General features: G+C 46.5%; 1 protein-coding gene across 4 annotated transcripts; it reads left to right on the top strand.

Moving 5' to 3' along the window:
• Positions 1-21455: 21455 nt before the first annotated feature.
• On the top strand, positions 21456-102424 carry ULK1 (unc-51 like autophagy activating kinase 1). Of its 4 annotated transcripts, none has more exons than XM_054082208.1 (29): positions 21456-21803; positions 21909-22055; positions 23098-23190; positions 23280-23321; positions 37220-37252; positions 38079-38115; positions 44750-44923; positions 46683-46756; positions 49728-49829; positions 57529-57587; positions 61424-61506; positions 65722-65772; positions 72882-72970; positions 75052-75214; positions 76486-76561; positions 76890-76979; positions 80912-81037; positions 84606-84757; positions 85553-85636; positions 86190-86452; positions 87090-87274; positions 88113-88228; positions 88815-88958; positions 91542-91729; positions 94424-94602; positions 94737-94855; positions 96942-97099; positions 97319-97454; positions 99299-102424. In XM_054082208.1, exons 2-29 carry the CDS (start codon positions 21966-21968, stop codon positions 99352-99354), a joined length of 3162 nt encoding a protein of 1053 aa, XP_053938183.1. In that variant the 5' UTR covers positions 21456-21803; positions 21909-21965; the 3' UTR covers positions 99355-102424. The 4 variants fall into 4 exon arrangements, with proteins under 4 accessions (XP_053938183.1, XP_053938185.1, XP_053938182.1 ...); XM_054082207.1 differs by having other exon boundaries at positions 21458-21803; positions 75049-75214; XM_054082210.1 differs by lacking the exon at positions 44750-44923 and having other exon boundaries at positions 75049-75214.
• Positions 102425-105402: the final 2978 nt, after the last annotated feature.

The raw sequence follows: 105402 nt of genomic DNA, 5'->3' as shown, positions 1-105402 counted from the left end.
CGCTGCATTAGGATGTCCCTGGCTTTTAGTTTTGGTGGTTTGTTTAGGTTTTTTTTCACTGCTAATCCATTTTCTGCAGTGTAGTTTGGGCATCTGAGAATCCTTGAAAGTGGTGAGTGAGAACCTGTGCTCGGAACTGCTGTAGAGGTGCCAGAAGGGCCAGGGTCCTCCAGTCTGCTCTTGTCACAGGATGTTAAAGGAGGGAAATGGGCAGCAGCTGCAAGGACACGGTGTTCCTCTCTGCCCTGCTTCTGTAGAGCTCCTCCAGAAATGCCTCTTGCTGCCTCTGCCAGGGTCAGCGCCCGGGAGGAAGCAGGCAGCAGGGCAGGGAGCCGCAGGCAGCGTCGCTGTGTCACTGGGGGGCCCGAGGCTGCTGCCCTGGCCCCGCTGCCAGCCGGGCGGTTTGACATGGGCTCGGTTGTAACACAAAGTCCTCCATGGCAAAGCAGGAGAAGCACGCAGTTACCTTCTGATGGAAAAAAAGGGGTCACCTTGAGTTTGCCTCCCTGCTGTTTGCATGTTTAAATAGTCCCAGACATTCACAGAGTGCAGCTATTTTCAGGACTGTGTGCTACAGTGTGATTTTACAGGGCGTGATTCAATGGAAACCTCCCGTTAAACCATTAAATATCCTTTTATAAAACGTACAAGCCAAAAAAACCTCACATGTAGCAGCTCCCTCTGCTGAGTAAAGCTGCCTCTGGCATTCCTGCTGTGTCCGGGCTCTGCTCAAGGCAGCTCCCCATCCCACCTCTGCTTGGCATGCCGAGCAGGGGCTGCAGGGCCTTGTGGGTCACCATTGTGGGAGAGGGGGCGTTCCTTCAGTCCACGTTGCTTTTCTTCCTCTCCCCTCTCACGTCCCAACAATGTGGCTTTTAGTCCTTGCCGAGGTGATGCCGCAGGAATGTTATCATGTTAAAGATTCCTCTTGGAGATGAGGCCAAGGGAGGAGCACAGCATCTCGGGGAAGGCGCTCACAGTTTTTTCTCTGTTTTTCTTTGGTCTTTCTTCACAAAAGAACTGTCCAGAAGCTGCACCTGAAGGATCAGAGGTGGCAGGGATCTGGTTAGCGCTGCTTCCGTGGTTTCTCCACCCCAACCAAGGAGCCTGTTGTGATGACAAGGACCAGCGGTCCCACAGCCATGCTGATGTTGTTGATTTATTTAACATGGGGGACTGCGATTTATAAATAAAGCCTGTGGAAAGGCTTTCAAGACACCCTTCTCTACTTCAAATTGATCATTTTGATGATCAGAAATGGAATAGGAGTCGGGGCTCTGCTGCTGCCGGACAGCCCTCAGGGAGAATGGGAGAACACCGCTCTCTCTTCCCAGCGTGTGGCTTGCTTGGCTGATTCCCCAGCTGCTGCAAAGCTGCCCTGCAGTTGCTGTCACGTCTGGATGAGTTTGCAGGAGACTGAAGGTCCCCCAGGGTGGAAACGGGAGCTGGAGTGTTTCCCAATGGGGTCACTGGTTCATTGTGGGGCCAGCGGGGCCGGCTGAGCTGGGATATGGGGCGTAGACACCCGCTGCACAAAGACATCAGTGCAATGAGCATGCAGGCGCTCGGGGTGCTGCATTGCCCCCCCCGGGGACGCAGCAGTCCCATGTGGGTGAAGCAGCATGGATCCATCAGATCCAAAGCACAGCACCCTGTGCCCAACGGGGATGTGGAGGGCTCCATGGTCCCCAGGGGGGGCTGTGAAGGGTCCTGAGTCTGCTGTGTGGTGCCTCTGGGCTCAGTGTGTTCAAAGTCCACAGCCAGCTCCAACTGCATTTGCAGATTTATAGAATCATAGAATCACCAGGTTGGAAAGGGCCCACTGGATCATCGAGTCCAACCATTCCTAACACTCCCTAATCCATGCCCCTCAGCACCTCATCCACCTGTCCCTTAAACACCTCCAGGGAAGGTGACAACCCCCTCCCTGGGCAGCATTCCTCCTACCGCAGAAGCAATAGGTGCAAATCCCACCATGAACCTGCTGCTCGGGAAGCTTATTCTCCTGGATTTTCCTTTAAAAGCAGGCTCACCGCATGTTCTTCTGGGTCTGGGGAGGATGAGCCCTGCTGAGTGGGTGCACAGCCAGCTAACAGCAAATATAAATGTGTGGGCTTTGGGATGTACCGACCCTGTCTGGGGGTCCGGGGGAGCTGGGGGCAGCAGGCAGGCCTGGGGGAGCAGCTGCAGGGGGGTGGCAGGAACAGCCACTGGCACTGCTCCAGAGAACTCTGCCTGCGGGGGCATAGTCGTGCTTCCTGGCAGCTTAAAAATAAGAATGTGACATATAAATGCAGTCTCTGTGCTCCAAAACGTTGCTGATGCTCTGCTGCTGGGCTCCCTGGCATTGTCTGTGTGCCTAGGATTCCTCTGGTCCTTCCCAGAGTGCCTGGGCTGGCTTTCCTCTACAACAGCATCCTAAGTCTTAGCTAGAAAAGCCACCTCCACCTTCCAAAGAAATAACCTGAGCATCATATTCCTATTGCATATTTCCCAGTCTGGATATTTTCCAACTATTTAAATTCTCAGAGGATTTTGTGAGGTCATTTCAGAGTTGAAATACTTCTATTTAATAGGAGGGGTGAGAACTTAGGAACGGAGGCGCTGGCTATCTGAACCCAGGAGTACGTTAAACTGAAAACACGAGTTTATGGCAGCTGTGCTTGCTGGGGTGGCCCCAAGGCCCCAGCCAAGGTTTTTCCTGGCTCTCACTCCCACCCATCCCCAGGCTGAGCCAGCCCTTGAGGGCTTTTCTGTTTTGCTACCAAAAAGAAAAGCAGAAGGAAAAAAAAAAAAAGAGGTGGGCAGGAGAAGTTTTTGAATTACAAAGCCATGGCGATGCTTGGATGCAGGAAAAATAAGACATCTCAGGCAAAGCTTGGGATTTAACAGCCTGAGAAACAATAAAGTTACCGAGAAGAGACTGCTATTTACTCACTGGTTTGAATCATAAGGCAGGCAAAAAGGTTCCTGCCTCCTAACCCCCCTTCTAGGCGAGGGGAAGACACTAAGCCCTTACCACAGAAGGGTTATTCAAAATGGGACTTTCTACTTTATTTAAAAAGACATTTTTCTCCACAACTCCCAGTTTAATCAGAAAGTGCCCTTGCACAGCGAGGAGCGCATATGGTGGGGATCAGCCCGTAGCTCAGGTGGAGCTGCCCTGGATGATGCCCTATATCAGCAGGTGGGTACCTGCTCCTGAAACCTGTCTGCCTTGCTGCAGCTCCTGGAGGAGAAGCTCTCTTTAGCTTCTCACGACAGTTTGGAAGAGGACAAATGCTAGAGCTGCCTCCAGCCCTGCCAACTTGCATTTTCCATCCCCTCTGCCAGGTGAGCATGGTGTACGAGCTGGGGCTGAGCGTGATGCTTCTGTGTGCAGCAGAAAGCCCAAGGGATGTTCTGTCCAGGGGAAGGGGCTTGTCCTGGCGCTCCATGTCCCAGCAGTTCCTGGTAAGCTCAATGCGGTGGATCACTTACTTGCTTTTCCCTGAAATTTCTAGACAGGGGAGTTGGCTGGCCTCATGGGGCTGGAGGAGGCTGGGGGGGGGACATAGCGCAGAGAAAAACAGGGAGAACATCGTTGAGTAATAGTCTATAAGAAGACCAGCTCGAACTAAGAATAGGAGAGGGTATTAAAGCCGGGTGGTATGTGAAGGATTTCTGCAGTCATGTGCTAGGGCTGCAAGCGGGGACGCAGAGGGGCTGTCTCTGGACCTCCTGCAGTACGAGTGACTACTGATCTGGTGGCGCTAACAGAATTACTACAAGAGCTGCCAGGGCAGTTCCCTGCCCTCCTCCTCACCCCAAATTTCTGATCCCTGGCTTAAAAAGCAAATCCCAAACCTCTGGGATTTATGATCTGTCAGCAGTGAAACCCTAACTTAGCACTAGGTTGCCAGCTCTGATGGGTTTATTTCTCAATGGTAGGGAAGCATCCGGGGTTTTCTTTTTTTATAAAGGACTTCAAGCTTGATTGCACACCTAAAAGGGTCAAATAAAATGAGAACCAGGCCTGGCTTTTCCTGGGACAATGATCGGTCTGCTCTGAGCAGCTTTCAGCAAGCAGGGACAAGCTGCACTGACACCAGGTCAGCTCCGTTGTGGTGAGGACAAGACTTCACAAGATCTATGGTTTGTGCTGCTCGGGCTGTGGCAGCTCTTCCTCAGGATTCATGGGAGGAAGCATGCAGCCTGGGCAGAGGCTTTTCCACCCCCCATCTGCCAGGCTGAACCGAGCCAATGTGCGGTGCAGCTGGGAACCTCGGGAGCAAGAAATGTCGCTCCAGATCAGACATGCGGTCTGTTCTTCTCTGACAGAACAACAGGAGGGTTTTGGGGAGAGGACAGGTGATGACTGTAGAAGACTGTTTGTATGCAGAGCCTCTCCACCGTATTTCAAAGAGCTGAAATACCCTGTTTTGCTCCCCATCCCAGCTGTACTGCAGAAATAGCCAAGCTAGGATAGCCTCTGGCGTCATTTCCCTGTGGAGTAGAGCAGGGAGCGTGGTGGTTACTGGGCAGCTTGGAGACAATGTCCCTTTCCTGCTCCTGGCCGTTCTGGAGGAATTGATGGTTCTTCTGTATCCAAGACTGGTGTTGTCCAGGGAATTATGGTGCTGGGTAGTCTTCACGTAGAGATTGTCCATTGTAAGCTGTCTTAAAGCATCATGGCCACCTCGCATCCCGCAGCTCCTCCGTTCCTATTGACTTGCCCTGCTACTCCGTGTTTATTTGAACGGCAGCTACACACTGCACACGCCGCCTGTGCCTCACTGAGGAGGCAGCGCCATGGGGTGGGTTTGCTTGTTTTCAAAGTTGCTAGGTAATAAAGTAACTGTGGCCAATAAGGACTTGTTGTGACAGAATCATGCTCCTGCCTTGGAACCTCGCCTTTGAGCAGAGCTCACGGGGCGGTGTTTCCACACAAGCAATGGTAACTCTTCCCCTCATTTATTAGCATCACTGTGCTTGAACTTAGCTGAAATTTCATCAGTAATCCCCAGCCAAGGCTCTTAACTGCTACAATTTCCTGAGCAAGCAGAAGCAAAGGACTTGGTGTTTTACGGCAATTATCTGCTTTAACACTCCCCTTTTTCTACCACTGCTTCATCGAACCTTTTTTCTCATTTGCTGTCATGAAATTCTCCCTCCCCACTGCAAAAATGCATTGGTCAGGCTAGAGTTGACGGTCTCTTAGGAAAGAAGATCCTGGAGGTCTGCAGGCACCGGTGGTTAGAGAGCTGGTCATATTTCTGTATAATGGATAACCAACACGCTTTAGAGGACAGCATGACCTCAGCCCGGGGCCATGAGGATCAGAAATACCGCATCCTATTTGTGTGAATCTTCGATGGTCTGAGCTGGGAATGTGAAGTTGGGAGAAAGCAGGACTGGAGTGACCTGGGGAACATCTATGGAAGGGAGAGTTGCATGATGGAATTTGATAGATGTCTGTGGTGCTGCTTTAAAACATCTATCCAGGTGTACCTGCTGGGCAGCAGCAGAGTTCCCGTGCTGCGATGAATGTGTGTGTAAGGGAACCATGAAGAAGAGCGGAGCAACCTGGCTGTAACTCTGGATGCTGAGCTGGCTCTTTCTCCTGAGGTACCTCTGCCAGCAAGTGAATTCCCGCTTTTCCCAGCCCCATGCCTCGCAGGGGTGCAGATGTTAGACTTCCCAGGGAGGAGAGAGCATTTCTAGTACTCAGCAAGATGTTGCACAGCAATTCCATGTTCAATCTCACTCATAATATCCCTTCTTTGATGTGAGTGGGGGGCTCTGAGGTGTTCTTGCTGTAGATCTTGTTCAGAAATAGGACACGAATCCTATTCTAGTCTCAAAAACCACAATGCCTTGTGTAGGCTGCTGGGTCTTCCCCTGGGGCAGAGGGGACTGATTTGGGAGGGAGCAGCTCATTGGGAATGTACTACTTTCATCCGTGTTGGCTCTGGGAGGCTCTCCTGATCATATACAATCAGGATAAACAAGTGAGGTCAGAAACCCCCCTAAGCAAAAGCCGTGCTCAGACGAGTAGAGCTTTGCAGGGCCCATGCTAATCCTTCATTTCTACAAATCATGTGCCAAGCACTTGGCACCCCTCGCATTCATAGGAATGAAGTCATGTTCCTACTGGCCTCCATCTCCTTTGGGGATACTGATGGGCCCTACCTCTCAAAGCTCTTCTCCTTGTGAGCCTGCCAAGGTAGCAAGCTCATGGGTGCCCTAGGAAGCCTCTCTCTAAATAGTTTCTGTCTGGCAGCGTGAGAACCTGCTTGTTATTCTTAACCCTTGGGTCAAGCAAGGTAGCAGTGACGTAATGGAAGAACTTTGTTCTGCGTGCTCTGTTGAGGCAGCTACAAAGTATGGCTCATCCATCAACTGCATTGAAATGTCTGCCATTCTTTTTGTTGCTACAAAGAAGGGTGGATCCTCTGCTTCTGTTCCACTGGTATCAGCCCTTCTTCATTAGCAGAGTGAAATGCTCTTCTCTATGCTGCCAAAGGCAATCTGCTCATTTATTGTTGTCCCCTCTGCTAGGGACCAGCACAGGTTTCTTGTGACCATGTTACGGTAGGCACGGGGCTTTGTGCTTTGCCCCATTCTACCAGTGCTTCAGCGTGGGCAGGATGAGGGGACTGTGGCTGTGTGAGCTGGCACGTCCTCACATCCCGGGCAAAGCCATGCAAGGATGATGTCTGTCCTTCCGTGAGTACCTGAAGACTGATATGGGCTGACTCTGCCAGTGTGTATCGGGAGATGTTGATCCCTCAGTAACTCCTGTCTCCTTGGGTCCCAACAGGAGGCTGCCAAGAGAAAGGGGCTTGAAAATATCTGCTGGGGCTGCTCTACCAGCTCCTAAGGAATATCCCTCTCTGCTGTGATCGCAAAGCATACAAAGTGCTTAATGCTATCCTGAGCCTTGTAAACACAATCAAGACTCTGAGTTTTAATTGAACTCTGCTTCCTACTGGCTTGTCAGTGTCACTAAGGGCGAGCAAACAAATACTTGCCAACGGACTCCACCGAAAGGCAGAGCTGTGTGACAGCCTGCTCGGCCTTGTGAGGTGTGTGTTTGTGTACCCGCTATCTCCAGCTTTGTTTGGACTGGGCAGGTGTTCCGAGGGAGCTCCTGGGCTGTAATCGCGTTGCAGATAACAGAGAGAAAGTGCAGTATTGTTCTCTGCCCGGTGTCAGGGCTCTCACCTCGCTTGAACCTGGCTTCTGAAGCATGTTGGCATAGATGGATGCAGAGAGCTCTGATAAATGTTAAGAAATAATTCAAACGCATATCGGTGGATATCCATCATACCACTGAACTTTTGAAGGAGGCTATTTCGGGTTGCTGTTCCCAGCACTGTAGAAGCAGCTCAGCTGCGGTAGAAGACCACTTTGTGCAGCTGCAGTGCCTGATTCGGCCCATCTTGATGGGCAAAGCAGCAAAGACAATGCTGCTATTCGACCTTCTCCTTCAATTCCTTCCTCTTGAAGCCATGAGTGCAGAGCAGATTTTTTTATTAAAGACAGAACAAAGGCCTAAGTGCAGTATTTAGCAAACCATGCTGAATTAGGGCAGGGTGAGCAGTAGGAGAAACATTATAAGTTAATTCTAATCTTCCCTTTTTTCTATTGATCACAAGTTTGGTCATTCAGGGCTTGTATTCTAAACTTGAGACAAGGAGCCCCTTGCGATGGCTGGTGAAACCCAGCACCAGGAGGAAGAGCGGAGTGACAACCAGCCGGGGAGAACGCGCCCTCACCTCAGCTCAGTCCTCATCCCGTGTACAAGTGCAGGTCACAACCTTTGTGGTGGGTGTTTGACTCGAGGGCTGTCTTCAGAATCCTTTGCTCAGTGCTCTCAAGCTTCCCTGCTTGGGCTGTGAGCCAGGGAATTTGGCCTTTCGGTTCATGGGCTGTTTGGTTTTCCACAGGCTGTTTAAATTGTGCCAATGCTATCGGTGAAACCAAGTCCGCTCATGGCATCTCAGTCTGTGGGTGGTGGAGGTCTCGGATCTCCTGCTCCTGTGCTTTTGGAGGATGGGAGAAGGTCTTGCACAAGTTTCCACGGCACCCGACACAAGATGACCACAGTGAAACTACTTCTAAAGGCAAACTTGCCCTACAACAGCAGTGCTATGTATTTAGACTTGTAGCAGATGTAAAAATCGGGGGAGCAACTGTGTGATAACACAGCTGGGATTGCTGTGCTTACCAGTGGTCCTGCCCTTACTCTGGAATACAGGAAAATGCCATAATATCGAAGGGTATTGTTTGCCTGGTTAACACTTTGCTCTGCACTGGTGAGATGTGACCGGGCTGGAGCACTTTTGACAAAGGTCCAGGTTTGGACCACCTGATTTTTACCCAGATCTGGAGTCTTTTGATGGTTGATTCAATTCTGCTCACACCTTTGCAGGCAGAGGATTTACTCACTGGTTTCTGCCCTGTGCTGTTCTTTATGATCAACAACCATCCTTGATCTACACCCTGATAAGGCTCTAGGAACCGACTCACCCTGCCTTGATAAAACTTCCCGTGCTGGTGCTCCAGCCCTGCACGCGTTGGCACAGCCCTGCGAACAGCATCTGCCTCTCCCGTACACTGGAATTGGCTCAAACCCAGTTTTGTCTCCATTGCTTCTTCTATTCTAGCAAAAACAAATGTGATCTGCTCGTGTGTATGCTGCGAGAGCCCTGCCAGGAACACAGAGAAGTTCAAATATTTGCACTGGGTTGTTAATCTTTCCATTCAGGCGATAAATGACAGCCTTCAGCAGAGTCTTGTGGTGCTGAGTGCAGCATTTCCCCCGCACTGGCAAGAGCTTTGCAACCTCACCAAGGTGAAACACCTACAAATCAACAGTTGGGTTTAAACTGGGAGGTGAAATGACCGAGGGTAATTGAAATATGGCTTTAAAAAAAAAAATTAAAAATGTTTTCAGACTTTCAGGGAAGTACCTGGTCTTTGTGAGCAGTTTCCCACAGAAGAGAATTTTCACAACACGCTCTGGAGCTCTGCTACTGGTGTCTGTCCTAATGCCTGCCACGTAAACTGTCAGTCTGCACGCAAATACTTTGGAGCTGACTTTCTTTGGAAAGTCCCAAGCTCAAAGCCATTTCAAAAATAATCCCACGGAAGCCTACGCTGCTCTGTCTTTTGGGATGTGCTCTCCCCTGTGCTGCTCTCGCTGCTGGCTCAAGGGCAGGGCTCCGCAGTGTGGGAAGGGATAGCAGATGTTTCTTCCCTGGCCCAGAGCTCATGCTCCACCTGCCTCTGTTCGGAGGGATAGACATGGTGTGGCGGTGGCACTTTGGCTGGTTTTTGAGCTTCTTTGTGCATTCTACCTTTTTTTCCTTCTCCCCATCTCTCTCTGACGCATACACACGCTTTGGTGTCTTTCTGGATATTCCTTTGGATTACGCTAGAAAGTCACAGTGCTACCAGCATTTCCTAGCATCAGCCTGGCTGCATTATTTCATGTGCTTGACAGATTGTGATTGCCTTCTCAGATTAATTTGGTATTTTCCATTAGTCCTACCGTGAGTTTTCTGACTCAGAAATTTCTTATCAGGAATTTGTTAGCCCGGAAACTTAAAGAACTGGCTGTTCAGGCTTAAATATCATTTATAATTACCTTATCTTCACGCACAGTACAAAGATATGTCTAGTGTTTTGTTTTACACAGCAGGCAGTATTCCTCTAATATTCTAACATGAAGTTAAATTATCTCTGCCTTAGGTAACAAAAAAAAACTATCAAATCTCAAGAGCTTCAGAGGAAAATCTAGTGTCCAATGAAGTTTTTCTGTTTTCTTTTTTTGTCCCATTCATTGTACACAACAGAGACAAACAGCAGTTGAAGCAGACTCAAACAGTGCTGATTCTATCTCCAAAAGGGATCCGTTTTGTCAGGCTCAATAAGCTCCTTCCTTCTTACTTAGGCCGCCTCTGAGATCATGTAAGAGCTGAGGAATCTCCCAGCAGTGTGCTTCTCCAAGTGTTCTGTCCTGTTTTGCTTCTAGGCTCAGCCTGATGCTTGACAGTCGAACCTCTTGGGGCTCTAATAAAGGGATATATCAAAACAGATATTTCAAGCAGAGAGTAGAAGGTGGGTAGGCACTATATTATCAGCATTAGAAGTGCTTAGATTCAGTGTCTGATCACAGCCTGGCCCTAACGCTCACTGACTGACACCTTTGAGGCGTGTGTAGCAGACGGCTCTATCTTTAGCTGCCGTGGTGTCTTCAGCTCTGGCAGTGGGTAAAGGCCGAAGGTACAAAGACGTAACTTTACTAAATCATAGAATAGTTTGGGTTGGAAGGGACCTCAAAGCCCATCCAGTTCCACCCCCCTGCCATGGGCAGGGACACCTCCCACTGGCTCAGGCTGCCCAAGGCCCATCCAACCTGGCCTGGAACCCCTCCAGGGATGGGGCAGCCACAGCTTCCCTGGGCAACCTGGGCCAGGGCCTCCCCACCCTCATGGGGAAGAATTTCCTCCTTATGTCCAGTCTAAATCTGCCCCTCTCCAGTTTATACCCATTCTCCCTTGTCCTGTCCCTCCAAGCCTTTGTGAATAGCCCCTCTCCAGCTTTCTCGTAGCCCCTTCAGGTACTGGAAGGTCCCTCTAAATTCTCCTCACATCCTTCTCTTCTCCAGGCCGAACACCCCCAACTCTCTCAGTCTGTCAATATGGTTCCTCTTTCCAGGTAAACGAAATGTAGGTTTATAACAAACCCTTTGCAAAGGCTACGTATGCATCATTGTCTGCTGAAAAACAGTTGATTGATCACAGTTCTTGCAATTAAGACAAGGATGTTGGGAACTTCCTGGAAAACACATGTACACAGCAAACCTGCTGCAATGTGCTGCGTGATAAGAGGTATTGCACTTCAATGATGTTAGTGGGTAAAGGGCGAAGGGACGTTGGTTGCTTGGATAACAGAAAGAGAGAAGCAGATGTGTAAGTCAGCAGTATATAAGCCAATTGTTTTCTGTCGTTACAGTGCAGGTTTGATAATGGCTTTAATCATCAAGTATTGTGAATCTGAAACATCTCCATTACTTATGTTGTCCTGAAGTTTTCCATCTCTTCTCACCTGCTGGAAGTAATTGGGCAGGTATTTTGGTGGCTTTGTAGTCCAGCAGCCCGGTGTTTCTCCATTCCTGCTCTGGCACTCCAGTGAAGAGGCATTTGTATTGAAATAGCCTAACACTGGCATGTCTGTTCGTTAAAAGCTGAAGAGTCATCGAGAGCTTTCCTGAAGAAAAGCGAGGAATGTTTAACCTAAACGCAGAATACGGTGAGCTACTTGGGACCTGTCAGCGGTGTGAAATAGCTGTGATGCATGGTGATGGCTCTACACGGCTGAGGCCGTGCTGATCACCGGAGGCAGGCAGGACATTTCCTGTGTGATGCAGATGGCATGTGCCACCTCTGGGTCCCGAGGGAACTGGCTAAACGATTGTGAGGAACACTCTTGATTCATTGTGTAACAAGAGATCCTCTATGATTCAAATCAGACTATACTTATGTTGCTGAAATGATACAATTTGCTCCAGGACCTATTTGTGCATGGTCTTTCTACCTGAATCCAACCACAAAGAATTCCTCTGATCAAATTAGGCAGATTGGTTTGACATGTGTGGGTCATCCTCAGTGACAGTGCTGACTTGCAGTGAGTAATGATGCCTGTGGTTTCTTTCTGGTGTGTGTGTGTGTATATATATATATACACTTATATTTCTTTAACTGCTGTGCCCTACTTGGATTTGGAGGTCCTTCCTCTGAAGCTCACTGTAAGAAAAACTAAACCTCCCATCTACAAAGATGTAATCCTCCCAGCTCTCACTCATATGCAATGATCAGAATGAATATGCACACACGAGAGAAAATGAGTGCGCATCTTGCTATGATTCCTCTTCCTACTCATGCACGTAGGCTTTTTTGGTGTCAGAGTCACAGGGACAGCCCTTTGGTGTGACACAACAGTCAGTACCCACACAGGTATCGGCAGATTTTTTTTTATCATGGCCTTAATTTGGTCTCCTGTGACACATCAAACTGATGTCACAGTGGTTATACATGTCTTTCAAGTTGATGGTCTTCATAAACTTGTCGGCTGGCACCAACCAGGTCCTCTGCTGGCACAAGTCAAATATAATTAGAATGGTTTCATCTGTCTGAGGCTCTAGGCTCCTGCACAAGTATGACATTAAACTGAGATTGGTTGAGTATACCCTTAAAACAGACAACCTGAGGACCACAAAATGCTTGGAGTCTTTCATGGAAGATACAATATTAGTTTGAAAGATTAAGGCTGTTGACAGTAAAATCCTACTCTCAATGTAAACCCTGAAGTCTGAAGGAAGTTACACAGCACAAACCCTAGTCTTAGAAACTACAGGATAGCGTCATAAAAAATAAACAATCAATCTTAAAACAAATAATCCCGGTGTTCCACTCCCTTAGATGCCATTGATCTTTTATTCTTCTGCCTATTTTTTCTTTATCCATCATCTGTAGCTTCTGGAGGAGAATGTCTATTCTTGTAATCGGCATTGTTGGAATGATAAAATATGTGTTATTTAAACCAAACTCACTCTGATGTTTTAAATGCAAAATGTATTGCTCCCTAGGCTTAGGTCTGTAGTATTATATCCACATAAGAGAATTCAAACGAGCCAGTAGGATCCCAGCTATGACAAGTGTCAGGTTGAGACTGAATGGCAAATTAAATATAATGTGGCACCTTCTATCCCCCGTAAGTCCCACAGTGGACAAACTTTCTACTATCAATCCCTTTGTGCTTCTCTGGAATTGATACCTGTTTAAGCAGCAGCGTCCCAGACCTTTCCATGGCACCTGTTATTGCAGCTGATCACTGGCTCCACAATATTTAACGTATTTCAGCCTCTCTACTGCGATTTCACTCACTATTTTACAGAGAGAACAGGGGTACAGTGGGGTTAGAGATCCAGAGTGGGGTTAGCGCCTGCGCTATTTCATTTACCAGCATAATTGTCTTATTATAATAGCAGAGGTGCCCAGACAGAGCTTTCCAGGAAATTCATAGCAAAGCAGGGAGCTTGAATGCACCCAGGACTTTGGAAATGTGCGTGCAGACTCCCCTCCATGCCCTGTCTGTGGGGTCAGGCCATTCATGTTAGTGTTAAGCAAGCACATAACATTTTCACAGAAGGGGAAACAGTTAACCTATTTACTGTATTTTATCATGTGGTTCGTTTAAGGCCACGTTCTGGTATTTGTCTGATAAAACTGGTTTATTTGCAGTAGAATGGAAGGGAACTGCATTTAAATACAAGCTAGTATTTATAGCTAGTTGTGTGTGGTCATGTTTTCTGGAACTGGATTATATTAATATTGCTATTCAAGCCTTGAAGCAGCAAAAAGTGTTCCATCCTAATTACGCAGCCTCAGCTGAGGTCCCTTGCTAATAAGGGAGTGAATAAAACTCTTCCTTACCAGTTTCTCAGCAGTCAGAAAGAGGCTGTTGCTATCCTGCTTATTATGCCGTGTTAATTTTAAAAGGCTCTCATCAGCCAGCAGCCCAGTGGCTTTTCTTCTTTTGTTAGGTTAATCCATGAGTCATGGAATATTTGACTATGATTTCATGAGTCATGGGAGAGCTCCATAGCCCTCGTAGTCCTGGATGATCTTGCTGTCCAGTACTGCTAGGTCAGGTGTCTTTCCAGTGCCTTGTAAATGCATCCTGCAACACTTCAGAGTGTCGATAGAAACAAAATCCTAACCCTAACATTAGGGTTAATCTGGTGTATTTGCAGAACGACTCCCACAGTTTGTACCTAGCCCTGGGAGAGCACTAGCTGTGGACAGAGAAATCCTAAATCAGGGTTAGCCTTTCCCCCTTTATTTTCATTCAGGTATTTGTTTTTATTAATGATTGTACCTCGTTGCGTTTGACGAAGGGAAAATTACAACATGGGTCCTTTGCTGGGAGCTGCACATTTGTGATCTCTAACTGGACAGAACCACCATGGCATTACAGTTGCTACTAGAATCAAAGTAATATAGAAATAACTACGAGAAATCAGGGCTTCATAGACCTTGCCATTTGCAGAAATGAGAGAAAGGAACAGACGGCAATCTAGGAGAGTGTCATACCTAAATAACTCTTAGAGATGCATCTCAGATTCGTCAGGCAGGAAGTCAGCAGCTAGAGCTCTTCAGTCCTGGTCAAGTGCTGCAGCTAAACTGCATTTCTGGGCAATTGCTATGTGAATTCATAGAGGTGAGAGCTCAGATGTGCAAAAAACAGAGGGAAAGAGATTAAAAAATCAGGTTAAAAATTACTTATTATCTCCTTTCTCTTACATCTTCCTATTTGCTCTGGGACAGTAGGTGCTGAGGTACGGGCAGGAATGACATCTTAGGATTTAATTTCTTTTTAATAAAATGAGCTTGAAAGCACTAAAGAAACTTTTTTGATGCTCCACTGGAAGGTTTTCTACCCTGTGACTCATTGCTTCAGGCTCCCGTGCTGGAGAATTGTCCCTCTGACTCCCTAGAAATGCGCAGGGACGCAGCATCGTTGCAACGCGGGTACAGATCCAGCTCCCCGCCGGCAGCAGCGTCCACGTTCACTGCAGGGTGCACCTGTGCCAAACTTTGCATTTCTGGGAGGCAGCCTGCCTTTGTCAGTTGAAAAAGTTGGCTGACTACTGCTCCAGAGGAAGATCCCAAGTACTTTTTCTTTGTATTCACAGGAGTGGGACCAGGGTGATAATTCCCAGGGTCTGAGTTAGGAGTAACTGCTTATGTTGGGCTTTTGGCTGAGAATTCTCTTCCTTTGGCAAAAACCAGAAGGGAGCAGAGAGCTGGGCATGGTGTAGTTTGCTCGCCCCAGGCCACGGTTTGACCTTGCCTGTGATGTTCCTGGCAGGTATTTGCCCAGCCTGTCCCAGAAGGGCTCCAGCAGCGACAGTGCTCGGCTGCGCAGGCAGCCTGCTCCCCTCCTCAGCTCTCTGGAGGGGGAGGAGAGATCCTTCCTTGCTTCTGGAGCTCATGGTGTCTTGTCCTATCTCCAGCAGACGTGCGTTACTGTTACAGCTGTTATTTATGTACATCTGTAAATAAAGGAAACCACATCTGCCCCGGCTTTACAGGGGATGAGTAAGGTCTTGGCTGGAGCAACGCCAGCGTGAAATTGTGTATGCTACTGGTCTACCTGCAAACAGACACTTCCAAGCCAGCTAGTCATAAAGAGGAAAGTTTCACTACCAGTCCTTTTCCGAGGTGAAGCTGAAAGCTTGCTGGAAGCTGCCAGCTCTCCTGAGCGAGCTGGTCCCAGGGGCAGCAGTGCTGATGCCTGGGAAGAGCCCAGCTGCAAAAAAAGTGCCTGAGAAGGTCACATTTCAGCTGTCACCGGTCTCAGCACTTCCCAGGTTCACCTCAGGCGGGAGGAGGTGGCTTTTGCTATAACCACACACGCTTCTGCGGCTCTTTGCCTCAAGCCAGCAGGGAAAGGGTGTTAGACCTGCTTTCAGATGGACAGCTTTCCCAGCAGGAAGAACAAAACAAGGAGGTCTCTGATTCACAACAGGATGGACACAGGCTGCTCTAGGAAGTCACTTCTGGCTTCTAATGTTTTAGCTTTCATAGGTGATTTTTGTTCTAAGGCTGCTTTTAAGAAGGTCAAACACTGAGAAGGTGATAAATTTGAGTTCACTGTCCACCTCAACTTCTTTGGAAAAACTTTCCTGGGCCAAGAGGATCTTTATGACTATGATTTCCAATTCTCTCCTGGAGAAGGAGGTGGTCCTTAAACCTGTAGGCTCCCTCTATAAGTGCCATACCTCCTCCTCACGCCACACTGGGCTTGCCTTGTTTGGAGAGAAGCTGAGGCTGAATGCTGAGCAACCACCTTCTACCTTCATAAACAGATGACTCAGTAGATGTGAAAGATAAGGGATGTGATACTCCTCCTCCCACCATGAGGTGAGCAGTTATTTTTAACACTGAGGTCACCGAGTCAGAGGCTGATGCTGGACCTGCTGCGGATCATCCTGCTGACTTGAGTGAGCATTGGAGGAGGTCCCCGGGAACCAGGGTGCTGGCTGAAGAGTGGCCTGTGTCCCCTCCCAACAAACCTGGACATGAAAGGTCCCGCAGACAGCACAGACCAAAATGTGTGTGTGGATACAGGGGGAGGCTGAGGGTGGTGAAGGTGTATCTGTTCTCATCCAGAACAAAGATGACATCTTGTGCGAACTGTGTGATGATACCTGCTGATTTATGGACAAGCAGTGTTTGCTTTGGCGAGAGATCGCTTCCAATTAGCCTGAAAACAGACTGCTCTGGGTGGAGGACTTGCAGACTCTCTCTTATTTATTGGCAAACCTCATTTCAATATAATCAGCTGTTTGACAGGCAAGTTAGGTAATGGTCCTTGACGTGAGCACTAACAGATTTGAACACCGAGTACAGCTTTCAGTGCCCAGAGCCCTCTGCCAGTAGCTGAAATGCATCTGATATTAAAACACGGGAACCGCCTTCAATAATTCATAAATTCTGTTCAATAAGCTGGTGTATATGTATGGGGAGAGGGGTACTAAAACATCTCAGACCTGGCCTGCCAGGATAATTGAGTGGCTAGTTAAATCTCTCAACAGTATTAATCAACAAAGGAGCCCACAGCATAAATAAATCCAGAACTCCAAACGACAGGGCTATGGATGTGCAAGGAAAGCAATTCTTCACCTCCTGCGTGTGATGCTAGGTGCCAAACTGCTCCAGCAACCAGTATTTGAATAAACTCAGTGCTCTGATAGTTCAAACATCCAGTCTTTCCAGCTGTGTGGTCCCATCCTTAGACATCACCTAAATGTTTCACTTCAGCCGTGCATGTGAGAGAGAGAGAGTTGTGAAAGGTGGGGAGCAGAGTGTAAACCCTGTCATTTAACTGTCTCCAGCTTCACTGACCAAAAGCTGATGTTGCGAGAGGAGGAATCACTCCCTTTCTAAGATAAAAGCATTTTACCAGAGTTGGAGTGCTGTATCTGCAGATCCTCGGTGAGGTATGAACAAATACTCTTGACATAACTTAACACCGCTGCTGTAAATTTCCTGATGTTTTCAGTGCTCCACATTAATCTACTCATTCAGCCTCTCCAGGAATGCAACACCACATATCAGTGGTCAAAACTGCTTTATCCTGGTGTGACTTTGGTGCAATTCTACTGTACTCTGCGTCGTAGCCTTACTGTAACAGAGCCTGAACCTAATCCAATAACACACGTCTGAAAAGGGTACCATTAAAAGATGTCCTTTTAATTTTTCATTAAAATCAGCCTGCAGCCTTCTATTCCATTAATGCTAGGCTAATATTGACTTTTACCATTTACAGATATGGACCTCCCACATATTTCTTCCACCAAACTGATTTTCAGCCAAGCACTGCATATTTAATTCCTTCACTCCTTCCTGATGAACCTGGCAAAAAATCCAGCATTCAGGTTAGTGTTGGCTCTGCCCAGATACCGGCAATTATGCTCAGCTATTAGGATGTTTGTGGAAAGTGAATGTGTAACCGTCTCAACGTGTCTGAATTTGAATCAGATTTTGAATTCGCATGAATACAGCGTCTACTTTTCACCCAGATGTACCGTGAAACTCAGCTGTACTTGATCTTTCCTCTTGTGCTACTCTGACTGTGTTTTTTGGCTACAGAATACTCAGAGTAAGTTTCCGTCACCCATTTCTGTGAGGAAAATGAATTGCCCAGCAGCAGCGCTACCTCCGTCTATGCCTATGACTCTGCTACGGCTCTCGTTAAAGCTCATCTTCGGGCTTAAGCCTTCATTGCACACAAAGAGGGGGTGTGTGGCCAATTAACAGCTCAGTCCATGTGCTGGAGCTTGTTCAGTCACATCTTGTTCATGTGCCCAAGCCTCATAGTTTGGCATTTCCCTTCCTACAGAAACACCGATTCGTTCAGGTTATGTGAATGCAGGTCTTTGCTATATAGGAGCAAATGCAGATGTCACTTGTCCTAGAAGGCAGTCTTTAATGAATTCCACAGCACAGAGGCACTGTCAGAGCTGATTATACTCTATCTCTGCAGCCCAGACGTAAGGATGGCACTCTTGGATTCCGATAGCCATATTTATGACTACTGATTAAAACACGGTATTGGGAAAGAGTATCATCTGAGTCACAGGGATATCAGTTGTCTGTTGCTTTCCTTCATGTGTGAATCAGAAAAAGGAATAAAGTTTCATTAAACGAAAAAAAGAATTTCAAGCAAACAGTCAAAGGTTTCCCACAGTTGGGTGTATGCTTATATTTTTCTCCACCCATCATAAATCACAGCAGTAGATCTTCCCCCACTCATGTTTTGCATTAGTAAATTGAACTATATACTCTCAAAGATTAATGCCTCCGTCTGAGGAAGTAGTTGAATACGTGCTGGTTGTAAGGCTTGCATCATTAGCAAATGGGAGACTGTGGGAGGAGAACAGAATTTGCATGCTTTGGATGTTGGCCTAAACATACTCACTGAACTCTGGCCATCAGGGAAGAATCGATAGACCAGAAGCATTCCATCAGCAGACCACAGGAAAAAAAAATGAGGAGTCCTACTCTTAATTTAAAAGCTTTTCAGCCGCCTTTGTTCCAAAATAAACAAATGTTTTGCTAGTACCACGTGTCTGCAAAGTACACTCCAAATATCTCAAAACTGTGTTTGCCATCAAGCAGCAGTACTTGTATTAGTTGTCCTTGGGTAAGTTTTTAAATCTCTGTAGAAGTCTGAAATATTTGCACTGGCCTATTTTTGGAAAGTGCATTTGAGAGACGTTTAACTGCTACAAATGTTAAACTGTCAGTTCAAAGCAAGCGTAGTGCTTCATGTGGGCGCACAGCATCCAGTACACCTTGGTCCTTGTAGAGACCTGAGTGTCTTCACAATTCTTAGGCTACTTTGAAGTTTTACTTGCTCTCTAGAAAGCTGTTCGGTGCATCTTTAGGCTTGCTTAAAACCAAACCCACTTCGCTCAGAATAAAAAGAAGATACCAGCAGAGGCAGCTGACTTTACAGCCCTGCTCTGTGCGTAGCTGTGCGCAGAAAGCTACCTTAGAACCCGCGTTTAATCAAAACCAATTTAAGTTAAACATTTTTTGCACAACTATCAGCACGTGAAGGAACAAATTAGCACACAGAGTACAGAACAAAGAATGTTCATCGCTGTCGTATTTTGGCCTCTAATTGAATAACATGCATAGCGACTTCCTCCTTCTAACGCTAGGACTGTGTATCTGGAGCGAAGGCAGAAACACCTGTGGCCACTGGAGATTTGACCGCAGTTCTTGCAAGAGTACACTTGCTAACCACGGGGCCCTGGCTGTTTTCCAGCGTAGGGAATACAAGATTGTGCCTGCCTAGAACCCATCTAAAAAGTTTCAAAACATCTTTTTCACTTCCTGTCTTAAACTTTTGCAACTCCTATGTTCTGCGTTAAGAAAGCGGCTTTTAAGAGCTGGTACAATAAATTCCCAAGTCTGTCATTTACCAAATATCTGGATTATCTTTTTGCAAGTTAATGATGTTGGCCGTTTTTACTGGTTTCTGTATTAAATTCTGAATTAACCTCTAATGATCATCTAGAAAAGACTGAAATTATAGACTTCATGGACAACACAAGGGTAGAAGTAGAGAAAGAAAACAAGTAGCAGCGAGTGTTTGGTATTGCAGTGCAGACACAGGTCAACAAATGGGTCGATGCTGTGTACAAAGCAAACTTCACACTGGGATGCGCGAGCAGTGTTGTTGGCCGTGATGCGCATTGTTTTCTCTGAATAGCATGTTCTGCTTCGGACACTTTGATAAGAATCATAGAAGGGATCTTTAAGATCATCCAGTCCACGGGCAGGGACACTTTCCACTGGACCAGGCTGCTCCAAGCCCCATCCAACCTGGCCTTGAACACCTCCAGGGATGGGGCAGCCACCTTGGTGGAGGTGCCCACCACGGCTCCTCAGGGCCTGGGTTTGCTCCCTCTGAGCAGGCCAATTAATTGACAAGTTTTGCTGCAGCTGGTTTGTATGTTTAATTATCTTATAATATAAATCTGTCTTGTATAGAGAGATAATATGCAGACAATCTCCAGACACGGATAAAGAACCTGAAAGCATAAACGCTCTCTTAGAGTTGCAAAAATTTATTGATATGCTTAATTATCTTGTAAGATGTAGCTGGTTTAGGTCAAGAGATAACTTCAAGGGAGTCTCCAGACATTGTTGGATAACCTAAGAAAATAAACATTCTTTGAGGACTTACACGGTTCTTTGTCTAAAACTGGTATATATACCTGCTGCTTTTGTAAGATGCCTTATTAAGAAGGGCTGAATTGTAAAATAAAAATATTATTGTCTTTGCTTCAAAGACTTTGTCCTTTCCAATATTTTAGCAGTGAGTAAGTGTTTCTCACACAGGGACGGAGGGGAGGAGGGGAAAGGGAATGGGATGGGGGGAGAAGGGATGGGAGAGGAGATGAGATAGGGGAGAAGGGAAAGAAGGGATAGAGGGGAAGGGTTGGGGGAAAACAGATGTAAGGGATGGGATGGGAGAAGGGATGGGGGGGAGAAGGGATGGGATGGGAGAAGGGATGGGATGGGAGAAGGGATGGGATGGGAGAAGGGATGGGAGGGGAGAAGGGATGGGGGGAGAAGGGATGGGGGGAGAAGGGATGGGGGGAGAAGGGATGGGGGGAGAAGGGATGGGGGAGAAGGGATGGAGGGAGAGGGGATGGGGGGAGAGGGGATGGGGGAGAGGTGATGGGGGAGAGGGGATGGGGGAGAGGGGATGGGGGGAGAAGGGATGGGGGGGAGAAGGGATGGGAGGGGAGAAGGGATGGGAGGGGAGAAGGGATGGGAGGGGAGAAGGGATGGGGGGGAGAAGGGATGGGGGGAGAAGGGATGGGGGGGAGAAGGGATGGGGGGAGAAGGGATGGGGGGAGAAGGGATGGGGGGAGAGGGAGAAAGGAAAGAAGGGATAGAGGGGAAGGGTTAGAGGAAACAGGATGTAAGGGATGGAATTGTAAAGGGCTGGAGGGGAAGGGCTGGAGCAGCTCCTGCCCCAGCTCGGGAGCACGTGGAGGCCACGGTCCACACGGTGCGAAGAAGGGGCGCTGCGCGGGTGGGACCGTGCTCCCCCTGCGCCCCGTTAGGTGCTTTTGGAGTGCATTTTTACAAATTTCTCCCGCACGGGCGCACTCCTTTAATTATTCGATTGCAATTCCACATGCGCGGGGGCGGGGGCCGGCTGCACCGCGGGACACGGCCGTGACTCAGGGCGCGGCGCCTTTAAATGCGTGTGGCTCGGCCCATTCCGCCTCAGGTCGTCGCTGTCGCTGTCGCCTCCCCCGCCGCCGCGCTTGCGCCACTCCGCACGGCTTTGTCTGCGGGCGGGCACTAGGACCCGGGCGGGCATTAGTAGGCGGACGAGCACTAGGACCCAGGCGGGCATTAGGACGCGGGCGGTGACCCCAACCCCGCTGCGCGCACGCAGGCGGCCCTTAAGGTGGAGGCGCCACGGGTTAAGGTGGACTGCTCTTAAGGTGGACGCCTCTTAAGGTGGACTGTTGGCGAAGCCGCGCCTGCGAGGCGGGGAGAGAGGATGGGGCTCGGCTCGGGGAGCCCCGCCTGAAGCCGAGGAGTCGCTCCGTCCCGAGGACGCGATGGGCACAGCTCGCTGCTGAGGAGCCGCTTCTCACCATGCCCGGCTGGCCGCTCTGCAGGAGGAGGCAGCGCATGGACCAGGGCGAGGTGGGGGCTGCCCCGCAGGCGGAGGGGGGGGGGTGGATTGGGAGAGGCTGAGTTTTCTTTAAAGGAGGCTCCTTCCTCACCGCCCTCCTCCTCCTCCCTTCGCAGCGGTGAAGCCGTCCCGGCCGCAGCCCCGCCGGCCGCGGGGACCCCGGGCGCAGCGCCATGGAGACGGTGGGAAAGTTTGAGTTCAGCAGAAAGGACCTGATCGGGCACGGAGCTTTCGCCGTGGTCTTCAAAGGCAGGCACAAAGAGGTTGGTTATAGCGGCTTTCCCCCCCCCCCCCCTTCCCCCCCGTTTTTTGTGTTTTTTTGTGGTTTTTTTTTAATTGATTTATTGTTGGGTCTGGACCGAGCCTGGGCTCCGCATCCCCTGCTGTTGGGGCTCCGCATCCTCGCTGAACTGTGCTCCCCCGTATCCCCTGCCGGGCTCCCCATCCTCGCTGAGGCTGGGCATCCAGCACCCGTATCCCTGCCGGGCTGGGTATCCCGCACCCCGCATCCCTTTTGGAGCTCCCCATCCCTGCCAAGCTGGGTATCCCGCACCCCGCATCCCTGTTGGGGCTCCCCTCACCCCCTGCTGGGGCTCCCCATCCTCACTGAGCTGGGTACCCCGCATCCCTGTTGGGGCTCCCCATCCTCACTGAGCTGGGTACCCCGCATCCCTGCTGGGCTGTTCCTGCCCCGGATCCCATCCCCGGGCTCTGGGGTAGCTCTGGCACATGAATGATCATTTATTGCTGCTATTCTCTGCCTGTGCCCCCCCCTCCCCGGAGCAGAGCTGACTCCCCAGAACTGCCCCTCGCCTGGAAAACAAGGGGAAAAAAACCCCAAACCACCCCATACTGGCTGTGAAGTGTGTAGGGGGCTCTTGCTTTGTGGGGCTTCTTTAGGTCTGTGACGTTTTCTCCTTCCCCACTTAATTTTTCCAAGAGGAGGAGAAATCGCTTACTGGTAAATAAAAGGAAACCAATCCGGCAGTGGATTTTCCATCATCAGGGCTTGGGATAAGCTGCGGCTCCCACAGTGCATTTATTTCTAGTGATTAAATAAGAGGATAATCGTCGTATAAAGTAGTAACAAAAACCCCAACCTTGGGCTTTTCTCCTTGGGCTGACAAACATAATTCGGGAGAGGGCAAGTCTGAACAAGGGAGGGACAGGCATTAGGATACAGCGAGAGGCCTTTGCCCGTGCTGCTGGCGGTTGTGTTCGAAATCTCTTAGGAGGCTGCTTATCCTAATGTAAATTAATGCTGAAATTTACATTTATTATTGGATTACATATTCACTCTTTCAGAAACCTGAGCTGGAAGTAGCTGTGAAATGCATTAACAAGAAAAACCTTGCAAAATCTCAAACTCTGCTGGGCAAGGAGATAAAAATACTTAAGGTAAAAGTGGGCTGGCTTGTTTTCTTCAGTCTTTGTTCTGTGTGCCCTTTGTTGCTCCTAGCTTATGGTCTTTGTTTTACTTTTTCTAGGAATTGAAGCATGAAAACATCGTTGCCTTGTATGACTTCCAGGTAAATACAGTCAGTTCTGGCAAAGCATTCTGGATTTGAGAGAGGTTTAATGATGTTTGTGGAATTTCGGTTTTGAACAGATGTTTTGTAATCAAACGCTTGTCGGGGGAGGTGGGGGGGGGAAGTCTTCTGATAAGCAAAGGAAAGATAAACAAACATGGTTGAGCAAATTGTGTATTTGTTCTCTGGATCACAGAACTCCTGTGCAATTGGGAGCTGGGGTGCGAGCTCCAGCTCCCAGGACGTGATGCAGTGAAATACAGTGTGTGGGGAATCTGTGTTGGCAGCTTGTAAGTTCTCAGAACGTTAGAAATAACTACTGTAATTTTTTTCTTGGCATGCCTACCTTTTATTTTCTTTCTCCGGTCTGGATATACTCCCTAAGAAAACTTATTTTTCCTAAGCAATGCAAAAATAGCGTGTGACTTTGTAGCATATGATTGTCTTCAGTTCCAGAGGATTTTAATTTGCATTTTTCTGTTGTCCTTGTGGCAGTCACTAAGTGTTAAAAATTGCAGCAGGCATTTTTAGATTATTGTGGTTTCCCGCAGTTGCTTTTTCCTTCAAAGTCAGCTCTGAAGATCTAATCTTAGGGGCTAAAACCGATCTGATCTGCAACCCAAGTTATCCAGTTACGTTTTGGGTTTGGGTTTTTTTTCCATTGAATTTTTAGTTAAAAAAATCCTGCGGAGTCCTGGGGCAAGTTTCCTCTGACGCTTGTGATGCCTTTTAAAGCAAAACGCTGCAGGATCTAAAAGCCTAAGATGGAACCCTCCTGTCTCGGGTGGTGAGGCTGGCGTGCGATACCTCCTTACCGCCTGCGTTACCCCAAGGTCTGACACTTGCGAGCGGTGGCTGCGTGACCGCTGGCCACGCTGGACCCCCGGGTGGCCCTGAGGTGGCTTATCGGAGGCGTCTGTCCCTGTCCCCGATATCACATGTCCCGCAGGCCGCCGTGTTTGTTGACATTCCTTCTTCTCCTGTGGATTGGCTCGGGTGGCCTCCACGTCACCCCAAACAGGAGTCCCAGCTGGTTGCAATGCCTTCTGGGTGCTGTAGTCTGCCCACGTCACCCCAGTCCCGGGGTCGTGTCCCCCACCGTGTCCCTCTCCGCCGGAGCAGGGCGTTATGGCCAGATGCTGCAAGGAGCCAACTCCTTGGGGAGCATTCCGTGCCGGGGGGGGGTGGTTTGGGGAGAGCTGAACGTGGGGGATTTCATGCGAGGGAGGCAAGGCTGCTGGGGATGGGATTGCTTCTTGGAAATACCATTTGGGCGAGAGGCTGGTTGTGCGTTGCTCCCGAGCCACCTGCTCGAGCTGGGCTTGCAAAGCAGCGGCTGCTTTTGGCCTCGTAGTGCTGCAGAGTAGCTCAGAGAGCCGGGGAAGTTTTCTCTGGGTGCAGGCCACTGGGCCATTAGATCTCGTGCTTTATTAGTCTCCTCTGTCCCTTCTACATTTACTTAATAACTTTTCAGTCGAGCGGGTGCACGGCTGCTTCTGCATTTCCTCTATAGTTTGCATTTGTTTGGAGCATTATGCTGCTAATTTGCTTATTGCAGATCTTTCAAAGCCTTTGTTCACGTTCTGTTCCTGCCCTGCTTCAAATAACCGCCAGGTAGGAAGCAGCTCAAAGATATTTTCTGCAAAAGGAATGTTTTCATCACTACTATAACTGCAGCAGTGCTTTTATTTTTTTCTTTATGTGATGGCAAATGAGCTTTAGTTAAATTCAGCGTATAACAGTGTAGCCTAGTGAGATATCAGCAAGAAGCTGTGTAAGATACCACAAATCAACAACTTGAGAATGGTCCTGGGCTCAAGGGCACGTCCAGGTTTAGTTTACCAGCTTTGTCAGAGTCCTTATATGACCTGGGTAACTTGATTTCTTAGACAAAATTAGATGACTTAGGTGGCATTGGATGCGCTGCCAGGCTGTAGAGTCTCCTCTGGTATAAGGTGATGGGTCACCAGACACAGGCTGATGCAGTCCGCCCGCCTAGGATGTGTGTGTAATGTACTGTTTGGCCTTGCTCGGTGGGAATAAATTATCTGCAAAGGTAAAAGTGCAGTTCTGTGGAAGGCTGGCTTCTGACTAGCCAGCCTTACTCTGTGGAAGACGCTACTGGTTACTCACCTTGCTCCTCTGATACACGATCAGGTGCTTCATTCATAGCTGCATATGTATATACCTTTGAAAATAGTTGCACTTAATTGAGCCCTTACTTTCAGGCTTTCTAAAGCTGAGAAGGGTTGTTCTTGTATTACAACGCGGTAAGCAAAAAGGAAAAAATACTTCCTGTGAATGTTACTGTTGCAGGGTAGCTTTGCCGGTTGCATTTTGTGTTGTCCCTTCCTTTGCACCTCCTGTCAGCAGTGACTTTAACTTTTACTCGTGTGTTCCTTGCACACAAGGAAATGGTTGCCAAAACCACAGTGGCTGTAAGCAAGTGATTACACCCAGTGATGCTTACATTTGCATTTTCCTGGGTAAAAGCTAGTGCTAACCAGGCCTCATGCTAATCAAGATCTTTTCATATAATGCCAGACAGACGCTTGTAGTGCTGATATTTGATACTGACAGCAGCTCTCACCCTGGCACATTTGTTTTATCCTTCAAATGCAGCAAAATTGGTGTGTTCTTTCTTGTTCCATAGATCTTTGTGATATTGGTTCATAAATAATGACAAAATAAGAAGCTTCCTAGGAATAAATGATACTGGTGAATGTTTAATGCATAGAAGTGCAGTGTCTGGACTTTTCTAGATCTCCTCAGTGGAGTCCTAAGAGCAGCATCGTTACATGAGAATGGCTCACAAAATGAAATATGCATATTTCCATTATTATGTGCTCATATATTAATGAGAGGTGCTATGAATAGTCTAGGAGCCTAATGCGAGAAGCTCTGCTCAAAAAGAGGATAAATCACATTGTATTGTGTTTCTAAAAGTGCTGCCTAGTTAGCGTCTGTGTGGAGTTGTGGTGCAGCTATTCCGTACGCACAGGAGATGTTGGGCATAAGGTGCAACTGTGTCCTGCCAAATGTGGAGTGCATGAGTTGCTACTGAACAATCCCCGGCTCGCAGAGGGTCTGGAGCTGAAGTCTCCAGACTGCAGCAGCCTGGAGGGACATCTGGATAGCAGAAGATTTTTACTCTGAAGACAGCTGAATGAGCTCTTGTTCCTTAAGGTGGAAATTAGTGACAACAAGGATAGAAATGATGGTGGTTTCCAGCACATGAGGACTTGGTTTGGAAATGAGGTTTCTTAGAAAAGGGTTTTCTAAAGCTCTGAGGATCAGCTCAGCTCTTCAGTAATGTTGCTGCTGATAGCTAAGCAGCATGTGGCCTGCTCGAGGGAAGTGGCCAGCAGGGCGAGGGAGGGGATTCTGCCCCTCTGTTCCTCTCTTGGGAGACCTCATCTGGAATACTGTGTCCAGTTCTGGAATCATCAATGTGAGAAGGAGATGGAGCTGTTGGAATGGGTCCAGAGGAGGCTACAAAGATGATGAGAGGGCTGAAGCACCTCCTATCTGAGGACAGGCTGAGAGAGCTGGAGTTGTTCAGCCTGGAGAAGAGAAGGCTCCGAGGAGACCTTATAGTGACCTTCCAGTACCTGAAGGGACTGTTTACAAAGGCTTGTGGGGACAGGATGAGGAGGAACAGGTACAAAGTGGAGAGAGGCAGATTTAGACTGGACATAAGGAGGAATTTCTTCCCCATGAGGGTGGAGAGGCCCTGGCCCAGGTTGCCCAGGGAAGCTGTGGCTGCCCCATCCCTGGAGGGGTTCCAGGCCAGGTTGGATGGGCCTTGGGCAGCCTGAGCCAGTGGGAGGTGTCCCTGCCCATGGCAGGGGGTTGGAACTGGATGGGCTTTAAGGTCTCTTCCAACCCAAACTATTCTATGATTCTATGACTTGCTTTAGTTTCTTTTGTGACTCAGACTGTCAAATCTGAATATCTGATCGGAGACTGCTTGATTAGCTCAGAGGATTCAGTGGTAGGAAGGTAACTCTTGAACTCGTTGGCTCCTCGGAGCGCTGTGTGCTAGGCAGCCGCTTCCAGCACTACTAAGAAGTAGGTTCTTATGTGTAACTAAGATCTCTGGGGCAGTGGGAGATCCTGGGTATTTTTCCTTCCCTGTGCTGTGCCAGCTGCGGCAGGAAGGTTGGCTGAATAGGTGTCATCTGAAGATCTCACATGTGGCTGTGTTTGAGGCTGGGGCAGGTTTGTTCAGCACTGCAGGGCAAAGGAACCTTAACCCAGCTGCCCAAGGCCTGCAGAAAATCTGCTATTCCTGGACAGAAATCATGCTTTGGATATTATAAAGCATTTTCCTGCGTGAAATGGGAAGAAGGATTACTTAACTGTCACATTTTCCCTGGTTGTGTGCTGTGATCTGAGCTTTTTAAAGCAGCCTAGCTACGACTGTGGTTGTGTGGGTATTGTTCATGATTGATTGGTTTGTTTGCTTTGTTTTAATTTCACATAAATGGGATAGACTGGCTGAAGGAATCTAGCTGTTAGCACCATGCAGGGCCCTGCACTCCTGAGTTTCTGGTTCAGCCTAGGTTACCTGTGTGTCTGCTTTCTGTAATTTTATGTCGAGTTGGCTTGTTGTACTCATCAGCTTGGAACGAGCTGAGAGTGATGCTTAAGTCACTCGTGCAGTGCAGACTCACCAAAAATGTCTGCTGGGCTGACTGTGTCACCTGGAGCTCCTGAAGAGAAGCCAAAGAACACGGGGTCCTTGCAGTGCAGTTTTTCTTGTGCACGTGGATTAGGGCATGAGTGGCAGAACAAACAGTCCTCAGCTTAACGATCAATCTCCCTGGGCTGGTCTTGAGACACAAGTAATAACAAGCTTGTTCTATTTGTTGCTGTATAGAAGGAAGTCCTGTGATCAATAGGATCATGGCTGCTGGGCTGTGATGTTCTGTTGTGCTGTTTGCACCATCATTTTTTTCCAACACTGAGCCTTTAGCTGCTAGTCCACACCTCGTGTGCGTGCCTTCTGCTGTCCTCTGGGACACATGGAGCTCCGAGCACGGCAGTGTCCTTTGGCGTGCCCTCCAGCACCACTCGCTTCTGCTGCAGCGCTTCGCCGAGGAGCGTGATGTCAGATGAATCAGCTCTGCTGCAGCGTCACCTCCTCGCCACCTCTCGTGCCACCTAATGCAGGATCTTCTGTTCCTCAGGCACTGCTGTTCAGGTGCCCCAGACAGGGAGACAGGGCACCACTGTGACACTTGGAATGACTAAGGAGGCCCTCTGTGTCTGGGAGATCACGCTCCTGAGGTCAGGCTGCCTGCCTGGTTAAATCCTGTTTTAATTCCATCCCCGAGCGAAGCTGGCAGGCTGCCTGGTGAGTGGGTGTAAAGCACAGGCTTCTCTGAACTGCCAAGCAATCCTCTTTCTGTTTGCACTGTGGGCAAGAGTGGGGTGTCTGCTATCCTGCTCTGTCAGCATCCTCGCATCTGTCAAAGGGAGCCTCTGAAAACTGGATCTGGCTTAATTTAGACCTAGAAAGGGAAAAGGACAAAAACCCAGCCACCTTCTGCCAGTAGTTTTTGTAGGACGAGGCTTGAGCGTTTACTAGACCAAAATGGCTATGTTTATGGAGAGTAGAGAGTTTTATAGTCTTGAACTTCCATTTAATATTGGCTTCGCTAGCTGAGTACTCCACTGTGCAGGTCACAGAAACATCTAGCAAATGCTGACCACTAAATATAGACCTCGGAGGAGTCATGGGCTTTTTTTAGAGGGAGCGGTCTTGTTGCATTTCTGAAATTATGGTCACCATTGTACTCATCCCTTGTGTAAAACACATACCTGTCTTGCTCTCACATGACTAAGATGTCATGGAGGAGCCGGCAATGTGGAAGTTAATAGCCTCTAAAGCTCCTGTGGAAGGTAGCATTACTCAGACTATAATGACAGACTAAGGAATGTTTCCCAGGAGTAATCGGAAACTGATAGGCTGTTGTGTTCACAGGTTGACAGCAAAGCTCTGGTAACGGCTGAGGTGCTATTCGTGCTGCTTTTCTTGAAGTTCCATCAGTGTTTCTGTTATGAAAATTACCGCTGTTTAAGTCCTTGTGGTGGTTGAATGCATTTGTTTGGAGCGAGCAAAGCAAGGAGGTAGAGACTTGGAAGGTGGATGGGAAGAGGTACCTCCTAGTTGGTGCCTGTGTAGGATTTGATTTAGATGGAGAACCACTGTTTGAATATTCATAGGTCCAAAGCAAAGCCTTTTATAAGATGTAATGTTGTGGCTGGACTAGATTTGACCCTAACCTATGAAACTGCAATAAAACTATGTGTTTCAAAAGCTCATCCTAATGCTCAAGCATGTGTAGAGAACTGAGTATACGGTTCACTTTCATGAGTCTTCTTTTATCCCACCTGTTGACACCATCTGAAAAGCCATTGCACAACGGGTGGACTAGCAAACAGCAAAGATCAATTTGGTGTTGGTGGTAGGAATCTGAGCTGGATGACTCTGGTTTGCTTTGGAGAAACTCCTAGATAAGCTGTGGTCCTCTGAAGCAGATATATGCCTTCCTTGCGGCAGACTGCCTTCATCGCGTGGCACACAGTGAGTTACAGCGGGAAACGAGAAGCTAAGCACAGGGGTGGTCAGCAGAGGTGGCGGTCTTTGATCTGCAAAGTCAGGGAGAGGATTTTGGTTTTGTTTTGTTGTCAAAATAATTATGTACGCTTTTTGCTTGTTGGATGAGTGGTTTCTTGGGTGGTTTGGATTTTTTGCTGTTATTGGTGTTCCTGTAGCAATGTTAAATGGCAAACTCCATGCAAAGTGACTAAGAATGATGTGGTCTTCCAAGGCAATGTTTCTTGGGTACAAAGCTAAGCATGCTTTCTTTAAGAGAAGCCTTCTTAAATGCCTTCAGATGATATGGTTCCTCTCTGAGAAATTTAATAACAAATGTCCCCAGCAGAATCCAGGGAGAGCCCTGCCATCATCTAGCTGTACAGCCTCTTTGTGCTTAGTGTATAGCAAAGAGGTGCTTTAACTGTGTGATGTCTCCTGCTTTATGATGTGCAAGCCTTAAATACCACCGTAAACATAGAGATGCTCTCAAAATGCAAAGGGTGGATCTCAAAGCTGTGTTTGTTTATCAAGCAAGGTTGTTTCAAGGGGGGCTGATGGAAATGAATCAAATTCTGCATCACTGGTTGCTTAGGGCAATAATGTTCTGTCTGGCTGCAGGAGCACCTGGCTTGTCTCCTAGCATCAGAATAACAGGAGGAATTAGGTCAGCTGAGCTGGCATGCTAGAGATCAGCCAGACAGCGTGCTTCTGCTGGGGGCAATGAAAGATGTAGAATTTTAAGTCATTGGAGATCCTATTTAGGAAAGTATCTTACATCTCCGAGAAGGGAAGGCCTCCTGGCTGGCTCAGTCCATGGGGGAGTGTGGGATGGGAGAGCTGCTGGTGTGATGGGAAACCCCAGGGAATCCAGCAGCGTGAGAGGTAGAGTCAGGCAGGGCTGTGGGATGGGTTTGGAACACACTGGCTGTGTGTTTTCTGTGTGTGCGCTGCTTTACGGTACCATGCACACAGCCGGGCAGCTTTATCTTTGCAGGATTTTTCATTTGGGGTTGACTTTTTTTTCATCTACCTGTTAAATATCTTAAAAAAATATTCGTTTCTCTTTGTTTTTTAAAGCCCATATTACTCTGGCTTCTGGTAATTGGATATTTTTTTTTTCCGCTTTTTAAATTATGATAGTTTTTATTTGAAAATTCTTTTTTTTTTTTTTTAGACTCCTTGTTATAACACCTTTGTGCTGTGACAATGGGTGTTTGGTTTTTTGAACCTGGTAAAGGAAAGCTGAAATAAGTGGATGTAAAAGAGAAGAATTGCAAATGCTGGGCAGTCATGCAGATGCTATAGAAAACCCTATTGGGACTTGGCCTCTAATATCCAGAGCTGTATAAAAACAGTCTCCTGCAGGATGTCAGTTTATATTTGGGATATGCCTTTAAAATAAAAAAAATCCAAAACGAAAAGGCCATTTCCAGCTTTTAGTAGAACCACATTAATTGGTTCTAAAATCAAACTTCCAGATTGAATGGTTTTGTTTTTATTGGAACATGTCTCATAAGTGAATAGGTGAGTGTGTGATTAAAACGGAACCATTCCTTATTGTAGCCTGCCTCATTGTCTGCCTCGGCTCCCAGCACCCCCCCTACTCCTTTGGGCAGGCTCGTAAAATGCAACTTCATGGAATGCAAGGATTTCATTCCAGTACATGTGACCAAGCTTAAGGTAATGGGGAATTCATCCTTAAATGTTCCTTTCATAATAATAAGACTGTGATACAGAAAGGAGATGAGAAATAAATATAGACAAGCAAGTTGATCTCCAGTATTTTTATCGTTGTTTATAGGATTCTGAAGTTTCCTCTCCTGATAGCATTACCGTATTGCGTTGCCATTTGCAAAAAGGACCTTGCTTTTGTTCAAAGAAGCTTTTAGACCTTATGCTGCTTGTTGGCAAAGATGTATTTCCACTCCATGTCAGAAAGCTCAAACTTTTCAAGGTTCTGCTGTTTTTTCCTCTGCAATCTCTTCTCCTTGCTGGGCTGCCGCAGCTGCAGGTGGACCTGCGCTGATGCTCTTGGGCAGGAATGCCTCCCGAACTGCTGTCCAGCTGTGGCTACAAAGGGCTGTAGATGGTCGTCTATACCCAGAAGAACATGACTGCTGTAAGAAGTGATTGTTTTTTGGTGTCCCAGCAGCAGGAGTCTTGCAGGAGTTTTTGGTCTCGCCTTGAAGCTCTGTGACTTGTGGAACCTGCTGCTTTGTCTCTATACTCTTATTATGGTGTTGACGCTGTATTTTGGTTTCTGTGGTTAGGCTCAGACGCAGCTCTCAGCTTTGACTTGCTGTAAGGTGCTGCTCTGCGGAGGCCCAGTCTGCCTCAGAAGGAGAGTCACGTTCTCCTGCTTGAACCCTCTGAAAGTGCCATAGCTTCCATCACCCAGCGAGTGTGTTGAATCTCAGGGTTTGATTGAGGAACACAGTGAACGTGCGTGAAGCCAACAGCCTGGCTGCGATGGGCACCGCACCCTGCCACTGCCTGGAGTAGAGCTGGAGAGGAGGAGAGAGCTGGGACTGCTTTGCAGGAAGCTGCAGAAAGCTGGTGTCCAGTGGAGGAGATGGTGAAGTCTCTTCAGATCACTTGAAAATCACTTCAGATCTCTTCAGGTCACTTGTCTTACCAGCCGTTTGTCTGTGGTGGTATTCACTGCCTGGCAAACAGTAGCTCCGCAGACTTGACATTGTCTGGTTTATGTTTTAATGGCATGCACTCAGACTTTTGGACGGTTGCCAGGGGGATGAGAAGTACTTTCCCTCCCTTCCTGAAGCCCATGTAGAACCAGAGGAGAGCTTTCCTGCTGTTTTCAATCGGCCCTAAAGTACGACCTGTCCTCCAACAACTCATCAGTTTTATAAGCAGAGAATACTGCAGTGCCTGGTAGCACTGGCCCTTGGCGTCACTGTTCTTCTGGTCCTGCAGAAACCTACCTGCTGCAAAGCTGGCCATAAGCCACGTCTGTACTGCAGGGCCGCTCTTCTTCTCGCCCTGTGCCTCCGCTGGTGCTCCACGTCCTGGAGCCAGCCGACAGGTCTGTAGGAAGCAGAATGCAGCCAAGAGCCAGCGCAGAAGTCTGCGAGCCTCTCTCGGTCTTTCTTCTTGTGCTTATTCCCTGGGATCTACCTAAAGAAATTAGGACCCCTCATTCTTTTTGGAAGTCAAAGATCTGCTGACAGTGGTAATAACAATTCCCAGCAGGCTTTATTGCTGGACCCGGATATGCCAAAATGGGCAAAAGTATCGAGTAGGCTGTTGAATGATGATATGTGTTGTTTGCATATCGTTTCCTGGGCTCTGCTTATGTGTGACTGCTACTGTAGCCCAAGACATCATTTCCAAGAGGAAAGTGGCTGCTGGTTCCTTATAATATGCTAACTCTCTTGTTGCAGCATCTCACTGGCTGCATGACTTGAGTCCCAAAATTCTATCCTCAAATGTACTTTTGTCTGGCTGTGAAGCTATGTCTGGCTTTGAGAAACATTTTGTGGTATTCTGTGTCCGTGCAAAGTGGAGATTATATTGCAGTGAATGAGTACTTACGTCTTCTTTCCTCATTCCTACTTTTATTCCTTCATCTAAGTTAATTGTCGACTCTTGAATTGGAAACCTACTTGAAACGTTCCCAGGTTCCTCATTGGTAAGATTCAGGAGAGAAGAGAGGGACCGGCATCAGAGAACAGAGAAACACAATAGATTGAGACTTGTTTTTCTTTCCTTGTGAGGTCAAAAGGCATGTGAATATCTTCTAGCTATTTGCTTTAGATCTGTTTTCCAAAGGGTGAAGGTTGGTAGGTGCTCCCACAATTCAGATTGATGTTACTATTGTCTTTTATCTTGCTTCCGTTCAAATAGTTGCGTCAAGAGATAATCCTTGCATAGCATGATGGCTTTCCTTTCCGTCTTCCGAGGTTACCCTGCTCGAGCCAAGCTGTGAGCCAGAGTGAAATCATACCAAGAGATTTAAGTGTTTGGAAAGTTTCTTCTCTCTCTTGGGAATGGTGGACTGTTTCCTGAGCCCAGCCAGCTTGGGAGCCCCGGCCTTAACTCAAGGCTTTCCAGGTGCCATTGGCCTAGGAATTGGTTTCTGTAAAGCAAAATTGTTTGTTACAGGCTGTGCCACTGTCAGAAGGGCGGTGACAAACTATAGACAAAAGGGCACTGGCTCCGTGAGATCATGTTGGCTAAACTGGAGGATGCAGCGTGTGGTTGTTCTGCTACAGTGAGTGGGGGAAGTAGCATTAAAAAAAACCAAAACACAACAACAGAACGGAAAAGATTAGCTTTCAGTTGGTGTCAAGACTTATCTTCCTCTGCCAGACCCTCAGCTTTGTTTGATGCTTCTGTTGTGTTGGTCCAACTGATGAGTCCTAGCCCCATTTGCAATTATCTTTGCTCGGCAGCTGCTGCGGGTGCTGTTTGAGAGGCAGTGTTGAGCAGCACACGCGGGTATCTTCTGAGAGGTAGAAACCAGCAGCCTTTGTGGTCAGAGGGAGGCCAACGAGGAGTGGTAGGACACTGCTCTTCAGGAGAATAACAATACCAGTTTTGAGGACTTGTATCCATATGGCTCCCCTCGTGTAGGCAGTAGGAGCCTCGTCAGCCACACGGTGCTGAGCACACAGGCGTAACATTGGAGCTACATTCATCTTCAAAATGTTCCTCCTGCATCCCCCAGTCTTAGTAGGAAAGAGATTTTGTGTGAAGTGGAAGCTGTTCTTTGCTGCTTTTACCGCAGTGTCTATTACCAGACTGGTCCTGCAGAGACTGGTGACAATGAGCCTCTGCTTAGAGTTTTGGAGTGTTGTGTCATTAAACTGCAACTTCTTTCCCTTCCTAAAAGTCTTTCTAAATTTGGTGGCAGGCAAGGTGGTGGGGGACAGTGCAGAGGAGGAATTCTCTATGGAAGTTTCCTCTTGCAGCGTTTTTAAGCTGTGGTAGGAGGATGACTAACTGTTGCTACACCCAGACATTTCCCTTTGGACACACCTAAACACACTCTTTCCAAGAAGAGCATCATGCCACCTTCCAGGATGGGTGGAGAGAAAATTTTAAGGGAGACAGGACTACTTGGTTTTGATGTCGGTAACGCCGTCCCTCCTAATGTCCCAGTGAGGAATTTGAACACAGCGCTGTCCTGGGGTGATTAATGCTGTTCTGCTAAATGAAGTTTCTTTGTTTCTTTGTCCTCTGTCAGCAGATGTGCCTTATTTGTAGACAGTAGAGGCTGTTGCCTATTTTTACACTCAATTAAATTGTAACTTCATTGCTGGGGCCTCTGCTGCAAGAACTATGAGGCAGGCAGTGATCCAGACTGGTTAATTATCAGCTTAGTGTCTTTGGCAGAGGCCTTTTGGTGCTGGTCAGGGCACTGCTGCACTTTGTGATGAGAGGAGGAGTTGGGGGGTTGCCTCTGTGCCATTGCCTTCATCAAGCCTGGTTAGTGACAGCATTAGCCTTGGCTGCGGGGACTGGCACACGTGAGTGAGGTCCAGAGTAAATTATCTGTAGTACTTCTTGGACATAAGCCTCTGCAGCAGTGCAACAAACTAATATTGTTACTCATGTGGAAATGAGTGGTTTGGGCATTTTGTTTCTTTTCAGAGAGACTGTTAGCCTGCAAAATTTGGCTTGCAGTGTTTCTTGTTTTGTTAATGAACAAATCATAAATACTCTGGAAGGCTAAAAATGGGAAAGAAATATTTCTGCTGCCGAATCAGCTTGAGAGAAGTCCGTCAGGTCATTAGAGAAACCAGAATCCTCTTTAGGCAGTGGTATCCATTGTGACCACAGAAAGCTGTTGGCTGAAGGCGTTCTTTAAATGAGAGATCGTTTCCAGGGCCCTTCCTGAAATAAATGTTTAGTTTTGTTGGTGAAATTCCTACAAATCTCTTTCTGGTAAGTGGGTTTTGAAATGTTGAAGTTGTCATCCCTGCTAGAGGCGCCTGCGATCTGAGCCGCGAGTTGCTGTGCTGCGGTGTGTGCGCAGCAGGATGGGGAGCGCTTCCCAGGAAGGCTTCGGTGTTCAGAGGGTGCCGTTGCCACTGGAGGGTTGGAAGAGCCACTTGCTTCTCTCCTGGAAGCCTTTCAGGCATTGCTGTCTTATCTCTTTGCCCTGTGTTGGTGGGATCTAACCACCAGCCACTGAGGTCACCTTGGCGCTGGGGAAGTCGAGCGGAGCATCTCCCCTGCTGGCATAGGTCCTTATTTAACCCTGGTCACTGCGTACACTGCCTGCCAGAAATCAATGCCTTGCTTGATGATGTTTGTTTGCAGGGCCTTTAAATAACATACAGTGGAGAGACCATCCGAACTGTACATTACCTATTGGCTAATAACTTGTTACAAATATCTTTTGCATGTAGTTTGTGAAAGCTAAACTTCCTCTTCGTTGTTTTCGTGTTTGCTTTCTGCTAAGGGATGGCAGCTCTGCCAAACAAGGGCCAAGCAGCTGCCGATAATTGTGTTGTACAGCCACCAAGGTGCACAGTGTGGTTCTGGTGCTGTCTGGTGGTGGGGGACACCTCTGCGGTGTCCTGTGCTGGTACAGTGTGTGTTCCGCTTTGTGCGTGCTTCCTAAGGCCAGGGAGCTGGCGGAGAAGGTCAGCGAAGGCTCTCAGGATTGTAAGAGGCATCGCAGTGCAGCACTTCTAGAAGATGAGCACTTGGCCTGGGCTTTGCTGGTGTTGAACCCCATGATAATCCAGAGAGCTTTAGCCACCTGCTAATAGCACTCACTCAATGCGTGTGTAGAAGTTGATTGGCCAATGTGACCTGAGATCTTTCCTTTTTTGCCCTCAAATCAAAGGTGCGTCTCTTGGGTGCTTTTCAGCTGTGGAGTTGAACTGCAGGTCCCAAAGTTGTTGCTCTTATCTCTCTGTTCCGGCTAGTGCTGCTCGTGTGGGCACAGTTGCTATAAACGGACAGGTTAAATGTGGAAATGATTAAGGCTTTAAGATTGTAGCGTGCCAGCATCTGCATTGCATGCTGCCGTTAATCCTAAACGCCAGAAAGGAACATGAACACCCAAGCCACAATAGAGGAGACTGGCTTGGCTAAATAGGTGCATACACAGAAAGAAATAAAATGCTTAAATACCTGGCACTTCCAAAGTAAGGAAACCTCAGGGATCTAATGTATAATGAAGTTTTCCCCTGCTCTTCAGTCTGAATCATACAGAGCACAGTTTACCTGTTTAGAAAGAAATGCAGCACCTGTAGTGCGTGTGAAACATTTCAGAGTCTAAATCTTTTATTTTCCTTTTTTTTTTTCCTTTCCCCAGGAACTGGCAAACTCTGTCTACTTGGTTATGGAGGTGAGTATGTCTCGGGGTTTTTTTATTATTTTCTCCTTCTTTTTCTCCCCCTCTTTCTCTTTCCTAATTTAACTTGGTTTAAAATAAGACCAGCTGGTTACACAAATAGTGCTTTCTGCTCACAGTCTCACCTGTGATGCTTTTGCTAATCTAATCTCCAGCTGCATGCCTTTGAGAACTGGGGCAGTGTGGGAGAAGACAGCAGCCAGGGGGGTTTTTCATATTGCTGCTGTCAGGAGGTCATGCTGGCGTGGATTGAATCCGTCAGATGTTTTACCTCAAGGGTCAAGTGGATATTCCTGGGTAGTATCTGCTTCAAAGATACGTGGAAAGTAAATTTTCTCCACATAGCTTAGCTGCAAAGCTTTTGAACGTTTTCCTGCCTCTGCAGTGCCCTCTGAGGTCTTGTTGACTTTCCTTAGCCATATGGAATGTGATGTGGGGAATTTCACTTTTTAGCTGTAGCTGCTCCCAGGCTTTCCTCAACCTGCTTTTGTAGTGGTACCTTCAGTGGTGACCCTTCTGCTTTGTTCTGGTTTTATCTTTCTCTGGTGTGCCTGCAAATGCGTGTACGTGCATGAGCACTAAAACTATTACAGATAATGCTGGTGGGTCCTAGTGCAACAGAACATGTAGGGGGAAATAGGACAGAAGAGGAACCTACTGGAATGTTGGTTTTTTTCCTGCCAACGTCTGAATACATATTTTGGCATATGTATTATTATTTATGTTTAAATACCATGATGAGCCTGGCAATCTGGGGAAGTTTACTGTTTATAATCTTCGATTTGCCTTGCATTAACTAAGCGTTCTTTTCTATTTCCAGTACTGTAATGGTGGTGACCTGGCAGACTATCTTCACAGTAAGTAGAATATTGGAGAATATCCTCTCTATTCAGAAGAAAACACTGTTTTAGCTTATTAAAGTTGCTGGGGTTTGTGGAAGGTCTAAGTAAGCAGATGGTACATCTTTTTTTCATCTTGCAAAATAAGCAGAGTGTCACTGCTCCTCTTCTAAGTGCTTCACCCTTGATAATCACTTGAAAATGGAGAATCCATGGCAATAAAAGCTGGCCTTGTAGTCTTTTTCCTATGTAGGTCAGTGGTGACTGCTGTCAGCAGTTACGTATTTTAGTTACAATGGCCTGATGGATTAAACATGTTTTAACACTTCTTGGGGACACGGTTTGTCTTTTTCTTGGTCACTGGAAAAAAAGCTATTAATACCAAAGCCTTGTAGTTCTGTAGGGTTGGATTAAAAGAAGATCCCAAGAGTATATTTCACCGTCTTTAAGTTTTCCCCTAAGGGTGTCCCCGCATCTAGGACAGAACACCTTTCTCACTTCAGTTTATCAAGAGTGACCGTAGTGTAGCCAGTAGCGTTGAGGATGATGAAAACTAACTTCAGGGTCTTTGGGTCTTTTGGAGAATATAGCACAGGTATCTGTGACTTTGGTGCCTTGAAGAACCTGTTGGTGAGGCTGAAGCGTGTCTTTGCCACCAAACTGAATGAAACGCGCTTTGCAGCAGTTTTGCTGGGACGTGGGCTGCGATCTCCCCAGCTGTTTTTCAGGGCAGCCACTGCACGGGTACGGGATCTCGGTAGGAGGATCACATGTGTAACAAGTTGCTTAGCTGCAGTCACAGCCCTTATTTCCCGTTGGCCTGACTGTTTTGGTTTTTTTTTTTCCTTTAAAGTAGCTTTCTTGTTGGTTTGCTTGTTAACTAGAAGATTACTGAATGTGAAGAGACAAATTTAATCTCATTTCATGTGTGCCTCTAGGTTGTGGTTAAACAAAGTTTGTTCATGTTGTTAAAATTAAAAGCTAGTCGACTGGATAACACTTCAGGCTCCTTATTTGAGACACACGATGCCTGGAAATGGCAAAAATTGAAGGATTAAAAGCTAAATTTACATTTGCCCTACAGCTAGTGCTGGTATCCCTAGAATGATTATTTGGGGCTTGATGCTAGTTTCTTGCACTCCATTCATACAGGTTAATAAATTATGTGCATGGACTTAAGTTTTCAGAAAGGATTTAGGACTTGAAGGAAGATAAAGGAATATTCTGCCTTTCATGTGTTATGTTTAAAATGTGGGCAAGATAGAAGTGACAGGCGTTTGTGTTTTACAGGTTTTTTGTGGTTTGTCCTAAATAAGTGGTGGTGTTTTACATCTGTTGGATATTGCTGTGCTTTAAAGGGGGCATCTTTGGTGGTGGTGGAATGCTGTTATGAATACCAACTGAAAATGGTTTTGTATTTGGTATCTTCTTTTTGTCCTTGAATACAAGTACAAATTTAAATAATGAAATGCTTTTAAAAGAGAGTCAAACATCAGTTTTACCAGAGCATGGGCTTTGAAAGCTAAAGTTTTGAGCTTTAATGTACAGGATGTGAACCTTGATATCAGAGCCACAGGGCTGTACCCCCTGGTTGGCAAAGTTGAGTCTGTAAACAAGAACACAGCTTCTGACTGAGTGATTTATAGAAACATGGGTTTATAGAAAATCTTCCTGTTCTTCCTACTGCTTCTGTGTCCGTTATCATCTTCTCCCTTCCATCACCTTACCAAAAAAAAGTGAAGCATACTGTGCAGTTAGCTTGGCTCTTAATCCAGCTCATTTCCTTGTTTATCTGATGGGACTGCTCAGGAAGCTTAGGGGTGGTTTGAGAAAGTGACGGTGAATTGTATTTTCCTAATAAAATTCAGTTTTACCCCAGTTGGGTTTGTTTGAGTGCTGCCTCGGGTAAGGTTTGATCTTTCTTTGCCCGAGTGAATTTGAAAAAGTAACCTTTAGCTCTGTTTTTACCAAGAAAATATTTTACCTTGACAACTGTAAAGAACAGCTGTTGTGACTGGGAAATTGGTGCTTACTTTTAGTTTAGCTCTTTATATCTGTGTGCCAGCTGCCAGTAAAGAAAACTCAGGCATAGATTTCCAGAGGGAGCAGTCAGTGAGGGTCTACAGCAAGGAAGTTCATTAATCCCATCACTGGAAGACTTGGGTCTTCCAGATCTCAGAGCCTCGAAACAAGTATCGGCTTTCACATCGGGTGGCTTTCTCTATTCCATCGTTTGCTCCTCTGGGGCATCTCCTCTCTCAGCTTCTAGAGGTGCTTGGGGTACTTCTGATGATAATGCTTTTTTCCTGAAAGCATCTTGAAAAGTTCAGGTTTCTTCCAGGGTATTTCACAGGTACACAGGAAGCTCATCTGTATTGAGCAGTTATTGTGCTTCTTCAGTTATTTTAATAATTGCATTTAAACCACCATCACACAACATCTACTTTCTCACTGACTCCTCGGACATTTTTTACTGGTAATGCCTGTAACATTTATGCAAGCTGTGCATGCTAATCCCCTGCTTCTCATCGAATGAGAGGCTTGTGAGCTTCCCAATCCATTCTGCCCTCTAATTACAAGCATTAGGCAAGGTGGTAATTGTGTTGAATCCAAAGGCACTCTAATTCTCCTTGTCTTCATAACTGGAAAACGTGCGTATGTGCATGTTTCAATGCAATATGTGTTTCAGCTGGGGTTATGCTGTCGGTCAGCCCCATCTCTCTGAAACAACCCAGGGCTGCGTGTGTTCTGCTGAGCATAACTTCTGTGGTGGTGGTGTTTAGTGGTACAGTGTGATTTCCCTTCTGATAGATCTCTGTGGATGTTGCTTTCATTTAAAGCCCATTGCAGAGTGTGTTTCAAGCTGAGTGTGGCAGATGGCTGCTGTGTGTGGTAGAGCTATGGGAAGCCTTACAGATGTGAGCCTACTCGGTATGGGAATAACTGGAATTCTGTGGCCTCGGGTACTCAGGAGGTCAGCGCAGGATATAAAATTTATTCTTATATTCTGTGTATGGGCATTGATGCAGAATGTTATGGGTGGTTCACAAGTGCATATCCATGACCTTAAAGCTGCTTCTTGGAAAGCACATCTCCGAAGAAAACTTCACGTCAGAGCAGGGTGTTCAAAGACAACACGTGCAAGGAGCTGTGATCTTCTAGTACAAGAGGTGTGAGATACTACTGTGTAACTTTTTACCCCCTACAGCAACATAATTAAGAATATATATGATAAGACTAGACCTGTCCGGAATAAGTCTTCTGACTTGTGTGGAAGACTTCTCGGGAGGCTCACTGCCCTTGTTGTGCATGGGTGGAGCTGGAGGAGTTACAAGATGGGCACCAAATAAATCAGCTTGGGCTCTCCGACTTCAGCATGATTTGGGTTTAGACTATGTTAGAGATACTTGCGATACCTGTGGGTAAGAGGAGAAGTTCTTTTTCCTAAATAACTTTCCAAATCGGTGTTGTCACGTCACATCAGCGGGTGTACTCCAGTGCATCTGCCCTTGGAGCAGCTGACGAGGGTCGGTTACTAGTTTACCTGGCAGGCTGAGCATCTCAGCACAGGCTGACCAGGGCACTTTTTAGGTGGTTTCATCTTTTTCCTACGCCTCAAGAGCTGTGAGGCATGCAAGCCTTGCACTGACCTGTGGTAAATATTTGCTCTGATTTACTGACCTGTGTAGCTGCCGTTCTCAGGGCAGTAAGCTGAGTGCCTTGTCACTGAAATGGAGCCCATGAAAATAAACACACAGATATTATTACTTCTGGCAAAAGGCAAAGTAAGAGTTGTGAAACAGCATTCTCTGCAAGAACGTGTTGCTCACCACAGACATCCACAGGGATGCCCAGACTTCAGTGTGGGCTTAGCATTTTGCCAGCAGTGTTCTTGTGTAAAAATGTCCCCTTTTTTAGAAGGACAGAAGTGAAAGTTCCCGATTTAGGGTGTAGCAAAATGAGCTTTCTCATTCTCCACTCTGTTTTGGTGTCACATAAATTGAATGAGTCTTCTATATCTTGTCCCTCTTTCTGTCAACGGTAACTAGTCTAGAAGATCATTTGTGGACCAATATCCTGAAGTCGCTGAAAGTGTCAGTTGTATTTATGTCTCTGTCCTTCGTTTGGAGATTGCTGTTGTCACTCTGTAGACTGATGGGCTGAGCATGAGAGATAAGGACTCTTGGTACTCTGTTACAGCGTATGTGTTAATGGAAGGAAGTAAGAGTATGTCCCGAGACTCCCCAAGTAACAGTCTCTCCTGTTGACAGCAGCATCTCTGTTTCACAGTCCTACCTTGCTGCTACCTGGATTTGTGTTATTCAATGCCGCCAGAGGATCCAACCAGACCTCTGCCTAGTTTTGCTGCGCTGCAACGTTATGCCGCAGCAGATACGCGAGGGGAATCTGTCTGCAGGCGTGAGACACCAGCTTAGATTCTGCAGATGTCTGGAAAGCAGCGTCTTTGCAGGACTGAGAGCTTTGTACAGACTTCTGCGAAGTGGAAGAGCTTCAATTCTGCAGAAGTTGGTGGCTTAGAGGCCCTCTTTTCTCTGGGCAAATGGATTTTTCTGAGCTTGGCAGCAGTGTTTTGTTTCAGCACAAAGAGTTCAGATTCACATTAGGGAAGCTTAACTGGTTTGCTGAGGGATGGTGACTAGTGCCGTGTTAGCCTTACAGCCACCAAATTACATAAAGGAGAGGGTAACGCCTTAAAGATGTGGCATGCTGTTGGACTGCAGGTCAGAACAAGGCTCTCAACACCACCGTTTCTCTGCTAGAGGCAGAGTGTGTTTAGCCAGGAGTTTGTAATTGCCTCCTAGCTTAATAATGTTAAGAACTGCCAAGTTTCAAATCTTGCTTCATGTTTGGGGGAAGATGAGACAGCCTGTCCTTTCCTGAGCCTGGGCTGAATTGGGCAAAATAACTTGGAAATTCTCACTGGTTTAAGAAGGTGTTTTAACCATTCTGAAATAGATTTCCTTAAATAGGAATCACAGAAATATTGCAGAGGTGTTTTGTTGGAGAGAGTAGATCACAGCTGAGATGCTGGACCTTTAATAGACAGAAAATGGTACAGAGTTGAGTGCACTGATGTGCTTCGGCAGAGGGTCGGGGAAAGCCTTGTTACAGGTGAGTCGGTGGTTTTTTTCAGAAGATTCCAGCGGGCTTAGTAGGCTTGAGCTGCCTCTTTGTATCCTTAAAATCCCTTAAAATCTCCCCTTCTTGCAGAGGAGTCTCTTGAATTCCAGATGAGTGCCAGTTCATGAGGAATAAGGCCCAGTGAGGGGAGAGAAACTCTATATACATGTGCGCCAGTCTCACGTGTATGAGTCCAGGACCAGCTGATAGCCGTGGTGACATTTCAGCTCAGCTTGTGCCTCCTTCTAGACCCAGTGAGATTTGGGAGTGGTGGGAGTTTATTTTCCATTCTAAGTGCTGTTTAACTTATCTGTGTCCCTTGCTATTTCCCATGCACATATTTTAAAAGTTAGACTTTTAATTTCCTGTGTTATGTTAAAGCTGTGCGCAGCCTCCTCTGTGTTTTCCTAAGGATTCCTCCCTTCTAGCTGACTAGGTAGAGTAGCATTTTGAAGTTCCTGCCAGCTTGTTTTAATGTCTTGCTACAGAACAGCTGCAAAAACACTAATGAAGTCCCAAGTAATTTACAGGGACCTTTCACAAAAGAAACTGTTTTATTCAAGTGGAATGGTGCTTTCTTTAAGCCTGACTTGCTCAGTGACTGACAAGGAGGCAGGCTGGTAGCACTGTTGATCCTGGGGTTTGTTCAGCAGGCTGCTCCCAGCTTTGGCAAGAGCTTCATACCTATGGCTCTTAAAATAATGAGAGCTAATGTCGCGCTGCTCTGATTAGAAAAGCCAGTTGAGCATTGTTTTAATACCTTCAATGTTTATTTTCATACCGCAGTTCTTGGGAAGCCCATATCATGGGAGTGCAGTTCAGAGCTTTCATACTCACAGATTTTGGTTACTAATTATTTTTTTTTTTTAAATTTGCTTACAAAAGCACTCGGAGGTGGTCTTGCTGCTCTTTCCTACCTGTGGGTGCAAGGTGGAGGCTGTCAGATGACAGTTTGCAGGACAGTTTGGTAGGAGTAAGTTGTTCATCCTAACACCAGGTTTAGGATTAGAATTATGGTTTGGGGTAGAGGGTGATGATGCACAAGGTCACAGCTAGACTTGTCCTCATACATCAAAGCTACAGATCCCTAACTGACTCTGAATTCGAACTATCAACGCTTTCCAGTTCCCGCCTGGTACTTAATGGTTCCTGCAGATGCAGAATGTGGGCTGGTCAGCAGCTCTTGCTGAGGGAAGCCCTGAACCTCAACAAACGTCACATTTTTTGGACCCATCTGATAATCCAGATTTAGCTCCAACCACTGGCCCAAGCTCACCATGAGAGACTCGGGGCTGAAAAGAGCCCTGACCAGTGAATAAGCTGGGAGTGCAAATGTTCTCCCTGGAGGAATCATTCAGAAATAGGATGTGGAGAGAAAAACACCCACCATATGTGGAAGGAAAATCCCAAGCTATGGCTAATTGCTGTGGAGAATCTGCCCTCTGGACTCTTTGGAGAACTAGCATTGTGATTTTTTTCATCTGTGGTTATATTTTTCCCTCCTCCCTAGCTATGCGGACACTTAGTGAAGACACCATCAGGCTCTTTCTCCAGCAGATAGCAGGTGCCATGAAAATGCTGCACAGCAAAGGCATCATCCATCGGGACCTGAAACCACAGAACATCCTCCTTTCCTACGCAGGAGGCAGGAAATCAAACCCCAACAACATTCGCATAAAGATCGGTAAGACCCTGTTACAGATGTCACCCTAAGCACTCTCAGGAGAGTTTGGTGACAGATAAGCATCGATATATTTTGGGGAAAATGTCTAGGGGGAGGAAAGAATCGCTACGCTCTTTGAAATGCCCTGAAGTTTTTCATCTTCCTCGCTTAGTTCCTCTGCTAGACAATAACCATTAGTTGGCTCCAAGCAGTGGGAGTGAGGAAACAGACCAGTGCAAAAGAAGTTGGGCAGGCCCTGCTCCACTTCCCAGCTGAACGGTGCCTCCCTTGGTAAAACAAATACCAGGCTGCCCTAATTGGCTTGTAATCTCCAGGTTTACTGAGAAATGAGCAGATGTTGTGACTTTTGTCTTCAGTTTTTAATAGAATTGAGTATATGTTGGTGTCTTAAGGGCTGAAACTAGCTGCTCTCCTGGCTGGCCTTCAGAGACCGACCACAGTGGGAGCCAGGGACACCTGGAAGCAGGCTTTTCCAGGGTCTGAATTAGAGGCAGGCTTCTCAACTGCATCTTGAAGCAACTCACTTTTTGCACGTTAGGCAAGCAGCACAAATAGACTGGTAGCTGGGACAAATGCTCCAGTAATCCAGTTACAGAGCACATATATTCCCTGTGGTCCCTCAGAAATGAGTGCTGGATGATATCACCCTCAACACATGGACTTCTGATTATGTTACATTTTGTGAGCTGAAGTTGACACAAATGAGATAACGCTGTTCCTCACCTGAACTGTGTGCTGTGGGGAAAGTGTTAATGCATTCGTTCAGGTGAGAAATAAAATCCAGTGGAAAAGTTTGAAACGTTGCTGCCTGTTTGGCTGAAGTGTTTTTTGTGAAATGCGGAGTTATCTGGAAGGTAGAAGTGACTGGGAGCCAGAGCCGCGGGCACCAGGCTTGTGGGCACGGCTGCTCTTGGGTGTGACATACCCTGCAGTCCCTCCATCCTGCTTCCCATGAAGTACGTGGTCCAGGGAGTAGCTGGCCATACCATTTCATTTGTGACAGATGACGGTGTAAACAGCTGTGTGAGTCTCCTAGCTTGAAATATCTGTCACCTTGAGAAACCCTCTAAGTGTCATATGATAGATGCTGAGTAACCTGCGGAGATAATTCATCTTGATATTCCTTGTCCCTGGCTTTTCTAGCCACCAGGTGAACTATGACTCAGTTTTCTGTCTTTGTGCTGGGGTTAGCACTGTTGGAACTCTTCTAAAGGAGCAGAGCAAGGCTGTGTTTAGTAGGGCTGGTCTAGAGAAATTGGTGGTGATGAGTAGTGGTTTCTCTTGGGTGTCTGCTAGATTCCAGCCTTTTCAATGGACGGGAACTTACAGTTCCCCAAATTAAAAGTTGAGATAGCAGCAAAGGAACTACCTAGTGTGAACTGGCACTCTAACTGAAGTCAGGAGAGTTTTATCAGCTTCCAGCAGCTGATATTTTGGAGTGCAGGCAAATAGGTACAGGAAGGAATGACTGTTGACCTCTGAAAAATGGGTGGGAGTTTGTTCTTCTGAATGTTTGGGGTTTGGTTTTTTTTTTTTTTGTGGCTTGGTTTATCCTTTTCTGGTGTCTGTAGTGTGCATTAGTGACTATCACGAGGGTTTTACTGCTCGAGAGAGAGGTGTCAGCCTTCTAAGATGGGGCAGTTCACTTGCTGTGAAGATTCATGGGGAGTGAAAGGAAAGTAAGGGGAATCAACTGAGGAAGGTGCAGGCTCTCCAAAACATGTCTGATCCCAACCTACCCCTCTGTTTCTTTTTGTAGCTGACTTTGGGTTTGCCCGATACCTGCAGAATAATATGATGGCAGCAACATTGTGTGGTTCACCGATGTACATGGTAAGTGTGTTTTGCCAGAGGTTTTTCTGTGTTATTCTTGCTTCTGCCTTGCAGAAGCAAGGCTTAGTTTTTGTGCTAGTCTTTCCTCAAGGTGAAATTTTATTTGCTTTTTGGAAGCTAGCTGTTACACAGGGAAACTTCATAAAGATCTAGCTGCTGGTGATGTTGGAAACCAGGTTGCAAAACCAAGTTGTCATGTAACTTTCAAGTGAGCTATGAATAAATAACGTTGAACAAAACAGCATATTGGTGCCCATCAGCTCCCAGAAACTGCATCTTCCACAGGGGACCAAGGCATTAGGAAACAAAATCTAATTTCTGTGCTGCAAGCAAAGCAACAAAAACAGAGTGAGGGCTGGAGTGATACTTCACACATCTGGCTATATTTGAGGTGTTGCTTCCTTGGAGAAGAACCTCAGTAAATCACTGCTTCAGCAGGCCGTTTTGAGGCAGTGGTTCCACAAGCTTGCTGTCACTCTGGGCTTTGCAGTTGTTTTTGCTAAAGCCACAGCGCCAGCAGGAAGGTCCCTGTTTGACAGCAGTTTTGTAAAATCTCCAATTCTTTTTGAGCTCTTTAGTCTTGCAAAATCCTGTCAGACCTATGGGCCTGTGCAGGCAGAGTAAATTTTACTCCCAAGCGTGCTTAGCTTTGCAGCTCAACAGATGGGTATAAATGGAGCTCATCTGCTTCTATTTGCAATTTGTTTTGTACATTCATGCTCCCTAACCCGCCCTACCCTAACTAATTCTTTCACCAAACCAGCTGCTTCCAGGATGACTTCTTAGCTTGTGGAACAGATGTGTTTAAAACCCAAACTTCAGTCCCTTCACTTTCCCCTCTGGGGCCAGGCTGTGAGGAGGTGATCTCTTCCTTGTGCTCATGGCAGCAGTCAAGATCTCTGTGTCGCATCAACTCAGTGAAATTACAAATGACAAAACCAGACCAAAAATGAAAATGTCAAAGCCAACCGTGTCATAGATCCTGGAGACGTGGGTGTCTGAGCTCAAAGTGAAAAGATTATGTGGATCAATCTAAGTTTAAACTTTTACAAGTGCCCTGTGGCCGTAGGCACCTGATTTTGAACATGATCTGATCAACTCTAATTTTTTTGTCTGGGCAGAGTTTGGCATAAGGGCAGCGTGTTTGGTAATCTGTTCCACAGGACTAATTCAAGCAAAGCAGACTTCCTCTCTCCCTTTTTTTGAAACCTGATGTTTATTTGAACTGTGCTATATGAAGATGATGTCATTTTTTTTTTTCTGCTGTGAGAGTTTCCTGAATTGTCTATTTTTAGTGATACTTTTTCTTTTGGAGTCTCTCGTGAAAGTAAGTGAAAACACTCAGCTTAGTTTTTGAAAGGGCTGGAGGAAGCTAGCAATTACCTTCTTCTATTTTATTTATTCATTTATTTTAAACAAATCTGGGCATTACAAGGGACCTCTGAATGTATTGCCTTGTTCTCTTCTGCTGGGTTTGAAGAAAGATGGGGAGGGAGGGTTCAAATGGTATTTTGGGTGTGTCTGAACTGTCCGCACTGCTCGTGCAGTAGCCCTGGGAGCTTTTGCAAGCGAGGCAGGCCCTTATTCTGCTTTAGCTCATAGCCCATCGCTGCTTGATTAATTTTGTTCCTTTAAAAAGAGAGGTGTTTTACCCATATCAGAATGAGCTTTGTCTGAACCCTGATATGATCCACGTCATGTGAAACTTGAAGCTTCCTTGTGGAGTTCTTGTCCTGCTTCCTTGGTGTTGTTTGGTGTCACACCTGCTTTCCTTAGGGACAGACTGAGCTCCTGCCCACAACTTCTTTGCTGCTGTTTTTTTTATTGCGTATGGCCTTCACGTCTAACAGAGCTGTTCCATGCTGGCAGCACTGCGATGAAATCGTGGGGTTAGCAAGCCTGCCCTTCTGTCTCTCCAGAGCCACAGGGCTTTGTGGACTTGCAGCACCTCCAGCTTCTGGAACAGGTCTGGGAGGGAGCAACCGAGGCCATGGTGTGAGTTTAGACACCAGAGTCTGAGGCGCGGCAGAGCTCAGGCTGTTGGACTGAAATGTGCAGATCTGTCTTTGAACCCAAACTGTGACCTTGGCAGCTGGCTGCCGAGCGTGATTAATATGCTGCTGTCTGGGGCTAAATGAGGAAAGTGGATGGGGGGTTGCAGACAGAGGCTAAAGCTTACCTGTGCACTTGTGAGCCTTGGCTTTTCTTGAGCATCGAACTCTTTCCTGCTGTGGTTTAGAAGATCTGTCTGTGTGATTACAGTGAGGGGTGCTTCTGAGCACGGATGGATTCAGCGGAAAATGGTAGAATCATAGAATCACCAGGTTGGAAAAGACCTCTTAGATCATTGAGTTCAACCATTCCTATCTGCCACTAAGCCATGTCTTTGACTACCTCATCTACCTGTCTTTTAAACACTTCCAGGGATGGGGACTCCACCCTACCCCAGGCAGCCTTTGCCAGGGCCTGATGACCCTTTCCGTGAAAGTTTTTTTCCTAATGTCCAGTCTGACCCTCCCCTGGAGGAGCTTGAGGCCGTTCCCCTTGTCCTGTCCCCTGTCACTTGGGAGAAGAGCCCAGCTCCCTCCTCTCTACACCCTCCTTTTGGGTAGTTGTAGAGAGCGATGAGGTCTCCCCTCAGCCTCCTCTTCTCCAGCCTGAACAACCCCAGGTCCCTCAGCCGCTCCTCGTACGCTGAGAAGGGAAAGTACTGAGTTTGCACAAACAATGTAGCTTGGGGTTTTTTGTCTGCCTGAGAGTAAGTCATTGCTTTCCCCACTTAGGGAATTGGCCCTTTGATGTAATATTACAATTTTCTTGGGAGCAAATCTTTTATGGTTTTAGGATTCTTGGGGAATCTACCTCAAGGGTTTTTAAAGCATAGTAGTGACTTCTATTTCTTTCTTGCGGTTACTAAATAAAAAGAACCTACATCTTATATAAAACAAATTTGTCTTGTGTCCCCATAAAGGCACCAGAAGTCATTATGTCTCAACACTACGATGCCAAAGCTGACCTCTGGAGTATAGGAACCATCATTTATCAGTGTCTGACGGGAAAAGCTCCTTTTCAGGTGAGTCACGTATATCTAATGTTTCTAACACTCTCTCGGGATTTTTTTCTTTATTCTTTTTCCTTTTAATCTGCTTACTCTAAGGCTTCTGTCATTTATAATATGAATTCCCATAGATCCAGTCTCGTGGAGGTCTGGCTGTCCAACACCTTGACAATATGATGCTTTGTGTTAACACTGGATGTGTTACTAGAATATGACTCTCCTTCTCTGGGCTGTATCTCAGTGAAATTCGTTTCCTGGTTATAAATCCTTAAAAGGGTTATCTCTTCAGAAAATTAGCTTGAATCAGTTAAAGCACTGGGGTTTTTTTTCCAGGCCTATGCTGAAAAAAAAAAATCATTTTCCGTTTCCAACTATACTTAGTGTAAAATTTATAATTATAATTCTGTTTATAATTATAATTCTGTTGGGTATAGAAGGAAAATAAGGAAGATTGTAATTGCAAGTTAATGTTTGAGATGATTGGGTGGTAACTGGTGAATTACAGCTAAATTGACTTTGTTTTTAGAGCAGTTAAGTAGGATCTTATCAAAAGGATCTAATCTGTCATCTCATGGCAATCCCTTCCAGCCTGAAATGTTTGAATTCATCAAGTCCAAACCCCTCCAAATATAACATAATCCAGTAAAACAACCCCCTGTAATTTACACCGTAACTTCTGGGTGAGCTAGAGGATATCTTTTGTGAAAGGTATTCTCTGACTTTAAATTCTCGAATTATATAGAATTCTTATGCAAATTGCTTCCGTATTACTTCATGTATTTTTTTAAGCTTATATGTAGCTGTCAGTGTATGTTTCTTGTTCCAAATCATTAGCGTACTGCACTGTGTGCTACTTTTCTTCTCTGCTGAATGAGATCCGCAGACTCTTTTTAAAGTACTTGTCAGGGTTTTTTTTCTGTGTTGTTTTATAGCATAGCAAAGAGATACTTGAGTTGCTGATACTTCTTTGTTCTTCGAATGTGTGAGCAATGTAGAGCTGTCTCTAATCCATGGAAAAAAGACCAAGCCACAAATTTACATACTGATGTGTCAGCCGATGCCAACTCTTCAGCTTCTTGGGTCAGTCAGGGCAAATGTAAACTGTGGCCCTCTTCTCTCCTATCCTTTATCCTGAAACTCCCTAACAAAAAAACCAAAGACCAACAACGAAAACCAAACAACTCAGTAAAAAAGAAATCAGTTTGGGGGGGAAATCTACATCCATGTAACAGGGCAAATTTTATGAACTGCAGGACTTTCTGAACTTTTAGTTCCACAGTTTTTTTAGCATTTCACACAAGACCTTGAATGTTTATGCAGTTACATCATCAGGAAGGATAAAGTGAGTTCTAAACCTGTTGCAGGAAAGAGTGGGCAAATACAGCAGTAAACTAATGGTATGTTTTGGTTTTGTCTAGAGCCAAGAACACTTTTCTCCTTCAGGGTAACTTTTTCCTTGCTGCTCTAAAAATCTTCCATTCCAGGGCTTTATATTCTGTCCTCCAGCTTGCTCTGTATTTAGAGCAAGACTTCATTTCCTTTGCATCTTTCTTTTTTTATAAACACCCCTATGAAGTACACTGAAACTTCTGAACGACTCCCATTTCCTGGCTGCATCCACTAGTCAGTGTTGGTTTTTGGTTTTATTTTTGAGAGGAGAAAATGACTGTTGGGATGAAAGAAAATAAATATTTGTGCATTAAGAAAAAATGTGGGGGTGGAGAAAGAAAGCTTTGAATCCTACATGTGTAGGAGAGCCTTGCACTCATTCAGTCGTGTAACTTGCTGCTCTTTAGTCTCTGAAGGCACGTTGGTACTGTACTCATTCAAATGATTTAGTTATTTAATGGGGTGACTTTACGTTGGTGTTGTTAGCTTAGGAGCTCACACACAACCTTGGGGCGCCTGATTGCTTTGAGAAGAATTAGGTGGCTTTTATCATTGGTCATTGAAGCATGTTGCCAAAACATTCTGAAAACATTTGTTCTTACAGTGAAGACTTTTCACAGGAAATAAAATCGAATACCAGTCAGCTTTGTTCAGCTCTTAAGGCAAGGTTTGGAAAGGGCAGGTGGTCAGAAAACTGTCAGCATGCATGTGCTCAGGCTCACGCAGGGGTGATAGCTGCCCCGTGTGCCCGTCTCCCTCTGGATGATATGGCAATGCACTGCCTTGAGGTGGACACTGAGGGGACCTTTCCGTCCCTGCCCAGCAGCTCTGGATCCTCACTTTGTGCTTGCTTGACTGAATAACTTCTCTCTTTCCCAACTATATCCAGCATCTGTTAGGCTGAGGATGGGGGTCATTTGTTCTCTATTATAATTTTTCCCAACTCTCTTTCCTCTTCTGGGGTTTGTATTTTGAAGCAAAATCCCAGGCCCCGTTTGTTACTGCAGTGACAGCTGTGAATTTGTTTGATCAGGGAGAAAGAAAAGCTCAGCCCAGATGGTTCTCTGTGGACCATCTATTTGTTTTGACCACGTGTGTCACAAACTGCCATCTCCTAGCTGCGAGTTTCAGGTGAAAGAAGCCAGTCTGGGGTAGATGTGGGAAGCTAGTTAATGATTAACTGGTTTTATTTCTTCGTTGGCATGACTGCGTTGTAAGAATTTGCTGATGGTCACTGAGCTGGTGAGAAGCTATTGTTTACAGGGATATTAGTAGGAGGGAAGGATAGTGGACAGAAGTGATGGAGAGACCATGAACGGGAATGAGCGCTTTGGGGAGGTACATCTGTAAATGAGTGAGGAGGTAACACGCCGCTTCTGCATAGTGCCACCAGCAGACCTGGTACAGCGCAGCAACTGGATTTCGGCTGTTAACCTCTTCAGGCTAAATCTTCACCATGCCTTCCCTCCCAGACTGCCAAGGACAGCCCTTCATGTCTCTCCAGCGGAGATTCCCATGGGAATCTGGAAGATGGCAGTGTGAAATGCGCTGCGTTTGGGCACTCTTGCTATTCGCTGCATGAGCCAATTAGGCACCTTTGTGGGGATGTAAACCCAAAGGACTCCAGTGTTATCTGTAGTGAGGAGGAATGAGCTGTCTAAAAATAAAATAAGGCTTCGGGGGTCTGGGTTAGATGCAGAAAAGATCAAATGCATGGAAAGGCTGAGGCAGCTGTCAGTCTAGAAAGTGCTTCTAAATCAAGACAGAAATGTGTGTATGTGTGTGAATGTGATTTCTAGCTGTATCAAAGTTAAATTTGACTAAGCTGGGTCACCCAAGGCAACTTCCCAGAGCCATTCCTGTCCCTTCCCTGCCTCCTTGCACGCAGACAAGAAAGCATCTGCTGATGCTCAGATGTGAACAGTTGGTAGGATGGCTGGTGAAGCTGCCTTAAGGAGCTTTTTGTATTAAACATGCCCATAAACAAAACAGTGAGACCGCCATAGGGATGAGATTAATGGGATTCATAATCCCTATAAACAGATTTGTTGAGCGCTGTATTAATGTAGAATTGTTAATTTGCCTTGCCTAATAAGTGGTCTGCACTTGCATCTCTTCATTTCTGTTGGAAAGGGCTTGGACAGTGCCTTTCCTGGTCTTACTGACCAGAACCGAGAAGTGCCCTGAGAGTACAGTGGTTGTCTCTTGTCCTTACCTGAGCTGAAAAGATCGAGACCCGGTGCCCACCACGACGTGATGTAGGCTGTGTAGACAAGTGACAACCAGAAGTAGAACTGGAGGTGGAGAAGAAAGATTTACACAAAGTCCAAAATACCTTTCAAAAACAATTTAGTCCTTGTCAGCTGATGTTTTAAATACGATTATGGTTAAATGATGGCAGTCTCACTTTTCTTGTGAGGAAGGAATCTCACTGGTGTTCCTGGCAGTTTCTGTCGTGTGACCCCTATGAAAACTGGGCAGCTCTTGGTAAGCAGACACACAGCCAGGCAGAAGAGTGACAAGAGAGGTTGTGCAAGTATTGCTGTGTGTTCTGACAGCTCTGAAAGAGTTAACCTGCCTGCATAGATTCTCATCCCAGCTAGATGCTAGGTGAAAAGTTGATTTCTAAGCCTGGTGTACCAAGTCCGCTGCTTTATTTCTGGGTTAATTCTGCCTGCATAAGTACTGGGATTATGTATCCCTTGTACCAACTGCTATGTTGTGAAATAGGCCTTGAGGAAGACTAGGGAAGGGGAGTATTGCATACCCAGAATTTGGACTCCTGGTTTATTTGTTAGGCAGTCTGGTCTTCTGTACCCAAAGCTGTTCCTCTGGACTGCCCTGTGCCAGTGGGGACAGGTATTCCTGGTGGTGGTAGGTTGCTCTGAAACTGGGCATGGTGATTGACTTGTTGCTGTAGGCAATGAACCGTTGACTTTTGGCTCAGTGTCTGTGGGTCTTATCCTGCTTTGTTGGGAGTAGGGAGGAAAACATACGTGGACAGCTGAAGAAAAAGGTGTTTTGGGGGAGGTCATTTGTTTTCTGACCCTTGTGCTTTCAGGATCCCACTTTGTGGGAGACTTAAGATATCAACTGTTATGACTGTAGAAGCAGAAGGTATTTACAGCAGAGTTTCCAGCTTTTCCCTAGAACTACTGAGCTAGACACATCATTACTTATTTCTTTCTTTCTTTCTAACATGTCTGAATCCCTTCTGTACACCTCCCAATCAGCAGGAATCCCAAAGGAAAGGATTCGGACAGAAGAGCAGAAACCATACACCTGCTATAAAGGGTTGACTAGACAGTGCTGTTCACTGAGGGTGTAAATGGCCCTCTTTTAACTGAGTGCTGGGCTTTTGCATCCAGCCCTTCCCAAGCAAAACAAATCCAGTGCTGAGTGCTTTGGAAACACCACCCTGCGTGCTTTTCATGTGCAATTCACAGCCAGCACCGAGTGGGATTTGGCAGGGTTACGCTGAATGCCTTTGTTGGCTCAACATGTTTCTACTGCTGCTCAGGACAAAGTAATAGAGTGGCAGGATTGAATTTGCCCAATTGTCTTTATATATAGAAAGGACAGACAAAACCAGAGCCAGTTAAACTAATGCAGCTGCTCCATAGTAACGTGAGAGGGGGAGCAGGGGGATGAATTGGCCTGCTGCTGTGTCCCCTGTTCCTGGGGAAAACCGAGCTGTCCATTCTGCATCCTTGATTGTGACAGATGGATGCTGTGCTACAGGTAGCAGTTGGCTCTGTATCTCGAATGGTCTAGTTGTTAGATGCCTAAAATGTGCATTTCTTGTGTTTTTGTTGGGTGCTGTCTATCTCCCCGGAAGGTAGATTTCACGTGAAGTCCTTAGAAGAAGGAGTTCAAATGTCATTTTTAGTGTTTTGCAAACATTTGTGTTTTCTTTCCCGTGATTCTCAGAGAAGCACTATTTATTGAAAGAAGAGGTGAGCTGAGTGGCTGAAGGTATCAGTACTTTATGAAATGGATGCTAACAGCAGGAGAGCAGTGGGTGTGTTACTGGGAGCCGGCTGCGAGGAGAAGAACTGTGCGGCACAGTTATTAGTAATGAAGTTAATGTGAAGATGCAGTTGGTTTTACCAAATGAATGGTGATCCGCAGAGACCAGCCTTGAACGGTGGACTCTTGGGGACAGTCCTGGTGTGGGAGCACGGTCTGGGTAGTTACGAGCCTGACACCGTGGCCATGGGCCTTACAGAACAAGTGGAAATTGTATGGAGACAGCAGAAGGTGGAGAAACAACATCCCTACAGGGATATTTCTTTAATTTGTTACAAAGAGGAGGGGAACTTTTACTAAGGATTTCGTTTCTATCCAAGCTAATGCTTAGAAGCCCTTTCCAATGAAGTGGGCTTTGCGTGTGTGCTGCTTTTAATATATTCTGTCTTTATTGCCAGGAAAATTTCTGACAAAACAGTGTTTGAAATAGATCAGAGCTTCATTGTGTTTGTGAAACAATTGAGTTGTTGCGGCAGGAAATGAACAGAGCAAACAGCCAAGGCTTGTATCTCTCTGATGTGAGCAAGCACTTTGCTTCCCTGCAGTTGGGGATCTGTTCCTCCGTGAATGTTGTGGCTGTCGGGCAGATTTTCCATCACACAGAGCGTTGTGGCCAAGCCGTTTGGTGCCATGTCTACACTTGGCTCACGGAATTTTGCCAAACATGAAGAATCTAATTACAGGACAAGATCTGCAAGGGGAAAGGTGTAAAATGGAGTTTTACTGAACCAAATCAGATTGAGTAGCACTGATTTGGAATTTGGTGCAGTTTTGCGTGTGCGTAACTAGTTGCTTTGCTGGATGACATTAATTTTAATGGTTTGTGAAGAAAGTATTTGTGCGCCTCCTGTTTGTGTCCCTGCTGTGTCTGTGAACAGCAAAGGATACGCTATTGCAGAAAAGCAAATGAGGAAATCTTTCTTATTCCCTCTCTTAGGAATCCAGTAGCTCTTATTGGTACAAATTGATAGAAGAGCAGTGAAGCTTGGGTTGCTAAGACTATGCAAGAAATACAGTCCTGATCAGTACTACATGAGTCTATCCATGTTAGCAGCTTTTGAGACTCTCCTTTAGGTTTCTCTTGAGGTTTTGTACTGAGCTTTCGCAGTTATCCTTAATTTTCATCTTCAGCCAGAGGGAGGAGGTGATGTTGAAACAACATCTTCTGTGGCTGCTTTTCCAGCCATGCTGTGTTAGTGGTATTTTGATGGCCATCTGCAGATTGGCTTGTCTGATTTGCCATTTTAAGCATCTTAATTGACCTTAAATGCTTCTAATTTAGAAATGGAAGTAGGTGGAAGGCTTGAGGGTTTTTGAGCCTGCCTTGAACATCAGGAGAAGCTGCCTGTTGCCTCCTGGTTCTCGCTTGCGTACATACTTTGCTGCACTGATAATTGATTGCAGATGAATCTCTCTGATCTTCCTTCGCTGTTTATATGTCCCTTCATGTCTGTGTCATGCCAGCCAGTCTACTCTGCCTTTATTAAAAGAGACTTTGCCTAAGAAGAAAGCCTTGACACACTAGGGTTAATTTACTGGCCTGTGTTATTCATCGCATAAAACCAAAAGGAGAAATGACGTTAGGAGATTTTTATGTGTCTGCGCTTCTGTAATGGAGATTTTATTTTTAACCTCCACTGTAAACCTCCTATTGTGCCTAGTCCTTCCTCCCCTCCCCCCCCACACCCTCTTTTTTTTAATCCCATCTCTCAGAATTTGGGATTTTGTCGTCAGCATCCCCAGCAGTTGTGTGTATTACTGCACAAATAGGAGCTGTGGCTTGAGACCTTCTGGCTTCCTGGAATTAAAGTAGAAAATCTTAATTCAGTTGCTGTTTCCCCGTGTTCCTGGTTTCCTCACAAATCCTTTGCCCATCAACAGGCTCCCTGCCCCTTTTCTAAATGCCCTGCAGCACTAATCCATGTTCTCAGCAGGAGCTGCCATTCATCATTTGGGACTCCTCAAGTCTGCAATTATTTAGCCTCCTGGGTGATGCTATTAGGCCAGCTTAGACCTGAGCTTCAGAGCCCTCTGCAGTGAAGCTCAGCCCTTGGAAGGGGGGAGCAGGACAGAACCAGGTCAGGAACAAAAAGGCAGCAGGCTGAAATACTGCATTTTCACTCTGGCACAGTGCTGGATTTTCAGTCTAAAGCAAGTGGCGAGCTCTCATTATCTGTGCTGGTTCAGCAATTTAGAAGTATCTCTCTGCTCTTCAGGGTAACTGTGAAATCAAAATGCTAATCCATTTCCTTCATCATCAACTGCTTCATGTGCTGTTTCTTTCTCTCTTCTACAGGCCAGCAGCCCACAGGATCTTCGTCTCTTCTATGAGAAAAACAAGATGCTGATGCCAAAGTAAGCATTTTTCCAGTGTTGCTGTTTGTACACACTTGTTTATCCCATGTTTACACCTGTCCTCACATGCTCCTGGCTTGTCACTCAGGGAGGTGACTAAAATACTTGGCTGTCTGCCTTCCCCTATTCCTTGAACTAGGAGTGATGTGTCCCAGAGAAAGTGAGACGGCGGTGGATTGCCACGTTCTCTCTTTCCGCAGATACTCTCCTCCACTGCAGAAGCTCAGGGTCGATAGAGATTTCAAAGAGCCAGCTCACAGCCCTTTCCCCTGTACGGCTTCCCTGAGGCTGGGAGCAGCTCTTGGGAAGAAATCAAGGCAATTCTTGAACCCTACGAGCAGCCAGGCTCTCCTGTAACCTGCCATACCTGACTGCAGATCACATTCCCATTTCTCACGTGTCAGGGCAGCAACTGCTTGTGTCCATCCTGCTAACAGGGGGAAATATTATAATCTCAGTGGAAATGGATACTGCTGCAGTTTCCAAGGGGAAGATAACTGCTTTCGTCCCAGCGGGGTGTATGTTACCTAGCTGCTTGGCGCTCTGATTTGTCAGGGTATTTTGGTTTTGTTGCTGCGATCCTTCCTTTTGGTCTCTGAGCTCTTAAAAAAGAACCTCATGCCTGCTCCAAAAACCTGAGCCTATACCTTTCTGATATAGAGAAAGGGCTGAAGTTCCAGACCATACATCCAAAAATTGTAAGGCCTTTTTTACCTGGAAAGTTAGCTTCCATTTGGCAGAGGTGCTAATGCAGCCCCATGTGCAGGAAGCTCATTGAGTTGCTGTGTATGGATTTTTTTTCCATCTTCATTTTATACAGGGTGGCAGGAGGATCTGTCAAGAAACTAGAGCTCCTTTCAGTGACTTGTGCTGTGCCTTTAATTTCCCGTTAAGTATTCCCTCTTTTGATTTGGAAGGAAGGAGCACATTTTGATTGGGATTAAATGTGAGGCATCTGTATTTTCTACTGGATTGAACCAGAGGGCACGATGCAGTAAGGCACCCTAACAGAACAATTCAAAGCAAAAGCACTGCTGCAGAGTTGGAGCCAGGTAGTCTGTGTGAGCAGAAATAGAGCTTCTGTTTCCCCTACGCAGCCTAAAACATGGCTGCTCACTTTAGAGGTAGTCCCTCTTATGAAGGGAGAAATTAATCCCTACAATTAATAAGCTTCCTTGTGTTGGTCACGCTGCCCTGCTGCTGCTTTGGCTTGTGGTGTGTGCAGTAGGAGGCAAGCGAGGGGAGAAATGCAACTGGGCTGTAAGAGGAAAGCATGTCTGTTCTTGTAGGGATTAGTCCTTCTTCTTTGTTGTGAGTCCTTTGTGCAGCCTGCCTTTACAGTTTCACTTATCTCTGCTTTAAGACTACCAGATTCCTCCAAAATTTTGATCCAAGCCCACTTTTTTCACCATAGAAGTTGGATCTGAAGTGGGTTCTGTGTAGGTGCCAATTCCCTGCTTTCCGAAGTCAGTTTGTCTCTTTAACGTGAGCCACAATCTGTGCTATTCCCTGAGTAAACATGAATAAACTGCCTCCCCCAGCCCTGCCAACACAGAGTGAAACACGAAACGGCTCTGGAGACCTCCTTCTCAGTCTGCAGCGGTGCCAGGATTTGGTTTGCTCCTCCTTGGGGCTAGGCAGGCTGGCACCCACCTCCCTAGCATCACCCTGGAAAGGGCTGTGTTTTGGCTTGGGAATGATGTGGGGGAGAAAAGCTCATTAAATGCTCACCTGCAGTGCCTCCGTGCCAGGCTGGTGCTGGTGCTGACAGGTGAAATGCCATGCTGAGGTGGGGAGCCCATGTCAGCAGGAGAGGCTCAAGGGCCTCCTGAGTTTAATAGCGCTGATCTAAATAGCTAACATTCATTGTACTGATTTGCATGGCAAAGTACCTTCTAAATCATGGGGGGAAGGAGGCAGTTTTGTTGCCAAAGATGGCCTTGGAGAATAATACTATAGCATAGCAAAGCTTGATGGTTTAGATGTGAGAGAAGTGGAGGCAAACAGGCTGTCCGTCTGCTCTGTCTTCAGCCTATGTTGTGACATCTGAGGTCTACTGCTTGGCCTGCCTGTTTCTTGGCTTTAAAACCATACAAAAGCTAAAGTCACTGCTGGGAAATGGACACGTTTTGGATCAGAGCTTTGTGTCATGGATAAATAAATTACGACAGGTCTCCAGCACTAATGTATTTTTCAGGAGACTCTGCTAGCTGTAGTATCTTGGGTTATTCAGTTGGGTGGTGTGTTTAAGGCACACCTTTTTTTGACAAGAGGGTGTTTTTTCTTGGCTCAAACTGAGTCTGGGTTAACTGCATCTCTTCCAGAGTTCTGGTGGCCTCTTGTGTCAACCTGGGAAGGCACACGAATCCATTCTAGTGTCAGCAATGGAAAAGCAGCACCTCCAGTACAAACAAGGATGATGGGTGCTTGCCATCATTCTCTGTTCTAGGAATTGCTGAGCTCAGATTCCTGCACCAGAAAGACCTAGGGCTTCACGGAAAAATAACTGGGTAGTGCAGAAACCTATAAATACATAACTTGCCTCTCATATCTCTTTCCACTGAACAGGAGTCTGGTAGTGCTACCTAGCGCCTCTTTTCCCCCACTATTTTTGTGCTAGCTTCTCTTTGTTCTGTGTGTGCCAGATAGGGTTGGTGGGAATGGTGTAGGAAGGGTTGTTTCTCCCAGCGTCAGCCGGGCTTGGCTGCAGGGTGCTGAGTGCTGCCAGCCCAGCAAAGTGGAGCCCTGCCCAGGCGAGCCGTGCTCCGCTGCTGCGTAGGCTTGGGCTCCACGCAGCTAGAATCACGGTACACGTGCTGTTACCTCAGCTGACCCAAGCGTGGGGCCAGGGGAAAGCCTGGCAGACCTTGCGGGCCATGCTGGGCGCAGACGTGATAAAGAGTCGATACTGAAAGGAGTTGGAGCTGCCTACGCTTAATTTAGAGAGCTGTGCTCTGGGTGCAGGCAGGGCCTGGCAGCTACAGCCCCTAACGCTGCTGCTGGTCAGGGAGGAAAGTCAGCGGAGCCGAATCCACTTATGCAAGAGCTGGACTCTGCTTTCCCTGCTTTAATCCGTTCATTTATTCCCTGCTTCTTGCAATCTACTGAGGTTGTGAAGAGCTGCTCTGGCCTCTCCCCCATCTGTTTGTGGGGTGAGGGAAAGCGCAGTGATTTATTAGCTCTTTTGTGCTGCAATGGAGTATTTTATTTCTACCTGTGCTGGAAAGCAGGGTAATAGCTGCTCTAATTTGAGCTTGCTCGTATGGCGGTTGTTTGCATCTCAGTAGCCTTTGGTTAATAAACACTGTATATCAAGGAAGCAAATAGACAAAGGTTACCTGCTAGTCTTACATAAGCTGCATTGAAAAAGAAATAGCTTAATAAAATGGTAGTAATTGGTGATCGTTTCACCACCAATGTCTTAATTGGAAGCTTCCCCTTGGCAACTGCTTCATTTTAATGACCTCCTTATTCCCAGTAAAGTAAGTAGAAGAAATTTTATTTATGAAATGCAAAATATTGTGTGTTGAATGGCCTTAGCTGAGAACCAGAGGGATGACATTGGCACCGTTGTGAGGGAAGGATCTGCAGATGCTCAAGGGAGAGTTCACTAAAGCTATATTAGATGTAGCCTTAACAATGACAATGGAAAGTAAAAGCCAAACAGAGATGCAAATAGAGATGTTTTGTCTCAGCCTCCCTCCAGTGAGCTCTTTAGGTTCCTAGCCCAGCAGGCACAAAGTGAGTTTGCATTTGCAAGCTGCCTTTCTGATTATGTAAAAGCAGTTTAAGTAGACTGCAAGTCTCTCTTACTTTGCTTTTGTTTTCAATCCTAGCATCCCCAGGGAGACATCAAGCCACCTGAGGCAGCTGCTGCTGGGCCTTTTGCAGCGTAATTATAAGGACCGCATGGACTTCGGTAAGACCTCCTTCCAGTTTTAGCTACGCTGCCCACCTGTGTTGTCTCTTGTGCCATGGCACTGCGCTTCTGCACTCTCTACTTTTGGGTGATGCTCAGCTTGGGTTTCACCTGTGCCTGGAAGATTGCATAATCTCGGGGTTTTTTGTATGTGCTGGAAAGGTCAGTGCTGATTCTAGGACGCTTTTGTAAACCCAGAGATCTGGCACGCTTTCAGTAAGTGTTTCTTATTTTCATTCCCTCTCCTGGCTTCTGCTTTCATAATCTCTCTGAACTTCTGTCATGTGAAGTATGCTACCAGGTGGTACGTGTATCTTGTGCATTCATGTTCTTACTCTGTCATAGTTCCAAAGCCACAAGCTGTACCCATTTAATGGACAATTCAGTCAGTACCCTCCCTTTGTCAAGGTCTGCAGTGATAATCCAAGCCAGGAGACAACAGCTGCTTGCAGACCCTTCCCTCTTACAGGATGCTGTGGAAGGATGCCTTGGTTCTCATCAGGGCTCAAGCATGCAGTCTTTTGGCTCTCCCTGCAGACCTGTATCTCAGTCTCCTGACCTGGCTGGCATGGAGTAGGTTTTTTCTTCTTAATTCCTTCTAACCTGAGAGCAGTCATTCTGTGCCAGGCCATGCTGGGTTTGGCAGCCTCTTCCAGGTGTATCTAGCTCAGCCAAAAGGTCTGAAGAACCTCTGTGGAAGCCTTGACCCTAGAGGAAAGGGCCAGGTTATCTAAAGGCAACACTGAGGTCTTTTTTCACTTCCCCCACATCTCTGCTCCCCCTGGGCAAGAGTAGAGTGGACCTGTCTCGGGTAAAAATGGGGACATGAGTAGTGCCTCTCACCGAGGAAGCTGGTCCTGCTGGTTCATTTCCTCTAAGTACAGAGAACAGCAGGGAGCAGCTTTGCTTCCATGGGCCTGTGTGGCTGGTGGAAAGGATAGGCTTGTCTTTTAGTCCAGCTTGGATTACAAGGGTTTGATATTTGTCTTCTGGAGGTTGGTTTTCTAGCCTGTGCTAGTTCAGGAAGCCTTGTTTTGCAGCCTCTCTTTAGGATTGGAGATACTGGGAAAGCCTTTCTGGGGACAGTGTCACCTGAGTGAAGCAAGTGTGTAAATTAACTGAGGTTAATATCATAATTATCCAGTTCTGAATGTAAAGGACTACTAGTTACTGGAGTGTAGAAGTGAGAAAACAAGCCTTTTCAAAAGGGAGTTGTTGAAGATACTGACAGGCTGGCGTGGATATAAGTACCTCTCAGTATTATTCCCTGCAGATCTCTCTGGGCTGTGGATCTCTACCAGTTCTATCATGCTGCTGTGCATTTCAAAAGAAAATATCTTGGAAATTGAGTCTGAACCTTTTTAGTCCCCCTATAAGCTGTTTTTGTACCTTTGGGGAGTAGACAGCATGAGTCAGTATCTAACACTTGGAAATCTGAGATAATAGACTTTGATTTCACTCAGGGCAATAGTTACAGCACATCCTGCTGCAATGAGATTGTTACCCGCCCTTAATCACACGTGGGATCTTTTTCTCTATAAATTGGCAAGTCCTTGTAAGATATTATTGTTTCTCAAGGGAGGATTTAGGAAAGAAAAGCCTATATTTGAGAGATTCCTTGTGCTTTATAGAAGGCAGATCTCAGTGGCTGTGTGGCATCCCATGGTATATTCCAATATCTACTGTCAGTTAAGAGGCAGGCAAGTATCAGAGCCATTATTTATTCAGACCAATACACTTCTTCAGCATCTGGTTGCAATCTTGGTCTCGTCCTCTGCCTCCTCTCCTCCAACTCTGAAGCATCTGAGCTTTGTCCCTGCTTGTGGCACAGGTGACTTCCTTTTCCCACTGTCTGCTGGTGCTTGGTTTCCAGCTCCTCTGCATTCCTGAGAGGTCGGAGTTGGTCTCACCTACACCTACTGAACAGACCCTTCTTAGAGTGCCTCCTCAGGATGCCTCTATATGATGCCCCTTGCCGAAATAGTAGCAACACTTAAATGACAGCGCTTCTCTGAGCCAAACTACTGTCATGTTTTCAGTGACTGTCTGTATACAAACTGCTGATGTCCCACAGCTCCAGATCCTGTCTGAAGACGCCTCCCCCTTCCCTCAGATGGCTCCCAGCAGACAGCTGCGTTGTCCTGCTACTGGCAAACTAACCATATGCTGCTCTTTTCACCTACTCTATAAAAGATCTACTTTGGCTGATGGTTGGTGCCTTTGTTCAGAGTTCCTTTATCCTCCTACTCTGAGGTGGAGGTTCGTGTGTCCTGCTGGGTCAGGGATGATTCCTGAGCCACCTTCCCCAGAGGAGCGAGGTATCCTTCTGCTCCTTGTTAGCTGTAGTCCACCTGCAGTGCCCTCCACAGAGCTTCCCTGGAGTTCAGTTGAGTCGCGCAACAGCAACACATAAGCTTGAAACTTCATTTACTTGTTTTTGTGCCTCAGCTGCTCTTCTACCAGGAACTGATAGTCTTTGCAATCTTAAGATTATCTAGAGGAAAGCCAGGAGGGTTTCAAGTTGCAAGTTTCCTGCTGATGATTACAGGCGGGATTGTTAAATTTTGCTTTGCAAGCACAACTAATAAGAAGTTTGGGGAGGGGGGGAAGTGAAAGAAATCATCATTTCCACTCCTTTAGTTGAACCAGCTCGGCTGAGGGTTGGTAACCTCTAGAGGAACAGGCTGAAGGAGAAGCAGGAAACTCCAGCTGCTGAGCAGCTCCAGCAGGATAGGGATGTTCTCCATCCATGGCAGATCTAATCTGTGAGGTTCCAGCTCTCCCTGCCAGAGATTTCTATCGCTTCTGTTGTGCCGAATTCCAGAGCAGTGTGTTCTGGCTGCAGGACCCCAGCACTAGCATAGCAGCGGTAAGGAGGGGCTGGGGACAGACGAATTATTTAAGTTTAGAAAGTAGATGCAAAAAAACCCATTTGCTCCTTTCTGGAATGCTCACTGGCTAAAGAGCGGCTATTTACAGAAAGCAGAAGTTTGTTAACCTTGAGTGTTGCAACCGGAAATTCATGCTGGGAAAACAAGTTGAACTGCTTGCAGTTAGCCAGATAATCAGTGTTGATCCATGACTAACAATCCTGAAAGGCTGAGTTGCTGATTGCGATGGAGGATAGGACTCAGAGCGGTGCTGCAGTGGATCAGAGATGGAGTCAGGAGGGGTGGCTACTTGTGAGGACAGGCAAACAGGTAGAGGATCTCCAGCAAGCCAGGACAGAAGCTTTTCTTGACTTGGATCTCTAGAATATCCTTCTGTAACTAGTAAAGAAAGCAGCCGTTGTTTGGTGTGAAAGGAAGGGAGTTCTGGGACAGTGGCCTTTTATAAATGCTTTTCTGCCTTCTGTGCACAGTGAGTTCAGGTCTGTGTGTGATGGAAGATCACTCAGTGGAAGTCCTCTTGTACATCATTCCTCTTCTGTGGAATGAGTGGCAGCAGAGTGTGATAAATAATTGCTCCCCTGGATCCCTTTGATTAGGGTGACTTCCCATCCTCATCAACCAGCGACTTTGTCTTTCAGTGCCACTTCACACCTTAGGATTTCCCTCTCCTTGCTGACAGGAGCTTTTGATGCACATGCAGACGTGGACGTGCTGGGTCTTGACATAGTCATGCTATCTGGCCTTCAATAACTGATTCCCGTTCCTGCAAGTCTGAGAGCTGTTGCAAGACAGAGGAGCATTAACAATGAATTTAGTGTATTCTCCCCAGCTGCCCAGGGTTGTAGCTTGCAGGAGAACCTTGCTAAGTTCTTTAATGCCCTGTGGAAAGGAAAATCCATTAACACTGATGGCGAGTCCTGAGGTACAAACACTCACATCCTTTGGCCATGCTATGGGCAAGGATTTTCTTTCCTCCTTTTCTTCATTCATGTAATTAGTCCAGTTGAATTCCCTTCTCCCAGTCTTCTGCTTTTACAGAGATGGCTGGTAGCAGAGGAGCCCTTTTTTTCCTTATGCTTGCGTAGGAACCCCTGGATCCATACAACTTCCCATCCTTTTATTGTGAGTAGGTCCTGCATCCAGTCCCCAGCCCGCGTTGTTTACCTCTAATAATATGCAACTGCCGTCAGTCGGCTTCCATGGCTGTTTAGATCGCATTGAAAAAATCCCTGTAAAATACTGTAACTTGCTGTGCTTTAACTGCTTTGCAAACTTCTTACAGTCATTTCCTTTCACTGAGTCTGTGTTCTTCGTTTTTTTTCAGATGAGTTTTTCCATCACCCGTTCTTGGATGCAAGTGCCTCTATGAAAAAATGTAAGTGTTGCATTTTTGATTACAACTCTTTTTGAACGATGACATGACTGCCTTTGTTGTTAGTTCAAAAGGAAAGAAAAAGACTGCTTTATATTTTCTTAGTGATTTAGGCAGGGATTCGGTGTTTGTTACTGTGTCATGTCCAGATTTTGCCATCAAAATGCGTTTGACTTTACTCAGCTGTCTTCAAAGGGATGATTAAGGGGGCTATTCAGAACCCTAAAGTAGAAGTAAATGTGGCTTTGAAATGTATTTAGCTGCTTTGTATGAAGTGCTTGGCCAATGGGGATGCTTGTAGGTAAACAGGATTATGCAGCACAACCTTCTTTTTATCGATATCCATTGGACAATTCGGGATAGTCAATGGTGGAAACTGGGACTCTTGTCCCAGCTTGCCAGGTGGAACCTTAGGCTGGCTGTGCCACCTGGCAGGCTCTGGTTACCAAATCTGGTTTCAGCGTTTCCCTCCAAATTCTTGATGAAACTTGTTGGAGAGGGGTTAAATTTGGGTGCTCTCTTAGAACTGGCCACAACAAAGATATCCATCGAAAATTCTTCCTTTCCTCTTTCTGATTCAAAAATTTGAACGTTTCCAGCCACATGTGCTATGATTCAGAGATTTGTTTTCCGTGGAAAACAGTTCAGAAGTGCTTCTAGTGTATGGAATATAACAGTCCTCTGGCCAAGAGACTTGGATAGTGCAATTGTGTATACTCTTCTTCTGGAAGGATTCTCCTGGGCCTTTAATCTTCTGAGTAAATGACGGGGTCAAGACTTTCATCAGTGACTGATTTGGGGTGCCCAACGCAAGGGCTGGAGGCTTCAGAGGAGGCATGTCCGATGCTTTTCAACACAGATCCTCCCTTGGATGTATGTCATGGGTGGACACCCCTCATCTGACGGCCACGTCACTCCTGACAGTCTCTTGCTTTCCTGGTGACAGAGCAGGACTTCAGTAGTTCCTGATGCAGATTTTAACTGTGTACTTAGGTGACCGTCCTGTGGGCAGGAAAAGATGCTTCTGGTTTAGGAGAGCTTGCAAGCCAGCCAGAGCCCTATCTCCATCTGCGCCAGCAAGATGTGGGGCAAGGCCTGTAAAGCAGGACTGCTCTTCAGGCAGGAAAGGATTCTGCCTGTGTAGGACTGCTCCTAAGCCAGCTCAGCTCTCAGCCCCTGCTGTACCACTGCCATGTGGGAAAAGCCCTTCAAAGCCCGAGCCCTCTGTGGGCAGTGGAGGACTCCCTCAGCATGATCTTGCATGCCCACCAACTCATCTCTTGCCTCCAGTGGTTCCGGTGCTTCATTGGCCAGAGGAACAGAACCCACCCCGCAAACAGGAGCGGGTGCTTTTGATTTGGCCTCAGTTTCCAACTTCTGCAGAGTTGCTGCACAGAAACCAGAGGTGCAGGGGGGCTGTAGCTCAGCCTTTGCCCCCAGCTGCACCAAAGTTAATGGTGTGGGGTCAAGGCCCAATAAAAAGGGCACCTTTACAGGAACACAAGGACTATACAAACTCCAGGCCTCTCTGCTGCCCTGCTGGTCCTCACCTCCGGAAATATGTCCAAAGTCCAGAGTCCTCTCCGGGTAGGAGAGGCCACTATTGGTTTTGAAAAGGTGAGGAGAGAAATTTCTCCCCATTGCTGGAGGTCTTCAGGTTGTCAAGAACAGAAATCTGCTAGTTGAGAAGATGATTCTCATCTGCCCCTGCCAGATGGCAGCGATTGATGGAGGCCTCTGGGAAGTGCAGTGAAGAGCCTGGATGAGAGAGGCTGCACGTGGGAATAGTGGTCCTTCTGATTTCTGAATAGGCAAGAGAAGAGCCAGTGTGTCAGCACAGGTCTGGGCTACGGTGATCTCAAAAAGAAAAACTCACCCAGGATGCATGGAATGCTGTTTAATAAGGTAGCGTGCTGAGCGTGCACAGTTTTAGCTGGAGTAGAAGACTTAGCAAGGTTGCGGTTGTCAGGGGCTGGCTCCCCTGGCTTTGTGTGCAGAACTCGGGTGAGTCCAGAGTTTATTGTCCTACTTCATCTCAACACGTGGCTCAGCATGATGAGTGTAGGAGGTCTCCAAGAGAAAAGGTTCAGCTGCATCTAAATCGTGATGGCCGTGCTGAGACTGAATTTGAGTCCTCAGGTCTTCAGTAGAGAACTGGAGGAGGAACAGCGTGCCCTCATAGTTTTGTTCCGCTTGGGAGCTGATAATTGGGCTGCAGGGAAGCAGGACAAAGCCATTCACATCTGAATGTGCAAGTTTCCCTTAGAGGTTGTTGGATGGTGTGTACCAGCATCTGTGTTTTGAAGTAGTAACTGCTGTGTGATGAATTCACCAAGACCTCAGCTAAGCTCAGGGACCCACTGTGCAGCCTTTGCCTAGAGGACCTTCCAGTTCAGAGGCGCCTGCACTGCTGATGCAGGCAACCACGCATCCATTTAAATCCCCAACCAGTTTTAAGGTGGGACACTTCCTTTCCTTATGAGACTGTTTTGCAGCGCGATCAGAGCGTAGTGGTCTCTGTACGCTTGCAGGCAAATCTGCCCTTGGGTGGTGGGGCGCAACGAGAGAGCTGTCACCCACATGTAGAGCTGAGCGCATCACCTGGACCATGCCAGGGCTGGTCCAGATCAGGTCATACAATGATGAAGAATAAAGTGAGAGCCATCAGCTCTTTGTTCTGTGTAGATATGTGTTAGTACACCATCTCATGGAATCATGAAGAATTTTTTTTTAATATAACCTAATTTTGGAATTCTGGAAAGTTGGGGCATCCTCAACTGAGTTGTGAGTGATTCTCTAAGTGGATAATGTTAAAGTTGCTAAGGTGGTCCCTCTCATTTAAATAAATTTGCATGTTTTTCAAGACACTTCAGCAGAATCAACATTTCTATCAAAAGCCTTTAAATATGACATTTCTGACAAGCTCATCCTCTCCACTCTAGCTTTGAGGGATGGTTGCTCTCATGTCCCTCCTCTCATCCCACTCCTTTAATGAAGCAAAGACCTAAGTCTGCTGCCATCCAGGCTGCACCACAAAGCTGTTTGCCGCAGGCTTTAGCCTGGAGAGCAGGTTCAGGGCCTTTAGCTTTGTTAACTAAAGCATGTACTTTATTTTTTGTTTGTTTATTTATATTTTATATTGTGGGTTTTGTACCTGTGACTAAGCTGTGCTTTAGATGTGTAAAAATGTATTAATAAAGTCTTTAAAATGCTGCGTCTAGTCAGACTGTCGTCTGTCTGTAGCCAGGTCTGATCAGCATATGGTATGGGGCAGTGTGTTACTGTAATAATGCGTGAGAAGGCATAATTAGACACTTGTGCAAGTCTGCTGTCAGTAAACACACTGTAATTGGTACCCGTGCAGAATATTTTGGAGGTTTTTTGCTCCTACCTTTAATGAATGGTAACCTGGTACCTCGTCTACTCTGTTAAAGCGTGAAGCAGGAGCAGTTGTGGTTCTGAGCTGTACGGGTGCTTCAGCGTCTGGAGTATCTTTCAGACTTAATTTCTACTATCTTTTTGATCTTGTACATAAAATACTGAAGTAAAAACTAGCAAATAAAAATCACCATGACTGATGCATGTAAAAGATGCAAACTTTAACTCTACAGAGCATTTAATTCTTTGGGCAAGTGCTTTCATTTTTTGCGCTATTGTGTTGTGAGAGACTGCAATTAAGTATCTTTTTGATGCCTGGTTTTAATTGAATCCAGATAATCACAAAATGCATTACTCCAGAGTGTATATAACTCCAATTCCACCTAAAGCTTTTATATAATGCTTGAGGCTCGGATATTTTTAGGGCAGCAGAGCACCTGGTACGATGGTTTGTCAGAAGTGATTTTTGGAGGTGTGGGATCCAGTATCAAGATCCCCACAGCTGGAACACAGGCCTGCCTTTGTGGCTCCCAGCTCTCCCATTTTGAAACCAGTTGGCATTGGTTACGCAATGTACAGGGTGACTGTCTTGTTGCTGGAACAGCTTGGAGAGGACAATTATGAAAACAGAGATATTTACATTACAATTACAATCCAGCAATTTTTGGATTTGGGTGGGGGCCTACAACTCATGTTAACATTCCCTGCGTTCAGGCTTGAGCTGAAAATGTGATGAGCCAAGTGTTTGCACCCTTTTTAATTTTAAACAGGGAGTGCCTGGGTGTGTGGAGGAGATGGAAGCGAGTGTCTTGCTTTCAAGCTGTCCGATGTGGCTGACAGTGAAAAATGCACCAACAGGGATATGGTGGTCAGAGAGAGTTTGTCAGAGCCAAACCTCATGGTTCTACATGCGTGAAGGTCTCGTTTTCTTGTGTGTCAGGCCCTTTTGCATTGAACCTCACAGCATTCAGGGAGTTGACAGGGCTTTTAATAAGAACAAGAGGCTATTTCTAAAGATGTGCTTCATGCAGACAGAATTTCAGCTTGAGTTGCAGATGATAGTGGAGAAGTCTGGCCTGCTTGTCTTCCTTCCTAGATTAATGGAAAGCTGTCTAAAGCAAATAGACAAAAATAGAAAAGTCTCAATTCCAGCCAGTTTAAATCAATAATACGCACAGAACGAAAATAGAGTGGAAGAGGAGCTTGAGAGAGAACTGAAGAGGCTAATAAAAACACTGATTCCAGGAAAAATGAATGGTGGTGCAAGTGTTGCAGCGAGCACATATGGATGCAGTTCAGAAATCATCTACCTTTTCTTAAAAACACCTTTCCATAATAGGAATGTCTGTCCGTACGAGGGTGAATTGTTCTGTAACAGTTGGCAGAATATAAAAGGGAAGACTTTTGGTTTTTTTTCTCCCCCCTCTCAGATTTACAGTATTAAATATATAGGGAAGATGGTAGGAATTGCTTAGTGGGAATATTGCGGAGACCAAATGCTGTGAGCTGGGCAGGACAGAGCTCTGTGTTTTACAAGCAAGTTCTCGGACCTCTGTGTGTGTTCCCTGAGCATGGGGAGTGAGAACCAGCTGTGCTGGAAGGGCTCACGGGGTGCGGGCAGTGTAGCTCTCCATGCCAAGCCCCTGACCGACCTCCCAGAATCTCCATCAACAGGGAACCACAGGCCACTTTCCTTTACTGGAGCCGGGGCAGTGCCTTCTAACCACACAGTTGATTGAGGGCAGAAAACCAATTGCAGAATAGATAGAGAGGCTGAAAACTACTCACACAAAGCTTTGGGAAGATTCATTTCATGATGTACCTAACCCTCAAAATGACTCTGGCAGCAAGAGTGCAGCCGGTGTGGCCCAACACAAGAGAGGAAGGGATCTATATGTGCGAGTGTCCCTTCGCACTGGCCCCACGCAGCCCTCCGGCTACGGCTTCCTATTGCACAAGCCCCAGAACTCTGCTTAATTGAGCTCTGTTTGCAGAACAAGTTAACCTCTTAAGGAAAACATTTGGGATTTGTGAATATTAGCAAAGAATGGAGATCACTGTGACTAGTTAAACTGTTACCGTGGTTGATTGCTGGTGTTGAAACATATATTTTAAGTCTACGCTTCTTTGGCTTCATTTTCCTGGTTTTGGGTCTTGTTAAGGCTCTGTCAGATTGAAGAGTTCAGCATCTAAGTGATAGCTGTCTTTGAGCTAGGAGACAGTGGTCCAGCCATCCTTTAACCTTCTTTGATAGGTTGTGTGGAAAGACTTCTTAAAGTCTTTCATTAAAAGGCATCTTTTCCCATTCTTTTATCATTAGAACACTATTTCAACAGCGAATTGCAAAGAAGTACTTTTAGGTTTCTAGCCAGTTGGATAAGAGTAAATGCTTTGTAAAATCTGATGTGATTGATGGTAGTGGTAGTTGTACTTCAAACAGAAGCATTCTTCTGCCAGGTGTTATTAACCCTCTTTGTATTAAGCATGGAGTCATTAGCACAGATCCTGTAAAGGCAGAAATCTGATACAAGGTGCTAATTCTCTGCCAGCACAGTGGAAGAGAAGCAAAGCAAAGTGTTCCTCTCCTCACTTGAGCATCGCCTCTGATCTTTTGTCTTATAGTGAGATGGTTGCAGAGTAAAATCTGACATCAGGCTGCTGTGAAGTGGGGTTGTTGGGACTTTTCTGCAACTTCTGCACTGTTCAGTCTTGTGCTGGTGGACTGGGGAATTTGAACCACTAAATACTTCAAAGTCTATTAAGGAGCCGGTGTTACCTTTGACTCATCTCCCTCCTTGGCTGTGCTGAGCTTTTCTAAGTTATTTACTGAACCTCAGTTGTATAAGTCATTGAAGTTAAATATTCTTTTCTCCTGTGATGCCTTAATTATCTTTTCTGCCTGAAGGTCAGTGCTAACTAGTCCTTACAGTGTGAGCTTTATGCCTCTGTGAAGGGTACAAAATGCAGTTCAACAACGAAATTAATAAAGTGGGCAGTTCTGATACTGAACAATAAAACATAAAAGGAAGTATCTTTGCCAAGAACAGCCAGTGCTGTGGAACAGTTTCTGTACAAAGAGGGTAAATAAGCAGAACTGCTTTAAGTAGCAGAAGCGATCAAGGGAGAATATGTTGAGGTATAGGAAACAACAAACTTTTTCCTAGTGAAATGATTAATTCTGCAGGGTTTTTTTATGGCATGTAGATGCCTATTGGGCAGCAAGCACATAGGGCTTGACTAGGCATGTGTTTAACTTAGCACAGACCTCCCCGCGTTTGAGGTATGTGTGCGAAGCCACAAAGTCTGATGAAGGAGAAACTGTAAGGGTATGGCTAGCTCCTAACCTCTGCCCTGGCATGAATAACTCAGTCCACTTTTCTGCTTATCTTTCGCTTCATTTGCAAAGATGCTTTGGAGGCTCTTTAGGGCAGAAACTATCTTGCTACCTATGTAGTTCAGCTGTCAAGTGGATCTCTGACCTTGATCAGATGTGAGACCTTCTACCCCAGGAGCTGTAACTGTGAAATAGTGCAGGAGGAGCGAATGGATGTGAATCATGTAACTGAACAGAATGCTAATTTTTCTTTCATTCACCTTTAATTGGCCACCTCTGATACATGAGATACATGATGGTACGTGGGATAAACTAGATGGGAAAAGATGAAAAAGACCTTTTATTATTGATTGACCTTAGTTTGACAACTTCTTTCGGTTTTGTCTTTTGCTGGTTTTAGCTGCTTCCGTGCCAATGCCTTCTTATCCCAGTTCAGGCTCCGGTAGTTCCTCCAGCAGCTCTTCTACTTCCCACCTGGCATCACCTCCCGTAAGTACAGCTCAGAGGACGCAGTGTTGCTCTTAATGGTCTCCCTGCTCGCTTCTTTGAATCAAGGCCTGTGATTTTGCAGTCTTCTGGTACAAAGCACTGAACGCTTCGGTTTTGCCTGGATTTGGTTCGGTGCCCTCTCCAGTCTGTTTAGAGTTTGGATTGTGAAAGTTGTCTTTCTCTCCACAAGAAATAGTTGGGTTTGCCGTTGCCTATTATATGAAAAGCCTTTATGAAAGAAGTTGGTATTAATGACGCTAGCTTGTCTTGGCAGAGATGGAAAGTTCCTTGGTACCAAAAAACAGTCACTAGTTCAGGATATAGCGCTGCTTACTTGGCTGCAAGTTCTCTGTTCTCCTTCAATGTCTTTGCAGCTTGAGTGTATCCACCCTCCTTTGCAAGGTGACCTTCCTCCTTTCTGAGCAACATTCCCAGGCGCCACAGAGAGACACTCAGCAAAGTTGTTTGCTCAGACCAGACCTGCTACAGTCTAGTGGTCTTGAGAGATGATCTGAACTGGCAATTTTTTCATCTGAAATGATGAGAACTTTTCTGGAGGACAGAATATCAACTGACCAGTGAAGTGACATTCCTCCAGCTGATTGGTGAAAGCTGCCTTTTGGCTTTGAACTCAGGAATGATGGTGGTGTGACGGGTAGGGGAAGAGAGAAGGACTGAATTTTTTACACTCTGGAATTGCTGCTTTTTTGCTTTCTTCTATGAGTTTTCCTGGGGCCAAGGCTTCTCAGCCTCCTTCAGGGAGCGCCATGGCTGAATCTTTCCATATTTGTGGAAGAGAGTGCATCTGCAGTGAGGACCTGGTTTGGGAAGGACTGAGAGGTACTGTCTGAAGTTAATGTAGGTGCTCCTGATGTGGGTGGAACAGAGGAGAGGTCTGCTCTCTTCTGAATGCCACGTAATTCTACCTCCAGTCTCCAAAGGCTTCTTCCCGCCTGTAGCCCTACGTAAAGGCTTGTTGGCTGAGGCCGTCCTGACTGTAAAATCTCAAGGAATGGGCAGATGTTGTGAATAGCACAGATTCACTGCCAGACTCGGAGCATCCCATATTAGAAGTGGATGGCAATGGCCCTGTTATGCGTTTTGAAGCATTGCTGACAGAGCTGTGCTGGCCTGGCATGTGAAAAATGCCATGTCTGCACGGCAAAGCTAGCAGGTTGGGTGGAAAAGAGACTACTTGCACAGCTGGAAAATTCCTTCCGCTTGTATGTACTGCATGTACACTGGGGGAGAGTTCCCACTGGTGCAGCTGGAGAGCCTGTGGAGGGTGCACAAGGTCTTAACAGCGCCCAAGCAAAAGCTGATTCAAGTCTTTCTCAGCCTAAAAGTCAATTAGGATAAAGATTGTGATCTACTCTCTGGGCAGTTCAGCTGTCTTAAAGCTTTCTTAAACCAGCCAGACTCTTCCATCCATCTGTAAAATGTGAGGATTGTGGGTCTGTTCATCATTTGGCTGAAGGGAGTGGAAAAATGGGACTTTTTGGGGTCTGTCCTGCCTCTGATTAGTGGGAGGTGTTTGTCTATTTAATGCTTAGCCTCCTTCAAGACTTTGATTCCTTATCAGCACTACAGCAAAACAGGGTTGCCCTGAAAGTGCAGGGAGAGTTATGTACATGTTCCTGAGTGCCGCTTACTGCAAAAGCAGGAGTAGAGACCAGATGTGTGATGTTTAAGAACAAACCAAAAAAAGATAACCTGAAAGAACAACCCAAACTGTCTCTGAAAGCTCTTCTCTGTTTCATAGCCTTACTAAAGTGAGTTGGTAGGAAATGCATGGTTGATCCGTAAAGCCTTGGCAGCGGGATACAATACCTCAGGTGAATTTTTCTTATCTGGGGTGCATCAAACATGCTGGTAGTGTGTTTTGTCTGACAAAAAATGTGCTGTTCTGACATGGACATAAAAGGCTGTTCCTTTTTAGTAAACTAAAGAGCTGCTTCTGGCAGCCCTGGTTTATCAGCAAAATGTTGTTTGTAGCCTTGTACAGCTCAGTTTAAAGGATCAAGCAGAATGATGAAGTAGCTGTGCTGAAGCCAGTGTTTGTTTTCTTCTTGAATTAGCAGTCCCTTGGAGAGATGCAGCAGCAGCTGCAGGAGAAGGCGCTGGCATCTCCTACCCAGGATTCCCCTGGCTTTCTGCATGGATCTAAGGACTCTGCTGGAAGCAGCAGTAAGAATTCATCCTGCGATACAGATGACTTCGTTATGGTCCCAGCCCAGTTCTCAAGTAAGCTGATTTCTGTAAATGCAGCCCTTCTGAGCAGAGCGGGGTGTGGGTGTTAAGGATAGTTACAGGAAAGTTGAAAGAATGATTAAACGTGTCTGTTTTGACTGAATAGCAGGAATGGTTTTGTTCTGAAACTGGTGGAGACATCTGCCTCACTGAGTAGTTTTGTAGGATATCTTGTAATTACCTTCAAAGATAGGATTGGAGCATTAAGATTATTTGGGGAGCTCAATAAGAGATTGAACTTCGAAATCCAAATGGAAAAGAAGATAAGCAGGCTCACAGGAAAATGTCTTCCTCTCACAGAATCTGTTCCCGTGTCATCCTGTCTATAGTTTCACTCTGCTTCACAGTCCAAGACAGGATTTCAGCTAGCAAGGTGGATTTTATAGTTGAAAAAAACACAGAGAAAAAATAAAAGATGATGTTTTTTCTTCAAACATGTTGAATTTAATTTTAGTACCCCTATGTATTTTTACTTGGATAGGAATTGCTTGAAAATGTATATGTACGTAGAAGCCAGGACCCCAGTTTAGCCACATGCCTGAGTATCTCCATGCATTAATCCTTACTTGACCAGCAGAAGGATATTGTTCAACCTTGACCATGTGTGTGATGCCTTGCTGAGTTGGAACTTCATTGGTAAAGGCTGTGATTCCTCCTTCCACAGCTGCACTACTTGTATTAAAACAAGAGTTTGGAGGAATAGAACTGGCATCTGTGAAAGGTCTCTCCTGTGCAGTCCTTATGATAAGAAAGAGCTCAGTGTCGTTTGTATTTTTCCTGGGAACAACGATGGGACCAGTATAGACTTGTCTTGTTCTCGTCATATTCCCAGTGTTCAAATGTTTTAGCAAAGGCACAAACTCCCCTGCGTTGTGGATCCAGCTATCAGCTCATTTGGCGTCCCTGGATTTTTGCCACTTAGGCCATGGATGTTTCAAAGCCCTATGTGCAGCATACACCACTGTCTTTTAATGAAGCAGCTAATTGCTTGTACCAAGTGGGCATATACCTGTTGCCTCAAATGATTCAGTCAGGTTTTGCCCCCTTCCAAATGGCTCCCTTTCAGCCTAAATGTCCCAGAACTTCAGGGTGTGAGGATGAGCAGCATCCACATTAGCGTCAGCGTATGTGTATTTGGCAAAACGCTGACTTCAGAAGCGACTCAGCAGGTCTTGGAGGAGCAGGACATTCTACCAAAAATCAGAGTTGTTCTGAATATATGAAGATTTTTAAGAAAATTATCTCAAATGAATGTGTTTTTGCAGTTCCTTGTTCCTCAGGTGATTTAACTGCTGAGGCTGCAGGAGGGAAGCCAATCCAAGACAGTCTGATGTACAGCGGGTAAGAGCACCAAGGCAACCAAAATAGTTTTACCACTAGAGCGAACTGTGCATTAGGGACGTTTTGTGGTCTGGTGGGTGGGAGGGAAGATGTTGCTGAGTTAACATTTGTTTCAGGGATGACTGTCACCTGTCTGGTTCTGACCGTTTTCAGTTTGGCTCTCAGCAAGTGGCACCTGAATACCAGCGTGTACGTGGGGCAGCGTGACAGTCCCCAGGGCTCCAACAGTGAGACTCAGCGGAGGGTGCTGGGCAGACGGCGCTTTGTAGCAGGGGAGCAGGGTTGGTTCCCAGGCTCTAACAGCTGGCTTCTTTCTGTCATTCTTCAGGAGCTCTCTGGTGACTTCAGCAGGCTTGGAAAGCCAGGGAAGGACACCATCTCCTTCACCCCCATACAGCGGTTCTCCTAGCCCGTCCAGGTAAGAAAGACTGCTCAGTGGTGGCTATGCAGCATTGATTCATCAAAAACCCATTGACTTCCAGGAGGGGATTTTACAGATGTTGGTGTGCTGGGCAAGATCCACATCTCTCCTTTAATTAAAGGGTAACAAGAAACACCCAGGAGAAACTCCCCAGCCTCAGGTACTGATCAGTCCCAACAGCAGAGCCTGTCTCTCCCTCTTCTGGCCCTCAGGAGGGGCTAGGAGAGAGTGCCGTGCAGCTGGACTCTGTCAACTCTGTCTACTGGGTTCTCTGAGGGGGCAGCAATTATTCTCAAGCAGAAAGTGAATATAGTCCGTGCTTGACCTGCATTCCAGCTAAAGACCCTTGCTTCTAAATTAGCGCAGTCAGTTAGAGCACACTGCTTCAGCCGAGGCTGGAACTATTACGGGCTTGAATTACTGGGCAAGGAATAAAAGGGCAAATGTGAAGGAGTGTGACTCTTCTTCCCTTGCCGTTGAAGAACAGATCTGGGCCTACTTAGTTGTTTGTAATTCACCTGAAGCTCCAGACATCTCCTTGCACTGTGTATAAAGCAATGCCCCTACATGGGTCTTGTGTAGCAATAGGGGAGGCAGGAGCAGGAGTAACAAGTGCAAACAGGCGTGGTCATAGGTTCAGTTCTAACTAAACCAGTTGCTTTTAGACTCAGCTTTAGCTTTCAGAAATGTGACAGCTGCCCACACACAACAGTAACACCTGCCCAGCACCTCCACTGCCTCCAGGCGCACTTATGTTCAGAAGATGTTAATGGTCTGTAGAAGGTGATCCCATTGACTCTAGAGCTTGAAGCTTTAGGGTACATGCTTAGCTTACAGGGAGCTGACGATGTTGCTTTCCTTCTCGTTCTTGCCTGTTGGGGAAGCAGAACAGCTTTCATCTTCTGTTCTGTCAGTGTGGCAGCTGTTGGGGGAGGAGAGTTGAAGGGAATTTCACACTGGGAGATGGAAGACCCTAAAATCTTTCTTAAGAAGGCAGTGTAGTCTCAGGGTGTGTTGAACACACTCGTCACAAACAGCCCAGAAAATGACAAAACATAGCCTCAAAGCATGCAAGTGTAAAGGAGAAGAATATAGCTCAAAGCCTTGCTGACGTGATCAGATTAATTGGCAAGCACGTACTACAGTGTGGAGTTTAATTGCATGAGGCTTCTTATTCCATCGCCTGCTAAGCTTTTTAACAGCTTATTCCTTAACCGATTCCTGTGCATTCTGGGGATCAGTCTTTATTAAGGGATTTGGCCTTGTTTCTGAACAGCAGTGAGTGGAAATTCATGGAAGTTCACTACAAATGCTGCTTGCTTTTCATTGTTCACTGCTGTCTTCACTAAACTGGCCTCATCATATTCAACGGGGTTGCTCTCACTGTCTATTGTGCCCCATCTCAGCAGCTTCTGTGGAGCAGATGCCTCTAGTGCTACTTCCCGCTTTTCTATGTGCTTTGAAGAAACATTGAAAGTTAGTTCCTACCCTGTCCAGGATGGGGGAATAAGACAGAAATGATGGAAGATCGAAGCAGTCACTCCGAATCCAGAGTGTAAAGCGTGATTTTTGATCTGTTCCCTGAAAGTGCTTTGCAGTGGTGCCACCCAGGTGTGTCCTTCACTGTAGATGTCATGAGGCTGATTCATTAATCAACACAGAGGACTCCAGATTTTCTTTCCCTCTGTCTTTCCTCGCTTGGAAGCAGCGGTTCTCCCTTTTGTGTGTGCCTCTAGGCTAGCAAGCAGTGCTGGATGCAATCCAACTAGGACAAAAAGCAAAGGCTATTTTAGAGTGGCCAGCAGTGGGTTTTCCTCAGGATATCAGAGTACACTCCAGAGCGGCGCTCCTTGTTGTTAGCTAAGAGGGTAAGGCCTAGGCAGAATTAAAATATGCTGGCAGTTGATCTTTTTTTTTTCATCTTTCTTTTAAAAACACTTTCTTGTTGATAATGCTTAGTAAGACTAAAGAAAGTGCTGCCTTGGATGTGTCCCACAGAAATGGATTTAATACCATTTTCAAAAAGCTTTTAATTACTGCCAAGTAATTAAACTCCCTGTCCCTGCTTTATCTCTTGGTCTTTGCAGATTTATGGTCAATTGTATTCTTGAAGGCTTGAGGCCAGTTAGCAGGTTTTGTGCATGTCAGCTTACTTGGAGGCTTTCTTTTGCAACTTGCACCTTGTGGAGAAACCTGGATTCTATAAGGACTTGGTATAACTCTTGGAGAGAAGGAAGATCCTTTCACCTGAGAACTTCTTTTGCTCTGAAGGATTTTGACCAAATGGAAAAGATAGCTTTTGAAGTGCATGCTGAAGGTCAGGATATGTACAAAGTTTGACATCTTGGTTAAAGCTCTGTTTGCTCTGTCTGTCCTACACCGTGTCTTACATTGATGGAAGGCAGAGACTCCAAAGCCTCACCTTTCCACTGAGCAATCAGAAACCTTGAATGCCTTTGTTTTATTGTGTGTTGAAGAATCGAGGCTCCATCAGGTTGAGTCTGTTCTCTTAGTGTAAGAAATAAGAGCACACGAGGAAGAATATAGAGCGTAAAAAATTAGTAGGCATGTGAAGGGAGGAATGGATAAATCTGAGTCATTTTTTGATCTTTAAGCCTTGATAAAAGATCTTTTCCAGTTATTATCTTGTGATGGAGGAGCGTCTTCATGTGCACAATGTGGAGATTTGCAGGCATGTTCCTGCAGGTCAGCCTTGTTCAGCTCTAAACAGAGCTGAACCACAGAGCACTGCCAACTTCCCCTAGAAAACAAATTGTAGTAATGGGGTGCTTTGAACAGCCAAAGAAGTCACAAACTCTTTTCTTTTCCCCTGTGCACACACGTACGTTCTTGCTGAATTAAATATCTCCTTTCATCTTATGTAAAACACTTCCGCTCTGGATGTTAGACCTGAAGAGGTGATGCTTCCTGCTTCCCAGGGGCAGATCAAGGTTTGTGTCCTCAGCTGACAACAAGGAAGACTGCAGAAGCCTTCATTACCAATAAGATCTTTCTGTAATTGTACAACATCCCTGCAATTGGTGTTGGCAGTTGTAAACAGCATTACCATGGTGGTTAATCCTAGAATTCTGGAGCCTTTGGGAAAAGACTTAAGGCAGCTACTTAGTTAAATGTGGTGTTTGCATGGGTTTTGTATAGCATGGTTTGTCTCTAGCATGGTGTACAGGCTAAGAGTAAGAGGGGAAGCTGTCGCCTGGGGGGACAGATAGCAGATGTGAGCTGATTAACCTCCTTAGATGGAACTAGACACAAGTCTGAAGTTTGGAGAATGAGCTTGCCCCATTATGTGTGTATGATATTCTAGCTGACCTTGATGGGTTTATAGATACCAGTTCCTGTCCCCCAGATTTGTTCTCTCCTGAGTTTATTTCTCCACTCTGTAGTTAACGTGCAAATACTCTTGTTATATACCACGTTTATATTCTCTTCGTGGCATGCTGGGACTGCCGTGGAGACGTCATTGCTGCAGCAGTGCCTCTGCATGAATTGCAAGTAGCTCTTGGCAGCAAAATCTTTGCTGATGTCCTTCGTGAGCCACGTATGTTTAGCCCCTGTTCAGTGATGTGCCTTTGGCTGTGGAGCTGAGCTGCTGGAAACTGGGCCAGTTGTGGTCTGAAACAGCAGGACTCCAGTTCTTCTGCAGGGAGTGGTGCGCTTGGCTGTGTGGTTTAACTTCAGGCTGTGGGTGGGAATCATGCTGGAAGAAAGGTGCCTGTTTTCAGGAGATGTGTGGTGCCACTTGCCTTTGATAGGACTTTGAACTGCCTCCAAATCTCAACCCACAGCCTGGGAGCAGCCAAGAGGACTCTCCCCGTCTGCGATTGCTTTATGAAGATAAAACCTCCGGTTACCTGGTTGAAGGCCCACCCCTCATGAGTGATTTTTCTTTTTGTGTGTTCTTTCAACAGCCGTCCAGGTCAGTTTTCTAGCAGCAAGTACGGACACTCTGTGCCCATTCCGGTCCCTACGCAAATTCATAACTACCGGCGAATTGAGCAGAACCTGCAGTCTCCCAATCAGTACAGCTCTCCACGGTAAGTGCTGCGGCTGAGAGGAGGGGGTGACGGCCGTGCAGGAGCTTCTGTGTTTCAGCTCACAGGTTGTATAACAAACTGCTTTACAGTTTGTTCTCCGTACTTATAAAGATTTCCCTGGCTGGTGGGCTCTGTCCCTTGCTGTAAGGAGCCAATGTGGTGTGTGTTATAATATAGTTTTGGGGTATTTTTGTAGTGGTATTGAGACTTGTTTCCCATGCGCTGTAAATTTGGTCTGTGTGCGTGTACGAGACAGCTCCCATCAGTTTTCAGTGCCGGCTGAGCCCCTTTGAGTCTGACAGCTTTTCCCGTGCCAGCTATGGGTTGAGTGTCCAAGCAGAGAGAACCATGGATCTGGCAGATGCCTTTATGAAAGGTAAAAGTTGAGATAAACAACTAAAACAATGGGGCTGCAAAACTTACTTGACTTTACCTTAATGGGTTCCTGTAGCTAGTCACACCATAGATAATGTGTCTTACACAAGTTGCATATTAATGTGGTTATGCAGCAAGGACTGATTAAGGGATGAGCAATTCATGCCTGTGAGGCAGAGCATGTTTACTGAAGGCTGTCAGGAAGACCTGGATGTGAGACTTCAACTGTGCAGCCGACTTTCTGTGTTCGGCCGTAGTGCCTTCTCCATCCAAGACGCATCGGGCTTCTCTCTCTTCTTGTGTAATTTCTGGTTCTTACAGGTTCGGAATCTGGGTTGACAGCAGCAGCCCAGGTCATGGACTGGTTGGAAGGAGACTCATACAGGATCTTAAAGAGTTTATACAGCAGGGGGTGTTCAAACAGGAGTATCTCTCAGATGTCATGTCTTTTTTTGGATGAGTTGCTTTGGTATCTGGATTAGTTAAAGTTTAAATTTCAGAAGTAGAGTAATACCTATGTCAGCCTGAGTTTGGCTTCAGCCAGCCTGATTCAGGATAAGGCTTATTAAAAGTGAACTCAGAAGTAGAGACACGATATGGTGATATTAATCAGGGATCAGCAGAGAGATTGTTTTGTGCCAGTGTTGCTTTAATGCTCTTTTATCATCACTTCTCGGAGTGTGTGACACATTCTGTGGTAAGCTCCTTCCTGTTTTTTACATGCCTTGTATTTTTTACAGCAAAGCTTGTGGACACTGTTAGTGTTGGAACTCATGAAAGAGTTCTGGTCATCCAGGTGACCTATGAAGTGAGAGCTCTGGAGAAGGTGCACCCAGACACACAGTGCCTCCCCTGGACCTGGTGACAAGCTGCTGAGTTCAGGTTCACAGCCTGCAGCTACCAGTCAGGGATCAAATTGTCATGTTTTGCTCCTTTTAGTCAGCGCTGTATAACAGTGTGTGATTAGCATCATCCCTGCAGAGGAACTCGAGGAATGGACACAATCAGATGATTCATGCTTTGCATTCAGCATCTTCTCAAAATCTCTGGCGTCATGTTTTTTTCTGCCCCAGGAAGCTGTATTTATCTCTCATCATCACTTCCTCTAATCAGCAAATTCAGTAGACACCCTTCAGGAATGGAAGGAGAAGTCTTCATCAGGCATTTAGTATGTGATTCCAGTTTTCCATCAGGTGTATCAAACAGGCCATACAAGCCAATTGCCTCGTCATGTTAGCCGAGTCATTTGACTACAAACCTTGACGTATACTTTTGTTTCTGAAAAATCAACCACTGTCATGTGACTGGCTGGTTTAACGTGGCCTGTTTGCGGGCAGATATGTTGCTTGTGGAGGTGGTAATTATGAGTGCGTGCTTTTGGCCACATCACCTGTCCTGCTCCTCTGCTTACTTGCTTATCCCAAGTCTTGTAGGGTGGCGTGTGACATTCCACGTCTTTCAGCAGCTGCAGTCAGCTGGGGTGGTTTTTCTTTTCTGCAAGTTCCCAATAGCTAACGTTCAGCCTTGTGGATGGCTCATATTCTGGAGAGTTAAAAACATGGGGTAGAAATACTTTCTTTCTGTCACTGAATGTCCAGGGATCTTTCACCTTGCCAGGTGTCCTTATTGTCTGTTCATTTTGCTTCGGGGCCAGGCACTTGATGAGCATTAGTCCTCTGAATCAGGAGCAACCTAAAGATAGGTGATTTCTGGGTTAAAATTCCTTTTTTCCAAGCATATTACTATAGCGTGGATCCATTTGGCTGAAACACATAGTAACGCATGGGAAATGGGGGTGAGGGTTGATAAAGCTCTTGTATCTCAGCTACTGAATTAGGGTTTTTTATATTTACTTATTTAATATATTTTTTTCCTGAAACGTGGCATAAAGTAAAGCCTAAACCTAGTAATATTGTTGAGTAGGTGTGCTGACACTTCATCAGGATAACTGCTGTTCCTGGGTAACATAGCCCTGCTTGCGCCGCTGAAACCCATATGCCTTTGTTCTCTCCGATCAGATATGTCTGGACAGCTTAATGCAGTGCCACAGGGAGACAAGGCAGGATGCCTTGGCGATAGTATTTTTCCGCAGCTTGAGCGTAGAGGCTTTTTCAGTGTGTTCGTTGATTCCTGTCCAGAAGACCACCTACAGACTGAGACTGATGTTCTTTTAACAAGGGAAAAGATATTTCCAAATTGAGAATAGAAGGAAGGGTTGGATGAAAAGACTTTTCTCATATAGAGGAGTGTAATGAGAATCTTGGCGAAGGAGCCTGCAGAGGCAGGAGGGCATTTAAGTAAACAGAGTTTAGATTGTGTGTTCTTAATGAGTGGTGAAAACATTAAAATACTGATAAATAATAGATTAATATACAATAATCCCTTCTCTCTCCAGAGCGATGTGTACATGCTTTCCTGCTAGTCTAGTTTGCTCTTCTGTTTCATTTTGGCAGCTGGATAATACTTAAGGTTCCTGCATGTGTGGGCTGTACAAATTGATTTTAACTCTCTAAGGTGAGGCTTCACAAGGAGTTAAAGGAGTTTGAAGCCCACGCAATTCTGACTGTCTAGCCCAGAAGGAAATTCCTCTGGGTAGTACTGAGCTCTTTCAGATCTGACAGCCACACACTGCTCTGTTTTGCTCTGTAGTTTCTGATTTGAGTCAGAGCTCCATTGCAGAGCAGTGCCTTTGGCACAGTTTAACTCCGTATCACACGACCCGTGCTCAGGGAGCTTTCTACCTAAATGACTGCTTTGACAAAAGAGTGAGTGGCTCACCATGGGAGGGACACTTCAATAAGATTTGGAAGACGCTGCCTAAAATAAACACTTTGGATGTGGCATATGAAACTCTGCCTTGTTCTGGACTGATTTAGATACCTGAAAGTGTCCAAAAGTGACTTCTGAAAAATGACAGGCTTTCCTGCTTACAGCTGAGCTAATCTCATTCATTCTTTTCATTTGTTTCGCAAACTTTTGTCTTGATTTAAACTCTTGAGAACAAGGTTTGTCATCTTAATCTGTATTGATGTAATACTCATACATAGTCCTTGTACTCTGGATTTTGATCCAGAATAACAGCTTTGAAGCTCTTCTTCTGTGGCAGGAGCTGGGGGTGTGTGAGTGATGATACTGTTCTCCTTACTTTACTGGCCACTGGAGTAACACGTGTGCTGCCGTTGTTTCCTATAAGGTCTGGTACGGTCCGGAGGTCTAGCAGTACAAGCCCTCTTGGTTTTCCCAAAACTGGTGCTTCCCCTCCTTATCCTGGAGAGCATGGATCTGTGCCTGGCTCTAGAAAGCTCTCCTTCGGTGGTGCCAAGCCGTTTATGCCATCACCACAAGGTAAGATGTCAACTGGTGTGTTTCTGCCCTAATAAAATCATGTGCCTTTTTTCCTCTGAGGAGGGAGGTTATGACCAGCTGTAGCTGCCAAGGAATAGGGAATTCAGATTGTTCTGTTCTCCTGTGGCTCTTCTCAATAGGTTATTTGACAAGTGTTTTGGCTTCAGTCAAATGGAGAGGAAAATACCTATTAGCCCCAGGAGAGGCAAGCTTTGTTTTGATGGCTGCATCAAACATTTTGCTGCCCTCTGAACAGGGCTTCTGTAAGTGCAAAAAAAAATGTGAGCCAATAGTTGTCAAAGCAAAATTCTGACCAGCTTTGGAAGGGCTTGAACTTGACTGTTCAAACTGAAAAGTAGCTGTCTGAATATCTGTTAGCCTGATCCGGGTGGTAACAAGCAATTCAAGCAGAAAGGAATAAGAAAAATCCAGTGTGGAAGCATTACAATTTGCTGTTCTCTATAAAGGAATGGACTCTGATGTAGCTGTTCTATAACCTAGTGTCTCCAACCCTGTATTTATTTGTCTCTGCTGCTGGGGAAATGCAGAATATTCATATTCTGTTCTTCAGAATTAATATCACTGCAAAGTCAGGCTAAAACTGGCTGAACTAATACCAGACAGAGAGGGTTTTTTTTCCCGCTTTTGCAAGAGTTGTTGATCTTCTCACTGCGCAGCTAGGACTGAGAGAGAGAAGAGATAACTGCCGTCTTTCTGTCAAACAGGCGGTGCTTAGTATTGTTGCCTGTAGAAACCTAATACTGAATAAAGTTTTTTTATTGTGTTCCCTCAAAGTTGGAACAATCCCAGAGCAGCCCAGCCAGACTATTATCCCCTCTTCTCTTGGAGCAGAAGTGAGAAGCCGGATTCCTGTGGCCGGTACGTTGGTCCTTACCTTCCTTCGTTATTCCTATGGATAAGCCCACAACCATAGTGTCAAGGCATTCAAGGTTGGGTGTGTTCCTTCAACAGCAGCTCTTTATGCTTGGCCAGCCAGGATTTCTCTGTGCTGATCCATACACGTCCCGTCAGTCAGCATCTTCCAGTGCTGACAAACCCTGTGTCACAGAAACTCATTTTTATGGCTTCCAAGTCAATGGATTGAGTGAAGGAAAAGCATCTCAAAGCCCCCAACTCCCCCTCTGCCAAACGGCCAACTTCGTGTGTAACTTCCTTGCTGCTGAACTCTGACAGTCAGGGTCCCTTTATCTGTAAGGACTGCGATGAAGGAAAGAGGCTACGCTTCTTTGTCCCTGTTGTGCCTGTCTCTTCCTCCTGCAGCAGATAGTGGCGCTGATCAGAGTGTCATCCTTAGCCACCCACGGAAGGTTTTGGTCTGTAGATATTTTAGCAGTGGATCCTGGGAACAGGCTGGCTTTTTGTGCTTGAACCAGAAAATGATGTGGTTTGTTGCTGTGTTTTGGCCTTCCAGGTTCCTCAGCACCTGAACACTCCCCTCGAGGGATGGGCTCCCGGCTCCACAGTGCTCCCAACCTGTCAGATTTGCATTCCTGCCGGCAGAAGATAACCAAGCAGCACTCTGATCCTCTTGTGGCTCATTTCGGACATAGCCCAGTCAGCCAGCCTCTACAGATTCATGGCTTGCAGCACTGCCGGCAGCTCAGATCCTCACCGAAGCTGTCTGAGTTCATGCAGAGAAGCCCTTTGCCAACTATACTGGGCTCCCCTACCAAGGTATGTCAAGGAGTCTGCTTTTGTGTTGCTCTTGGCTTGATCTTTTGCGTTATTTGGGGGTGAACCACTGCGTGATCAGATAACTGTGACCTGGATTTATCGCTGCCTGTTTGTGTTTCTTCAGGGGGTGTTTAGTGATCTGGGTGAAATAGGGTAGTGTCCTAGTTCTTAGTGGAGCGATCTTACTTGGCAGCACTGTTCTGCATCTGAGTGGAACCCAGGGTTTTAAAGAGGCAGTGAAAAGCAGCTGCCCAGCTTAGGCAGAAGTGCATTAGCGAACTGCGGAGCGTGCACTGCTTTGCACACAGCGACTCGGCTCATGACGCACGTTTGTGTCCAGTAGGAATCCCCAGCGGAGACGGCAGACGGTTAAGCAGGTGATGTCTCATGCGAAGCTGGCACTGTGACAGCATTTTCTTTATGTTAGGCTGCTACAAATGTTCAGCAGTTTGTTGTCCTTTCATTTTAGTCTTTCTGGGATTTGGCACGAGTAACTGCGTGGGGTGGGATTCTAACTCTCTGTTTCAGGCAGGTTGTTAAGCACGCAGTTTAATTTTGATAAACAAATGAAGGGGCAAAGGGAATCTTCTTCCTTCGTTTTAAAGACATATCTGGGTTTTTTTTCTGTTCTTCTTAGGCTGTGTCCCCTTATGAGTTTCCCAAAACGCCAAGTTCTCAGAATCTCCTCACCCTCTTGGCCCATCAGGGGGTCATGATGACTCCAACACGGAACAGGACCTTACCAGATCTGAAGGAGATGGGTCATTTCCACTGCCAGCAAACTGGCTTGGGATTGAGGCCTGTGGAAGAGGTGAAGGGCAGGTGAGCTACAGTCTGCTTTATGCAGTGGTTCTTTGATCCCTAATACAAGATGGGTGGGGTGAATTTCAAAGCGCAGCTAGCATGAAAGTTGTAATGTAGCATCTGTAAATATTCTGTAGCTACCTGCTGCAGTGCAACACATGGGTTGCAAGCAGATCCAATAGATTTTAAAGTCTTCTTCTACAGGGACAGACCGTGTCCTAGATTTTATAAAATGGAAGATTGTCCGCAGCTTCACAGTGTATTTAGTGTCCAGGGTTTCATCAAGTGAGGATGCAAGATTTGATTATTAGATCAGACTCCCTGCAATTATGCAGATTCATGCCTTGCTCTTTGGGGAGCCTGTGCCTGTTGTGGATGAGAGGATGCGGTGGGTGTTCTGTGTCCATCAAACAGCCGGTGCAGCTCTTCAGACCAGAGGTGTATTTGAAAGCCATTTGCTGAATCAAGAGTCTTGCAGGCTACAAAGTCACTCATATGTTAGTGTTAAGTTTTTCGCATGTGCCTCTCTGCAGACTGCAACTTTCTCCAGTGATCTGGAGGAGTCCTCTAATATTAATTTCCGTGTCTTCCATCAAAGAAAAAACGTCTTGTAATAAGGCTGTAGTCAGTATTTGCATTACTGCAGTTAGTCATGGTAGCTGTATGCTTTCTGTAAGTAGCAGGAGGTGCATCAGCTGCTCTGTTGAAAGAGGGAGAGTGGTTATTTCAGCTCTAGGCTGTTTGCTATGTCGTGTTCAGCAATTGTGGACCAGGAACAGCGCAAACTGGAGTGGAAGTCAGGTGAAGCTTTTGCACCTATTGACCCTCTGCATCATGTTGTACGTCCTCTTTTTAGATCTCTGAGCACGGGCAGGCTCACTGACCTGCTTCTGAAGGCAGCCTTTGGGGCACAGATCTCGGAAGCTGGCAGCAACGACAGCCTGAACAATGAGAAGCCAATGGAGATAGCAGGTAGGTGGGGAGGCCAGGCAGATCTGACTGGTTGTCCTGGGTTGGGGCGAACAGTTTGTCTGCATGCCTCCTGCAAATGGGAGGCTGCTTTTCTGATGGCTTTTGGCAAAGGAAATGACTGCCGTGTGTGAGGAGTGTAACAGTGTTTGCTTTCTTTTGTGGAGCGCTCAAAGGTCTGTGAGCTGTGTGTGCTGTGTAATTGCTGGCTAGCGGTGTGATTTTTGTAGGCAGGGCTTCCTCTTTTGGCTCCTTCTCAATGTGATAATGTGGAAGTGGGCTTTTCTGCCAGGTAGTTCGAATACGAATGGTTCTGCAAGGGTGGGTCTTCCTGGGCTTGCAGACTGGGAATCAAGGAGGGGAGAACAGCTGCAGCAATGCGTACCGCTGCCCAGGCTCGCGTACCGTAGCCCATGCCAGCCTGGCCCAGTCGTTTTCTTGGGAGACGCCTCCAAAAGGAGCGCTGGCCTGTGCTGGTAACCACTGTCTTCTGAGAGTCTGGAGGAACCTAAAACTGCTCGGTGAGGCACACTGTGCTCTGAGTAACTTTCCTGTAATGCCAGTCTGCACCTTTCAACTGTCTCCCCAGCTCCCTCAGGTGCTTACGGAGGGACTCTGCACTCTGGTGCCCGGGCTGGGGGCTCTGCCAGCCCATCCCCAGTGATTTTTACTGTCGGATCCCCTCCCAGTGGAACAACCCCCCCACAGACCACGAGGACCAGGATGTTTTCAGGTAAAGGGCTGATACCTGCCTGTTCCGGTGGGAATGCCTGAGGGCAGAGCGATGTGTTGGATTCCTTGCTGCTGAACACTGATGGTAGCAGAGGGCTGCTCAGAGCACAGGCCGTAGAGCTCAGCTTGGTCTAAATGCCTTTGAGGTTCTTGTGCTGGCTCCTGCCAACCCCAGTCAAGAACTGTTTGCGCTGGCACAAGGAGTAATGCCGTATAGTGCTTTTCCAGTACTGGAAGAGAGAGGCAAACTGTTCTTTTACTTTATTTCTCTCTGCTTCAGGAATAACGCTGCAGCTGTTCATAGATGCACTCTTGCTCATAGGTAAACAAATGTAAAGATTGTGTTGTGTTCTGATGGGTTTCCCTGTGGGTTTTGGATGAGCTCTAAAAGACGAGCGTGACCATCCATGCCCAACAATTTCATGAGTACCCTTAGGAAGGGGCCAGGATGGCTCTGTATGCAAAATCATTAGTGGTGTTACATATGCTCTGAGCTGCTTAAGTAGGTAGTGGGGGAAATGCACTCCTGCTTGATGTAGACTTCTTATAAGACACCGATACTCTGGCCTCATCAGCCAGCAGCTGAGGCTGTGGTAATTAGCCCTTTTGGGAGTGTGTCTGGGAGCTGGAGTCTATGGTCGGTTTAAGAAAATATTTGGACACTTCTGTTTGCATTTTTGGCTTGCTTGAGTTCTTGTCTTGACTGTTCCTCATCTGAATGTAGTCAATTCTGTTGTTTTTAATTACTGCAGGGAAGGTTTGGATGTAACCATGAATGAGCTGCTTGACTGGGATGGGGGGGACACATGGGCTCCGTTCCTGGGTATGGCTTGGATTTCCATTGTAACTAAAACCATTCACATCCTTGGTTGTCTGGAAAGTTGGGATCATAATCCTTTCTTTGTCTCATCTATTTAGAGGGTAAGCTCTGTAAGAGCAGAGACTCTTACAAAGCATCTGACGGGTCTGTAGCTGGATGGGGTTACTCTCCTGGCTGCAGCCTCTAGCTACTTCAGAAATGTTATGAATTGACAATTCAGACTTCCTGTATTGCTTTTGTGGGCATAATAGCATTTTGGAGGCAGATCCAAGCACTAGTTTTTAGCGGGTCAGTACTTGGATGCTTAAGGGACTGTCTAACAGTCAAGATCTCAGATGGAATGCAGAAGAGAGAAGGCTGTTCGATAGTGGACCTACAACACATACACAGTGTTGGATCAAGGCCATCAAAGCAGTGCTGTTTGACAAGCTTTGTTTATTAAGTCTGTGCAGTAAGTCCTTGTGTTATATATGCACAAAGTGAATAGTGAAAAGGGGAGCTTTGCAAGCTGAAACTCTGCACCTCAAAGTGCTTGGACAAGCCATGAGTAAGACCACTTGACAAATATAAAGGCAGAGCCTTTTCATGAGTCATCATAACAATTTCTGCAAACAGCCTGTTGGAATTACAGGGTGTCCAGGAGGTTGATATTGTTGGTCCTTTCCTCTCTCTGAAAGATCTGGAAATACTCTGCCAGTCTTTGATGATCCACTTAGCTTTGAAGTGTAGCTGCCAACAGGGACGGAGCTTTGGGAAGAGAGGAGGCTGTGCCTCTCTGCAGATCAGTTGTGCATTATGTTACTGAACCTTTTGAAGGCAGGGTAGGGCAGAAAATTAAATTCATCAGTAGAAGAGAAACACCTCCCTCCAAAGGATCAGTGCCAGTGGAGAATATAGCCTTGGTAGAATTAGCAGAGTATTGTACCTGGTATTGACATCCCCCATCAAACAGAATATATCGCTCTGTGGCAGTGTGCCAGAGTGTATGAAGCCCTCTGGAAGTGGTGAATGTATTATGAATACTCTGAGACAGAAATTCCTTTTGAAATGTTCGTCTTTTATATGCAATGTACTCTTAGGATATATTCAGGAAAAAGATGATGGTGAGGGAATTGTCTGATGGGCACCATATTTACCTGGTCTCTTGAAGCCTGAGGTTAGGGTCTTGATGCAGTTGAAGTCACTTACTCTCTGCCTAGCTTCTTGTTTGTAAAGAGGGGGAAGCGGAAACGCGGGGTACGTAGTGGAAAGCTTTCCCAGTTTGCATGTAAGTGGTTGATATTTTAAAACCATGATAAAAACTTCACTTATCAGAGGTGCTCATTCGGGGGTAGTGTAAAAGGTAGGGAACCAGGGCTCAAACCACACTGGTCCGCGATGGGGAAGTTGGCTAAGGTGGTGTGTGATAAAGATCAGCCCAAGATATCATGGCAAGATTTAGAAAGACAAAAGAATTAGAGAGACAAAAAAAAAGAAAAGAGCAGTGCTTCTGAATTGTCTCCATAAGTGACAGATATTGTGGAAGGTGCATTAAATCCGCCTGAGCTTGTATGCTGGTCTCCCTGAGTTGCTAAGGAGCTTACCTTGGGGCGTGGTTATTCTGTCTGCATCCAGAGTCCCTGCATCTTCCTCCAAAGTACCTATTGCTGGTTCCTATCAGAGCCAGGGTCCTGGCTCCTGCAGGATTGTGCCCTCTGCTGGCTGAGCAATACCTGGCCTGCTCTTAATATCCTCAGTAATTCCTCTGCCTGTTTTTCTTCTCAGTGGGGTCCTCCAGCTCTCTCAGTTCTGGAGGCTCGTTCACCGGCAGGCACTTGGCGGTGGGAACTGGTGGTGATGCTGCAGAAGGCCCCTCAAGTCTCCGGTACACTTTTGCTGATCCGATCACCGCCAACTTGGAAGGTTCTGTTACTTTTGAGGCACCAGAGCTGCCCGAAGAGACGCTCATGGAGGTGGGTGCATCCCAAGGACTTAGGGCAAAGGACGGGAGGGGTAAAAATAAAGGATGGTCAGTGGTCAGAAGCAAGGGGGTTGCTTCCAAAGATGGAGTAATAAACTGGCTTCAAAAGAGCTAGGCCAGCGCAGTGCTCAGAAAGTTCAGGGCGTATTTAGCACAGGAACTTTTGAGCCTGCTGCTACCAAGCTGATATTCAGTGAAACAGCCCATGACTGGCGTTAAAATTCATCATTTCCAAAGTTGAAGTTACAGGCTGGAAACAGCAGTTATCCGATACATTTTATATTAACAGTTTCTGAAGAAAAGGTGGGCACTTTGGGACTTTTCCCTTTAAAAAGACTTGATATGAGTAATAGCTGACTTGAGAGTGTGAGTGGCTTAGCGTAGCGAGCGGCTCCCTGCTGCACGCACGTGGGGAGCCAGGCAGCGGTACAGCCTCTGCCTACAAGAGCTGGAAGAAGTAAACCTGACGCTTCTGTTAGCGATGGGGCGGGGGACAGCACGTTCTGCACCAGAACTGCTGAACCAGATTGTCAGGCTGAAAGGCTGCCAAGCTCCCCTTCTCTGCAGGCTGAAGCAGAGCAAATGCTTTGTAGCCGAGATGTATTGGAAAAGTAGGTCAAGCTGCCCATTTGCAGTAGAGGTGGGAGGCAGACTCAGTCACAATTTCAGCTCTGTTTGTGATACCTCCTTTGACTGTCTGGGACTGAGGAAGGCTCTTTGTATCTGAATTTGATGGTGTTGGTAAAAAACCCTAGATACCCACAGAGATTTGCGTACATTGTTATAAGGGTGTGGGTTTTCTCTCCTACTTCAGTTTTTATTGAGATCAATTTTTTGGTCACTTATGCATTGCATTGCATTTGTTTGCTTATTTACCTGAAGAGCCACAGGGCTAGGACTTGGAGCATCAATTTGATCGCCATAGTTGTGAGATTAACTGAGCATCCTTATCTCTGTGAGATCCTAGAAGCATGGGGCACTGGTAGCTGCCACTACTTTGGAGCGGTGTCCTAAGGAAGATTCAGCTTGGTCTTGTCAATACCACTCAATTCAACTTCTCAGATCCGTAATGAGTCGTTTGGGTTCTGTCATTGTTTCTGCTGAGCACAGCGTGTCACAAAACCTTCCTGGCACCAAACCTTTACAGCATATTTTGAGAGCCCTTTGTGCTCTGTGGAGTTGACTAGAATGCAAACCTGGCAGATTTTCTGATTTCTGCAGCTATTTCAAGGTGTTGAAAACTTGCTATTTAAGCACCCGTGCTTATCTTGAGCAGAGCTGTTGCGTTCAGAGAGGTGGTTCTTCCATCCTTTGAAAAAAGTTTCTCTCTGTGCAGACAAGGCAAACTTGAAGGCCAGGTTTTAGCTTGTTTTGCACCAATTTAAAGACATGATACAGAGATGGGTATGGAAGGAAAGACTCCTGTGATGCCGCACGAGGCCATGAGTGCCAGCATAATTAATAGAAGCCAACTGTATAAGCAGAGAGGAAGGACTGTGTGCTGGTTAGAGATAACAGGCTGAGACCTGCAAGATCTCAGCAGTTTCCTGCTCTGCCACAAACTTCCTGCTCTGCCACAAACTTCCTGTATGTCTTGTCAATTATTTAATCTCCAAGTTCCTCCTCTGCTTTTAAAGAAAATAAAGGAAGATAGAAGTAACGCTTCCTTATCATACCGGACTGTCCAGGTAGCAATACAGTGGGAGGAAAGATTCATATTTCAGATAGTCAAAGCTGCCTGAGCCAGCGACTGAAAAACAAGAGCTTGCACAACTTGAGCATGGTTTTTTTTTTCCTAAATTTATGTAGGAAACATCCTCATCAGCCCTCTTTGAGAGAACTGAGCCCCTGAATATTTGAACATCAAGCAGTTAGCCACTTCTCTGCAGAGAGAGTACAAACAATGGAGTTGCATCTGATCCAGGCAGCAATTAATTTTTTAGACTCACAAGCATTCGTTTTTTTCTGCAAATAATAACTTCCCAAAAATGCTTGCAGGGACTTAAGCAATGCAGCTTACCAGAAATGGGATAATTCGCGTTGATCTGTATTAGAAGAGGAAAAACTACTTTGAAATGAACACAGCACTTAGTGTGAGGGGCTCTCTTTCCTCGTTAGCTGGACAGGAGTTGCAGATAAAAGGTTCTCTCAGAGGGCCTCACCCAGGGGTCACTGCACTGAACTGGGTGGGGGAGAGAGCAAGGAGAAAGTGGGGGCTAGGCTGTAGGGTCAGACATATTTTGCAGTTTTCTGTGTCGCTCTCGTGAAATCCACACCCGCAGTGCTGTGGTGAGGACAGTCTGGGCTGGTGGTGCAGACAGTCTCTCCCCGTTCCTGGCTGGCTGCTGAAAGAGCTGGGATGCTCCTTGGGAAAGGGGCGTGTAGTTTTGGAGCAAGTCTCTCCAGCTTCTCCAGGGAGCCAGGCGCCTGGAAATTTCTGGCCTGGGGCTTATTGCTCGCCGCTGTTACTGGAGGAAGATATTGGAGTGGAGGAGGAACTGGTGTGGTGTGCAAGCTTGGGGTGCGTTTAGCTGTCCCTGCTCAAAGTAGAGGTGTAGGGGTGTTTGGGGCCCAGGTTTTACTTCTGTGAGCTGGGAAGAGTTGCTGGCACAGCTCTAGGAGAGCAGCCCCCCCTGGCACGGCAGCTTTCTCTCTGTAACTCCCTTCCTTGGCTTCCTTTCAACAGCAAGAGCACACTGACATCCTGCGCAGCCTCCGCTTCACGCTGGCCTTTGTCCACTACGTGATGGAAATTGCTGCCCTTAAAGGCAGCTCCAGCGAGATGAGCAGTTCAGTGACATCTGAGTACCAGCTCCAGGAGAGCGTGGTGGCCGACCAGATCAGCCTTCTCAGCCGGGAGTGGAGGTAAGGACCAGGGAAAGAGCTGCCCAGCTCCCAGGGCTTCTGTCGCTCCCTCCCAGCCCACATACCAGAAGCCCTTTGGGGCATTTGCCGCTGTCCCCTTGATCCGTTTGCATTGCCGTGTGCTTTCTTTGCAGCTACGCAGAGCAGCTCGTGCTGTACCTGAAGGTAGCAGAGCTGCTGTCGTCGGGGCTGCAGATGGCCATAGAGCAGATCAAAGCTGGCAAGCTGTGCCTCTCCTCCACTGTCAAGCAAGGTAAGAAGCACGTGGCATGAAGGATTCATCTGGAATGGAAGTATTAAAAGTATCACAAAGGATGTGGAGAGGGTTGAAGCGAGCGTGAACCCCCACCAGCATGCCTGTGGGTTTATTTCTTACTGTCCCGTTGCACAGCCGGGTCTTTTGTATTCATAGTGAAGGGAATATTCCTGACCACATTGACTTTTGCTGAGAATCTTCAGTGGTAATTAGTGAGAGATGAATGTGTCTTATCTGATTCCTTCTACATCTCTGTCTCAGGTGCTTATTTGTACTTGACGTCAGTCCAACTTAATTACACAGTGCACGTCCTAGGAGGTGCTTACTTGGCAAAGGGGGAACTGCTTTGGCAGTGATAATTTTTCAAGTGAGACAAAACCAGAGGAAGTAAAATACTGGTAATGCCAGAGTCACTTCTTTGCTGGTGTTACCTTAACTTTTGCATCTGACTGGTGTGAGCTGGATGTGATTCAGTGATTAGAAAAAACAATTTTAAACCTACCATTGTAATAGTACTGAGGGAGCTTTTTGGAACACTTTAAGTACTTGATCCATCGGCTGCCTTCCTCAAGAGCTTCGTCTTTGAAAGTACTCCTGCTGCCTTGCGAAGACGTGTGAAAAACTAGAAGTTAAATACAATGAGCACACGTGTGGTAGCAGGCTGTATGGAGCACGATGCATGGGTTTGGCTTCACATCTTCACATGTTCAGGCTAGCAGGGAAGTTGTCATAACCCTAATAAATTATTCCTTTTCATGGCAGATTGCTTCTAGATTTGTAGTGTAATTTGTCCTTTGGTGTGTGGGAACTGGGCAAGGGTGTCTTTTTCCTTGTTTCTCTCCCCACACAGTACCACTCTCTTGAGGTTTTTCAGGACACAGTGAGGACACAAGGATTTTAAAGTACTAGTGTCCTATGTATATGGAAAAAGCGGGGAAGCATGACAAGACACTGCCCTGGAGGGTGTGCTAGGCAGGGTCCCTACCCACAGCCATCTTCTTTTTCCTTGTAATCTGGGCACATCTCAAGAGCTTTGATTGAATTCTGTGGAGGAGGATATTGCTGCATTTGTGTGTTGTTTTGGTTTTCAAATAGTCTCTTTTGAATCTCTTTTCACGGAGTTTTTCATTTCACCCTCCTGATGGTGAAACAGGGTTATGTTTTTTGTGCCTTGGTCCTTTTCTTTGGTGGAAAGCTACAGCAGCCCTTCTTCCCGGGGGCGGTCTCTTCTCTGGCTCTCGGCTCTCTTATCTCTGGCCAGGAAGGCTAGATTTAGTTGCCCCTCTTCATTGTAGCTGAGAGAGACTGGCTCATGGTGTGGGTTAAATTGCCTCTCCCGGAAGCAAATCACACAGTGTGGGGATTTTCAGATGTGCACGTAGCAGTTGATACTCATCAGATGCCGGTGGGAGCTGCTACTCAGTACTTTGTGTAGATCATGCCATGCAGATAGGGAGACAGAAGCCTGTGACATCGCTTACTGGTTTGGATTATTATTTAATCTCTCAGAACCATACTTGATTCCTGATCCTCTGTCACATAACCTTCCCATCCTAGCGGCTGTGGTTCAGGAAGGGAGGTGGCCTTTCCAGGTATTGGTGTCTGTTCCTTGTGGGACAGCAGAGTCCTGAGAGAAAGAGAGAGAGTCCCTTGCTTAATCAGTGCTGTTCATCCACACTGAGCTCCAACAGCTACTGTGTGCAAGTCACGTACTTCTTCACGGCACGTCATCGCCCATCAAGTAGCAAAAGCTTTGTATCTGGCACGTCTGTTGCTTCTGGTGGCGCGTGAGACATTGTGTGTGGTGCAAACTGCTCTCTGCCTTGTGGCAGCTGACAGAAACAAAAATAGACCTGGCCTCAGGTGAACTAGGGATGTGTGTAGGCATTGCCACCTGCAGGATTATAACTGGTGAAGGTGAAAGAGGAAAGGAAAAGGACCCTGCAGGTGCTTTCCAGCAAGTCCTCCTTGAGGCTTTAACAAGTTGTCTTGAAGTTACTCATTTGGGGTCCTGTGTGTGGAGACAAGGAGGTACAGGGAGAAATGGAAGTAGCACCTGAAACACTTCTTTCCTTTACTTTAGTTGTGAAGAAGCTGAATGAGCTTTATAAGTCCAGTGTATCATCCTGCCACTGCCTCAACATGAGACTCCAGAGATTCTTCTTGGACAAACAGAAACTCATGGATCGGATCAACAGCATCACCGCAGAGAAGCTCATCTTCAGCTACGCTGTGCAAATGGTAATGACCATACGGTGCCTGGGAGCAGGGTTAGCACGGAGCTGGTGTCGGGCGTTAACAGTTCTGGCTGGTGGCTTTAGCAGATGTTTTCAGTCGCGGTGCTGCATGTGCATCCTCTGGAGCCTGGGCAAGGGAGGTGTTCCTGCAGCTGAGAGGCCTTGTTGGAAAAGCTGGGTCTGGTCTGGGAATAACCTCTTGTCATGGGGTTGTTGCGTGCAGGTGCAGTCTGCAGCCTTGGATGAGATGTTCCACCACAGAGAGGACTGCGCACAGAGGTACCACAAGGCTCTGCTGCTAATGGAGGGGCTCCTGAATATCATCACTGAACAGGGTGACGTAGAAAACATCAATAAATGTGAGTGTTTGGTGACTTTTTTTCCTCGCTAAACCATGTCATGTTTTTCTAACTGCATGGACCAGAAATTTCAGTACCCAGCATCTTTTTATTTTGGCTACATCTTGGTGGAGAGAGCAGAGATCTCTTGGCATGCTAGAGCTCTTAGCAGCCTGGCCTCCTACTTCCCCAGGAGGAAAACTATTAGAAATGCAGGTCCTTGTTCTGAGCTACATTTTGAGAGCGTCCTGTGCAGAGCAGTTGGCAGGGCTTTGTTGGAGCTTTTGATGTGTGAAGGAAATGGTTTGGCCACAGCAGAGGCCTGGGTTAGGTTTGCAACCAGAACTGTCCGTCTGACTGCACAGAGCACTTGGGAATGTGAAGCAGAGCGAGGGCTCCTTTCAACACATTTTCTGGAACAGGACCGCTGCCTGTGTGGCTCCCCAGCCCCAGGTGGGTCTGAGAAGGCAGCATACCGTTATTTTTCTCATCAGCAAGTGTAAGAGTGAAAGCTGAGATCTTACCTACTTGCTGTCCTTTGGCTGATGGACCCCTGTGCCTGCTGCTCTGAGCTGTCACCCCTCCCATGCTCTGCCTCTGTTGTGAGGGCTGTTATTCTCTGCTGGTGCAGTCTCCACAGCTAACACAGGTGGAGTGGAAAGGGCTGACCTCACTTGTCCCGATTGCGCTTTCCCTGCCCTTACAGCTGGGGTTTAATCAGCTCTGCTGTCTCTGTCTGGGATGAGGCACAGCCATCGAGCTGCTTGACTTGGCCTGGGCTCTGCTCGCCCCCACTTACCCAGCCCGTCCGCAGGAGTCCCCAGGCCGTCGGTGGGGCCGAAGGGAGCAGCCACAGCTGGCCAACTGCCTCTTCCCTCTGCTGGCTACCAACTGCCCTCCCTCGGCTGGTGGCTGGAGCGCTGCCAGGCTGCCGCAGCCCTCCGCAGGCAGAGCTCTCAGACAGGTAATGTGAGGAGAGATTTCTGGCTTGGAGGCAATCAGTCAGTTAATTATCACCAACTTTCGCAGTTGATATGAGGCTCGCTGAGGGAGAACAAAATGAGATCCGCAGGTGATGTGCAGTAGAGCAGGGCTCAGTGAACAGGGAATACTAAGTAGTTTCTATTGTACCATTTCTTATCCAACCTAAATCACCTTCTTTGTCCAGTGATACAGTTAATGCATCTAATAGATTTCTTTTCCCAGTTGCTATCCTAGTATTCCCTGTTTGAACCTATGTCCCAGCTTCCTGATTGAGCTGTTCTCTGGTAAGCTGTAGTGGGCACGCATTTCATTTCAGATCTCAGGTATATGATTACTTATTTCTGAAAAAGGAAAATGATGAAACTAGAAATACAGCAGTACATTCCTCTTCCCATGAGACGAATGAATTCCACCAGATGTTTAGCTTTCGAGAGAGTCTGGGGCTCGGGCAGTGAGAATCTAGCCCTTGCCATGCTCAGCCTCTCAGCTATAAGCCGTGACAAACGACCCTTGAGACCCTGAGTGGCTTTCCCTCCTGGCAAAAACCACTCCAGTAACTAAAAGCCAATAAATTGTTCCCACCAGATGGTGGTTCTTCTTTGTAACATCTTGATACTTCTGTCAGAATCGCTGCCTCCTGGCTTTCATTGTTGGATGTCCAGTTATCCAACCCTTCAGCCTGTCCCTTCCTAGTACGGTGTTTGTGGTCAGGGCCTCACCCAGCCTAAATCAGCATAGGATAATGATTCTGGAAAGGCCGCTTAGATGTGCTGAAGTTCTGCCTTTTTTTTCTTCAACATCCAGCATGTTTTGTAGTCATTTTATTGCCAGGAAAATGAGAACTTGATTTGTTTCGTTGTTTTTTTTTTTTCCTCTCACAGGTAAACTGTGCATCGAGCGCAGGCTGTCAGCGCTGCTGTCGGGGTTCTGCGCCTGATTTCAGTGGTGGTGTTCTTCACGCACCTCGCCCCAGCTGATCGCTTTGTTTCCAACAGCCTGCTGCTGTGCTGGGAAACGATTTTGGCAGTTGGAGACCTGGAGGATGAACTGCTCGATGTTTTGTACTTTTGACTTTTTGGGAAGTTGTTCCACAGACTTGGATTCCTCTGTGGAGGCTTGTGAGTGCAGCAAGCACAGATGCTTCCCTGCGCAAAGGCCTGGATGAAGACGTAACCGATGTGGCAAAGGGGGATGAAGGGTGGAAGTCTGCTTCTTCCCGGCACTTTGAAGGATAAGACTGCTGCCTATCCCTCTTGCTTAAGAACAAGGTATTCCAGTGCCGTGTCCATTGCAGGCAATGGATGTGCTGAAACTGCTGGCTTCAGTTGAAGTTGGAGGCTGTCATTCAGAAATCAAGGCCAGTTTGTGTACTTTTCCCTACCCAGCTGAGAACCAGGCATCTTCAAGCTTCCTGGCAACCCAAGGCTTCCCTCCTTTCTCTCCTTTGTCCTTTCTCATACGTGTTTACACCTTGGAGTGCTTACTGAATGGCAGAGAGGAGGGAGTCGGCTCCCTCTGGCCTGCGCGTTGCTCCCACCTCCTGCGGACTTGCCGAGCGAGGCTGAGGAGGTGCTGCCGCTGGGAAGCGTGCATCTCCCCTGGCTGCCGTATGGACTGCCTCTCGGCCTGCCCGGGCCAACGACACGGGGAGAGAGACTGCGCAGGAGACGGGAGGGCAGCGCGAAGTGGAACGCTCCTGTGTTTGTAAGAAGCCAAAATGAATCCGCTCCTCCCCTGGTCCGCAGGCTCAGCAGGAGCAACGTGGAAGACTCCCGGCTGTTCCGCTTAGCCTGTCTGTACATATCTACCAGGAGGCAGCACGAGCACCGTCCTGCTTTCAGCTGTTGGCTCAGTAACCCCTTTCCTGGAGCCCTCACCCCCCCAAACTGAAAACACTAGCTTTGTGAATCAAAGGAGCACTTTACACACTACGGGAACTTTGGGAAGTTGACTTTGCATCACACAACAATCCAGGAACATCATGACTGTTAGGAATGCTGTTCTTTTTATTCCTTTCCTTGCTTCCTGGTTGTTTTATTGCACTACGTGTGTGCGTATATTAATATGTATTCATAAAGGTGAATATATATTGATATATATATGTATATGGTTTGTGTGTAACTGTACGTATTTAACTGTACTGTATCTTGTACGTGTGAGGCAGGAAGCACTGCGGAGTCTGTGCTGCTCCTCCTCCACACCAGGCAAAGCTGACCTGCAGTCTGGCAGTACCAAGATTTGTTTTGTTTTGTTTTTATTTAAATGTTCTTTTAAGGACAGTCAATATAAAGCTCCGTGCTTTTTAAGAGCTCAAGAACAGGCGTTAAGATCTGACACGCTTAGAATTGGAAATGCGTTTTTTAAGAAGTTTTATTTGCTGCTTCATTGTTTTTTTATAAAGAAATCTTCTAGTGTTCAGTTTTATGTTCAGCATTTCTTTTAAGGAGACTCTGTAGCCAAACAAGATTGCGGTGTGAGTGGCTCGATTTCTGGTTGAGGCTTTGGGTGCTGTGAGCATGAGCGTGAGAGGATAGCTGGCTGCCTTTCCGTCTGTCTGCGTGCACGTGTGTGTCTTAATTTATCAGTCGTGGCAGTATTTTGTTAGCGCTGGGCAGAAAAGTATCTTTGAAAGCAACTTGAAACCTCAGGCTTTGTTTTGGGGATGTAAAAATGTTTTGCACACGATGGTTAAGTCCTCATTGCTTTTTGATTTCTCTCAATATTGGCATGTTCAGAGTGATACTGTACAGTTTCAGGAGCAACTGAGTTGGCTTTGCAGCCGGCATCATCTTTGACAACACGGGTGTTGCAGAAATGCCGATAAAGAAATAGAGGAATATTTCAGATTGCCCTGACCGGGGACATTTAAGTGTAGCTTTCACAAATGCTTCTGTGTTGGGCATCTGTGACACCGTGTGCTCCCAGCCCGCTGCTGCTGTGGTGTTCGTGCTTCTGCCTGGGCAAAAAAGGAAAGACAAAACCAACTAATGTAGCCACCAGCCTGTGGCCAGAAATGCCAAGGAGACCCGGACGACTGCTTCCAAAGGGATTTTACCAGTTCTGCCAAGGGCTGCACTGCTGGCGGGAGCGGCGTGTCGGGGCGACGCCGAAGCACCGAGCCAGGACCGATTCTGCAATACAGACGCATGCGATGCACCCCACGTGTGCCCTCGCAGCCTCCGGCCCCAGGGAAGCACAGCCCGGATCCTCGGCTCTGCCGCAGGCTTCACGGTCCCCGTGTGTGGCAAGCTCAGCACTTACCTTCCCCCTGTACTTAATTACTTGAATGTATCACCATTGTCCACATTCAATGTATACAAGTATATATTGCTCCAAAAAATGGTGGTTTACAGACCTACATCCCGTATTTATGTGTGTGTCTGTGTATATACATACAAGGGGTGTGTGTATAGATATACACAAACACAAACGTGTATGCAGATGTTTTCTCTCAATACTTGAAGCTTAGCCACTGTGCTTGAAATAAAAAATAACAACACAAAAAAAAGACCCAGAAATGGGGGAGGAAAAAAAAAAAAAAAGAAAAAAAAGAAAAAAGCAAACCAAATCAGACACGTGATTTATTTTGCCATCACTTTGGTGACTTTCTTTTTTATCTCACTGCATGTAGTGTGAAACCAATTTTTTTTTTTTTTTTTTTGGGTGGAGACTATTTATTGCTTTGCAGACAATAAGGTATGCAAAAAGAAAAAGAAAAAAAAAAAGAGAAAATACCCCAAAACCCACCTCCCCGGCCGTCGTTGAAGTTGCTGGTGTGGTCCACCTGCTGTTGTCATGGCTTTGTGACTGTTGCAGCGTTTGTGTCTAGCGTCTGTAATAGATTTCAAGAAACCTCAGTCTAATACACACGTACCTTCAGGTTTGTGAGAGTGGATGATGATGATGATGATGATAATGTTCTTTATAAGGTAATGCTTGATACTTTGTCAACATTTTTTATTTGTGTTTTGTGTGACCTTTTTTTTTTTTTGGCTTTAAATTGTACAACACCAATTTAAGAAAATAAAATTGATTTGAAATTGTTAGTGGCCTCTTTTCAGTACTTTGTCATTCCAGTCAGTGTCTGAGTAGGGTATTTAATGGGGGGTTCTGCCAGCCTTTTAGGTGAAAAAGTGCTGTGACCCTCTTTTTGCAGAGGGTGAGCCTTGTGACAAAGCAAGCTACATTGCCTAAATCAACAGACAAAGCTTTTTGATTTGGACAAGCTGGGTGGGAGCTGCACTCGCTGGTCCGTGTTACTTGGCTTTGCTCTCCTCCTGCTGCCATCAGGAGCTCTGTCACGAGCTGACAGCAGACCCCTTCCCACCCACTTAAATGTCACCTATATTTCTGTATTGCAAGATCAGTCTGTGGAGCTATTTATTCCTGCAAAGGAGGCTGGAGCAGGAGTGGTTGCATAGAAGGGTGAGGACTCTGTGCATCTTTGTGCTGATTGCCATTTGTCATTTGAACAGAATGGCACGTGGCTTTGCTTCCTCTTGCCTGCAAAAAATCACTGAACATGGCAAAAAGTACGATGAGGATGCTGTGAGCCTTGGTCCTGGCGCTGGGCGCGAGGCAGCAGCTGTAGTTCCTGCTTGGTCTGAATCAGAATAGGCTGTGATGAAAAGCCAAGCTCCACACCCCAGATGCGAGAAGAGGTCCAAAATTTGTTGGTTCAGTCCTTCTGCTCTCCTGAGAGACAGGTAAACCTTCAGGAGCTTAATTCCATAATTCCACCAGCTATTTGCCAAAACTCTGCTCACTGGTCTGTGCGTGTTCTTGGCTGCGAGTGCCCGTGGGGAGAGTCCTGCCCACCAGCCCTGTTCTGACTCCGCATCCCCCCATGCCCTTACTGGACTGTATTGGGCTTTTGTAAGGAAAGACCCCATTTCAGAACCTTTGTTTAGCATGGAATTGGTTATTTTTCTTGCTCAGCCCTATTTATAATTCCTGTTTCCTGCCCCTGCCTTTCCCACCCCAGGGAACTGGATATTGTGTGAGAACGGTCCTTCCTGGGAACGCCGTGTCCTGCTCACTCAGCGTTTACACTGATTCATGCGCAGGGAGAGGTGAGTTCTTTTCCCGGCGGAGCTGCCTCACGCTTTGTTGGTGTGGAGTGAAAACATCTTGGTGGTGCAGCCCTGGACAAGACCCTACGGCAGCCCTGGGGAAGCTGGTCAGACCTAAACAAATATAAATGCTGGTGTTGCTTAAATTCTGCGATCCGCACAGCACACGCGGATCTCTGATTTTGGGGGGGGGGGATGGGGAGGGTTTCTTTGGTGTTTTAACATGTGAATTCCCCTTTTTGTGGAAAACTTTTGTGCATTTGTCCCCTGCAGCACGGGATGGTGGTAAAGAACGTTTCTGATGCTGAGGCTAAGGGAGGGGGTTTCTTTTGAAGCTACTTGTGAAGCAGGTGAAAGGTTCAGGTGGAAAACCTGTAGCCACGTGACAGAAGGACCACAATGTGTCTGCACTGCTCTGCTGAAGCCGTGGGACTCTCATAGGCCGCAGGACAAAGGGGAAAGTGTGAGCTGGGAAGGCTTAAATGACAGCAATAAACACTCTTCTACAGGGGCTGAACTGTGGGGCCTGAACAGTTTAAAAAAGCACCAGTGGAAACTGCCCAACTTTTGTGATGCTGACTGTGACGTTTCACTGCCGTCGATTCCAGGAGGAAACAAACCCAAGCAATCCTTCCAGGGCATTTGGATTTGTTCCCACATTTTATATTTAGTTGCTGGTAAGTACGTCAGCAAACCCCTGCTCATTCAGCTCTGAACAATCAGAGGTGACTTAGTGACATCAAGGAAGTAGGAATGGGTGAGAGGGTGGGGAACCATGGCAATAAAAAGTATTCTGCTTCCAGTTACGGGCTCTTTTAGAGCTTCATTCCAGGGGGGGAGTTAACTCCTTCACAGCATATGTTAGCTCTGCAGAGTTCACTTGACATGATCACCGGAGGGCTGCGGCACCTCCTATACGAGGACAGGCTGTGAGAGCTGGGGTTGTTCAGCCTGGAGAAGAGGTTCCCAGGAGACCTTATAGTGACCTTCCGGTACCTGAAGGGGCTACAAGAAAGCTGGAGAGGGGCTGTTCATAAAGCTTGTGGGGACAGGACGAGGGGCAATGGGTATAAACTGGAGAGAGGCAGAGTTAGACTGGACGTAAGGAGGAAATTCTTCCCCATGAGAGTGGTGAGGCCCTGGCCCAGGTTGCCCAGGGAAGCTGTGGCTGCCCCATCCCTGGAGGGGTTCCAGGCCAGGTTGGATGGGCCTTGGGCAGCCTGAGCCAGTGGGAGGTGTCCCTGCCCATGGCAGGGGGTGGAACTGGATGGGCTTTAAGGTCCCTTCCAACCCAAATTATTCTATGATTTTCTCCCACAGTGACAAGTTGTGCCTGGCCATAGCAGCTCCTGTGTGCTGGCTGATGGTCCTGCTCAGAGTGAGAGCAATTTGCTGAGTGAGAAGGGCTGTAGGGCAGGAAGGCAACATGCTGCCATAGCTCTAACTGAGAAGGAGCTCCTGTTCTCCAGACAAATCCTAGCAGTTGGATTTATTTACATTTACGACCATAAACATAATGCCGATGATGTGTGCCATTCCCTTGATGAGGAATGGCACGTAGTGCAGGGATACAAACATTTCTGTTCTAAAACCGGCAATTTTAGGGACAATAGAGTCAGAACCACCGCCCTCCTGGGAGCTGCAACCTGGCAGGGGATTTGGAGGCTTTAAGGAAACACGTTAAATCATGTATTTCTAAGAATGAGCTTAAGCAAATAATGTCAAACACAGGTTTCTTTCTTCTCTGTGGCCAGAGAGTAACCACATTCCCAAATGTTCACCATTATCTTTCATGAGCCCAGATGCTCTATTAGAGGTCCCTGGGTGCTGGACTCGGGCACCTCTTGCGTTGCTGAACACGCCTGGCTGTATCCACAGTGTGGGGCAGATCCAGAGCCCTGGCATAAGAAAAA

Source organism: Cuculus canorus, chromosome 17 (assembly GCF_017976375.1).
Source record: "Cuculus canorus isolate bCucCan1 chromosome 17, bCucCan1.pri, whole genome shotgun sequence".
Taxonomy (NCBI): domain Eukaryota; kingdom Metazoa; phylum Chordata; class Aves; order Cuculiformes; family Cuculidae; genus Cuculus; species Cuculus canorus.
This window is presented reverse-complemented; position numbering and strand designations above follow the sequence as displayed.

Excerpts from the sequence above, each read along its gene's own strand:
- ULK1 (XM_054082207.1), top strand. The coding sequence starts at position 21,966 with ATGGAGACGGTGGGAAAGTTTGAGTTCAGCAGAAAGGACCTGATCGGG. Across the intron at positions 23,191-23,279 it reads AGGAGATAAAAATACTTAAG|GAATTGAAGCATGAAAACAT; the intron begins GTAAAAGTGGGC and ends TACTTTTTCTAG. Across the intron at positions 76,562-76,889 it reads GACAGTCTGATGTACAGCGG|GAGCTCTCTGGTGACTTCAG; the intron begins GTAAGAGCACCA and ends GTCATTCTTCAG.